At 43.5% G+C, this 121896-nt stretch overlaps 1 protein-coding gene across 1 annotated transcript; it reads right to left on the bottom strand.

Annotated features, from left to right (window-relative positions):
* Positions 1-1199: 1199 nt before the first annotated feature.
* Positions 1200-92078, bottom strand: KLF13 (KLF transcription factor 13). Its single transcript, XM_075857885.1, has 2 exons — positions 91206-92078; positions 1200-4203 (listed from the first exon to the last, which is right to left on the bottom strand). The coding sequence occupies exons 1-2, from the start codon at positions 91663-91665 to the stop codon at positions 3911-3913; spliced, it is 753 nt and encodes a 250-aa protein (XP_075714000.1). The 5' UTR covers positions 91666-92078; the 3' UTR covers positions 1200-3910.
* Between the last annotated feature and the right edge of the window lie 29818 nt (positions 92079-121896).

Below are 121896 nucleotides of genomic sequence, written 5' to 3'. Positions count from 1 at the left end.
TTCCTTATCACGTAAGTGAAAAGGAAGAATTCTAAGGCAAATGTAGGTTAAGTAAAGTTTGGTGCTCCAAACTCTAGTATTTATTGTCTCAAGTAATCCAGATACTAAACCTCCATAACTGTATATAAAAAATATTCTTTCAAGTAGAAGACAGAAACTTGTGTAAAATATGTCTCAATAAGTAGTCTTATCTGAAAATCCTGAAATATTTGTTTTCTTGTTTTTGTTGGTTATCCACTTTTAAGAATATCCTTCATATTTGCTAGTGTGAATGTCATTTCAGATTTGTGCGACTATATGTATAGTCTTAGTGATGATTTAGTAGCGTTGTACAAGTATCTGGAAACTTCCATTTTGCATACACTACAACGCTGTGTTTGATAACGTGTTCCCTGCACCAAATACACAATTCACAAACAAATTTCCAACAAGAAGACATTTAAGGCTCTAAGAATTTCACATAATCTATAGATTATTTTTTTTTTAAACTTTTCTACCATATTATAAAAGAAACATAAAGAAAGGTAATGATTTGTTACACTACAGAGTGGTAAAATGCAATGGGTAAGTGAAAACCAGAGAATTAAAAGTGTGGCTTCATAGATCCTGCTACAAAACCGTATTGCAGTTTACTGTTGAATAGATATGAATAGATTTAGATAGATTTAGATATATTTATATAGAAATACACAAACACACTCAAAAGCCCAAAGTGCAATACCTATTAGTAGTGAAGCTGACAGTTAAATGCATAAAAAAACATTTGATACAGATGTAATGAGACACATGCTTATCTTCATTAAGGCCCGAGCTATGATGCAACTCCTGCACTGGGCTTGTTCTAGACAGGAGTAGTTGCCGGAGGTTGGGAGGTATTCATTTACATTGAACCACACAAATGCTGCGAGTAAGATGCAATTCACTACTACTTACATGTGATATTTCAGTCAACACAAATCTACAAGTATATTGCCCCACTGTGCAGCAGCATTACGAGATGCCACCTGATGCCATGACAACATGTGGCCCGGGCCTAACCCAAGTTACGTAAAAATACTGATGCAGGCCTTTTCTGAGAAAGCGCTGCCTGCATCAATACACAGACGCACCATATAAACATAAGTACCACTGATGATTTAAATGTTGAGTAAGCAGCACTACTTAGTGGAAGGAATTTAAGTATTCTCATACCAGTCAGGTATTGTGTACATTTTTTATTAAGTGGCCTGTACACAAATTCATAGTAACCAGAACAACCAATCAGACAATAGCTGGCAGTATCATATACCATTGTTCAATGCTTGAATATGATTGGTTTCTAAGAAACAAAAAAAATGCCCCAATTTAATTAAACTTATACAGTAGTTAATGAGGATCTGTCACTAGTTTAGTAATGCCCTATCACCTAACTAATCTAATAAGTACAATCACATTGATAATGCTGGTGACAATTGTGTCCCAAAAAATGTATTATTTTAAAAGTTATGCGCTTTTTTCTAAATATGAAGAGGCTATACTAGACCAGCAATTCTCCCGAGCTGCTTCACACAGTGTGAGAGACTGAGGCTGGAGGAAAGGGAGATCACTTCAAATAGACATATCTCCCGCTGGGGACCACCTAGATCAGTGGTTCTGGTGGCATACGAAAGATGAGATTCTAATCTTTCATATTGCACCATGATCACAGTTCTAGCTGTGAAACAACCGTTTGAAAACACAGTCGGCAATGGAAGCTGTAAATTATATGACCACGCTGTGTTGCTGGGCTGGGAAGAGGAGAACTGTATGACTCCGATTGGACAGCGTCATACAGAAAAGATTACACCGCCCAGAGTGAACAGAAAGAGTAACCTCCCATTTGGCAAGTATAGCCTAATTTGCATATTTAGAAAAATGCACATAACTTTGCAAATAATAAACGTTTTTGAAAAAAATTACACTGTAGTTATCAGCATCATAGCGCCTGGTAGATTAGTTAGGAGATAGGGAATTAATAAACTAGTGACAGATCCTCTTTAACTAGTAGAACTGGGCATTCTTGTGGTTTTCATAAAGTTATTTTATGGAATATTTTGTTTGAATAATGAAAAGTTATAAAACTTTCTAATATCCTTTGCTTTTCTGTTTCTCGCCATTTTCAAAATTTGTGCTTGCAGTCAGTGAATGCAAATATTGTTTACATGCAGAGGCTGAAACCCTGCCCTAGTTGTGATGTTAGCAAAGGATTTTCTATTTCAGTCTAGACAATCTTATAGGTTTTAAACACAGCGACTGCACAAATCTATCTCCAGTTCTGGATTCCAGGAAAATAGCTTTTACCTACACTGATACCCTGTAACAAAATGTATGGGTTTTTATCCTCCGAATGTAAGCAATAATGTTTATATTCATAGACAGCAAGTCGAGATTGTGAAAATTGGGATAATTTGAAACATAAGTATTTTAGACATTTTAATAAGTTTTCATTATATAGTGATCATGCTTTGTTCACAAAATATTGTGCAGCATCTTTGTATATATAAAGGTGTGGGGAAAAAAGCAGTTAAGGACTGAAAATAAAATACTCTAGGAAGGATCATACACAAATCCACAGATATGGGATACACTATCTATTTTCACTAGTATCACTACGGAAATAAAAACGTCTGACATCATTTTTTTCTAAGTGCTATAAGTAAATCAGTTGACAGCTGGCAACCACTGTCGCTTGCCCACTGGCAGGTGTCGCTGCCCGCTGGCAGTGCTGCTTTCTCAGGCACTTATCACAAGTGACTTGGTAAGAGGTGCTATTTCTTCATGACCTGATGAGAAGAAAGAAAGTGCAATAAATCCATGCTAAACCATAAAATATAATGCTTAGAGTTTACAGTACAGCCCTTGAGCATTAAAATTAAATTTTTGTCGAAAATATTAAAATCAGACTGATAATTATAAACTGAACAAAATGATCCACACGGGAGACATATATGTGTGTACATGTGGACGTGGCTAGGAATAATATATACATTTAAATCCTATAACAGCGATATATGACAAAACCAGAATTACCACAACACTTAATGGGCACTGTATCCTAAGACTGGCACTTCCCATTTGTGCACAAACAAAACAAAAATCTGAGTGCAAAAAAAAAAAAAGTAGGACCTCACACGGTATAAGGCTGCAGATAAGGTGTGACTTCATTAAAACCAATGGACAATCCCTGAGAGAGGGCAATATTGAAGGAGGGGTGTGAGTCAACATTGTTGAACTGCAAATTGTGGACCAACGCTCTTGTGCAAGTTTTTTGAGTCCTGAGGTGAAGAAAATAGTTTCATATACCATTCTTTGTCCTTTTGGAAGAATATATTCAGCTTTTGATGAATTTGAGACAAACATGAGATATAGCAGATAAGAAGGTGGGTCGTAAGAAATGGGCTTTGGAGATTTTCCACATCGAAAAAAAAAAATATGGAGTTCAGATCTCATAGGTGTGGGCACACATAAGGTATTGGATTATAGATTCATAGAGGTATGTATATAGTATAATATTTGTATATATAAAACAGAAAATGTATGGAAATCTGGAGGTAGACAACTGAGGAAGTACTGAATTCTGAAGATCCAGGACAGAATAACCTGTATAATTCTGGAGATCCAAAACAGATTTGTTAAGAGAATTTTGGAAATCCATTAGAAAGGCAGCCAAGAATGTTTGGAAAGGTAAGATAAAGGAAATATGGAAGTTTATCCTTATATTGGTAACTGGTATTTGTTCTAGTCATCTCAAATAAGCAATCTTCAAACCACTTATAAACAAACAAACAAAAAATAATACAAAAACAGAGTTAAATGTAGGTAAGAAAAAGTTCACTTCCCAAAGTGTTCCACATTAGCAGAATCAAAGTGCTAATGTCGAGTGCAGGTAGATTTAAGGGGAGCTTGCTGGGCTTATAGCTGGACTAGATGCATCAGAACGGCTATAGTCGCTGACAGAGCCATTTCTAGAGCTGATACCACCGCGCCCTTTAAGCATGCTGGGCTGGAAGTTGGCATGGCGACGGGCATGCTTAGTCAGGTGATCACTACGCATAAAACGCTTTTCACAGATAGGACAGCAGAACTTCTTCTCTCCAGTATGAGTGCGGTAGTGTCTGGCGAGCTCATCTGACCTGGCAAATTTCTTGTTGCACTCTTCCCAGCTGCACTCAAAAGGCCTTTCACCTGAGAAGACAAGTAGTAAGAATGTTGTTAGTATTAAGAAACACTATCAGGTTCATTCTACTTGTGGTAACAGGAAGGATCTTAAAGAATTACAAAAATGACAAAAAATATATATTTAACTAAGATATATATGTATATATTTTACGGTTTATTTTAGATTATGGCATCTGTATTGTGCCATATTATAAAGAATATGCAATATGTTTATCACTTAAGATCCAGATGCTGAAACTGCACCTTGGGTGCCCACAGATTTGTTGCAGGAAAAATGTAGTATTAAACATAGTGCCCATTTAATTAAATGGTTGACCATATACAGTACATCGTTTTGCCCTCCTCCAGAGCAGGAGCTCTTCACTCTCTATAATATAGGGGGATCCCGAGCAGGGGACCCCTCCTCTATGATGTCCATACGCCCACCCTCTCAGCCAAAATAGTCAGTGCAATTGTACCATTAAATATTTCCGTCAATGATAGCCCCTTCAACTCTGCTGGGAAGTGTCACATGACTACTCCTTTTGCCGAATGTCTGACAGATCTGATCTGAATAAAGGGGTTGCCTTCTCAAAGAGGTTGTTTTCTGAAGACATTTTAATTTATACAAGGATTGTGCAGCAGCAAGTAATCTACTGTGAACATATTATAGCATTTTACTACATGTCAACATTTATTATAGCAATAGTCCAAATAAAGTTTGAGTGTTGTATTTTTATCTTTGGTGCTTATGTCATACCACAAGTATATATGAATACACCTTAAGCAAACAATCTCATCTGCTGACTGTACATGTTCGCCTTTTTTTTTTAATGACCATGAATAAATCTCTTGATATAACACCTAAGCAAACACATTATGCAGTCTTGGGTAACTCCTATCCGGTTCTTTTCAGTTACATTTAGAAACATAGGTGAGATGCCAGGAAAGCAAAGAATATGGCATTTAACACGTATGCTAGATACCCTGCTTTGAAAGTACCCATGACTTCCTACAGTGTTACAGAGAGCATTCACTAAAAAAGGATGTGGTTTCAGCTATCAAAGTTTTCTTTTAGTTTCCCCATATTACTAACTGTAATTGATAACACTAAAAAAGGATGCAAAATGCAGAAATACAATAGTTATTTAAAAGCAATAAGCCCCAAGAACTACTAGGCCTTGCTTATTACATTTTGTAGAAGTGGATCCAAAAATGAGGAGAAATAAAAGTCCTTTATTTATTTTTGTCCTCTTGGTTGTGGTTTAAAAAATAAATGAATAAATAAAAATGAAAAACAAAATGCCAACAACAAAAATAATCATCAAAAACGGAACCAAACTGTCCAATTTAGAACAACTTTACTTGATCTAGAAGACGGTCCAGGATGTGCGATCACACAGGGTGAATCAGATGTCCTTGCTAAAAAGGGCACCACAGATGGCCTGGCATCTGAAGCTTGCGACCACCACCAATCTAAAAATTAGTTGTATAGCAATTTTATTTACAGATTGTTTAGCACTGTTATAAAATTATTCTATGTATGGATCTATTATTTAGTCACTGCATCTTGGTATTAGTTGAGCACTGAATAGTGGTATTTGCTTACAGTGCAGGTACAGAATATTATTTGTGCATTGTATGATGTTGGCAGCACTGTATGGAAGCGTTATTTTAGCACCATAATTGGGCACTGTATGGTATGGGTTGTACACTGTATGACAATACCCCATATGAGGAGGACACCAAAAGAAGGTATTGCACTAGTTACCATTGAACGTAAGGCCACAGTCAGTCTAACCTGTAATGATCATTACATTTATTATAGAAACAAAGTTATCTAACACCTACTAGCACTGAGTGAAAAAGTAATTACCCTAAACATAATGCCTGGTTGTGCCACTCCTAGCAGCACCCACTGCAACCAAATCCTTCCAATAACTGGAGGGCAGTCTTTCTTTTTGGTCCACTCTTATATGCAGAATTGCTTTAATTTAGTCACATTGGAGGGCACTCAAGTGAATGGCTCAAAAGAAACCAAATTATTTTTTTGGGGAGGCATTGTTATTTTAACCCCATTGAGATGATGTTGCATACCCTACTTGTCAGGAAGGTCCCTTGACAATAAGCTGATCACAAGGTGTTCACTTACTGGGACCCCCAGTGATCAGCTGTAATATGTGGGGAAGCCTGGCAGTTAGGCCTGGTTCACACTGAAGTTTTTTTGGCGCAGATTTTGACGCGAAAACCGTGTCTGAATCAGCGCCAACAAAAACGTCAGAAATTGCCACTCAATGATTTCAATGGGAGGCAGGGGCTGTTTATGTCCGCTCGCAAAGAAAAAAAGCGGCATGACGGTTTCCACCTCTGACCTCCCATTGAAATCACTGGGAGGCATAAAAAAACCTGGGGAACTCTTTTAAAGCGTTTTTCGCCCACGGTCTGGGCATTAGCTTCAATGGCCGTGGGCGGAAAACGCAGTGAAAAAAAACAAAGGCAGTTCAAAATCTGCCTCAAAATTCCTGAAGGAATTCTGAGGCAGATTTTTTCCTGACTGCAAAAAAACCTCTGTCTGAACAGGGCCTTAGAGCTCAACTTCCCTGCACAGCCACCACAAAAGTATTACACAGTGCCCATTCATATCAATGGGTTGTCTGTGTAATGCAGGACAGGACAGGTCCTCTAGAGTGAGAGTTTACTCTGGCCAAGAGATGAGGATCCTAAATAAGGGACCCTCCTCTAATAACTTGGAATTCTCTAATCGGGTATATATGAGAAGCCTAAGGCGGGATTCACACGACCGGGTCCCGCCCGAGCCCGAGTGCCGGCCGGTAAAAACGTCCATTTTGCCCGGCCGGTTTGCATAAAGTTATGCTTCCGTTCCGGGCCGGGCAGATCTGGACAGTGACATCAGCGGCAACTCCTGAAGGGGAATCCCCATGTGTTCGGGGATTCCGCTTCAGGAGTTTCCCCTGATGTCACTGCCCAGATATGGACAGAGACATCAAGCGCTCCTTCAAGGAGCTAAAGTGCGGCTAGCACATAGCAGAGCGGGGAGATACCTCCCTGCTCGGCTATAGTGGCGTCGCTACAGTAGTAGCAGCCGCAGCAGCAGCAGCAGCTGCTAGCGGCGCTATCGAAGGTGTCGCCGGGCCAGGGCGCTTTTAACAAGCAGGGGAAGGGAGCCAGCGCAGCGCTCCCTTCCTCCTGCTGTACACCCCGGCCCTGCCACACAGTGTACAGCGCAGCCATTCGTCCGAATGGCATCAACTCCTCCTCCTCACATGCACTGTGCGCCGTGAGGAGGAGGAGACAGAGCGCAAGCCACGGAAAACCCGGCCATCACTCGGGACACATTCCGGTGATGGCCGGGTATTACCCGGCCCCATAGACTTCTATGGGAGCCGGGCAGCCGGGTACCCGGGCGAAAATAGAGCATGTCCTATTTTTTGACGGCCGGTTTTCCCGGCCGTCAAAAAATCGGTCGTGTGAATAACCCTATTAGGGGTCTATTATTCCTAATGCAGCCGGGTGCCGGCCGATTTATGAACGGCCGGCACCCGGCCGGGAAAACCTGTCGTGTGAATGAGGCCTAAGGAGAATAAGACCTGAAAAAAAATGGTGTATCTTCAGAATGCTGCAATAAAAAGCCACTGACGCCAAAAACAGAACAAACAAAACACTGTGTGTAGTCATTCTCATATTTTGCTGTAAACACCAAACAGACATCTAGCCGCATCGTTTTAACCCCCGAAACAGGGAATGCAAATCAACACAAAGTCACAGCTAAATGCTGTGTGTGTGTGTGTGTATAAGAACCCTAAGGCCTCATGCACACAACCTTCACCGTTTTCACAGCCGTAAACCACGGATTTGTGTGTCCGTTTTGGCACCCGTATGGTTGCAAAGAGTGGATCAAAATTCCTCCACAGCAAGACATCTCCAGTTATCGAAAGTGTTTGGTTGTATTTCTCGCAGCTAAAGGTGGTACAATGAGCTATTAAGTTTAGGGCCGTGTGGGGATTCTTTTTTCACACAAGGACAGTTGGAGTTTGCTAAATGTTTCATCAATAAATAAAATGATTTAAAGGGGTTGTCCACTTTGCAAAATACCGAGAAAAGTCTCTTGACTGTTAGCTGATATCAAAGTGTCCTACTGCTGGGACACCCCGCAAAATCTGCAGAATGTTTATTATTTCCACAGATTAGCTCCATTCATTGATTTACAATGGGGCTAGCCCATGTGCGGATCCACTGACGAAATCGCAGCAGAAATCGAAGTGCCAGCTTTGGATTTCTGCCGTGGATTTTCTGAAAATTCAATGACGAATTTGCCCATGGAAAATCTGTGACTTGGTAATTGATGAATGAGGAAATGACAATTAAATTGGGGCCTGTGAAGTAATCTCTGAAATAGCAAGAGGTCCAGAAGAGGCTGGACGCAGCCTGCAGGGCTTAGGAGGAAAGCCTCCATGACAGCACTAGGAGGGAAAGGGTTAAGGGTTGAGGGAAAGTTGAAGGGAGGGGGAGGAGGGACAAGGAGGAGTTGGTGACGTTGCTGAGCTTCCCGCTGTTTTCGGCATTGAGCCGGAAGCAGCGGGAGGAGTAGCACGCACAGAGACAAGCTCCCCTGTTTCCCTGCTCTGTGCTATGTCTGAGGCTGCATTACTTGAGCGGCTGCGCGCCGCTGCTGTGCACCACGGTCCCGGTTGGCTTGAGGAGACCGTGGCTGCAATTACAAGGATCCCGGAGGCCGTATCGCCACGTCAGGCCCGGCTTACGAGGTCTGTTGCTGCGGGGGACAGGCTCCCCTCCCCCGGCCTCCTTCCTAGCATTACTATGGCGGCGGGGGGGGGGGGGGGGGAGTCGGCAACAACCGCTCCTGCTGGGAGCAGGCAGAGAGCGTTGCCGGGGGTGACGGCGACTCAGGCCGGGTCTACCCGTCCCTCCCGGCGGTCCCGACCTCCAGAGCGCCTCAGCCCTGAGGCGGTCTCGCGGACACGGCGTCGCAGGGGGAGCCCGAACACGGACGCTGCAGGCCAGGCAGCTGGGAGGGCCGCCTCTTCCCAGGCCCTGCGTCCTGGCAGGAATCCCCAGCCGCGACGGGGTCCGGCGGTAAGCAGGGAGTCGCAGGCCGGGCTCCCTGTCACCCCTCCCCCATCGGATGGAAGATTTGGAGGACATGGTACGGCCGCCCCGCCTAGTGATGTTCCGGCCAGGGGGCAGGCTTCTTCAGGATCATCAAGACGGACGCCTAGATCTGCAGCGACGTCGAGGCAACAGGTCCGGTCGGAAGTCTGGGTCCCAGCGGTCGGGCGGCAGGTTGCCGGCCCATCGGTCAGCGCGTCCTCATCCCCGTTCCGAAGATGTCGGTGGGATGGCCAGTCGTCGGCGAGAGAAGAGCTGGAGGAAGGTGAACTGGACGTGTATCGTCGAGGTCAGGATGGTCCGGCTGACGGGAACACAGCGCCTGTGCAGCCCGGTGAGTGTATAACTCCATCATTGTCGTATCCAGCGATTTTTATGTCGGGTGTCGGCGGGGGGGCTGCTAGCGTCGCATCGGTGGCCGGTAGTGGCGCGGGCGGGCGCGACGGCGCGGGTCTGGCGGACTTAGTGGGTTGCTTGCGGGAGCTGGTCGGGCGCCTTGATAGGGCGGCGGCGCCGGTAGTCACGGAAGTGTCCCCGGCGGTAGTTTGGGAAGGCCCCAGAGACGTGGGATCGTTACAGGCGCGGCCCGTGATGGCGGTTAGAGAGGCGGGGTCGGTACAGACCGAGGCGCAAAAAGATGGCGATCGGGTGCGTATTGATGATCGGGCTCGTGGGGAGGTGTATGTTTGTTTCGAAGGTCCGTTGGGGGCGCATTTAAAGCAGGAGGTGCGTGAGTGGATCTGGAAGGACGAATATGTTGAGATTTTTTCTCTCTTGCCGCTTGCTAAATTCAATTTGGATAAGAGCAAGCGGGACGAGAGTAAGAAGGACAAGGAGGAACGTCGGCGGTATAGGCTTATCCCGCAGACGTTCGTTAATTGGTCGCAGGCGTTCGCCATATTAGCCAGTGTGATAGGAGAAAAGGCGCCGGAAAATTGTTCGGCGTTGTTTTGTTATTTTGATGCCATTGGGGAGGCTCACAGGGCGTATGGGGGACAGGCGTGGCTGCGATACGATGAGCAATTCCGTCAGCGAAAAGCGGTTCGGCCGGCGATTCGGTGGGACCAGAAGGATATTGCTCTCTGGTTACGGGTTACGGCTCCGGTTAGGCAGTCCTTTCCCGGGAGCGCCGGCCAAGGAGGCCAGTCCAGTCAGGCGGGACAAGGCGGCGGGGGAAAGGCGGGATTTTGCTGGCAATTTAACGAAGGCCAGTGTAAGTTCGGGGCCACGTGCAAGTTCAAGCACGTGTGTTCCGAGTGTAATGGTGCATCACACGGGGCGGCAAAATGTATTCGGAAAAAGAGGTCAGGGAACCAGTCCTCCTCGGCTGGTCAAGGGGGTGTCACCGGTGAGGGTGGAAAAGATGGCCCCTTATCTAAATGAGTATCCGGATAGGGCGGCGGCTAAGTTGCTTTACGAGGGGTTTTGTGTTGGTTTTGTTATTCCTCCGCCTCCTTATGAGGTCCCGGTTACGCGGAGGAATTTAAAATCGGCTTACTTGCATGCCGAGGTCGTGTCGAAAAAATTGTTTAAAGAAGTTTTGTTGGGTCGCATGGCGGGGCCTTTTGTTGATTCGCCAATGAAAGATTTAGTTGTGTCCCCGTTGGGTATTGTTCCTAAGCGCGAGCCCGGGAAATTTCGTTTGATTCAACACTTATCGTATCCCAAGGGTTTGTCGGTGAATGACGGGATTGATCACAAGTTGTGCTCCGTAGTGTATACCTCATTCGATAAGGCGGTGGGGTTAGTGCGGGCTGCGGGTCCAGGCGCGCTGCTAGCAAAAACCGACATCGAGGCGGCGTTCAGGTTGTTGCCAGTTCATCCAGAAAGCCAACGGCTGTTGGGTTGTTTTTGGAATGGGGCTTTTTACGTGGATCGGTGCCTTCCGATGGGGTGTTCCCTTTCTTGTGCATACTTCGAGGCGTTTAGTAGCTTCGTGGAGTGGGTAACGAAGGGAGTAGCAGGGGTCGACTCGTTGATCCATTACTTAGATGATTTCTTGTGCGTTGGCCCGGGGGGTTCGCCGGTTTGCGGGAATTTGCTTTATGCGCTACAGAAGGTGGCGAGGGATTTTGGGATCCCTTTGGCGCCAGAAAAAACGGAGGGCCCGGTAGCGACGATTTGTTTTTTGGGAATTGAAATAGATTCGGTGGCAATGGAGTGTCGTCTTTCTGCGGATAAGCTGGGTGCTTTGAGGCTGGAGGTACGGCGGGCTTGTAGATTGAAGAAAATGACACTGCGGGAGCTTCAGTCGCTGCTGGGGAAGTTGAATTTCGCCTGCCGGATTATGCCAATGGGGAGGGTGTTTGGTAGACGGTTGGCGGCGGCAACGGCGGGAGTGCGTGCGCCACATCATTTTGTGCGGCTCAAGGAGGAGCATCGAGCGGATCTGCAGGTATGGGATGACTTCTTGGGCCAGTACAATGGTCGCTCGCTATGGATGGCCCCAGCGCAGGATACGAGTGATTTGAATATTTTTACGGATGCGGCTGGGGCGGGCGGTTATGGAGTTTACGGGGGAGGTCCGTGGTGCGCAGGTCAATGGCCGGCTAGTTGGGTGTCCAGTGGACTCACGCGGAATCTGGCCCTGCTCGAGCTGTTCCCCATCGTGGTGGCGGCGACCATTTGGGGGGACAGGCTCAGGGATAAGAAGGTTCATTTTTACTGCGACAACATGGGGGTGGTGCTGGCTATCAATAACATCACGGCGTCCTCTCCTCCGGTAGTTCAGTTGTTGCGGCATTTAGTGTTGGTGTGTTTATCGTTGAACGCGTGGGTGGTGGCGGTGCATGTGCCGGGAGTACGGAATTGTATCGCTGATGCTCTTTCTCGCTCGCAGTGGGACCGGTTTCGGGAATTGGCACCGGGAGCGGAACGGCTCGGTTTGGCTTGTCCGGAACATCTTTGGGATCTGGTCTCGGTCCCGTAGAAGAATTGGTATAAAGGTCTTTGGCGCGCACGACGTGGAGTGCTTATTCTGCTTGTTGGAGGCAGTGGGAAGAGTGGGTAAGAGAGTTGGGTGACGTCAACACGGATAGAGACAGGTTGGTGGCACTTTTGTACTGGTTAGGGGACGCCTGGGAGGCGGGGTTTTCATTGGCGAAGGTGAACCGGTTCATGTCTGCGGTGGCGTTTGGTTTTAAGTTGCGGGGCTTTCAGGATGTATCCAAGGAATTTCTGGTGTTACAGGCTTTGAAGGGGTTGCGCCGAGGTAGAGTGGAGGCGGATGGTAGAAGGCCTGTGTCGTTTGCTTTGCTTAGCTCTTTGGGTGGTTCACTGGCATCGGTCTGTCGTTCTTCGGCCGAAATGGAGTTGTTTCGTTTAGCTTTTTCTTTAGCGTTCTTTGGGGCATTTAGAATAGGTGAGTTGGTGTCGCCGAGTACCAAGCAGGCAGGTGGGCTGAGAATTGGGGAGGTGAGTCTATTCGCGGATCGGCTTGAGGTATGGTTGCGTCGGTCAAAAACTGACCAATTAGGGAAGGGGAAGCGGATAGTTTTGTTCGCCCTCCCGGGGTCGGTTATGTGCCCGGTAGCGTGCATGCAGGGTTTTAAGCCACAAGCGGGGTCTCCAGAGTTGCCACTGTTATGTCATGTGGACGGGTCATTTTTGTCCAGGTTTCAGTTTGGAGCTGTATTTAAAAAATGTCTGACGGCAGTTGGTGTCGCGGCGGGCTCATATTCATCTCATTCCTTCAGGATTGGCGCAGCAACGGAAGCGGGGCGCTGGGGGTTGGATGATGAAGGGGTGCGGCGCATCGGTCGTTGGGAGTCCAACAGATTTAGGTCCTATGTCCGCCCCCATTTGTTATGAGGCTTGTTGTTAACGCTTAAGAAAATGTTTTGTATGGTGGTGTCTAATTGTCTTTTCCGTTTCAGATTCGCCTCTGTGTTTGGTGTGGTTGCTGGGTCACTCGTACGTGCACTGGGGGGCTTTGAGGGCGGACGTCCGCCCGGACGGTCGTCAGTTGCGCATTCCGCGACAGGATGCGGTTGTGCATTGGCTGGGATTTAGAGGTATGTCGTGGAGCAGGGTGTTGGCGGAATTGCAGACATATGCCCGGCTTGATAGGGTCCCGGAGGTCTTAGTGTTGCACGTGGGTGGGAATGACTTAGGAGTCCGCCCTTTTCGTGAGTTGGTGCGTGATATAAAACACGATATGTTGTGTTTGTGGGTTTCTTATCCCAGGTTGGTGATAGTGTGGTCGGACATAGTCCCAAGGAAACATTGGCGGTTGGCTAGGTCAGTGGAGAGAGTCAATAAGGCGCGTATAAAAGTTAATCGGGTGGTGTCCCGTTTTGTAGCCAAAAACGGGGGCATTTGCGTGCGGCACAGGGATTTGGAGTCAGGAGTGGGGAACTTCTGGAGGAGTGATGGGGTTCATCTGACCGAGGTTGGCATTGATCTTTGGAGCTTGGCGATAGCAGAAGGAATAGAAAGGGCGGTGGTGGTGTGGCGGAACTCACAGGCTTAAGGTGGTCAAGGCCTGTTTCGCTGTGGCGGGGGGAGTCCTTGAGGCCAGTCAGTAAAAAATGGTGGGGGGGTCGCATCGGGGGTATGCGTCCCCCAAAAAAGGTACATGGTTGAAGACTTCATCGGGTGTTATCCCTTTGAAGTGGTCTTCTGGTGGAAGGTATATCACTTGGAGGCTTCATCGGGTGTTATCCCTTTGAAGTGGACTTCTAGTGGTAGGTATATCACTTGAGGGCTTCATCGGGTGTTATCCCTTTGAAGTGGACTTCTAGTGGTTGGAGCCATCTGCAGAGGTGAGCGGTGCTTCCGAGCTGGTTTACGGCTGGAGGTAATTGGTTGGTGGTGGTTGCAGATGGCTAACTCGGGGTGTGTTTAAAAGGAATATCAAAAAATGGCTTCAAGGACTTCCTCTGCTCGGATTAATGTTAACGTTTAAATTGTTATTTATGATTCTGACCCATGTTGGGTCATGTGAATTATTAGGAGGAATTCTCTGGTGGATTCCTACTTAGTTATCCGAACGTTTCGGATTTAATTTGTTTTACAAACTGTGAAGTTAATAAACGGCTGCTGTGGCCATTTCACATCCAACCTCGGTGTCACGTGTCTTTTCTAAAGGTGGGGGTGGAGGGATAGGAAGGGTTAATGGAAGGTTCACTAACACACGACTCTACTTAGGCAGGTCATGAATATGAATTCTGACCAAAGCCATAGTTCCTGCAGAATCTTGGGAAGAGTGAATGCATACAATAGTAGGGGAAGAGGCAGGCAACATGCAGGACTTGTTCCACCACACAGCTGGTGCACCCTTCAACTAAGACTTTCTTTTTTTCCACAGAATTGGTGTGACTAGTAGACCATGTCGATAAGCGAGATTGCAGCTGTTTCTATCATCAATTCCAGTAGCCGTTTAGAGGCCATGAAGTATACATTAAACCGCATGCATGCATATTCCATTATCCATGTGATATAATGATGCCATAACTGTGTCATGAAGATTTATTTCCTGAACAAGCAAACTGTGGTAACACTATAGTAATATCATTCCTATTGGAAACTCCATGGCAGCAGTGAAAAGTTGGCAACTTACTTAGTTCTCCTGAGGTGATTTAAGAAACAATGGCTGCTTATTTGGAAGATTTGTTGCTGCGATTATGTCTCGACATGATCACTTGTTATGTCTATGGTGCTATAGCATATTCTTTAAATGCACAGATGCTAAAGCAATAACGTCACATTTTGATGAAAATCTTAAATTGATATTATTGTACAACCCGCATGCTAGGTACTTGCAACAACAGGTTTGAGCTTGTATTGAGGCAAACTATACATGACAAAATTGACAAATGTCTATAAAACATGTCGACCCACATTTATTAAGCAGGGTACACCAGGTTTAGGTGTACACTGCACTGCTAAAATGTTGCAAGTGATGACGTGCAACATTTTGGCGGCAAAATTTTAGACTTTTCTCCTTGGGCGTGGCCTCCAAAGGAAACATAGCTAGGATACATTCACGCGCGTGACAGATTTACGCTTGTAAATCTGGTCTTGTGCGATGCATTTTGCATCAGTGTGCATTGCGAGTGGCATGTGTTTTTCAGTGTAATTGATGTGTAAAACATGGACAGCACACAGATGTGCGTCCGTGTGCTCTCTGGGGTTTTCACGCACCCATTGAGATCAATGGGCGACTAGGTGCGTGAAATACACCAATATAGAACATGCAGTGAGTTTCATGCAACGGACACTCGCTGCGTAGTTACTCACGCATGTGTGAATAGCCCCATTACAATCAATGGGGCCGTGTGCTGTGCGTTGTTTCAACGCACAGCACACGGACGAGATTCACGCTCGTCTGAATGAGCCCTTAGTAAGAGGAAACTGTTTACAGAAAGCATAGAATTAATTTCCTAACTGACAGATTGTTAAAAATGCGTCAAATTTATTAAGAGGCGTAGTACACCTTTTACTAAACTTGGCACAAATCACTCCAAAAGCCTCCTTTACTTAGACTGTCGCAAAAAACAAATGCCAAACGAAGTAAATGTGGGACATTAGCTGTGTTGTTATGCTACTAAAAATCAGCCATATCTGCACGAAAATATTCAACTTAGTTGCGTTGCTCCATTTCAGACGGTGGGAGGGGAGAGGGCCTGTTTTTTTGCGGGAATAATTGTATTTTTTTAATGGTATATTTTTGGGAAACAAATAACTCGTTGATTAAAGGGGTTTTCCCATCTTGGACATTTATGGTACATCCACAGGATATGTCATAAATGTCTAATAACTGCGGGTTGTACCTCTGGGACCCGCACAAATCTCTAGAATGAGCCCCCTGCCCCCCAACCCGTAGCCCGCTGTCACTGGGCTACGGCCACTGATTTACGAGGTGGCCAGGTTTTCTGTAAACAGTAGAGCGAATTTTGCTACTTCCAACCCTCCCCCAGATGTGAATGGAAGTTAGGGAAACAGCGTAGCACAACAAGCTATGCTGTTTCCGGAACTTGGGAGCTACGTAAGGCTGCGCAGACATATATGGAATGAAAAAAAGAGTAACAAGATTCAGTATGAGAGCCCCGTAACTTTACAATCTATAGGAATTACAGGATGGAGACTAGGTGGGAATGAGTATATAAGAGCTACATTTTAAAGGAATAATGGACAAAACTGATACAATGTGTTATGCCTAATTCCAGCCCTGAGGGGGCAGTGCATGACAAAAAGATTCAAAGAACATCAAAGATAGAATCCATGTGTCATGCACACCCCCTCCAGGCCCTGCACTACGCATAACACACTGTATGAGTGTTCCTTTAAATTAGAGCATCCAATTCCAAATAAATGTTGTAATGAGTTAATATTATTATCATAAAAATTGCGCTTACAAATGACGTTTTTTTATCAGACTCTAATGACTGCTATTTTAGTATAATAGTAAGACCACTACTTCCACAGAAAATAACATATCAATAGATCACTAACGTCAACTCCTTTGTATTACATGAAACTGTAGGAAAAGTAAATGTTGTCCCTATTTGACACCAAGTCAGCGAGTTTTTTTAAAATAATTCAGTCCATGTGTAACTTCAAAGACTGTGCAGAAAATGTTTGTGAACTTCTCACCATTTCAAGTGGCTAAATAGGACAAACCCTGTATCGTGTATCAGGCACTGAGTGAATCTTGGCATATGTTCAGGAGTGAGATAATATTAAAGTATTATCCTATTCCAAACTGATCATAATGGAATTCTTCTTTTTATAGAACTGTAGTCGTAGAAATGACAGATTTTATCTAATGTCTATGACCAAGGGTATAGATGATTTGGGTGCTTTTTATGTCCATACATCCTAAGGCCTCATTTACACGAGCGTAATATACGCGCGTGCGACGCGCGTGCTTTTCACGCGGGTCGTACGCACCTATATTACTCTATGGGGGCATGCAGACAGACCGTGAGTTTTGCTCAGCGTGAGTGTGCTGAAAAAAACTCACGACATGTTCTATAAATCTGCGTTTTTCGCGCATCACGCACCCATTGAAGTCAATGGGTGCGTGAAAACCACGAAGGTCGCACGGAAGCACTTCCGTGCGAACTGCGTGATTCGCGCAAGAGCTGTCAAACTGAATGTAAACAGAAAAGCACCACGTGCTTTTCTGTTTACAAACATCCGAACGGAGTGTCTTACAGATGACCGAACCGAAGTTTACCGGGTTCGGCCGAACTTGTTTTGACCGAACCCGGCAGGAGACAGTCACTGTGCAGGGTGCTGAAAGAGTTAAACTGGTTCAGCACCCTGGACAGTGACTTCCGATTCCAATATACGTGAACGTGTAAAAAAAAAAAAAGTTCTGACTTACCGATAACTCCCGGCTTCTTCCTCCAGTCTGACCTCCCGGGATGACAATTCAGTCCAAGTGACAGCTGCAGCCAATCACAAGCCAAGCACAAGCTGCAGCGGTCACATGGACTGCCGCGTCATCAGGGGAGGTGGGGCCAGATGTCAAGAGAGGCGCGTCACCAAGGACGCGTCACCAAGGACGCGTCACCAAGGCAACGGCCGGGAAGTTCTCGGTAAGTACGAACCTCTTTTTTTTTAAACGGGTTACTCGATATGGTGATCGGAATGCACTGTCGAGGGTGCTGAAAGAGTTACTGCCGATCAGTTAACTCTTTCAGCACCATGGACAGTGACTGACGTCGGCTAGCCTCATCTCTATGATGGCGGCTGCGCGAAAATCACGCAGCCGCGCATCATACACGAATGACACACGGAGCTGTCAAGTGCCTTTTGCGCACACAAAACGCTGCATTTTTTACGCGCGCAAAACGCACACGCTCGTGTAAATCAGGCCTAAAACCTACATAGATGCATACATCTGCCGTTATTGAGGTCAGAGTTCAGCTTTTTTCTGGTTTGGAGCTCTGAATTCCCCTTTTTGCCCATCAAACAGCCACTTGTATAGAAGTCGTAACACCAGCAACCCACCACTAGGTGGAGCTTAGTGAATACGTATTTATAAGTCTCCTATTGATATAGAAGTATATTTTAGTAGATGGTCTACTGAAACTCCTGGGCAAAGTACCTAAAAAACCCTTAAACGCTCCATTATAAAACTGTAGGAAAATATTGCAAATATAAAAATGATACATAAAATGTAAAACATATTGTGGTGACGACTGATCTGCTAAACTGGATCGCCTATTTTGACCACTAGTGAATTACAAAATACATCACAGTAAGGCTGGGTTCACACTGAGTTTTTTGCAGAAGGAAAATCTGCCTCAAAATTCCGTTTGGAATTTTGAGGCAGATTTTCCTCTGCCTGCATGTTTTTCACCCGCGGCCATTGATGGCAATGGGAGGTCAGAGGCGTAAATGCCCGAAGACAGGGCATGTCACTTCTTTTTCCTGCGAGCCGGTTTTGTCAAAGCTACATGGAGAATTGTTTATTAATAGAATGTCTTGATATTGTCTCCTGAATCTCAGGCTGAATTATTTCTAAAAACAAAAAGAAAAAAACCCAGTACTAATCAAAAAAATAAAAGAAATTGAAATTAAGCCATTAATAAAATCTGTTCTCCCGGCTCAACCTCTGAATCCAGTGGCCCTCAAAATTTCCAGATAATGCTGAAAACTGTAGCCCGACAAGAGAAGCAAAGACATGGATGGGCCTGGCGAGTTTTAAGTTGTTACGTGCCATGCTGTTCACATGAAGCATGTGGTATTTTTACTGCACTTTTTATGCTCATGGGGCAGTGATTGATGTTCTTCACACATTTGCTTCATTTATGGAATGCTTTATTGTCGAACTAAGCATACATCATGTGCTTAGCACAATGCAAATAATCTCAGGCTTACTGTGAACTCTATTAATAAGTATATAAAACAAAAAAAAAGTAATTGTCACAAAGACTCAAGTCTCTTGGCTAAAAGAAAAGTTTTCTTTCTTAGTAAGCAGTCTGCACACTCAAGGACTTGTTCAGACAAGAGCCTGACCCACAGAGAACACATAAGACAACCCAGGGGTCTTTAGTTACCAAGAAAGCTCTATATATTATACATTTTGACAACGTCAATACACATTTTTACACATGCCCTTTTTCCAGACTTTAGTAACGCCACATGTAAATGAAACATACACCTAGATCAGGGGTCTCAAACTCGGCCGGGTAAGTGGGCCGCATATAGAAAAAATGTGAAGTTGGCGGGCCGCATTACTTTCAAATTTGATACAATACAAAATTATTGTTAATCAATTAGTTATTTGAACTACTATAACACTATATTACTAGAATGATAATACTACATTACTATAATAATACCGCTAGGTTTAAAATTTGAGATATTTCTCCACGTGCTTATTTCAACAATCCAGCTTTCCAGTTTAAGTGTCGCTAAATGCAGTCTGGCGGCTCAGTTAGCACGCATGTCAAGATTGGGCAGCCCCTTTTTAGATAGTGCCACAGTGCCCTCGGTGGATGCTGCCGCAGAGCCCTGTGTAGATGCTGCCACAGCAGTGCCCTGTGTAGATGCTGCCACAGCAGTGCCCTGTGTAGATGCTGCCACAGCAGTGCCCTGTGTAGATGCTGCCACAGCAGTGCCCTGTGTAGATGCTGCCACAGCAGAGCCCTCTGTAGATGCTGCCACAGCAGTGCCCTCTGTAGATGCTGCTACAGCAGTACCCTCTGTAGATGATGCCACAGCAGTGCCCTCTGTAGATGATGCCACAGCAGTGCCCCCTATAGATGCTGCCACAGCAGTGCCCCCTGTAGATGCTGCCACAGCAGTGCCCCCTGTAGATGCTGCCACAGCAGTGCTCCCTGTAGATGTTGCCAAAGCAGTGCCCCCTGTAGATGCTGCCACAGCAGTGCCCCCTGTAGATGCTGCCACAGCAGTGCCCCCTGTAGATGCTGCCACAGCAGTGCCCTCCGCAGATGCTACCACAGTGATGTCACGGGCTTGCCCAGAGCTGGAGTCCCGGAGCAGAGCCGCTTCTGGCACTCTGCCTGGGATTCCAGCTCTGCTCCTGGGATCACTGTCCATATATGGACAGAGATGTCGTCCCGGGCAGAGCGCTAGTAGGCTCTTCCTGGGACTCCAGCTGTGCTCCTGACATCACTGGGACTCCTGCTCTGGGGAAGCGCCTGACATCATTGTGGATGTATGGAGAGCGATGTCAGAGGCTTCCCCAGAGTCCCGGAGAAGAGTCGATAATAGCGCTCTGCCCGGGACTCCGCTCTGGGGAAGATCCTGACACACTGTCCACATATGGGCAGCGATGTCAGGGAATTCCACAGCGTCCCGGAGCAGAGCCGATAGTAGAGCTCTGCCCGGGACTCCGCTCTGGGGAAGACCCTGACACACTGTCCATATATGGGCAGCGATGTCAGGGAATTCCACAGAGTCCCGGAGCAGAGCCTGTACAAGCGCTCTGCCCGGGACTCCGCTCTGGGGAAGACCCTGACACACTGTCCATATATGGGCAGCGATGTCAGGGAATTCCGCAGCCTCCCGGAGCAGAGCCGATACAAACGCTCTGCCCGGGACTCCGCTCTAGAGAAGACCCTGACACACTGTCCATATATGGGCAGCGATGTCAGGGAATTCCGCAGCGTCCCGGAGCAGAGCCGATACTAGCGCTCTGCCCGGGACTCCGCTCTGAGGAAGACCCTGACACACTGTCCATATATGGGCAGCAATGTCAGGGAATTCCACAGAGTCCCGAAGCAGAGCCGATACTAGCGCTCTGCCCGGGGCTCCGCTCTGGGGAAGACCCTGACACACTGTCCATATATGGGCAGCTATGTCAGGGAATTTCGCAGCGTCCTGGAGCAGAGCCGATACTAGCGCTCTGCCCGGGACTCCGCTCTGGGGAAGACCCTGACACGCTGTCCATATGTCCGGGGAGCAGAGCCTGTACTAGCGCTTTGTCCGGGACTCCGGCTCTGGGGAAGCCCCAGACATCGCTGTTCATATGTGGACAGCGATGTCAGGGAATTCCAGAGTCTTGGAGCAGAGTCGATACTAGCGGCTCTGTGTACCGCGGGCCTCAGATGACAGCCCCAGGGGCCGCATGCGGCCCGCGTGCTTGAGACCCCTGACCTAGATCATACTTGGCTACGTTTTAAGAATCATTTTCAAGGAGAATTGAGATGCGCAATGCTTTGTGCGCAACAGATTTTTTTTTCTTATGTGACCAGCCCATAAGTATAGTCAACACCCCGTAATAAGTCAAAGAGCTTCCATTAACAGCGCCACTAGAGTGACCCTCATAATTGTGATACAGAGCTCCAAATCCCCAGCTTCCCTTCACAGTTAAATATTAAAATTCTGGCTGCCTGCAGCCACGCCAAGTTCACATGGCATGTATTTGCCATAGTCAAATCTGCCCTGGATTTTTTGGTAAATCTGCAGCAGAAATCCATGGTCGAAACTCAAATTTTAAAATCAGCAGTGCATTCATTATTCTACGCAGAGATTTTCCATAAGCTTCCCCTAGTGGTGGTTGCAATCAGTCTTTTCAGGAGACTTACTTGCTCTGCTGGGAATCTAGAACGTCCCTATGTCGGGAACGCGAAAAGTAAAAACTCTGCTAGTTCCTTTTGGGAATCTGTATACGGTTTATCTGAAATTCGTAGACATTTATGTGATTTAAAGCGTCACAATTCTAAATAAAAATGGATGGCCTTGTTTATTCTAATTTATTTAATACTGCATTGATATTGTTTTTTTTTATGAATTACTAGGTGGAGAACCCATGTTTAGAATTCTCATCTCTTGGCTAGAGATTGGAGCGGATACAAAGAGAGTCTCTTGCTCTGGAGGACCTGTTCCATTACACAGACAACCCATTGAAATGAATGGGTGCGGTGTAATGCTTAATTTACCCCTGTGGTGGTGTTGCAGGGAAATTAAACATTTACTGCCAGGTTTCTCCGCAGATTACAGCTGATTGCTGGGATTACCAGCAATGGGAGACTTTTGTGATCGGTTTATTGTTAAGAGACCCCTCTAACAAGTAGGAATTGTCCAAAGGGGTTTTCTGCAAATGGTATTTATCACATATCCACAGGACAGGTGATAAATGTATAATCACTACAGGCCCGACTGTTTAGACTCCTGCTGATCACTGAAACTGGGGCCCTGAGCTCCCTGTTCCTCCTCACTGCACAACCGCGGTGGGAATGAGTTTGGATGGAGCAGCAGTGAAGCATACGCGCTGCCGCTCCGTTCGCAGTCTATTTTGCTGACAGAAACCGTCGAGCGCTGTACAGCTGTAGAATTCTCATTCTATTGGACAATTAGGGTAAAGTTACAGGTAATGTTTGCGTTTTGGCCACTACAGTAATTTATAGCTGTGACCAGATCTTGCATTGTAGTCATCTGGATTTCTAAAAATCCTACTCATATAATGCAGTGACTAATCAGGGAATGCGGTGTGTTTTTTTAAATCATTGCAAGTCCTATCAGTCACTTTTTGCGTTGGGTTTGCTACAGTGTTTACCGATTTACTTCACTAGAGAAAACCGTGAACTGGCTTTGTGTAGCCCCTGCCTAGTAGTCAATATTGCCCGAGTGATCACCAGAAGGAGTCTACTTCTACAATGTTGCACTGCAAACAATCCAAGGGCAGGAAGGAGTTCATTTGTATCCTAGCTGATTTTATCCCTATCCCTCCTCCTCCTCAAAAAAAAAAAAGAAGCTATGTGCATGGAACATGAAAAAATAAAAGAAACAACATAACCTGCTGAACCAGCAGTACTACAGAGTAATGGACGTATAAGGTGTGCACGTGCTAAACCCTTAGTAACAACTTTAAACATTAAAAACACATCATTCTTAAATTGGCAAGTAAATTGTGGCATGCGCCACGATTTATTAAAAACACATTAACCATAGGCAATACAGCGCAAGAGGAGCCTGACTTCAATCGCGACACGGCACTCCCTGAGCTGGGGCCCGCCTGCCCCCAGCTCGCATCCTGTAAACAAGGACAGCCGTGCCCCCTGCCACGGCTGTCCCCCCAGGCAGCCGTCGGACCGTCGTCCGGCTTTCGTGACTGCCCAGGCCCAAAACATCCTGGGGACCTGCCGTATAACTAGTGTCCCCCCACGTGCGAGTTCACCCCGCCGTATAACTAGTGGTAACTCGCCGTGGTCCACCACCGAAACCGCTCTTAGGAGGAGTGCAGTGCCACGATCCGCCCTGGCTTTACATCACATCGCATTACATAGCATAACATAACATAGCATAACATACCCTAGCCTACCGTAACGTAGCATAACCTACCATAACATAACATTATTTCTAACAAGGGAGGGTTGGGTGGGTCTTTTCTTCTCCTGGTAAGTAATGTCTTACCTCTCTGCTTTCTGTACTTATAAACCCTTATCCTGCTCCCCCTCCCCTATCCTCATTACTTATGCGCTCCTATAGTTCTTTCCACTATCACTCCCCTTTCTCCACTTATCTCACAGTGAACAATGAGTTCACCCTCCCCCTCCAGCCATGCTGGTGCCATTGGCCATGTGGCCAGCACCATTTTATATCCCTTGCTTCCTATAACCACCCTCATCAGGGACGCCCTGGCCCACCTTATGCTTCCTCGGGCCTAGTCGTCCCTCGTCCTAAATTATATCAACAATGTGTTTAACGCTATGTCTGGCATAGATCTAGCTCCCATTCTATACAAGCCAGTTTTTTTCTGTGGGGGAAAGGCTAGAAGGACAGATGGGACAGAGAGAATAACTGCAGAAGGTGGGGGAGGGTTAAACAGACAAGGGTGGGGCACCTCTCCTCTAAAAGCGAAACGCTTCAACCAAGAATAAAAGAGAAAAAGAACAAGCTGCTGTCTGAGCCCCGGGACTGTGGTTTGCATAAGTGAGTCAATGGCCTGTCAACAAGGCCCTTATTGTGCAAAGCCTGTATATACTTCAAGGAACATGACTAACAATATGAATGTTTAAATTGTAATTTGCATACATGAAAGAAGTTTACAGCAGCTGGTTCTTTACATTGACACATTTGTTAGATTTGTCTCTTTTTTTTTTTATTGGCTAATTCATTAATCTAATAAAAAAAGGTATCGGGGAATTTTTGATACTGCACGAGGGCTTATGCAGATGGGTGTACGGCCTCTGTGCGCTGCTGTAGAGGGTCAGTGCAGTGGGCTCTGCCATGTGCATGAGCACTAAGAGTGGGTTCACACAATGTGTACTTGTCGCAGAATTTTGGTTGTAGGAATCTGCACAGAAACTTTGCAACAAAGTACAATACAATGTTAGCAAATGGGGTTTTAACAAACCCATTCACTCACAGTGTAAAATATCTGCTGCGGGTTGTAAGCATGCTACGGATAATCAATCCCACAGCCTTGCCCTATCTGTTGTAATGAATGCAAATCCGCGGCTTACTTCTGCCCCAAAATCAACAACAAAATACATGCGTTTTATATAGTGGATTTTGGAAAGGATTTTTAGACTGGTTCCACATCATAATTTTTTTTTACGTGTGTGAACCTTGTCTAAGAACTACTTATCTGCTAGTTTTGTATAGCACTGAGTGATATTCCTGATTACAATTGGCTAGTGCATGAACAGCTATTCTGTAATATACATAAAATATTAACTATAAAAGAAAAATCTCTACTATTTTTTTAATCCAATTCTAGTTTTGCCTTAAGTTTTAATTTATTTTTTTTGCAAAACCGCTGTGTAATGGATTAGCATTGAATTATTTTGAGATTTTCCTTGATAAATCCTCAGGCCACGTTCACACGTGGCAGAATTTTTCCGCTGCAAATGTTGGTGCAGATTCGGGGCAATTACGCAACGAATCTGCAGCAACATTTACATATTTGACAGGTAATTCAGACGTTGCAGATATCACAGCGGACTTGCCACAGATTTCAGTTTTTACATTACAAAGGCTGAAATCCGCAGTGAAAATCCGCTGCTTCTCCGCAACATAATGAGCATACTGCGGAGGGAAAATTCTGCACCGCAGCCTACTTTCCGCAACGTCTGAACTAAGTTTCCTAGAAATGTATAGAAACAAATGTAAAAAACGCTGCTGCAGAATTCCACTGCGGACTTACTGAAAAGTACAATTCGTGTGTATGGGGTTTCACAAAACCCCATACACAAGACTGCAGAAATAAATCCATGCAGATTTGACTTTTCACATTGTGCCCTATTTACAGTGCGCCAGTCAGAGTGCTCATCCACAAAGTGCCCCAGCGAAAAATGTACCAAAAAGCCACACTTCTTGCTTGGTCAATAAGTAGGCACTAACAACTCTATAAGGCCAGGATCACAGACACAGTTTTGATGCAGTTTTTGGTGCAGTATTTTGCTCAGTTTTGTTTAGCCAAAGCCGGAAGTGGATCCAAAGGGGATATAAGGTATAGAGAAAAGACTAATGCATCTCCTTTCCTATGTCCACTTCTGTGTTTGACTAAAAGAAACTGCAACAAAAACTGCATCAAAACCGTGTGTGTGTGTGTGTGTGTGTGTGTGTGTGTGTGACACTGGTCTAAGGGTGGATTCACACATGGCGTATTTTTTTCCACAAATTTGACCGTAACAAATCCGTTGCAAATTCTGCATGTTCTACCTGCGTCATTGCTGCAGATTTCACCCTTTGCAATGCAGAATTGCCCGCCCTTCCGAGAGTATCGGATATCTCTCCTTATTGGGAGGTAGAAATGTACAGTGTATTTTAAATGTCCTGATCTTCACTTTTATTTTTCTAATCTAGATATAACTGATGTTGAGAGCAGCAAAACCCCTTCACAAAATACTTATAATTTAACATTCTGTTAAAAAAAAACTTGGGTTCCCGTGCCAAAAAGCAAAATAATGTTTCAGAGGATGCCGTGGCTACTCATTTGTCCACATAAACCAAAATCTTTCTGGAGCCTCATTAAATTCAGACGTGGTTAACCGGGCCGAAATTGAAGTATTTCTTCAGTTCTTCAATGTATAGAGTTATTTTTTCTGTAAGGACCATTGACGTCTTCCAAACATAGAACGGTTATCAGTCCTTCATGTTTACATTGCTGCATATTGCCTACAACCACAGCAGCATATGGTGAATAATACTAACTATAAGATTAGTTTCCTTCAGTAAAAAGTTAAATGTTAGGCCCCGTGCACACGGCCATGCCCGTAATCACAGCCCGCGATTGCGGGACTGTCAGCCGCTCGCATTTTCGGGCCGTGCTCCCATACAAAGTATGGGAGCATGGCCCGTAAGATGCAAAAGAACGGATATGTTCCATAATTTTCGGAACATTTCTACGGCACGTACACCCATCCATAGCGATACGGAAAGGTGTCCGCAGCCAATCGAAATGAAAGGGTCCGTAATTATGGACAATATTTACTGTCGTGTGCATGGGCCCTTAAACTGTATTAACCCGCCCCCTATTAGACACACACCCGAAAATGATTTATCTGGAGCTCAGAGCTCTACATTTACATAAAAAAATTGTGTAGGCGCAGGGACAGCGTATTTGTTTTCATCCCAGTGAAATAAATTCTTGCTAATTCTCATAATCAGGTTTTCCTTCCAATCTGTTTCCATGATACTATTGTAGTAATACAAGTGACTGCATTAGGATTTAGTTTTAGTTTGTATATAAAGTAATTATTGCAGCAATTCAACAATGGAGTGGCAAGGAACATGCTCAACCGCCGCTCCAGGCAAGCTCCTCCTCACTGCAGGGGCCCCCGAGCAAGGATACCTGTCCTGAGGATAGTTTATGATTATCGATCGTAGGACTTCTTTAAGTTTTGATTCTTAGTTAAGAAACTTTCAGAGGAGAGGACAACTACACTAGTTTTAATTAATTTTGCCTCATGGCCTCTTATCTAGACAGATTTATAGGAATAGATGCACGTTTAAATTGATAAAGCATTGACTTACAGAATATTTGACTTCAGGACTGCCCACTGTAAATTAACGTCCACATTTGCTGGCCATTTTGCAGACAGACATATATTTACGTCCATTCCTCATCTGGTGATTGGGTACCCCACTCGGCATGTTACTAACAGCCTCTTGCTTTGGTTCAGATCCCAATCACGTGATCGCCATGGCAATCAATCAGGGCACTCACAGGAAAAGTTTATTATAGCATAACATTTTCCAGGGTTTGTGCTGTATAAAATCCTGTCTCTGCTCCGGTCTCCTGTCAGAGTGAGATCAGAGGAGGGGAGTATAGACATACATTCGGCTGAAAGTAATTAGCTATTAACCCCTTCCTTCCTGCCTGCCCCATTTAAAATAATGGGCTAATGGCGCAGTTGCTGCCATTTTACATGCTCTATTTGATGCCACTGTTTGCTCCTGCACACAGAGATATTAACTAGTACAGGCTGTGATTTTGGGTACCTACAGTGCAGATTTTGCATGTATTTTTTAAACCAGGAATGGAACCTAAACCGTACAAATATATAATGAAAGGCCTTAAAGGGAATGTGTCGCTAGAAATGTTTTTTTTTTTTTTTTAGTTAAACAGTTAGTATATAAATGATTACACATTGTTATAATTTTTAAAAAAAAATTCACAAGTCAGGAAATATTATAAATTTGATTCTAATTTATAACAATTCCATGTGCTGGTCACTAGAGGGAACAATTCCCAAAATTGCAGCATTGGCATGTGGTAAAGCAACCTCTTTGCTTTATGCTGCAAAATTGGAGAAGACACACTCGCTCTAGTGTGCTCAAACAATCCCCCCTCCTTTATCCTGGCTAGTGCCAGGAGAAAGGAGGGGGTCGAATGTTCAAACCTCCTACACTGTGTGCCGCCATTTTTTGAGCGAATGCACAGTGTAGGAGGATTAGATACAGTGGTTATAACACGAACATACACAAACATGACTTACCTGCTCCTGCCGCTGCCTCCGCTCCTAGTCCTTGCTTCGGAACATATGGACGGAAGCCACAACCGGAAGTAGTCATCTTACTGTCCGGCCGCGGCTTCCGGTCCACATGAAAATGGCGCCGGATGTCGCACTGCCTAAGACCTTCCATTTGGACTGTGTGGGAGCGGCACATGCGCCGTTCACACACAGACGGCGTACACTATAGTGAATGGAACAGCTCTCATTCGCATTCACTATGGGGATGTATGTGCCGTATTCCATCTCTGTATGTGTCGTTAATCGACACATACAGAGATGGAAAAAAAATGGCAGCCCTCATACAGAAGTAAAAGTCAGAAAAAACAAAAAAGTAAAACACAAAAACACAAATAAATAAAATGTATTTTAATAACATACTAAAATCAAAAACATATATAAAAAAAATACATTTCTTGACACCTTCCCTTTTAGGGAATGCTCTCCTGGATCCAATTCTGGTTTTGGCTTGCAAAATCTTCAGCAAATCTGCACTGTAAGAACTCTGCCTAAGGATGCAGTCACATGCGGCAGAACTAAAAATCCGTTCCATACATCTGACTAATCCATGCAACTGCTGCGGAAACAACCCTATTCAGATTCATGGAACTGATTTTCAGTCGCAGAAATGCCTGCAACAAAATGTGCCACGTGACTGCACCCTAAGGCCTTATTTACACGAACGTGTTTCACGAACCTATGTAAGACAATGTGTGTCCGCTGCATGAAACGCACGGCATGTCCTATACTTGAGCGTTTTTTGCACATCACGCACCCATTGAAGTCAAATCACGCGAAGTGAAAATCACGCGCAGCACACGGACGCACTTCCGAGTGCTGCGCGTGATTCGCGCATCAGTAGATCAAGAAATGAAGGGAAAAATAAAACCACCTCCTTCATTTCTTTTTCTAAAGCTCAAAACCGTGTGTCATAAGGATGGCATATGTGTGAAAATCACGCAGCCACGCACCAAACACTTATGACACACGGAACTGCAACGCACAACAAATGCAGCGTTTTTTTGCGCGCGCAACACGCGCACGTTCGTGTGAATTTCGCCTAAAGCTGTACTGTAAGCCGTCTTTATGCTTGTATCGCTATAGCAGCAGAATTAGAAGAATTAGGGGATATTTTGGGGTAAATAATATTGATTGAACCAACTACCGTAAAACAGAATAGGAAATGAAATAGCAAGACTAAGAAAAAAAAAATCCAAATTCAAATGGGAAATTTTGATCCGTCGTCAAGGAATTAGATATATTTTTCTCATGGCCCACATTTGTGACAAATTAGATGACACCCCCAAATGTATGGTGCATGCAAAAGTATTGTAACCAAAAAACATTAGGCCAGCCATGCTGGGACAGACCAGATATATACCGAGGAAGGAGAAAAATGTCATTGGCAACTTTTGAGAATTTGATGCATATGGGGTAACTTTTACACCATTTTAGCCAATAGAAACCAGTTGGTAAAATTATTATTTTTTTATAGAGATGTGCCAAGGTCCCTCCTGCAGTCTATGGGGCCAAAGTATTCCTCCATATGCATCTGATTAATTCAGGATTAGAAACACATGGCGTTTCGTTTAAAAAAAAAACAGCTCCACACCTGTGCGAAGTATTGCAGCTCAGTCCCATTCACTTCAATGTAGCTGAGTGCAATTCCAAACACAACCCACGGACAGGTGTGGAGCTGTTTTTTTTTTAATAGTGGCCATGTTTTTCTAATCCTGTGCAACCCCTTTATTATGGATGCATATGGCGTGGGTTTCTGTAAGATTAATTCGGAATCTGTCAGAAAAATATTTGAGCGTTAAGCACTTCTAATGAATATCGTTGCAATATGGTGCCTTATGGAGGCATCATACATTGGCACAGAGTGCCCACATCTCCGTGGCAGGGACTCCATGTGCCTCCGTATAAGCTATGTACAAGTAGACACCAGCTGTTGGAATAGATTTTGACTATACCATAGATGTAAAGCAATTGCACTTTCCAACAATGGGCTTTTGTTAAACCAGTGTTAGGCCCCATGTACACAACTGCAAAAATTCTCCGTAATTGCGGACCGGAATACGGTCCGGAATTACGGACCCATTCGCTTCTGTTGGCCGCGGACACCTCTCCGTATCGCTACGGATAGGTGTCTGTCCCATAGAAGTGTACCGCAAAAGATAGGACGTCTTATCTTTTGCTTTTTACAGACCGTGCTCCCATGCTTTGTATGAGAGAACGGACTGAAAATGCGAGCTGCGGCCGTCCGTGCCTGCAATCGTGGGCAGTGATTACCGGCATGGCCGTGTGCATGAGGCCTAAACAAGCAAAATGGGATTTAAGTGGAAATCTACAATTTTGTCGTAAATATTTGTTATATTTAGTGGTCCATTCGGCTTGCTTTTTATAAATCTATGCATGTGTTAGATTGTCACGGACTGTGTAGTGAACTGAATGTTTAATCTGTAGTCATTACCTATTACATAATGTCCGTTCAAGTTCATGAGCATAAAACAAATAATAGACCCTGTTTCCCTAGAACAGCTGTTGGGTTACATTTGACTACTGTGGCATGGTAAATAGAGCACATTTGTAGGAATAATCATTCCCAGATGGGGTAGTTAAATAGCCACGGAGAACGGTAGACTAAGGAAAAATGCTGTCGAATTAAAGGGGTGGGGGGATTATTATACCGTATTTTGCCTGTGTGACATTTCAGGAACAAGCTTGTTAACAATTAGTTTCTCTGCTTGTAGAAATTACATTTCACTGGCTTATACAAGTCTATACATAAAGCAAGCGGAGGGTTTGTTTTCACGTTCCTAATGAATGCCACATGCACAGGTATCAGATGGCTACTAAGGAAGGCCGGTGTTCATACCCATAACAATGATTTGGGTTTTATTTTATATTGTTCTACTAGAACTAGTGCTCAACTCTCATTCACCGGAAAACAAATCATTGGATCACTGGTTCATTCAGTTTTACCTAATCTATACATGTATGTATAAACGGCCCAAAAATTATTTTACTTCGCTACCTCATTGATTTTATGGACCTTATTTCAAACCTATTACCATCAAAAATAAAAATAAGGGATACAATCAATTATAATAGTGGCCACCAGCTAAATTGTATGAGTGACGAAGTAAGATAGGTGCACTATTATGAGCGCATCTCCGTGGCATGAAACATCTCAATAGGCAGTGTAAGCGCAGAATCCAACAGATTGATGGGGGAGTTTCCATTTATCTTTATGTATAAACCTAACCATTTCTATCTACAGATCATATGGAATGCAGCTATGTCTACCTTAGGGTTACATTTCCTGACTCCATATGCATTCCCATTAATTTTAATAGTCTATATTCCCTTAAAGAGGCTCTGTCACCAGATTTTGCAACCCCTATCTGCTATTGCAGCAGATCAGCGCTGCAATGTAGATAAGAGTAACGTTTTTATTTTTAAAAAACGAGCATTTTTGGCCAAGTTATGACCATTTTTGTATTTATGCAAATGAGGCTTGCAAAAGTCCAAGTGGGCGTGTTTAAAGTAAAAGTACAACTGGGCGTGTATTATGTGCGTACATCGGGGCGTGTTTACTACTTTTACTAGCTGGGCGTTCTGACGAGAAGTATCATCCACTTCTCTTCAGAACGCCCAGCTTCTGGCAGTGCAGACACAGCCGTGTTCTCGAGAGATCACGCTGTGACGTCACTCACAGGTCCTGCATCGTGTCGGCCACATCGGCACCAGAGGCTACAGTTGATTCTGCAGCAGCATCAGCGTTTGCAGGTAAGTCCATGTAGCTACTTACCTGCAAACGCTGATGCTGCTGCAGAATCAACTGTAGCCTCTGGTGCCGGTGTCCTCGCTCGTCTGACACGATGCAAGACCTGGGGCAGGAAGTGAGTGACGTCACAGCGTGATCTCTCGAGAACACGCTGTGTCTGCACTGCCAGAAGCTGGGCGTTCTGAAGAGAAGTGGATGATACTTCTCGTCAGAACGCCCAGCTAGTAAAAGTAGTAAAAACGCCCCGATGTACGCACATAATACACACCCAGTTGGACTTTTACTTTAAACACGACCACTTGGACTTTTGCAAGCCTCATTTGCATAAATACAAAAATGGTCATAACTTGGCCAAAAATGCTTGTTTTTTAAAAATAAAAACGTTACTGTAATCTACATTGCAGCGCCTATCTGCTGCAATAGCAGATAGGGGTTGCAAAATCTGGTGACAGAGCCTCTTTAAGTAAGATGGCCACATCTGGCATGCTTTGTGCTACACGCATGCGCGGACATGCGCAATGAGGTAACAGGCTCCTGACAGTACATTGTTTCCTGACATGTGCAGTAGCACAACAGGAACGTCGTTATGGGCGTATATACTTTACTATGATGTGAAGCAGCTGGTCTCGACGTATGGTGAACATTACATACACTTTGAAGTCATCATTTCACTCATAGATTGTTGATTAGCAAATATGTTTTATTAGACTATTTTCTATTGATACATGAGTTGTTTGTATCTTGATGTAACAAATACAATATGAATGACACTTTATTTGTGAATTATATATATCTTATGTCGTATTATATGACGTTTACTGATGTAATTTTTATTGATTACCACTTTGTATAATCCACTACTTCTTAAGCATGGTGTTTCTATAAATATGTAACTTGTACACTATATATTAGCTTGAGAAAGGCTCCATGGGAAAACGGAAACATTTTATTAGACTTATGGATAAGCAATACACTTTTTTTCACCCATATCCTTGGGACATTGGTCTGCTCCACAGGGCTTGCACCCACACGCTGCCAGTGCTGCCGGATTTTGGATTTGCTATAATATATATATATATATATATATGTTACAATTTAGTAAAGAAAGCAGCACTGTTATCAAAACGATCAAGTTCAGTGAAAATACACCTCGATAGGACACAAGACCAGTGTCCCACAATTCCAATAGATACCCCAAAAATTCAATGCAGCACTTCCTTAAATAGTGAAAAAAAAAAAAAACTTTTTTTGTTGTAGCTGACAGGAGCTTCTTAAAGAGTAACTGCACTTTCATCAAACTTTTTATATGTCATAGAGACATATCAAAAGTTTGGATCGGTGAGGGTCCGGGTGCTGGAACCCCCACCGTTGCTGAAACGAACGTGCAAAAGCCCTCAGCTGAGCGCCCTGCACCTTCGGCAGCTACAAAGTGCTTATCTCAGCGCTTTTGCACCTTTGTTTCAGCAACGTTGGGGGTCTCCGCACCTGGATCCAAACTTCTGATATGCCTATGACATATCAAAAGTTTAATGAAAGTGTAGTTACTATTTAAGTGTCCTGTAGAGTACACACAATGCAAAGTAAAAATGAAATGGAGCCACGCTCACCTGGTGTCCAAAGGAGCAGCTTATTCTGTCACAGGCAGAGAGCAGTACAGTACATGTAGCAATGCACTAGACCTCAGAGAGGCGCCACTAGACAGTCAAACAGTGCATGCTATTCAGTAATGCAGCGCCCACAGATTGGCTTTACTTACCCCCAAAGTCAAGCAGTGATTCCAAAGCATTTTACCTATGAAATACTCACACTGACAGTGGGACCAGTGTACTGACATTAAGGGCTTATTCAGACGAACGGGATATACGTCCGCGCAACGAGTGTGATTTTCACGCGCGTCGCACGGACCTCTATTAGTCAGCGTTGGTCTGCTGCGAAAAAGTCACGACATGTCCGTTCTTTGAGCGTTTTCCGAGCATCACGCACCCATTGAAGTCAATGGGTGCGTGAAAACCACGCATGTCACACGGAAGCACTTCCGTGCGAACAGCGTGATTCGCGCAACAGCTGTCAAAAGGATGAATGAAAACAGAAAAGAACCACGTGCTTTTCTGTTTACAAACATCCAAATGGAGTTTCTTAATGATGGCGGCTGCGCGAAAACCACGCAGCAGCGCATCATATGATGCTGCCACACGGAGCTGTCAAGTGCCTTTTGCGCAGGCAAAACGCCGCATTTTTTGCGTGCGCAAAAGGCACACGCTCGTGTGAATCCAGCCTAAGGCTGGGTTCACACGTGGCGGAATTTCACTTAAATTCCGCTGCGGACACTCCGCAGCGTTAATCCGCAGCGGAGCCGTTTGTCCATTGACTTACACTTTAATTTAGCAGTGTTCGTTTAGACGAGGCGTAAAATTCCGCTGCGGAGCATAGGCTGCGGAGCGGAATTTGGTGTACGCAGCATGCTCTGTCTGTTGCGGAGCAGTGGCGGACTCATGGCGGAATTTCTCCATTGACTTCAATGGAGATTCTAATTTCCGCAATGAAGTCCGCAACTGTCATGCACATGTTATGTGTGCTGCGGATCCGTCTTGCTTTTTTAACTTGACATTTCTTCATTCTGGCTGGACCTATGTATTTCTAGGTCTACAGCCAGACTGAGGAAGTCAATGGGGCTCCCGTAATGACGGGAGCGTTGCTAGGAGACGTCAGTAAATAGTCACTGTCCAGGGTGCTGAAAGAGTTAAGCGATCGGCAGTAACTGTTTCTGCACCCTGGACAGTGACTACCGATCACAATATACAGCAACCTGTAAAAAAATATAAGTTCATACTTACCGAGAACTCCCTGCTTCTGTCTCCAGTCCGGCTTCCCAGGATGACGTTTCAGTCTAAGTGACGGCTGCAGCCAATCACAGGCCAATAACAGGCTGCAGCGGTCACATGGACTGCCGCGTCATCCAGGGAGGTCGGGCTGGATGCCGAAGGAGGGACGCGTCACCAAGACAACGGCCGGTAAGTATGAAATTCGTTTACTTTCACTAGGGAAAGTGCTGTCCCTTCTCTCTATCCTGCACTGATAGGGAGAAGGGAAGCACTTTTCCCGCAGTCCGCAGCAGCTAGTCCGCATCAATTTACTGCACATTTTGTGCAGATCCGCAGCAGAATCTGCAACGCAGATTCTGTGCGGCATTGATGCGGACAGTTGCGGAGGAAATCCGCCACGTGTGGTCATGCCCTAAAGGTGTTCTCCTACTATTAACATTTATCACCTATCCACAAGATACTCGGCTGCTTCTGTATTTGCGACAGACTTGAAGGAGCAGATCGTAAGCATGCTTGGCGATTACTCTATACAATTCTTCCCTACCACAGTCATCCACAGGAGAATGAATAGGCTGCGGGGTCCCTCGCTCCAGTAGTGGCAGAAGTCAAACCCTCATCTAAAGCTAAAAGGATGTTGTTTGTGGTGTTTATAAAACAAATAAAGCACTGGAAAATAGGACTGTTACTTTTCCTAATGTATAGAACGTAAAATGCTATGCATAACATCACAGGTTTCGTATGTGTTAGGCTATGTTCACATCTGCGTCAGGGCTCCGTTCCGTCTGAGCTTTCCGTCGGAACGGATCCCTGACTGACACAAATTGAAACCAAAGGTTTCCGTTTCCATCACCATTGATTTCAATGGTGACGGATCCAGTGGCAATAGCTTCAGTTTCTCCGTTGTGCAAGGGTTCCGTCGTTTTGACAGGATGAATACTGTAGTCGACTGTGAACGAAGGCTTAGATATATTATTTTTTAAGTAGAGTGCTGCGCTACCTGTATTTTATAAAGACATCACAATTCCGACTAGATCAAGTTGATTTCTTAAGTTTCCTTAACCCCTTAGTGACCAGCCCATTTTAGGCCTTAATGACCAAGCTATTTTATTCGTTTTTCTATAGTCGCATTCAAAGAGCTCTAACTTTTTTATTTTTTTTCGTCTACATAGCTGTATGAGGACTTTTTGCGGGCTTAGTTGTACTTTTTAATAGCACCATTTTAGGGTACATATAATTTTTTTATTAACTTTTTTTTGGGGGGATTATAAAAAAAAAACTGAAATTCCGCCATTGTTCTATGCGTTTTTAAATTGACTCCGTTCTGTGTGCGGCGTAAATAACATGTTACCTTTATTCTATGGGTCGGAACGATTACGGCGATACCACATATGTAGAGGTTTTTTATGTTTTACGACTTTTGCACAATAAAAACACTTTTGAACTAAAATGATTTGTTTTTGCATTGTCGCTTTCCAAGAGCCGTAATTTTTTTATTTTTCCATCAATGTAGTGATTTTTTGGGCTTGTTTTCTGCGGAACGAGACGTAGTTTTGATTGGTACTGTTTTGGGGTGCATGGGACTTATTGATTCATTTTTATCATGACTTTTTTGGGGGGCAATGTTAAAAAATTGCAATTTCGCCATTGTTTTTTGCGTTTTTTTTAGGTATTCACCTTGCGGTTTAAATTACATATTAACTTTATTAATGGAGTCATTACGGTCGCGGTGATACCATATATGTGTACTTTTATTTATTTTTTACACTTTTACTAAATAAAACCACTTTTTATGGAAAAAAATGGTTTGTTTTTTTTTTTTTTACTGTAATTTTTATTATTAATCTTTATTTCACATTGATTATTTATTTCATTAGTCCCACTACTGTGCGATTTTCAGATCGCTGCTATAATGCTTTGGTATACTTCGTATACCAGAGCATTATTGCCTGTCAGTGTAAATCTGACAGGCAATCTGTTAGGACGTGCCTCCGGCGCGTCCTAACAGGCATATGTCCAGGGCAGACCTGGGGGCTTTTATCAAGCCCCCGGCTGCCATGACACCCCATCGGAGACCCACGATTGCATTTGCGGGCCGCCGATGGGTGACAGAGGGAGCTCACTCCCTCTGTAAACAAGTTAAATGCCGCGGTCGCTATTGACGGCGGCATTTAACGGCTTAAACGGCCGCGATCGAAGTAAACTTCGATCGCGGGCGTTGGAGCAGGAGCTCAGCTGTCATCGGACAGCTGAGCCCCGGCTCCAGCCTGCACGGGAGGCCCGTGCAGGACTTAGACTAGGCGAACGTGAAAAGGCGTCAGCCTAGCCTAAGGCCCCTTACTGACGAACGTGAAAAGGCGCATTGTTGGTCACTAAGGGGTTAAGACAAGTCAAGAGCCAGAACCATAACAATTTAAGTGAAACCAATGTTATAATGATCCAAGACAATGCATTACAATTGCAGCCTCGAGTTGCAGATTTTTCCAGTGTACTGTGAATTAGCCCAACAATAAAACGCTTTTGGCATGTCTCACTACCTTACTCTTAGCAAAACATGACATTTGCAATTTGTGAAGAGAGCAGGACGTGTCCAGACTGCACGCTCTTCTCCGTCCTCCGCTTTTGTTTTGTCTTTGTGTTAAGTAGGTAGGCATGTTTTCTTTGGGTTTCGGTTATGCAATAACTGAGTATTTTATGAAATATTACACAACTAATCCTTTTGTTCTAAAATAAATCATTGACGTTTTAGCATTTTAATGCTCTGTACTCACATTAAAGGGAATGTGTTGCCAGAAAAACATGTTTTTTTTAAAAAAATTAAACATTTAGTGTGTGGGTGATTAAACATTGTTCAAATTTTTTTTATTTTTTTCGCGAGTCAGGAAATATTATAAATTTTTTCTAATTTATAATACTACCCATTTTTGGTCACTAGATGGAGCTAGTTCCCAAAATTGCAGCATTGCAACATTGGGTTAAAAGCCCTCGCTCTAGTGAGCTCTCAGCATCCCCCCCTCCTTTATCCTGGCTAGTGCCGGGATAAACGAGGGGTTTGAAAGGTTTAACCTCCTACACTGTGTGTCGCCATTTTTTGAGGTAACCCACAGTGTAGTAGGTTTACATACAGTAGTAAACACACACAAACACTAACATACATTGAAATCTCTTACCTGCTCCTGCCGCCGCGGCTCCCTCCGGCCCGTCCGCTCCGTTTGCTGCCGCTGTTCCATGTGCACAAGTCCGGAAGCCGCGACCGGAAGTAGTAATATTACTGTCCGGCCGCGACTTCCGGTCCACAGGAAAATGGCGCCGGACGGCGCCAATTTCGAATATGACTGTGTGGGAGCGGCGCATGCGCAGTTCCCACACAGACGCCGTACACGGCAGTCAATGGGACGGGAGCCGTTCACAGTCCCTATGGGACTGTGAACGCCGTATTCCATGTCTGTGTGTGTCGTTAATCGACACACACAGAAATGGAACAAAAAATGGCAGCCCCCATAGGGAAGAAAAAGTGTAAAAATAAGAAACAGTAAAACACAAACACACAAATGAATATAAACGTTTTTATTAAAGCACTAACATCTTTAACATATAAAAAATTTATTTGTGATGACACTGTTCCTTTAACATCATGCTGTGTAATACAGAATTAACATTCTAACTGTGCTTTCCCTTTTTTCTATAAAAAAAAACAACTTTCACCTATGATATGAAATACAGTCATTACAAAACTAATAAAAGGATTTGTGACTGACATGGCTAAAAGTTGAACTGCCAAGGATCATATACTGGACTATCGATTTTACTTCCCAATTGAATGTACAGTCACACTTGTATAGAATATATACTAGGATGTTTTGACCCATCTCCCCTGAGGAACTGCTTGGTCAGCAAGGAAACGCGTTGGGAGAAATATTTATCATCTATCATCTCAGGAGAAGCCATATTACTATCCTCGGACACATTGACCAAAAGGACTAGCAACTGAAAATAAGGGGTAGGAGGGCAATCGCCCCAGGTCTTTTACTTTACCTGTATATGTGGTCTTTGCAAGAGGAAAAGATATTGGATAAACCTCCTGATGAAAGTAATTATAACACATCATAATATTAGGAAACCTTATCAAGGCGGACTGATTTTTTTGCTGTCTTCAGGAATTTTTTGATATAAATCATTGAATAAGAATTGGCATGCAGTATTGGCATATGATATCCTCACTTATTGATACATGTTTGTTATCCATTTTAAACAAGCTCAGTAAAAGTTATATTTTATTACTCCGGATCTATTTTCATTACTTTCAATATTACGGAGAACGAATTTATCTTTATCAAGGTGGGGGATATACAACACCACGAATATATCATTTACTTTTGGTAAAGAAAGAAAAGTCGCATATGATATTGCACCGAAACCTGACATATATTGCATAATAAATGTTGTCTAATATCTGTGGTCATAAAATGTTGGAAACAAGTAAGAGCTCCAAAAGTCTGACCCAAGGCAAAGTTTTTGCCTGGAGTTAAGGTCCTTTGATTGGGCAAACGCTCGTTCGTTGTCTGATCTGCGTGTTTATGCACCCAATAAAATGGTCGCTAGTCGGCAGCACATCTCCCTGTGTAATCATGATAGAAATCTATGGGGACAAACAATCGTTGTAATGATCGTTCGTCTCCAAAACCGATCATTGCTCCTTGTGAAAGAAGCAAACGTGCGCCGATGGCCGAGCTGTCTCGTCAATTGGCGCTTGTTTTCAGATCCCGAAAAGAACCCTTAGACTTGACTTCAGGCACGTAGACAATAAGTTAGACTTCTACATTCATTGACAGAGTCCTTAAAGGGGTATTCTGAGTTAAAACTTGTATGTGTTAATGCTTTTAACTTGGGGAATGTGAATAAATTTGTAATGTACTTACAGTTTCAAAATTGGCCCCGTTTCCTGATGCTGCCGTGGGGCACATGACTGGTGACGTCACTCTCTGCCCGCTGTGCTTATCATCCGTATACCTGTTACATGGTCTAATTATTCAAATTGTCTTCGAGGTAAATGACACGTCACTAGTGACGTACCGCATATGGGCTGTTCTGTTATACAGTCAGTAACGCGCATGCAAGGTCCCTGCTGTTCTCGAGAGAACACCAGGGACCGCTCATGCGTGTTATACAGCCAGTAACGTGCATGCGTGGTCCCTCCTGTTCTCTCGAGTATTACCATACTCGGAAGACATTGCTTTACAAATGTCGGGGAGCTTTTTCTTCTTTATTCCTTGTAAAATTAAAAACGCTGGTCTAAAACTACAACTTATTTGAAAAAAAAAAAAACATTTTCACAACTTAATTCTAATTTATTAAGCAAAAAAACGTTTGGGGTCAAAATTCTCACTATACCCCTAGATGATTCCTCAAGAGGTGTAGTTTCCCAAATGGTCACTTTTGGGGTGTTTCCACTGTACTAGTACTACAGGGGCTCAGCAAATGTGACATGGTGCCCAGAAACCATTCCAAAATCTAAATGGCGCTGCGGTCCTTCTGAGCCCTACTGTGTGTCCAAACAGCAGTTTATGACCGATTATGGGGTATTTCCGTACTCTGGAGGAATTGCCGTACAAATGTTGGGGTGCTTTTTCTCCTTAGTTCTTGTGGAAATTTGAAAAAAAAATTGGTTAAACCTACATTTTAATTGGAAAAAATGTAGATGTTCATTTTCACAGCCTACTTCCAATAATTTCTGCAAAAAAACTGTGCGTCAAAATTCTCACTATACCCCTAGATAATTTCCTTGTGGTGTGTAGTTTCCCTAATGGGGTCAATTGTGGGGGGTCTCCAGTGTTTTGGCCCCTCAAGGGCTTTGCAAAAGCGATATGGCCTCTGCAAACCATTCCAGCTAAATTTGAGCTCCAAAAGTCAAATTGCGCTCCTTCCCTTTTGAGCCCTGCCGTGTATCCAAACAGCCATTTATGACCACATATGGGGTATTGCTGTACTCGGGAGAATTTGTTTTACAAATGTTGGGGTGCTTTTTCTCCTTTAGTCCTTGTGGAAATGAAAGAATTCTACGTTTTATTGGAAAATATTTCATTTTTCATTTTCACAGCCCAATTCTAATAAAATCTATGAAACACCTGTGGAGTAAAAATGCTCACTACACACCAAGATAAATTCCTTGTCGGGTGTAGTTTTCAAAATAGTGTATTTTTTGTGGTGTTTTCTTTTATTTTTTACCACAAGACCTCTTCAAACCTGACATGGTGCCTAAAATATAATCTAATAAAAAGAATACCCTAAATTCCACAAAGTGCTCGTTTGCTTCTAAGGCCGGTGCTTCAGTACAATAGCACACTAGGGCCACAAGTGGGATATTTATAAACACTTCAGAATCTGGATATTACATTTTTAGGTTTATTTCTCTGGTAAAATCTTCTGTGTTACAGGAAAAATATGGATTAAAAATGAATTTCTGCAACAAACACCTAAAGGGGTAAGAAACTTTCTAAATGCTGTTTTAAATACTTTGATGGGTGCAGTTTTTAAAATGGGGTGATTTATTTGGGTTTGCAAAGTAGGGTCCTCTCAAAGCCACTTCAGAACTGAACTGGTCTCTAAAAAAAAAAAATAGACTTTTGATATTTTATTGAAAATGTGAGAAATTTTTGCTAAAGTTCTAAGCCTTGTAACGTCCTAGAAAAATTAAAGGGTGTTCAAAAAAACGATGCCAATCTAAAGTAGACATATGGGAAAATGTTAATTAGAAACTATTTTGTGTGGTATTAATATCTGTCTGATAAGCAGATGCATTTAAATTGATAAAACTGCAAATTTTTGCGTGTTTTTTTTTTGGCTACATTTTGGTGTTTTTCAAAATAAAATACAGAATGTATCAACCAAATTTTACCACTAACATAAGTCCAATGTGTCACGAGAAAACATTCTCAGAATCGCTTGAATAGGTAAAAGCATTCCAAAGATATTATCACATAAAGTGACACATCAGATTAAAAAAATGAGGCTTTGTCAAGAAGGTAAAAACTGGCCGTAGCGGGAAGGGTTACATATTCAATGCTAATTGTGCTGATATAAATACTATGGTATAACCACTTTAGGCAAATAGATTCAATTGTGAAATCTAGAGTAAGGTGGAAATTAAATATTAGAGTAGCACAAGCCATAAAAATTATACATACCCATTCAGTGGCGGATTATCGTTTGGGCGGCCGCCCGGGGCCCGAGGCAGCCCATAGCCACCCGAACCCCCTCATGCCTAGTGGCGTCGCTAGCACCGGAGGGAGCCCCGGTGCCAGGACCGCACCTGTCATGAGACATGGGGAGCTTCGCTCCTACTTAGCAGCTGTGGTCTCTGCTGCTTTCGAAGCTTCCCCTCCAGCCCCCCTTCCCTGCTCTAAACATCTCTCCTCCTGCTGCTAGCTGTCGGGACATGGGGGAGGGGAGACTGTCGGCGGGCTCTGTGTCGGGCTGTGAGCAGGAGAAAAGCTGCAGTGAAGACTCACAAATATCCTACACAAAAGGGAAGTGCATGTGTGTTTACAATGTATACTTTATATGTGTATAATGTGCATACTCATGTGTGTACTTTATATGTGTATAATGTGCATACTCGTGTGTGTACTTTATATGTGCATACTCGTGTGTGTGTTTGTGATGTGTATAATGTGCATACTCGTGTGTGTACTTTATATGTGTATAATGTGCATACTCGTGTGAGTGTACTTTATATGTGTATGATGTGCATACTCATGTGTGTGTGTGTGTGTAGTTTATATGTGTATAATGTGCATACTCGTGTATGTACTTTATATGTGTATAATGTGCATACTCGTGTGTGTGTGTGTGTGTGTCTGTGATGTGTATAATGTGCATACTCGTGTGTACTTTATATGTTTATAATGTGCATACTCGTGTGTGTCTGTGATGTGTATAAGGTGCATACTCGTGTGTGTCTGTGATGTGTATAATGTGCATACTCGGGTGTGTACTTTATATGTGTATAATGTGCATACTCGTGTGTCTGTGATGTGTATAATGTGCATACTCGTGTGTGCGTGTGTATGTGTATATATATATATATATATATTTCTGCAGATATTCCGCAGAAACTAGCAGAAATTTTGCTGCAGAAAAAAAGCACCATTTCCTGCATTATTGCTGCAGAAAATGTTGCGTATTTTGCTGCGTTTTTCTCAATGTTGGGAGATGGTGACGTCTCCTCTGAAAAAACGCATCAATTCTGTCCACTTTCCGCAGCAGGGATGACATGCTGCTGTACGAGAAATACGCACCGCAGGACAAAATGTCTGGTCAGAAATTTTACACAGCGTCAGGATGAGATTTGGTAAATCTCACTCACTTTGCTGCTACCGTATTCTGCGTATTTTCCGGGCGTAAAATACACAGCAATTCCGTTAAGTGTGGACAATCCCTAATACAGTAGCAGCAGAGTAGATTAGATGTGAACAATTCTCATCCGCATGCTGCGTAAATGATAAGTGGGGAAAAAAAAAGCTCAGAAATTGACCTGCGGTGTGGTTTTTTAATATGCAGCATGTCAATTGTATTTGCGTAAACGCTGCTCATTTGTTTTGGGTTTTCCCCATTTAATTCAATGGGGAGGTAAAACCTGCAACAGATAGAAGATGTTATGTAAAAACGCAATTTAGAAAAAATAAAAATCTTATACTTGCCCAGAATTCTGTTTCTTCGTCCGGGCCGGCCTCCTGGGATGACGTTTCACCCCATGTGACCGCTGCAGCCAAACACAGGCCAATCACAGGCTGCAGCAGTTATATGGGATAAAATGTAATCTCAGGGCTGCAGTGTAGCGACGCTGTGTAGCACTATATACAAGGAAGGGAGTGCTGTGTGGCACTATATATAAGGGGGAGTGCTGTGTGATGCTATCTATAGTGGGCTGTGTGATGCGATCTGCAGGGGGGGTGTGTGTGGCTCTATCTACAGGGTGGTGTGTGTGTGTGGCTCTATCTACAGGGGTGTGTGTGTGTGGCTCTATCTACAGGGGTGTGTGTGTGTGGCTCTATCTACAGGGGGGTGTGTGTGGCTGGCTCTATCTACAGGAGGGTGTGTGTGTGGCGCTGTCTACAGGGGGGTGTGTGTGTGGCGCTGTCTACATGGGGGGTTGGCGCTGTGTCCCTGCACAGTGTGATACTGTCAGTATGTAGGGACACAGCCCTGTGAAAGGGGAATCGTAACAGCCATTTGTTAATGCTTGTGCAAAAACGAACGTGATTTACTTCCATGCAACCCGCGTGATTTTCACGCGGGTCGCACGGACCTATGCAAGTCTATGGGGCAGTGCAGACTGTCCGTGATTTTTGCGCAGCGTGAGTCCGCTGCGTAAAACGCACGACAGGTTCTATATTTCGGCGTTTTTCGCGCATCACGCACCCATTGAAGTCAATAGGTGCGTGAAAATCACGCGCGCCCCACGGAAGCACTTCCGTGGGATGCGCGTTATTCGCGCAACAGCAGTAAAAGAATGAATGTAAACAGAAAAGCACCACGTGCTTTTCTGTTTACAAACATCCAAACGGAGTGTCATAATGATGGCGGCTGCGTGAAAAATACGCAGCCGCGCACCATATGAACATGACACACGGAGCTGTCAAGTGCCTTTTGAGCACGCAAAACGCCGCGTTTTTTGCGTGCGCCAAACGCACACGCTTGTGTAAATCCGCCCTTACGGCACGGCGGCGGTGGAGAAGGGGGGCCCAAGTTTGGGTAACAGCCCAGGGCCCATGGTCTTCTTAATCCGCCACTGTACCCATTCCCTTAAATACAGCCACATATTAATACAAAACATACAGTGCTGTGAAGAAGTATTTGCCCCACCCAATTTTTTATGTTTTTGCTAATTTGGCACATTTAAAGGTTTCCAATCATCCAACTAATTTTAATATAAGTTAAAAACAACACGAGTAAATACAAAATGCAGCTTTTAAATAATAATTCAATTTTTTGAGGATAAAGATTTATGCAAAACCTATAATAACCCATATGAAAAAGTAATCACTCCCCCCTAAACCTAATAACTGGTTGTGCCACCCTTGTCAGTAACAACTGCATAAAAACGTTTACGATAACTTGCGATGAGTCTTTGATATCGCTGTAGAGGAATTTTGTCCCACTCTTCTTTGCAGTATTGTTTTAATTCGGCTACATTGGAGGGTTTCCGAGAATGAACTGGCCATTTAACTGGTTGCCGACTGCTGGCTGTGTTTTTACGGCCAGCGGTCAGGGTCCTTAAAGCCCGAGCCATAGACTTTTTACGGCTCGGGTTTTAACTTGCTGCCCGCTCGATCGGGCAGCTGAATGTCGGGTCTCCGGCTGTCAGTGACTGCCGGGAACCCTAAGGAGAGGATAGAAGCAGCTTTCGCTGCTTCTATCTTCTTTGATGATTTGTACACAGCGCTCAATGAACGCTGTGTATAGGAATAGAGACAGCAGCAGCAGCGCACATGATCGCCGGGTGCCGTTACTGACAGACTGCTGCTGGGTCTTGCTAGACCCAGCACAGCCCAGTTAGTGACAATCGTCACTATGAGAGGGCTGATTTGCCCTGTAACTGAGGCTGCTGTGCAGCTCCAGTTACAGTGGAAAAACATGGTGTAAAAGAAAGAAAAAAAATATATAAAGTTCCCCAAAGGTCTTTTTTGACCTTTGAGGGCCAGACAATAGTAATAAAAAAATAGTAAAGTGCAAAAAAAAATAAATTTATAAATACACATAAAATACCCACCCCAAAAAAAAACGTTCCCCCCGCCAATCATTGTTGTAACGCTAGCGCTGACACAATTACTCTAATATAGACATGTAGTATATTAAAATTTACGGTAGACAATGACTATCACAAATAAAAGGTCTATTTTAGGGTAAAACTATGTTATTACCCCAAAAAAATAGCTTAAACGTAAAAAGGCTTATTTTTTTACTATTATTTTCAAACTTTATGAATAAAAATTCTAAAATAGCAAAAAAGGTGTGTATAAAAACGATAAAAAATGAAACCTGCATTGTCTACGGAAAAAATGTCGCAAAAATCACGTCGTTAGCCCAACAAATAAAAAAGTTATAGCCATTTAACTAACATGTGCTAAAAATGGCTAAACGGTGTCTGGTCCTGAAGGCGCAAAATAGCCCGGTCCTGAACTGGTTAAGGTCTTGCCACATCATCTCAATGGGTTTCAATTCCGGACTTGGCCACTTAAAAGCCTTAATTTTGTTTATTTTGAGCCATTCAGAGGTGGGCTTGCTTGTGTGCTTCAGATCATTGTCCTGTTGAATAACCCAACTGCGCTTGAGCTTTAGGTCATGAATTGATGGGCGGAAGTTCACTTTCAGGATTTTCTGATAGAGAGCAGAATTCATGGTTACATCAATTATGACAAGTCGTCCGAGTCCTACAGAATCAAAGCAGACCCAGACCATCACACTACCACCACCATGTTTAACTGTTGGTATGATGTTCTTATGGTAAATGCCATGTTAGCTTTGCGCCTGATGTAATGAGACCCATGTCTTTTAAAAAGTTCCACCTTTGACTCATCAGTCTTTAGAATATTATCCAAAAAGTCTTGGGGATCTTTATAGCTGTTTTTGACGAATGTGAGACGATCCTTTGTGGTTTTCTTTGGCCAACAGTGGTTTACGATTGCAACTCTCCCATGGATGCCATTTTTGCCCAGTGTCTTTCTTATTTTCGAATTGTGTGAATTGACTTTAACTGGAGCAAGTGAGGCCTGCAGTTCTTTAGGCGTTTGGGTTATTTTGTAACTTCCTGGATGAGTAGTCGAAGCGCTCTTGATGAAATTTTGGTAGGCCGGTCAATTGTGGGAAGGTTCACCACTGTTCCAAGTTTTCATTTGTTGATAATGGCTCTCAACCATGGTACGCTGAAGTCCCAGAGTCTTAGCAATGGCTTTGTAACACTTTCCAGACTCCTAGATTTCAATCGCTTTGTTTGGCATCTGTATTTGAATCTCTTTAGAACGTGACATCGTGTGCTGCTTTTTGAGACCTTATAGCCGTATTCATATTGCCAGACAGCTTCTATTTAAGTGACGTTTAGATTCAACAGGTCTGGCAGTAATCACGCCTGGGTGTGGCTCGTGAAGTTAAACCCAAATGTCAATTGAATTTGGTTAAACTGGTTGATTTAATATCTAAGGGGGCAATTACTTTTTCACATGAGGCCAGGAAGGGCTGAGCAGCCTTTTTCCTTTAAAAAAATGAAATCATTGTTTAAAAAAAAGATTTTGTGTTTAGTTGAGTTATCTTTATCTTTATATTAAAAGTAGTTTGATTATCTGAAATATTAAAGTGTGACAAATATGCAAAAATATAAAAAAAATGGCACTGTATATACGAAAAGGTTGAGCTCTACATATGTAAAAATGTTAATAAAATGTAATATCTGACTATTAATGTGAAGTTACATACATTTTATTTACTGTACAAAGAATTACTGCTTTTCCTTACGCAGAGTTCAGATCAGGCTCTTGAAAAGTCAGTAATTCTACAGCACTAGGGAAGAATCTGGAAAGCACAAGTCACTCCTGTACTATGTGTATATTCATGAAAGGTATCCAATAAGATAATCCACGTAGCTGCATTTATGGGAAACAAATAAAACTAATTCATAACGTATGTCCTTATGTGCCTGCTACAATGCAGCTCATTATCTTTTCTCCTTATGCTCCTCCGTATATCTCAGATGTTAAATATATATATGTTATGATTTGTTCTTTTTGGCCATATGACACCAACATCTGTGGTGAAATTGTGGTTTTCCTTCCCAAAATCTACCCTTTGAGCTTAGCAGGTGTAAAGTGCCAACTTCCAGACAGCCCAGCTGTTTAAATAAAATTTTATAATATTGGATCAGGGTGGATAAACAGGTTCACATAAGGTAAAACTGTAGTCGTTTCTTTGATTTCCACAGCTTATTTCCTTTGGCAACTAAGAAGAAATATTGGGGTCTTTACATTAAGGCAAATGTTGTTACAGAGAATGTTGCCAAATGTTACTCGAGCCTTTCTCAATGAAGTCTGTGTGTGCAGAAGTATGTATTTCTAGGTAAAATAAAAAGCAAAACAACTGCTAAAGAAATCAAACCAATATTTAGGTATAGTCTTTAAAATCACTGAACGGGCCGATACTTACTGATGAAGGCTGGGCCTTGTAGTGCTGGGGGAGAAACAGTGTGTCAGTTTACTGTGTGGTGCATTTTGATGGGCAGCCTGCCTGGTATATATATATATATATATATATATATATATATATATATATATATATATTACCGTTCAAAAGTTTGGGGTCACCCAGACAATTTTGTGTTTTCCATGAAAACTCACACTTATATTTATCAAATGAGTTGCAAAATGACTAGAAAATATAGTCAAGACATTGACAAGGTTAGAAAGAATGATTTTTATTTGAAATAATAATTTTCTCCTTCAAACTTTGCTTTCGTCAAACAATGCTCCATTTGCAGCAATTACAGCATTGCAGACCTTTGGCATTCTAGCTGTTAATTTGCTGAGGTAATCGGGATAAATTTCCCCCCATGCTTCCAGAAGGCTCTCCCACAAGTTGGATTGGCTTGATGGGCACTTCTTGCGTACCATACGGTCAAGCTGCTCCCACAACAGCTCTATGGGGTTGAGATCTGGTGACTGCGCTGGCCACTCCATTACAGATAGAATACCAGCTGCCTGCTTCTTCCCTAAATAGTTCTTGCATAATTTGGAGGTGTGCTTTGGGTCATTGTCCTGTTGTAGGATGAAATTGGCTCCAATCAAGCGCTGTCCACAGGGTATGGCATGGCGTTGCAAAATGGAGTGATAGCCTTCCTTATTCAAAATCCCTTTTACCTTGTACAAATCTCCCACTTTACCAGCACCAAAGCAACCCCAGACCATCACATTACCTCCACCATGCTTGACAGATGGCGTCAGGCACTCTTCCAGCATCTTTTCAGTTGTTCTGCGTCTCACAAATGTTCTTCTGTGTGATCCAAACACCTCAAACTTCGATTCGTCTGTCCATAACACTTTTTTGCAATCTTCCTCTGTCCAATGTCTGTGTGCTTTTGCCCATATTAATCTTTTCCTTTTATTAGCCAGTCTCAGATATGGCTTTTTCTTTGCCACTCTGCCCTGAAGGCCAGCATCCCGGAGTCGCCTTTTCACTGCAGACGTTGACACTGGCGTTTTTCAGGTACTCTTTAATGAAGCTGCCAGTTGAGAACCTGTGAGGCGTCTATTTCTCAAACTAGAAACTCTAATGTACTTGTCTTGTTGCTCAGTTGTGCAGCGGGGCCTCCCACTTCTCTTTCTACTCTGGTTAGAGCCTGTGTGTGCTGTCCTCTGAAGGGAGTAGTACACACCGTTGTAGGAAATCTTCAGTTTCTTGGCAATTTCTCGCATGGAATAGCCTTCATGTCTAAGAACAAGAATAGACTGTCGAGTTTCACATGAAAGCTCTCTTTTTCTAGCCATTTTGAGAGTTTAATCGAACCCACAAATGTAATGCTCCAGATTCTCAACTAGCTCAAAGGAAGGTCAGTTTTATAGCTCCTCTAAACAGCAAAACTGTTTACAGCGGTGCTAACATAATTGCACAAGGGTTTTCAAGTGTTTTCTAATCATCCATTAACCTTCTAACACAGTTAGCAAACACAATGTACCATTAGAACACTGGAGTGATGGTTGCTGGAAATGGGCCTCTATACACCTATGTAGATATTGCATTAAAAACCAGACGTTTGCAGTTAGAATAGTCATTTAGCACATTAACAATGTATAGAGTGTATTTCTGATTAATTTAGTTATCTTCATTGAAAAAAACTGTGCTTTTCTTGCAAAAATAAGGAAATTTCTAAGTGACCCTAAACTTTTGAACGGTAGTGTATATATATAATGTGTATATATATAAATGGTTCTTTTTCAGTGACTTGTTTTTGATAATAGTGTAGGGACTCGCAACAAAATATTGAGGACACTTGTCGTGGGTTGCGAGCTTACGTATTTTGGCCAAAATATCCACCAATACCTCAAAAAAACATTTAGTTGACATTTATTGTCTATCATGGATATTTTTTTGGGACGCAGCTGGGCCTTGTAGTGCTGGGGGAGAAACAGTGTGTCAGTTTACTACTGTGTGGTGCATTTTGATGGTACTGGGCAGCCCGCCTGATCTAATAGTATGGATGTAATCAATAGGCTGTATTCCAGTATGGTGCAATATTTAGGTATGTCTAAATTTTTTGTGTAAACTAATAAAACACATACATATGAACACACTCCATCCATCTGTAAAATAAAATCTGATAATCTGCCACCCAGTGCACTGACAGATTAGGCAACATGTATAACAGACAAAAAAATTTATGTATATCTAGGTTTGTGAATTTATTTAACAAATTTTTACTGGTTTTCCTCATGTCCAAAATTTCTTTTTGGTTTCTATATGCACCATATTTATTAAAAGGGGTTGTCCACTGCGGGTGATCCCAATTTGTTAGAAGAGTTGCTTGACAATAAACTGATCATAAAGAATCCCCCTGCTGGGACCCCTAGTGATCAGCTGTAATCTTTGGAAAAAGCTGGTAGTAAGTGTTCCATTTCCCTGCAGCGCCATCACGGGGGAAATTAAGCATTACACAATGTGCATTTAAATCTATGGTTTGTCTGTGTAATTCAGCACAAGACAGGGCTTCCAGAGCGAGACATGCTCTTTGTAGTCATTCTCCACCCTGACTAGGATATGAGGATCCTGAACATGGGACCCCCCTCTTATTTGATTTATTTTACATTTGTATGACATTCTAGGCTTCAGTGAGTATTGACAAAAAATAGTTCTTACATTAAATTTACATACTCCCATGCAACATTTGAGAATTTGGCAAACATTCAGTAAAATGCTAAAAAACAAAAACAAAAAAAAACTGGGAAACATACATTTTATACATGTGTCATTGTCTGTCTATATTATCCAATTGTTATAAAGTAATATCTGCCCTAAAATAGCGTTTCATGCTTCCACTTAGGTTGAAGTCAACTGTCATATTAAGTGCTACTAATATTTTTTTCTTGTTCCAATCCTTAACTCCTTTAAAGACAATGACAAAGTTGCTTTCTTTAAAGAAGAATGTGTGAGGTGTAAACATTTTTGGGAGAGGATTCTAATGTTTTACTATCCAGAACAAATATTGGGTATTTTGGAGCATTATTTATTCTGCAAGGCCACATATATTTCGAATTCTCAGACACTGGGATGCACGTGCTCTTTTGGGGCATAGAGGTTTCTTTGTTGAGGAGCTATGTAAACTGACATTGTGCGTTAACATCTATGTGACAGGCTGTTAACAAAGGTAGCTGCCTTCACTGATTGTGTAAATGCTTGGGTCTAATGGGCAGATTTATTGAAAAGCACTAGCAAAGGAAAAAATCTTTGATTTCTCAATCAGGGCTCCCAATTCTTTCCTTACAATAAGATCCAAAGCTCCACTGAACACTCCTTTGACTACCAAAATAATTTGGAGGCATCACTATATCACTCAAGAATGCAAAACACGCTGCAAATGGTATTTCAATTCTGGCAGCCCTATGGGTATTAGATTGTTTTTAGAATTTTCTTATCTGTTATGTTAGTTTCACATCAGCCTAGTACGGGTGCAATTCTCGACCGCAAGTCTGATGACCCGAACAGCAGACTGGCCAGGATTTGACGTTATACTATGGGCCCAGAAATGCACCCGTATTACATTTGTGTGAAACAGGCTTTAGGCAACTTAAATCTGGCAATAGTAGATGACCATTAGCAGGCATTAATTAATCCAAAAAGTTAGCTATCCAAAGAGGTTTTTCAAGTCATTCTTATTTATTAGGACAAAGTAATTCAGGCAGCACTCTCATGTCTTTAACAATGTTTTCAAGGTGCCAAGACCTGGTGGTGAACCACTCTACCACCGAGAAATTCCAGAAAACAAACAAAAATTTCGGCATTCCGGTTTTAATTTTTTTCTCAAACCATGCCGGATGTAAAACCACTGTGAAAATTGTAGGATTTGTATACATTTTTCAGACATGCGCCCTTCATCAGGCTTATAGAGCTCACCACTGTGCTGCATAAACTGCGTGAGCTTTGTAAGCCTGATGAAGTGCATGTGCCTGAAACGTTGATACAAGTCCTACAATTTTCACAGGGATATTACATCCGACATGGATTAATAACAATTTCTATTGATTATATGTAAGAAGAGAATATTCTTGGTCCTTTCTCCACTGGGAAATACTCTCCCGAAACAGAAGTCTAGCCTAAAATCTTCAAAGATGTGCTGATAGATTTCCCATGTTGTCTAGTTTTCCAATCTTTGATGCATAAAAAAAAGCATGTCATCTGTGCTTTAAAGCAGAGCTCAAGTATCTGACTGCAAACTGAGTGCTCCTTGCCATCCCTTGTAATTCTTGCTAGAAATAAGCCTTATGTTGATTATGCTTTTATTGTATCCAGGCAGACTAGGTGCGCCAAGACCTTTTTGTCTCAGTATGTTTTTATTTTTCCTTTAATAGAAGAACATGATCAATTTCCACATTACTACAGAATGCGTGGCCCCGTGTTGCTGATTCAAATAATACAAGTAGTCAAAGAAAAAATATTTGCTTGGGTGTGTGTTATCGCTTGACCGCATTAAGGCCCCATACCCACTTCTGTTTTTTCATTCAGGGTTCTAGCCATTTTTTTGATGGCTATCACCCTGACCCATTCATTTCAATGCGGCCATGCACACTTCAGTTTTTTTGACGGTCCCGTTGTTCCGTTCTGACAAAAGTAGAGCATGTCCTACTTTGGTCCGAGATTCCGTGACCGTGGGGCCCATGCAAGTCAATGGGTCCGTCAAAAAAACTGAAGGCACACGGAAGGCATCCGTGTGTCATCCGTGTGTGACGGAGTCGTTGCTTAGCAACGGTCGGGAAGGCAGAAGTACACGTAGAGCTAGATATTGCACTGCACTAATCGGCAGCCCCTTCTTTCTATCCAGCACTGATAGAGAAAAGAGGCTGCTGATCAGTGCAGGATAGATAGCGATAGAAAGAAAAAGCAGTTCATACGTACCCCGGCCGTTGTCTTGGTGACGCTTCCCTCTTTTGACATCCAGTCTGACCTTCCTGGATGACGCAGCAGTCCATGTGATTGCTGCAGCCTGTGATTGGCTGCAGCGGTCACATGGGATGAAACGTCATCCCAGGAGGCCAGACTGGAGGAAGAAGTAGGGAGTTCTGGGTAAGTATAAACTTACTTTTTTCAGAGTTAGGGATTGTGAAAGAAAACATTAGAAATCTATATTGTGAGCGCCGCACATGGTACTCACTGTCCAGCGGTAGTCACTGTCCAGGGTGCTGAAAGAGTTACTGCCGATCAGTGCTGCATCTTCTCTCTATTCGGCACTGATCGTAACTCTTTCAGCACCCTGGACAGTGACTACCGCTGGACAGTGAGTATCATGCGCGGCGCTCGAATACGGAAACACGGAAGTGTACACAGAGTACACACGGGAACCACACTGATCCAATCAGTGACACGGATCCGTGAAGAACGGCAGTGAAAATGGTGATGGAAGTGTGAATAAGGCCTAAAGGGGGTTTTACACTGGGTGATTATCAGGCAGACAAGCGTACATAGAACGCTCGTTGACGATAATTGCCTTGTGTAGACAGGGCAGCGATCAGCAGATGTACGATTTAGAAAAATGCTCATAACTTTGCAAATAATAAACGTTTTTTAAAACAAATCACACTGTATGGAGGAAGCTCAGCCCGTGAGGTCTGCTCAACTAGAAACAAGTGTAAGGCTGGGGACACTTTATATGTATTATATTCATACAAAAGCATTTGTGTATACGTGTGTAGATATATGATATTAGACATGAATATTTGTTATCAGAAGACCACATGAAGAAACCTGTACGGAACGTCAGCAGCCATTTCCACTAAGAAACTAAGGGCTCTTTACACCAGCCCATTATCGGGCAAACAAAACACTTGTTCCCGATATGTGCACAATGTAAACAGGGCAACGATCAGCTGATGAACGAGCAAACGCTCGTTCATTGTATAGTTTATGCAGCCTAAAATATTATCGTTGTAGGCAGCACATCTCCCTGTGTAAAGAGGGAGATGCGCTGCCGATATGATAGAAATGTATGGGGACGAGCGATCGTAGTAATGATTGCTTGTCCCCAACATTACTGATAATAGATCCTTGTGAAAGGAGCAAACGAGCGCCAATCGACGAGCTGTCTCCTCAGGCCGTGTAATAGGACCTTTTAACTTTCATCAGGGCAATTACCAAGTTAAGACCTTTAAACAAGGTCAGATTTCAACTCACAATTGATTGAGCACGATTATCGCTGAATGTAAATAGGTGTAGCGAACGAATAGCAATAAAACGTTTGCTGATTGTACAATTAATCGTTTATGCGAACATAAAAATAATTGTTGGTTGTTCTAACATTATGGTATGTATAGATGAATCTATGATAGGAGATATGTTACATTGTTAAATAGGTGACTGATGATAATTTTTTAACGATTATCAAGACAATAAATTTGCGTGTAAATATTTGTCTGTAATCATTATTCGATAGGTTACAATAATCGTATCGAAGATCGCTGATACGAATATCTACTTGTGTAAATGGACTTTTATATACTAAGAAGATGGAACGCGAGATCAGATTATTATCCTAATTGAAAACTACTATACAAAGTGCACACGCATTAAGTTTTAGATAGGATTAAAATGATTCCTTTATACCAGGGGTGGGGGAGGTCCGGCCCGACCTCACTGAGACTGCGGTGCCGCCACGTAATTCGCTGCTTGGCTCTGTCCGCCCTACTCGAACGCATTTAGGAGCAGGAGTAGGGTGGATGGAGCCAAGTATGGCGGCGGTCTGAGTGAGGTCGGTGCCTGCCTGCCTGCCCAAGTGTGGACCAGTCCGGTCACCTGACCTGAGAGTGACGTGAGGTCAGGTGACTAGACTGGTCCACTCCCGTTACAGCACGCCCCGAAATCATTCTGAACGCCGCTGCCGCCGTGTTATTCCCTCCTTGGCCCTACTCACTCTAAGTCAGGTAGATGTGGGTCCCACCTCTGGGTCCCAGATCTATCTCTAGAAAGGGGATCCCTAAACCCTGTTCTACCTCTCTGTGCTTCTGCTGACTCGTGTGATTTCCAACCATGAATAAGAAAGCAGCGTAGCATGCTGAGCTACGCTGTTTCTGTAAGTCCCATAGAACTGAATAGTAGGTACGGAAACAGCGTAACTCGCAAGCTACGCTGCTTCCGTAACTATATTTCACTATGGGAGTTGCGGAAACAGCGCATCTCAGCGAGCTATGCTGTTTTCTTCTTCTTCATGGTCGGAAATCAGCCGGAACACAGATAGGTAGAACGAGGTTTAGGGGGCCCTGTTCTGGAGATCGGTGCGGGTCCCAGAGGTGGCACCCGCATCTATCTGACATTTATGACATATCCAGTGGATAAGTCATACATTTCCCTGATGGGAAAACCCCTTTAAGCAAGTCGGAACAACTTTATGCTGCGAGCAGTTCTTTTCAAAATTTACCAAAGAGTCGATCGCTCCAGGCTGACCGGCTAACATCACACGCCTCACCAAAGAGAAGCAGTTCCAGCCACCACATTAGGGGTGAGTTAATTAAATGTTTGACCAAATATAGCAGGCTAATTTTTAAGTTGAAAATTTTGTATGGCCCGCGAATCGTGTTATAAATATCCAAATGGCCCTTGGCAGAAAAAAGGTTTCCCACCCCTGCTTTATACCATTGATGGTATAAGGGTAAAAACTTGTTGACAAAGGACAACCACCAAAATAGGACGACACAATAGGACAAGTAGTTGTAGAATGTCAGATTAATTTCAGGCATTGTAATAGGGGATTGGCTGTTGGCCGAATTATAGGTGGGCCAAGTCATCTTATATGTATGACCATTTAGCTATGCCACTATTAAAAGACAAATAGGAAAATGCTGAAAAACATAATAATAACATAATAGCTTAAAAGCATATGTCTATATGATGCAGGATACAAAGAATGAACCTGACTTATTGTATTAGGTTTGTACTGTATGTAGATTACAGAAGTTATCTAGGGCCGCAGGCAAGAAAGATCGCTGGTATAAGCGGACCCTGTGGTAAAGTCAGCAAAATCAAATATTTTATCCTAATCCCCTAATGTACGGCTGTACAGATGAAAGAAGCCATAACTATGCAACACAATTTGTAAGTGGAAGATTAACTACAAATGAAAATGGATGCAGAAAAACGCTTGTCTCAGCAGAAGTCTCTTTTTAGAAGATATTGTTTGGCCACTTGAGTTGCAACTGAAATGGTGGGTTTTTGTTTCAGCACAGGCCAACATATTTCTGCCTCATTCACATCTATTGACTGGCTTACTGCAGATCTATAACATAACGCATACTTATTTCTTCAGGTTCCAAAAACCCTTTAAGCTGTTTTGTATATGTCAGACATGAGCAGTTATACACTGCTCATGTCCACCACGCTCATTTCCACAAGAGGAAAGGGTGGATTTATCCTTCACAGTGGAATATACAAGCTAGGCGTAGTTTTATACTTTCTTTGCCCACACTGATATATTCCGAACATGGGCATGCTGCCATTGGGATCAAATTATGCTGCCAATGATGTCACGCACATATGATCTGACATGGGGTGATGCCTCAAAATACATATGACTTTGTCAGGACGCACAGGCCCACATTTATTAAAAATAGCGTATTTTGCAACAATAAAGTTGGAGCATAGTTGGCGAGAATTGCTCCTAATTTATTATAATCTGGAATAAGGCCACAACTTCAGCTAAAAAGCAATTTTGGAGAAATTGATTCAGGGAAAAAGATACATGATTGGCTGAGGCATTCCTTTTAGACGGCTCGTCAATCCGCACTCGTTTGCTCATTTTACAAGGGACGAGCGATCGTTCTTTCGTTCATCCTCATACATTTTCATTATGTCAGCAGCAAATTTCCCTGTTTACACAGAGAGATGTGCTGCCGACTAGTGACCATTTTATTTGCCACATCAACAAGCAAATCAGCAGATGAACGGCTGATCGTTGCCAATGTTTACACATGGTAATGATCGGGAACAAGCGTTCATATGAACGAGTTTGCCAGTTCCTTGGCCCATGTTTAAGGGTCTTTAGTATGTACAGTGAGGACATTTAGTACATTTGAGGCCCAGACATACCTTCCTGAAAGGTGAAATAGCTCCAGGTAACAGTTCCTGGCCAGGTGCTGTTATCACATTGCCATCTATGTGGGCTTTTCACTGATCAGTTGCATGCTTAAGCTGTGACACATCACCCACAACATCATGTAAGAGATGATCATACAGTGCAGGAATTCACAATGCTGACTAGACGCCTGACTGACTCCTTAATATGAAAGGAGTCAAAGGTCAATTACAGGGGATAAGTAATAAACTAGTCTGAAGAGGCACCTTGAATTGTCTGTCAAGTTTAACTCCCTCTGGACTTAAAGAGGCTCTGTCACCACATTATAAGTGCCCTATCCCCTACATAAGGAGATCGGCGCTATAATGTAGGTGACAGCAGTGTGCGTCAACATCACCGATTCTCCTAAGGTAGAGCTACCTCACAGCCTCTGATTCTGTCCTATCAGCATGAAGCTGCTTCACACAGTGTGCGAGACTGAGGCTGGAGGGAAGGGGGATCAATTCAAATAGCCATATCTCCGGCTGTGGACCACCTAGAACAGTGGTTCTGGTGGCATATAAAAGATGAGATTCTAATATTTCATATGATACACAGTTCTAGCTGTGAAACAACCTGAGATGTCCCGAGTTGAAAACACAGTCAGGAATCACGCTGTGATGCTGGGCTGGGAAGAGGAGAACTGTATGATGCTGATTGGACAGCGTCATACAGAAAACATTACACCACCCAGAGTGAAATGAAAGCGTAACCTACCATTTGGCAAATATAGCCAAATTAGCATATTTGGGAAAATGCACATAACTTTGCAAATAATAAATAAGCCGAAAATAGGCCGTGTGAACTTACCCTAACACCTTTATTCACTCTTGGATCCACTCTTGGCTTTGGCTAAAACTCCTGTGTAAACGATCTTGCCCATAGTGCCTAGAATGACTTGCAGTTAAAGAGGCTCTGTCACCAGATTATAAGTGCCCTATCTCCTACATAATCTGATCGGCGCTGTAATGTAGATATTAGTGGTTTTTATTTTGAAAAACAATCATTTTTGAGCAAGTTATGAGCAATTTTAGATTTATGCTAATTAGTTTCTTAATGGACAACTGGGCGTTTTTACTTTTTACCAACTGGGCGTTGTAAAGAGAAGTGTATGACTCTGACCAATCAGTGACCGATCAGCGTCATACACTTCTCATTGTTCCAGCCCAGCTTCATTCACTGCACAATCACACTGTAACAATGGGCTGGAATAATGAGAAGTGTATGACGCTGATTAGTCACTGATTGGTCAGCGTCATACACTCCTCTGCACAACGCCGAGTTGGTAAAAAGTAAAAACACGCCCTGTTGTCCATTAAGAAACTAATTACCATAAATCTAAAATTGCTCATAACTTGCTCAAAAATGATCGTTTTTCAAAATAAAAACCACTGCTGTTATCTACATTACAGCGCCGATCACATTATGTAGAAGATAGGGCACTTATAATCTGGTGACAGAGCCTCTTTAAAGGTGTTGTCTCCTTTGGGCCCACTCTATGACCCAGAGTGCTGAGCCGTTACGAAAGAGCGACTCCCACTTTGGTAGCCCCAGCTTGTCCATGTATTACATGGTTAACCATTAATAAATTACATGGCCAAATGACACCTCCCCCGTGATAAAAGCTAGTTGTTGGTTCTAGGAGCCAGACCTGCGATGATCAGCTGACTGTCAGGCGGCTCTCTCTAGAAGAGCGATTGTCTTCGTGAGATAACTCATTAAACTGCACCACATTTGTCATATTGTGTTGTGCCATAATACAATAGAAGTCAAAGTAATTCCTGTGCAACATTTGTGCGCTACTGACATTGACTTCCATTCGAAGGCTACTCAAAAAGAGGCATTGTAAGTGTAAGGAATTGTGAAAAGTGCATTGTGCATCTAAAGCTAAGTAACCATGTTGTGCCAAGTATTATACTTCAGAATGCTGGGTTTTGTTTCTTTGTGTACCTCCATATTATAACTATCACAGCTTTCATAAATGAACAAGCAGCTCTTGTACGGTCCTGTTACAATTCACAACGTGATGCCGAAATAAAGTTACTTCAGAAACAAAGATAATGGAATGTTTGCAAAGAACCAGAGCGCCGTGCGTGTGTGAAGGTTTCATTGTTTCCAAATGAGCACTCTAGGGAAATTTAAAAGAAGTGTTTAGCAAGGGTTCATAAAAGGTGTCCTCAAATAACCTGACAGTACTCAAGAAGGACTAGACTGGAGAAGCTTTCTAGAACTAAGGGAGATTTCAATATACTAGTCCTTCTCAATGAATTAGAATATCATCAAAAAGTTAATTTATTTCAGTAATTCAATTCAAAATGTGAAACTCATATTATATTATTATATACAGTAGATTCATTACACACAGAGTGATCTATTTCCAGCGTTTTTCTTTTAATGTTGATGAGTATGACTAACAGTTAATGAAAACCCAAAATGTAGTGTCTCAGAAAAGATTCTCTATAGGGTTTAGGTCAGGCGAGTTTGCTGGCCAATCAAGCGCAGTGATACTGTGGTTATTAAACCAGGTATTGGTACTTTTGGCAGTGTGGGCAGGTGCCAAGTCCTGCTGGAAAATGAAATCCGCATCTCTATAAAGCTTGTCAACAGACGGAAGCATGAAGTGTTCTAAAATTTCCTGCTAGATGGCTGCGTTGACTCTGGACTTGATATAACACAGTGGACCAACACCAGCAGATGACATGGCTTCCCAAACCATCACTGACACTGGAAACTTCACACTGGACCGCAAGCAACTTGGATTGATGCCTCTCCACTCTTCCTCCAGACTCTGGGATCTTGATTTCCAAATTAAACGCAAAATTGACTTTCATCTGAAAACAGGACTTTGGACCACTGAGCAACAGACCAGTCCTTTTTCTCCTTAGCTCAGGTAAGATACGTGTGACGCTGTCTCAAGGAATGCTACAGTTGTAGCCCATGTCCTGGCTACGTCTGTGTGTGGTGGCTCTTGAAGCACGGACTCTAGCTGCAGTCCACTCCTTGTGAAACTCCCCCAGATTGAATGGCCTTTTCTTGACAATCTTTTCAAGGCTGCGGTTATCCCTGTTGCTTGTGCACCTTTTTCTACCACACTTTTTCCTTCCCCTCAACTTTCCATTAATATGCTTGGATACAGCACTCTGTGAACAGCCAGATTCTTCAGCAATGTCCTTTTGTAGCTTATCCTCCTTGTGGAGGGTGTCAATGATTGCCTCTTGGCAACTGTCAAGTCAGAAGTCTTCCCCATGATTGTTTAGCCCACTGAACCAGACTGTTGGACCATTTAAAGGCTTAGGAAACTTTTGCAGGTGTTTTGTGTTGATTCGCTGATTAGAGCGTGACACCATGAGTCTACAATCTGCAACTTTTACCCAATATTCAAATTTTCTGAGAGACTAAATTTTGGGTTTTCATTAACTGACATAATCTTCAACATTAAAAGGAAAAAAAGGCTGGAAATAGATCACTCTGTGTGTAATGAATCTATATCATATAGGAGTTTCACTTTTCGAACTGAATTACTGAAATAAATTAACTTTTTGATGATATTCTAGAGTTCATTGAGGACTAGTATACTGGACATTTTCTTTATAAAAAATGTAAAAGTGTATAGCTGGCAAAAGATGGAAACTAGTCGTATGATAAACGACCTATAGATCACCAGATTGTGACCAACTACCAGCCAAAAAAATATGACACGGCAGATTATTTGACAAATTGTGGGGTTTTTTTTATCACAGTGCCAGACTATTGTTACACCCATGTAAAAAAATATATATTTTTTTTTAAATTCTATTCTAGTTCATAGTAATTACCTTAAAAACAGTAAAACCAACTGTGGGGATTTTTTTCATATTGTATAATACAGTTCAAGGAAATGTTCCTAGAGCTGTTTCTATAGCGAACCACAAAAAATAACTGTAGGTGTGGTTTATATTTGCGGTTTATTATTTTGTTGTGTTTTTCCCCATCAGAAAATAAGTAAATAACACAGATTTAACCCTTTAATAACCAGCCTATTTTGGCCCTTAAATAAACGTCTGATTGCTGTGGTTCACCGCTGGGACCCTCACTGATCTCGAGAACAGGGATCCCAAACTCCCAGATCCTTCTTACGGCATCCCCCACAGTGAGGAGGAGCTTGAATGGCGCTGCGGTCGAGCATGCACCCGCTGCTCCATTCAATGTCTATGGGAATGACAGAGACAGCTGAGAACTGTAATTGGCTGTTTCCGTGATTCCCATAGACTTTGAATAGCGTAACAGCCCGCACGCTTGACTGCTGCTCCATCACTATCCTTCTCACTGCGGTAGAGCAGTAAGGTGGAACAGGGGGTTCTGGACCCTTGTTACTGCAATAAGTGGGGATCAGACAGTCTTTTTCATTCTTTAATTGTCGCGTTCAACATAGATGTATGAGCGCTTGTTTTTTGCAACATGAATTGTATTGTTCTATGGTACCGTTTTGGGCTAAACCTAACTTATTGTTAACTTCTTTGGGGGAGAATGTATAAAAAAAACAGCAATTCCCCCATTGTTTGTGGTTTAAATTTACGCCATTCACTTTGCAGCGTAAATAACATGTCACCTTTATTCTATGGGTCGATAGGATTAGGGCAACACCAAGAGCCATAACCTTTTTATTTTTCAGTCTATGTAGCCATTAGGTATTGCAGGACGAAATTTCGTTTCCGATGATACTATTTTGGGCTACATGGGACTTATTGATTAACCTTTATTTTTTCGGGTGTAGAAAAAAAAGCAATTCCCTTGTGGTTTTTTCATTTACCATGTGGTTTAAATAGTGTGTTAAGTTCGGGCCGTTACGATCGCGGCGATACCATATATGTGTACTTTTATATTATTTTTTTACGCTATTACAAAATAAAATATTATGGAAAAAATATTTTTTATTTTTTACTGTGCGCTCTCTTTTTTTTTTTTATAAACTTTATTTCACATTTACTCATTATTTTTTTTAGTCCCACATGTGGAATAAGCTGCTAAACATACAAACTCTAGGGGAGTTACTAGTGTAATACATTCCAACTTCCAAGAAGAGATATGTTATGCTTGCCATATATCATGTTAAACTATTTCTAAAAGGGTCAACAATAATTTTATGTGCCAAAAATTACTCTCAGGCACATTTGCGGTCTGTGGTTTACGGAGTACATTGATTTTCCTATAATGCTGATGAACATGTAGAGGAATTGATAGGGAACAGTCATGGCTGCACAATTTAGCTTGCAGTACAGTTAATAATATAATCAGGTGTATTTGTTAAATCTTGAAGTGAAATATAAAAAAACAAAGTTTATGTTCCCCTTTCTGCAGAGAAAAGTAATGAGCCTGCAGGAAGATGGAACCACCGCCACATGGTGGATCAGATTCACATATCACATTGGCAAATCAGTTTGATCAGCCTGGGAACTACTGTCAGTCCTAATACCAGGAAACCTCGTAGAAGACCCAGGCGACACACAATGGCCTGAGCGACGAGTGATACCATGGGTAAGATTCTGTTTTTTTTGTTGTGTGTGTATCTATAATATATAATATTAGATATATGATGAATTTACTTGAACTTGATAAACAACCATACCAACTATACCGGCATATATTTTGCATAGGTGTGTATAAAGATGTCTAAGGGCATGTCCCATTGAGCTTAGGAACTGAACTGTAACATGCACTATATGGACAAATGTATTGGGACACCTACACATTACATCTACAGGAGCTTTAGGCATTAATTAGGAGTGTCGACCCTTTGCAGATAAAACAGCTTCCACTCTTCTGGGAAGGTTTTCCGCAAGATTTTGGAGTGTGTCTGTGGGAATTTTCACGCATTTACCTAGAAGAGCATTTGTAAGGTCAGATACTGATACTGATATTGAACGAGAGTGCCTGGCTCATAATCTCCGTTCTAGTTAATCTCAAGGGTGTTCAATGGGGTTGAGGTCTGTGCTCTGTGCACCCAACTATGTCTTTATGGACCTTGCTTTGTGCATTGGGACAGTCACGCTGGAACAGAAAAGGGCCTTCCACAAAATGTTCCGACAAAGATGGACGCATACAATTGTCCAAAATGTCTTGGTATGCTGAAGTATTGAGATTTCCCTTCACTGGAACTAAGAGGCCTAGGCCAACCCCTGAAAAACAATCCCATAGCATTATCCCTCCTCCGCTAAACTTTACAGTTGGCACAATGCAGTCAGGCAGGTAACGTTCTCCTGGTATTCACCAGTACTCAACAATCAGACTGCTAGATAGAGAAGGGTGATTCCTCACTCCACAGAAAACGTTTCCACTGCTCCAGAGTCCAATGGCAGCGTGCTTTACACCACTCCATCCGACACTTGGCATTGTGCTTGGTGATGTAAGACTTGCATGCAGCTGCTCGGCCATGGAAACCCATGCCATGAAGCTCCTGGCAGATTTTAATGCCGGGGGAGGTTTGGAACTCTGATGTTATTAAGTCAGCAGAGTGTTGGTGACTTTTATGCACTATGCGCCTCAGCACTCGGTAACTTTATGTGGTCTGACACTTTGTGGCTGAGTTGCTGTGGTTCCTAAACAAATCCACTTTGCAATAATACCACTCACAGTTGATGGTGAAAAATCTAGATGGAATGAGTTTTCACAAACTAACTTGTTCCAATACTCCATGGAGTCCTCGATATTCATGAGCTGTGGCTAGCCAGGCCCACCCGCTGCTGATTAGCAGCTTTCTGCCTATGCACAGTATGGGGAAAAAGTGATTTTTACAAAAACTACTGAACGCTGACAAGTGAGTGATACAGCGCTGGAATCCGGGTCTCCGGCAACACTTTATGCTGCCCATAAACCTGGTGACCGATACCTTTTAATGATAATTTTAAACACTGTAATGTATGCTTATGTTGCATATTGCACACATTTCTTCTACAGTTGTTTCGAAAAAGTTCATCAGTTCAGTTACACAAACGTTTTGTGAATTTAATAAAGACCAAGTACCATTTACCCCATGAACCACACCCAGTGATGTAAAGAATATGATGGGAAACAGCTGTTTTCAGTTAAATGTGGTAAGGCCGAGAAGCACTGTACACACAACCATTCATACTGTGCCTTAAATGTTATTATTTTTTTGTTTATTATTTAATTCTACTGTATATTGAAAATCAAGTAACTTTTGTACAGACTGACACTGAATAACCTCCAAAGAGGTCTGCTGAATGCAAATATCAATTTTTATTAAATAAATACATGCATTTAACAATATGCATGAGGTTGGATTCACACGCAGTAGATTTGGTTGCAGAAATTTCTACGACTGAAAATCAGTTCCATTCATCTGAATTGGGTTGTTTCTGCAGCAAGCACATGGATTTCTGCAGGCCCTATTCTGATTGATTCTCAGTCTCAGAAATTTCTGCAAAAAAATCAACCGCACCCTAAGGGAGAATTTATAAACCTTTCTACGCTAGGAGGCCTGGCTATCCAAAAATGTGCTGTGCATCAACAAATTTATTATAATTTCCACCAGAAAACTAGCATTAACTATAGTGGAAATCTATGCCAGCTCCTAGTATGCTCCTCTTCTACCATCCGGCAGACGCTGTACGTGACAAAGCACTCATAACGTTGAGTGCTGCATTGCATATAAAGCCCTGACACGGCTCGGCATCAGGACCTTGTATGAACCGCAGCATGTTCAGGGAACTACAAGGGACCCGTCAGGGAGAAGAAGCGCAGTGGGGTGAGCATACTTGTTTTTTTATTCTTTGTCCTAGGGGTAGGGGGAAATAGATGGCACAGGGCCACGGTCATTGTGCCACAATTGTGGCGCATGGCCAGCAGAAAGATCAAACACATTTATTAACAGGTGTTCGTCACTTAACTTACTCCAACAAATGTTTTTTTAAGACTGGCGTATGAAACGCCGTTCTTAATAAATCTCCCCCGAAGCGTCTTGCTATTTGATAGCAGAACACAGCAGTGGCAATTTTGTTGCTGGAACCCCATGTCAACAATTTTGTGACAAGTTTCCTTTCTTCTGTTAAGAAACAAATATATTATGCTGTATATTAATTTCTGGGACATGAAAAACGGACATTTATCCTGGTAATGTTTGCGTTTATACAATAGCTGGAAAAAACCTGGCCACCAAATCAACATGATGACTAGAAAATCTGCCTTGGCGACCGGGTTTTGCTCCCTGCTCTTCATGCCTTCTGCATTTGGGTGCCTGGTGCGGGATGCATGCAGCTAGATGTAGTCACTGACAGTATCAAGCTCCATCTCTACCTGACTGTCACAGACTGCTCCTGTTAGGCAGAGAAAGCACACAGCGGCTCTCATACCTGTTAGCAGAAGCCGATGCGGGAAGCTATATACAGCAGCTGGCTGGGTAGACATGTAATTCGGGGGCCCCGCGTGGTACATGGCCATGGAGGGGTATTGTGGAAAAGATAGAAAGGATACTAGGAGGTTTTACATCAACCAAACTTTACTTGACCGATGTCAACCAAGGCAAGAGAATAAACACTTCTCTTGATTTGGAGCGGCACAGTCTCTTATGACATGGCTCAGGCAGGCAGATGATGGGTGGCTTTGCACTCTTCCGTATAGAGCCATGGGCGCTCCTCCCTGATGCAGGGGCTGGTTAGTAATTCAGGCCTAGTAGGCCACAGCTGGCTGGCTGCACTACTGGATTAATTACTTGCCACACTCTGCGGACACACGTGGGAAGGTTCCTTCCTGTACCTACTGCAGCCCACATGATACTTGCACACTCATGGGGAGGCTTCTGCCATCATTTGCAACACGTTCCAGGACCAAGACTTAGGCCTAACGTCAGTGCCTGTTGTTTTCACAGCTTCAGCAGCTCTCCTCACAGCAGCTTTCACGCTAGACAGATTCCTCCTCTTCATTGATGGTACACCGCCTTCATATGAAGTAAGCGATGTGCCCCCCAGCGTCAAGACGCGGTACAGCCATGATGCAACATACTGACGCTGTTATGGTGGCGCAGTACACTAGCTAAGAAAACTGGGGTCCAGGCCATTCATCACAACGGCAAAACAATTTAGATTACCCATTAAGCCAACCAATAATAATGTTACAGTGCAATACCAAAATAGCAGCACAACATAAGTATAATGGGTCGGGCAGGCCAATCCTTCTGTGAGAAGCCATGTTGGGGAGAAAAAAACAACAAAAACGGCACACATTAAAGGTACAGTGCATAAACAAACCATAATCTGGCATAGATACAACTATATAATATACAGTAGGTGCTAAAGTCCACTTGATGATTTTCCCCCAATACTTACAAGCAAAACCTCAAGTGACATGTAAGGCCAGACACATCCCACGTTGCATGCAGACCCAGTTCTACAGTGTGTTGTTGCTGGCTCCTAGACGTGCTACTCAAACAGTTAGGCGCCCCCAGCTATTGGTGGGGCGCAGCTGGGGAGGCAGATCTGATAGAAGTGATTATATGCTGTAATGGCCTTTCCTCGACTGCACCTCTTTCTGGCATAGCAACATAACCAACACCTTATGTGATTATTTTAATGTTCTACTGGGTTCAGGAGTCCAATTTTCACGATAACTTGAGGTAATTATTAAAAATGTTGGTATGGACCATGACCAATGGTGGGGCTCAGTCATGTCCATGTTCTGGCTGGTGAGGCCCCCAAAAAATTAATGAGAAGCAGTGGGTTGATACATACAGGAATGTCATATTAAACAGGATTGATCAAATACAGAGTTTTTGTTTTTATGAATCTGTGTTAGATTGCTTTATTTTTTCGTTGCTATGTACTGCTAGGTGCTTGGTGTTCTTTTGTAATTTGAACAATTTAAGGACCGAGCCTATTTTAACATTATTTTTGTCTTTGTGATGCCACATTCTCATGCTGTATGAGGGCTTGTTTTTTTGGAGAAACGTGTTGTACTTTTGAATAGCACCATTTTGGAGTATACATAGCTTATTGGGTAACTCCTTACTAGGGGAGGTGTAAAAAAACCCAGATATGATATGATTTTGTTTTTTTATTTTTGCCATTCACCATGTGGCTTAAAGAAGACCTCCAATAGTTACACAACTTTCCATGTCTGCATTCCCCACCTGACTGTATACCACACTCTACACTTCTTTTATGTATTCTGTACTTACTTATTGAACTGCTGCCTTGTCTGTGCTTTAAAAAAGCCTCTATCTTGATTCTTAGATTTCCTCAGCTTTCTCTTCCTCTCTGCTTTGCTATCAATCCCATGATGTTTCAGCACAGCATCACATGACCAGAAAAAGACCATACCATTTCTGCATGCTGGGGGACACTGTGATTATTATTCTCTCTATATTCTCCTAAATAAGCTGAGAAACCATAAGTATACAACCGGGGAGGCTGCACTATATTCTTCTACATTATACCTGTGTGACAGGAACCTGTCTAAGTATCAGTGGTAGCTAATGATATAACTTTCTGTCGTCGTCCCCCATGCAAAACTAGTGTGGTACAGGAACTGCTGAAGCCTGTGATGGATGACACCTAGATCTCCATAGACTCAAGTAGAGAAAGCATGTCACCGAGCCTGATTCACACTGCTGCTAAAAAACCATCCCAGTCTGATATATAGAGATAGAAGCAGCAAGAAATATAACATGTGGGAGACTGACACATGGAACACCACAATGGTACACATGCGAAAGTTTCGTTTTGGCTGGAGTCTCTCTTTAAATAACGTGTTAACTTTGTTTTTTAGGTCAGTACGATTACGGCAATTCCAAATATGTATGGTTTTTGGGGTTATTTCGGTATAACTACTTTTGCGCAATAAAATCACATTTCATGAAAAAAAATGTCATAACTGTTTTATTTTTCCAGCGGTGCAGCCGTTTGAGGGCTTGTTTTGTAATGGCACCATTGTGCAATACTAAACATGCATATATATTTATTTTGTTTTTAACACTTTTGCTAACAAAAACACTTTTTAGAGAAAAAAAATGTTGTTTTTTTTACTCACAGCTGGCACCCACTTTTGATGGCCTGGGCACAGCACTGGACGTACTATTACGTCCTATTGTGGTCAGGACACCGCAATTAAGAAGTAGTAGTTCATCCAAATGTGTGAAGGGTTAAAGGGGTTGTGCGCTTTGAACAACCCTTGCCCAATGCCCTTTTAGGGTTTTCTTGTGCTACACTGAAAAAGCAGCTCATGCCTTTGCAGACCAGGAATGTCCATGTATTAGACAGAAGGGCCAAGGGTTTCAATAAGTATTGTGTACTAGGAACTCAGAACAGCACCAAATATTAGGTGGCGGCAACAAATTTATTGGTGTATCGGCTACCTGGATTTTGGCTTCACCATACTGGTCAATAGGCTTTTATTTATAACCTTATGTTGCAGCTTTAGTTGTGCTGTCTCCATTGTGCTTCCCCGACCATCTGTCTGTATGTACTAAATAGATATATTCACACACTCGGAGCTGAAAAGAAGCTTCACAATTCGGAATGAATAGTGTGAAATGGTAAATACTCTTCATGCCATCAATTATTCACTGTGACATTTATGATAAATCAGTGCTAATGAATTTTAATGAAATATTTGAACGTTTTTGCCATCTAAATAAGGGACTGCACTACAAACCATCCCGTTGACAAGACTGAATCTCTCCTGAAATGGTCTAGTAGCGAAGAGTTTCTATCACTGTTAGCGTCATTTCACACTGAGTTTTTTTTGGCGCTGATTTTGACGTGGAAACCACGTTGAAATCAGTGACAAAACTGCCCCCCATTGATTTCAATGGAAGGCAGAGGCATGTTTTTCCGAGGCGGCTTTTGGCCGCTCACGAAAAAAAGTCAAACGAGCAATGCTCTTTCTTTGGGCGGTTCCTGCCACTGACCTCCCATTTGAAAATAATGGGAGGAAAAAAAAAACCTGCGGAGCTCATTTGGAGCGTTTTTTTAGCGGAGGTTCTTGCCGCAGGTTCTTGAGTCAAGGCCCGCGAGAAAAAAAAGCTGCAAGAAAACGCGAAAAAAAGTGTCAACATAGGCAAGTCAAAAATCAACCTCAAAATTCCTGAAGGAGTTTTGGGGCAGAATTTTTCTGCCTGCAAAAAAACTCTGTGTGTACTAGGCCTTAGTGGTTCAGCAGTGTTAAACAGTAAAGACAAAGAGACAAAAACACTTTAAATGATGAGTTGTACAGTAGCTGCATAGGTCAGAAAAAATAACATGGTCAGCAGAAATCAACAATTCTTGTGAAACCTGCACTGCGTAGGTTCTGATGGAAAAGCCAAAAATGAACAAACACAAGAAAGAGGAACTAGCACGCATGAGAAAAATGGTGCCAGGAAATATAATAGGAAGTCTACTGGATTTCAAAGTATTGTCCCTTTATGTATAGGGTAGTAGACAATGCAAATGAAACCACCTATGATTTACATAGGGTTGAGCTCGGCTTGTCTGAGGCACATGATACTGTTTTTTACTGAAAAGAAAATTAAAAAGATATATATATATACCTTTTTATAGATAAAGATGTGTAAATTGGCAATAGACATCAGATAAGTGTCTCGGCAGGACATCTATGTAAATGGTTTAAATAAGGTTCCAGTGGTAGTGTTTGGTGAACCTTAAAGACAAGAGGGCATGATCTAAAGCTGGGCATACATTTGAGATAGCAGTTGGCAAAATGCTCAATTGGCCGACAACTATTCCTCCCTACTCCACCATAGACATGCCCGAGCAATCATTTTTTTTTCAACAAGGAGAGTGAAAAAGCCATTGTCAGACAAATCTGGCAGGGGCTTATGTCCCATGGGACAGGTTGAAATCCAACATGCCCGATGCTTCATTCTCACCGCATCTGCCATCGGGGAAGAGGTCAGAGACCTCCATACACATTAGATAGTTGGCCGTTCCTGCTGAATTCAGCAGATTTAGCCGACATTACTTGATGTGAATGGCTAGCTTTAAACTAAAAGATTAATAACATTAGACAGTATTTTATTACTGAAAGGGTAGTAGTACCTTGGAAAAAAATTCTTAATGATGTAAAAAAAAGAAAAACAAGAAAAAGCACATATAAAAAGTCAGGCTGGATAGACGTCTTCTGCCATCATGATTCTATGTTTCCTCCCAATTTACCATAAACGGGCCCAATTAGGTCAGCTGGATCTTGGGGAAAATCATTGGATCGAACGTGCTGAAATACAAATTGTCCAATCCGAATTTCTCATAATCTTTTCCTATATATTTAAAGCACCAACATTGGCCTAAGAAGACTAGCTAAAGCAGTACGATATGATAATAGAAATAACCATTCATATTTTCAAAACCTTTATGTACAGTCCGCAATAAGCCTTGTTAGACTAGATCTGATTGTTGCTACTAGCTCTTCAGTCTTACTATAGTGGGGCCTTATACTAGGCAAGCAAATACTACGTCAAACCAGGAATGATGCTAAGATCAATGGCCCATTTACATATGTAATAGTGGTCAAACAGGAGAAGTTCCAACCGTCTTGTCTACCGGGTCAAGAGACAATATCAATTGTGACCTGTTAGTGAGGAAGGAAGATGAAAAAATACGCGAGCCATTTGTTACTTTATTTAGTAAGCGAGTAGAACACAGAGCCATAAAGCAGTCGTACAGTTGAATTAAAACTGTAGCATACAATTTGGCACTACTCTGCTTATATATATTATGTATTATGTGTCCGTGATTCCCAAAGTGAGCAGTACGAGCTCTGTAGACCCTTCAAAACAGCTGATCGGCGGGGGTGCCAGTAGCCTGACCCCGACCAATCAGATACTGATTGGCCATCCATTTTTTAGGACTGGACGACCCCTTTAACTAGAAATATGTGTAATTATTGGGACAGTCTGCATGTCTCGCAAAGAAGATGATGAGATCTTTACAACTGATCTTAAGCAATGTAAACACAGACTTTGGGTGAATTTTGGGAAGAATACCCTGGTATATTCTAGAATGGTGACACCGGTGTATCACAACTGAGTATCACTATGTCACTATGCCTGAGTTCACTATGATGAGAGCAGCAAATGGCACAACTATTGTGTTCAAGCTAGAAGGACTGCATTCATCTAACGCCATTAGATCTCAGCCATCTTGCCTGTAACTACCATTCATGTCAATAGGATTTACAGCCACATTAACACGTAGCTGAGGTTGATGAATCTCTCCCCCTGGAATAGCATGCCATTTCCAGAGTTGGCTATGGTTTTCCTTTGCAATAGGAGAGCATCTATTATGGTTAGATTTACGAGCCATCCGATATACTGGCACTAAAAGGATTACGTTTTTGTAACTCTTCATAAAAAAATTAAAAAAAGGGCGGGTTGGGGGACACTCTTGAGAATTTCACCTGCAGAACACATTGTGATGTGAGGGATATAAAAGCGAGGCAAAGTCAGAATGACTCCATCTCTAGTATAATATATCTGGCAGACTGTTTGACACTGTGCCAGAGTGGAGTAAACGCTAATCCTCCATTTCATCTAAGATGAGGTCTGCTTTCAGTAAGAATCAACAGATAATAGAGAAGTAGGAAGCAAACTTGGCAGCTCACATACTTGGCAGAGAAACAGTGTCTTCAGTTGACCCATATTACGAAAAAAGGGCTGGCGAAACATTCGTGTTAAGAAGAAAGCAGCCTGTTGTAGCCTTTACCTTTTAATATTATACTACATATGGACTAAATATACCCTCTGTGGTAAAGATTAGCATTGTTTGAAAAACACAAACTTTTATTGTAATAGTTTTTAGTGCAGTTGTTATTTTTAACAGCTTGAAATAGCAAAGTTTTGCCACATGACATTCACAATCCTGAGAGTTGTAGCCCAGAATGTGCCCACACACAGAAATACAGAATTTTATATGTAATGCGGCAAATTTCAGCAAGGAGGAATTAGACTTTAAGACAAGTGTGCCAAGTCAGAATCCGCCCATGCAAAGTTCCTATTATAATTAAAAGGGGATTTAATGTCTATAGCCAGCTTAGGAATTGTCTCCAGGTAACGAAGACTGTCTATAGTTAAAGTATTTCCTAAAAACAGATATGTAGAAAGTTATCTTCATACTGTCATGGAGTAACATAGAGTCAAATTCCAATTCCTTAGCTGCCTCCACCATCTGTACAAATACAGATGCATTTTGTCACTTTCCAGCACCTGTGCACAATGTATGCAGTGTGTAAGCGAACGCAACAATGTCCAGGCTGGCATACAACTTGCCATTCCTCCCATGTATACACAAGATGGGAAACAGTCCAAGCCTTTGACAGAGTAGTCCAAATGTCGTCCAGACTGCGCCTGAGTTCCTTGTACATGCATGGAGGTGCCATAAGGAAAGTATACTAATCTTTTATTATGATCTTCTATGCTGAATACATTGTTAAACCATCAGTTCTTTGACTCAAGACTCTGTAATTGAGATTGTCACTAGGCCTTCATCTTCTGTATGACAGGCAAGGTCGGATTTATTGGTAACAAGTATCGAATAAAATTATATTCTTATCTGCAGCAGTAATGCCATACTGGAAATTATTTTCAAATGTTCTACCTATGGTGGTATGTTTAAAGGCTATGTACAGCTCGACATCGTTGTTTTATTTTTTAAATAAAATTGTGCATCAGTTTGATTGGTGCAACTTCCTAAATACACTTTATTAAAAATGATTTTAACTTTTTGCGAAAACAGCTGCTTTGTATCCTGTATACAGAGCTGAATCCTGTATCCATCAGGTCAGCGGGACTGATGGGTTCAGTGTCAGCGGGTCCTGCGTGGCTCTGACACGCAGGATCGAGCTGTTAACGATCACATCTAAGTTCATAACTTCGATGTGATCATTTACAGGTCAATCCTGACCCGCTGTCACTGAACCAGTCAGTCCCACGGACCTGACGGATTCAGGTCTTAGTGAACGATACAGCTGCTCCGTATACAGAATACTAAGCAGCTGTATCTCAAAAAGTAACAATTATTTTTAATAAAATGTATTTAGGAAGTTGTACCAATCACACTGAAGCACTTTTATTTAAAAAACAAAACAAAAAAAACACGATGTCATAGGTGTACATAGCTTTTAATATGTAAGGCCTCATTCCCACGACAGGGTTTCCCGGCCGGGTGCCGGCCGTTCATAAATCGGCCGGCACCCGGCTGCATTAGGAATAATAGACCCCTAATGGGGCTATTCACACGACCGATTTTTTGACGGCCTGGAAAACCGGCCGTCAAAAAATAGGACATGCTCTATCTTCGGCCGGGTGCCCGGCCGCCCGGCTCCCATAGAAGTCTATGGGGCCGGGTAATACACGGGCATCACCGGGATGTGTCCCGAGTGATGGCCGGGTTTTCCGGCGCTTGCGCTCTATCTCCTCTTCCTCACAGCGCAGAGTGCATGTGAGGAGGAGTTGATGCCATTCTGACGAATGGCTGTGCGCTGTACACTGTGTGGCAGGGCTGGGGTGTACAGCAGGTGGAAGGGAGCGCTGCGCTGGCTCCCTTCCCCTGCTTGTTTTAAAAGCGCCCTGACCCGGCGACACCTTCGATGGCGCCGCTAGCAGCTGCTGCTGCGGCTGCTACTACTGCAGCGACGCCACTATAGCAGAGCAGGGAGGTATCTCCCCGCTCTGCTATGTGCTAGCCGCACTTTAGCTCCTTGAAGGAGCGGAATCCACGTGTTTTCGGGGATTCCGCTCCTGGACAGAGCGCTTGATGTCTCTGTCCATATCTGGGCAGTGACATCAGGGGAAACTCCTGAAGCGGAATCCCCGAACACATGGGGATTCCCCTTCAGGAGTTGCCGCTGATGTCACTGTCCAGATCTGCCCGGCACGGATGCAAAACTTTATGCAAACCGGCCGGGCAAAATGGCCGATTTTACCGGCCGGCACTCGGGCTCGGGCGGGACCCGGTCGTGTGAATCCCGCCTAAGACATCTAAAGTAAATATTATATTATAACATTTACAATATTCTGAATGCTAAATAGGCAGCACAGTGGTCCAGTGGTTGGCACTGTTGTCTTGCAGGGCTGGGATCGTGGGTTTTAATCCGACCAAGGACAACATCTGCATGGAGTATGTTCTCCCTGTGTTTTCCGTGGGATTCCTCCAGGTACGTCGGTATCCTCCCATACTACAAAAAAATCATACTGATAGGCTAATTGGCTTGCTAGAAAAAGGACGTGTGTCTCTAAAGGTCCTTTTACACCGGGCGATAAGCGGCCGGTGCAGCGAGTGCCGATCAACGAGACATCGTTTATCGGCGCTCGCTTGCTCTTGTCACACGGAGTTATGGATGGGGACGAGCAATCGTTACTCTGATCACTTGTCCCCATACATTATTATCATGTCGGCAGCGCGTCCCCCTGTTTACACAAGGAGATGTGCTGGCGACAATGATAAAATGGCACTTTTTAAAAACGATACGACCAGCAGATGATCGAGCGTTTGCTCATTCATCTGCTGATCGTTCCCGTTTACACTGGGCAATGATTGGCAACAAGCGTTCTGTGAACGCTCGTCTGCCTGATAATCATCCAGTGTAAAACCCCCTTAGGTTTCGATTGTGAGCCCCATTGGGACATGATGTGAATGGTAACAATCTGTACAGCACTGTGTAATATGGCTGTCCCATGTGAGGAACATAAGTAAATAAATAAATGCTATGTCTAAAAAATGTGGACTGGATTTTTATTGTTCAAGTTATGGTTCATTTCTTCCCTTAAAGTCTGGCTATCCTGTACATAGATCTCAGGGGTTCATGTGACCTGCTTCTTCATCACAATTTAAAAGACCTGCACAGAGTGGAGGTATGGACTACTCCACCCACCATTTAAATACTCCCTCTACTAGGGTTCCAAAATATTTATTCGTTCAGAGGATACAGCAGAGCTGCTTACATACACATGGCAGGATTATGACAATGATGGCAGTACACACAAACCTCTATTCCGTAAAAAATGCCACAAAAAAAGCTTTAATAAATAGCATAGCATGCTGAACTACTTTTTCCCCATAAAATGACAGACACCATGATGGAAAGTCAACGGATCTCATTTAGGTCATTGGGGTCCGTTGGACACTGTTGATGTCATGTGACGGATCTATCGCAGCATTGAATTTTGTTCTGCTCCCTTGACGGAACAAAAAACTGAATTCATAGCGCAGATGTGAACATAGCCTTAATTGTAATTGTTACCTATATTAAATAGTCACATAAATATTTAATAATAGTGAAACTGTGTTTTGTAATTGTGTGTGCAGTATGGCACTATGCAAGAGTAATCTTTCTTTCATTTCCTTTATTTTGACAAATACAATATATAAAATGCCGTACACACTATATAATAGTGCTTGAATATGGACTAAAGTAAATGTCAGGTTATTAAACCACTTACAATAGAAGAGTCCCAAGTGTCTCTTTTATTGTACAGGGTGGGCCATTTATATGGATACACCTAAATAAAATAGGAATAGTTGGTGATATTAACTTCCTGTTTGTGGCACATTAGTATATGGGAGGGGGGAAACTTTTCAAGCTGGGTGTTGACCATGGCGGCCATTTTGTATACAACTTTAGTTTTTTCAATGGGAAGAGGGTCATGTGACACATCAAACTTATCGAGAATTTCACAAGAAAAACAATGGTGTGCTTGGTTTTAACGTTACTTTATTCTTTCATGAGTTATTTACAAGTTTCTGACCACTTATAAAATGTGTTCAAAGTGCTGCCCATTGTGTTGGATTGTCAATGCAACCCTCTTCTCCCACTCTTCACACACTGATAGCAACACCGCAGAAGAAATGCTAGCACAGGCTTCCAGTATCCATAGTTTCAGTTGCTGCACATCTCGTATCTTCACAGCATAGACAATTGCCTTCAGATGACCCCAAAGATAAAAGTCTAAGGGGGTCAGATCGGGAGGCATTTATTCTGCGGTGTTGCTATCAGTGTGTGAAGAGTGGAAGAAGAGGGTTGCATTGACAATCCAACACAATGGGCAGCACTTTGAACACATTTTATAAGTGGTCAGAAACTTGTAAATAACTCATGAAAGAATAAAGTAACGTTAAAACCAAGCACACCATTGTTTTTCTTGTGAAATTCTCGATAAGTTTGATGTGTCACATGACCCTCTTTCCATTGAAAAAACTAAAGTTGGATACAAAATGGCCGACTTCAAAATGGCCACCATGGTCAACACCCAGCTTGAAAAGTTTACCCCCTCCCATATACTAATGTGCCACAAACAGGAAGTTAATATCACCAACCATTCCCATTTTATTTAGGTGTATCCATATAAATGGCCCACCCTGTACTTTTCTTTCAGGTAGAAAGGAATGTACAGTATTGTGCATATGTATGCTTGAACTCCAAAGCCCCACCACTCCGCTGGATCAGGAGAAAATGGCCCTACTCATCAGATTTTGGCAGGATCGGCTGATGGTCAAATGTGTATAAAGACAGCATGACAGTTTCCCCTGCGTCTGACGTCGCAAGAAAGGAGGATCGGGTATGCTGGAATTCAACATTGTCTAATTTCTTGTTCATCCAGTCCTGCTAGAGGTCTCCTTCCCTTCTCCCTATTAAAATATACATACACTCTTGACTGATCCAAACTTGCATGTTTATGTGACAGCTGGGAGAGAAATAGAGATCTCTTGTGTATGGATGGCTTAGCTCCTGTGTTATCTGCAAGATTTTTACAAGACTGTTTTAAAACATGTAGAAAATCCTAAACATGTAAAATCATTAAAGGGGTTTTCCAGCCAATAACATTGATGGCTTTTCCTCAAGATAGGCCATCAATAGCTGATGGGTCGGGGTCCGACTCCCTGGACCCCTACCGATCAGCTGTTTTGAAGGGGCCGCTGCGCTCGTATGAGCGCTGCCTGCCCTTCATTTTATTTTGCTCACTGTGAATCGTCGATACGCATTTAGCGGTGATTCACAGGTATTGCAGCCTTTTCTCCCATTGAAGTGAATGAGAGAGGAAGGCTGCAATACCTGTGAATCGCCGTTAAATGCATGTCGAAGATTCACAGCGAGCAAGAAGAAATTAAGTGGAAGCAGCGCTCGTACGAGCGATGATGCCCCTTCAAAACAGCTGATGGGCGGGGGTCCCGGGAGTCGGACCCCGACCCATCAGCTAATGAAGGTCTATCCTAAGGATAGGACATCAATTTTTATTGGCTTGAAAACCCCTTTAATTTCTAGGCTTACTGTATATCTTTAAAAGTATTAGCAAAGAAGATACCTTTGTGTCCTTACTCTCAAAAAATGAAGAGTACATTGCCAATAAAGAGTTACATGTGCCATCTTGTAATCGCTTGTTTGGCCATAGAAAGTCCTGTCTCTAATGGTTTTCAGTTATTTTACCCATTGACTGCAATAAAAAAAACAACCTGCATATAAAATTGAAAAAAATAGCAATTTTTTACAAATCGTATCTTTTTGAGTTTTTCTCGAACTACTACTTTTTATTAAACCACCTAATGCTCTATCCCTTACATTTTGTAACATTCCTCTATTGAAGCAGTTTTAGTAACATGTTCTACAATGTGACACTGATCAAAGGAAAGCCGTGTGGACTAACGCACATTTTTGCTCCTTTTTTTATTAGAGGCCATAGTGGTGCAGCCCTGTGCCCCACAACTGTGAAAGTATGAACCCAGCAATATAGCTATTTGTTTTATAGTATAGTATTATAGTGTATGTTAACATATATATATATATATATATATATATATATATATATATATATATACATACATACATATACTTTTAAACGTCTTTTGTATTTGCACATTTATGTAGTCAGTTACCGACTCCGACCTCTGCTTTTTTATTACAGCTTGTTGTCCTACCTTGGCCAACCATTCCTCTATCTCTAACCTATTGATCGCTTGTAAAATCGCTGGTTAATGACGCAGAGGGTTGTAGAAATTCAATCTTTTTCTTTCACTAAACATAACCAAGTAGAAATATCAGTTGGCCAGGACCCAAGAGGATCATGTGGTAAGATAATATTGCACTATTATTATTATTTTTAATAACGTAGAAGCTTATATTTAAGACAGGGCACCACCAGCAGTTATGTTATAGAGATGACCACTGTGGATCTACACAAGTGCGTGCAGATCCAGCGTGGTCACCTCTGCATGTTCCTAGGCCAGACAACCTCATTTGGGCGCTGCCTAGAAAGCTCAGAAAGGAGACTCTTTAAAGAATATTAACACGTGGCAAACTCCATTTGCAGTGGAGTTTCACTTTAAGGTAATAGGAACCTACTCTTTTATATATTCGGAAGTTGCATACACAGCAATTGCCTAATATATTTATTTTACTGGAATCTTACCTTTTACAAGAAGCTTAGGCAATAATATAATATGGCAGAGAAGCCGCATGGAGCTCACATTTCTCATGGTTTCTCCCTCAGTCAATTGGGATACACAGGCTGTTTAATGACAACATGCTTCGTCAGCAGAATACAGGCTGCCGTAAACAGCACCCTACATTCTGCTGGCAGATTCACAGGGATGCTATGCTGCTCCATTATTATTATTATTATTATTATTATTATTATTATTACTCCAATAGCTGACCTATATTAAGGAATTACTGAAGTTTCAATAAAATGTAGGTACACAAAGGGGGAAGCTACACTATACATAAGATATTTACACTGCTTGTTGTGTTTTATGCGTTACCGACTGATTAGATTTTTACACTAATTCAGCGCCAAAGTATTTGCGATTTGCATGGATGGAAGTAACAATTACTCTGCCTTCCAAACAACTGTTAAAGGGAATGTGTCGCTAGAAATTTTTTTTATTTTTTTTTAGTTAAACAGTTAGTGTATGAATGCTTAAACACTGTCCAAATTTTTTTAATTTTTTCACGAGTCAGGAAATATTATAAATTAGATTCTAATTTATAACATTTCCCAGTGCTGGTCACTAGATGGAGCAATTCCCAAAATTGCAGCATTGCATGTGGTAAAGCAACAACATTGCTTTATGCTGCAAAATTTGGGAATACTCACTCGCTCTAGTGAGCTCACAGAATCCCCCCTCCTTTATCCTGGCTAGTGCCAGGAGAAAGGAGGGGATTGAATGGTCAAACCTCCTACACTGTGTGTCGCCATTTTTTGAGCTAACACACAGTGTAGTAGGTTTACATACAGTAGTAATCACACACTAAAACACGTACATACACAGACCTAACTTACCTGCTCCTGCCACCGCCGCTCCCTCCGGTCCGTCCGCTCCGGTCTGCTCCCTCCGCTCCTCGTGCTTGCTTCAGAACACAAGTCCGGTAGCCGCGACCGGAAGTCGTCATCTCACAGTCCGGCCGCGGCTTCCGGTTGACATGAACATGGCGCCGGATTTCGCTCTAACGAAGACCTGACTTTTGGTCTGTGTGGGCATGCGCCGCTCCCAAACAGACCCCGTACGATATAGTGGATGGAACGGCTCCCGTTCGCATTCTCTATGGGGATGTGTGTGCCGTATTCCATCACTGTATGTGTCGTTAATCGACACATACAGAGATGGCAAAAAAAATGGCAGCCCCCATAGGGAAGAAAAAGTTAAAAAATATAAAAAAGTAAAACACAAACACACACATAAATAAAAGATTTTATAATAAAACACTAAATGCAAATTCATATAAAAAAATTTTTTTTCGTGACACTCGTCCTTTAACGATTTTTTACCAAGATTTGCAGCAATAAACAGATAAGGTCACGGGTATGGGAAAGACATTGAACTTTCTATGCATTTATTCCTAATGGAAGTTCAGAGGGACTTGCTGAGTGTGCAGAGCAGGATGTGAATGTCTGCACTCGGATGACCTTCATTGTATGCTAACAATGCACGGCTCTTATCTGGCGTGTCATGTGATTTTAGCCAACTGCGAAAGAAAAGTGCAATAACACAAAGCCAAAAAAATAGTAAAGAAAACCTCCCGCACTGCTCTCTATTTAACAAATGTATCTAAATTTAGAGAGCGAAATAAAGTTTTTGGCACGCAAGATTTTTCCACTTTCCCAAAACAGCTGATATACAATTGGTAAAAAGAAAACATGTGGCTTCATTCTAAAAACAGAACCAAAACCACATGGCACAACTATTGGACATCCAAGTTTATTTTTGACTTCTTGGAGATCCCAGATTTTTTCTGTAGCCAAGTAATAATACACTGTAATCCTCATATTTTATAATGAATACCGCGTGGCTAAAAAAAAAAGACTCTCTAGGCCAAAAATAAAAGAAAAACAGAATAAAATGACTATTCATGAAGGAAACCATATTACTTTATACTTATATATATGTATAGTGAGCCACTTTGTAAAATGATTTTACTTCTTACGAGTGCCTTGGAAGTACAGACCCCTTTTGTGCTGTACTTGTGTTTGTTTTCTTATAATCAGGCAATTGGGAATTCACAAACAGAATAGAAAGTGCGCCCATACGTGTAACAATGTACAGTCCTGTTCTGCCTAGCTTTGACTAAATTAGATTTAGGTAATATGAGAATGGCTGAGGTGGTGAGCGGACCACTATAGGGCCAGCAACCTCAACAGGAGTCGCATGCCAAGACACATTTAGAACAAGCAAAGGGATCTTTTTTTTCCTATTAAAGTATATTTTCATATCACGTGGGGAGTCTGGATTTGGTTGGACACCAGATGAAACCAAACTAATATTCTTGTTAACTGAGGTTACACATCGGCATGAGCAGGCACTGTGTGAGGTCTCTGCATTTTGAGGAAACTGAGATGATATTGTGCTAAGAACAGTCTTATGCGATGACCTAATATGTGTGCATGTATCTCTATGTGCCACCTAAATGCCCTTTTCGTGGTGGCAATTTGTCAAGGAGCCAGAGGACAATTCACTTCTCTGTGGGGGAAGGGAAATGACAGACATAATGATAAATATTATATGATCGGGGAACATCTGATGCATCTGCATAAATAAACACCTTTCACTCAGGAGCCACTAGATTTTCTGAAGAAACATAATAAAATGTCTATATCTGCTTTTCTTCTTTTTGACTAAAGAGGAAAGTTTAATTTTTAGTAAGGGCTTGTCCACGGAATTGCGGAAGGAAAATACGCAGCAGAATACATTAGCAGCAAAGTGGGTGAGATTTAAATCTCATCCACACGTTGCGTAAAAATTCTTACCTGAAATTGCCCTACGGTGCGTATTTTTCGTATTGCAGCATGTCAATTCCTGCTGCGGAAAGTGGACTGAATTGCTGCGTTTATCAGCTGAGATGTCACAATCTCCCAGCATTGAGAAAAATGCAACAAAATCCGCACCATTTTCTGAGGTAAAAAACGCAGGAAATGGTGCGTTGTTTCCGCAGCGGAATGCCTGCTACTTTCAACTGAATTGCTGCAGAAATTTTCTGCAGGAATTCAGTTACGTGTGGACAAGTCCTAACTCAGCAAAACCAACATTCACAGACCTCAATAGAAATCAACCGAAAAAGCTAGACACCAGCAGTGAATTTCTAGGCGCATTAGCGACCTAGCTCCTGGGATTTCTCCAGCCATGACAAAACAAAATAAAGTACAACTTATTTCCTAGATTCTCTTAAAGGGTTAGTCCACTTCAGAGCAATCCCATTTGATCGAAGTATTCAATGAGCTGATCACAGGGTGTCTGAGTGCTGGGACCACCTGTAATCAGCTGTAATCGGTGTGGGGACGTGGTAGTAAGTGTTCAATTCCCCTGCAGCACCTCCAAAGGTAGAATTAAGCATTACATTGTTCCTATTTAATTCAATGAGCTCAGAAAAAATCTGCTACATATAAAAGATAAAAATTGTACAACTACAATGCAGTGAATGGTTACAGGTAGTAGCACACATACTACATCCATCAAAACTAACAGCATACAGCGCCCCAGCAACAGTACCCAACAATGTCCAAACAATAATGCCATACAGTGCCCAAATAATTGAGTTTTTTAGGAGTGCTAATGCAGCATGGCCTTGTAGTTAACCTACTGTGAACCATCCTGAGAGGGTGTTGGAGGTTCCCAGATGATAAAGGCCACCAGGCAAAAATAGAGGGGACTGCATAGCAAAAGTTAGATGCAATTTGGGATTAGCACCCTTGAAAGATAAATATCTCATAATAAGAAGCGTATTAAAAGTCACAATAAAATACTGTAAGAAAGTTACAGTAAAAACTCCTGACACATCTGCACCGCTAAGGTCACATATAAAGATTTTAACATCAACCCTTCTGTGATAATAATTTTTTTCATATTAAATATCTTTCATGAAAAGAAAACCAATCTTCATATTACATATTATTAGGGCATGACCACACGTGGCGGATTTCCTCCGCAACTGTCCGCATCAATGCCGCACAGAATCTGCGTTGCAGATTCTGCTGCGGATCTGCCCAAAATGTGCAGTAAATTGATGCGGACTGGCTGCTGCGGACTGCGGTAAAAGTACTTCCCTTCTCCCTATCAGTGCAGGATAGAGAGAAGGGACAGCACTTTCCCTTGTGAAAGTCAAAGAAATTCATACTTACCGGCCGTTGTCTTGGTGACGCGTCCCTCCTTCGGCATCCAGCCCGACCTCCCTGGATGACGCGGCAGTCAATGTGACCGCTGCAGCCTGTTATTGGCCTGTGATTGGCTGCAGCCGTCACTTAGACTGAAACGTCATCCTGGGAGGCCGGACTGGAGACAGAAGCAGGGAGTTCTCGGTAAGTATGAACTTCAATTTTTTTTACAGCTTGCTGTATATTGAGATCGTAGTCACTGTCCAGGGTGCAGAAACAGTTACTGCCGATCGCTTAACTCTTTCAGCACCCTGGACAGTGACTATTTACTGACGTCTCCTAGCAACGCTCCCGTAATTACGGGAGCCCCATTGACTTCCTCAGTCTGGCTGTAGACCTAGAAATACATGGGTCCAGCCAGAATGAAGAAATGTCATGGCAAAAAAGCAAGACGCATCCGCAGCCCACATAACATGTGCATGACAGCTGCGGACTTCATTGCGGAATTTAGAATCTCCATTGAAGTCAATGGAGAAATTCCGCCATGAGTCCGCCACTGCTCCGCAACAGACAGAGCATGCTGCGGACACCAAATTCCGCTCCGCAGCCTATGCTCCGCAGCAGAATTTTACGCCTCGTCTAAACGAACACTTCTAAATAGAAGTGGAAGGCAATGGAGAAACGGCTCCGCTGCGGATTAACGCTGCGGAGTGTCCGCAGCGGAATTTAAGTGAAATTCCGCCACGTGTGAACCCAGCCTTAGGGTATGTTCACAAGGATGAATTTTGCAGGCGGAACCCGCCGCAAAAATCCGCCTCCTATTAATTTCAATGGGAGTCAGATGCTGATTGGCTATAAAAATAGTCTTTCCTCTTGGAGGGCCCTCCATATACATGCATTACATGGATAGCCTATTGGTTTCAATAAGGAACTATGTCATGCTTCTCCTTTGGTGGTACTGCAGATCCCCTCACAGATTACAGATGATCGCTGGGGTTCCCAGCAGCAGGACGGTTTGTGATTAGCTTATTGTCAAGAGACCCTTCTAATACAAAGGGATAGTCCAAAGTCGACAACCCCTCAAAAACTGAAAATTCTTTCTGGCTTAAAATCTTACTTGGCTTCCAAGGTGCATAGATCTATGGGGTCATCCTGGGCTGCTCTTCTGGAGAATAATACCTTCAGTGCCCCTATGGAATGGTATTATTACCCATACAGTACTCTACCTAAGTATTGCTCACTTTGCTGGATATTGTAATAACCATCAGGGAGAACTTATTTGTACAGAGAACAAGACAATTCTAGCTGCTAAGGGCAGATCCACACCTAGCAGACTTTTTCCGCAGTGTATTTTGTCGTAAATCTGCCGCAAAATCTGTATGTTTTAAATGCAGATTTGGCAGCGGATTGTGCTGTGGATTTGCATTGCAAAGGGTGAAAAACTTAGTGGAGATTTGAAGCATTTCTGCACAATAATGAGCAAATGAGCATGCTGCAGATTTGAGTATTTGCAGCATGCTCTGATTTCTGCACTGATTTTTTTTCTGCTAAGTGTGGGTGAGGTTATAAAAACCTTGACAACATAAATTGTTCTAAAAATTGCTACAGATTTGCGGTGCGGAATCCGCACGGAAAATCCGCGGCAATTCCACCACATATGAACGTGGCCTAAAGCCTTCATGCCCAAATAGGCAGGTAGTACCCCAGAGCTGACTATCAATGGAACCAAGTAAGGTCTCATTCAGACAGTTGCAATGCAGCCGCATTATGCCTTTATATTGATGCCGCAAGGCCCGGCCCAACCACAGGTCTAATAACCAGAACTAACAGCATCATTGAACCCTATGATGCTGTTGGTTCGGTTCATTAGACCCACCTGAATTAGGGCTAACTAAGATTGTGTGGGGGTGAGAATGTGGGTCATTTAGATGGGAAAACAGCTTTTTTTTCTGCCGTTTTTGGAGCTGTTTTTCAATGGAGTCAATGAAAAACGCCTCCAAAAATGTCCCAAGAAGTGTCCTGTACTTCTTTTGACGAGCCGTCATTTTACGCGTAGATACTTGCAATGAAAAACTCAAGCATTCCTTCGGTTTAAATATGCAAAATAGGTTTATTTTAAATAAGGCAATATAAGAGAAAAGGTGTAACGTTTCGGCCACGATCCGGCCTTTATCAAACTCTATTGCCGCTGGTCAATAGAAAAAACCTTATAGGAAATGACGCTGTGAAGATGGGTAGCTTGTACCATGGGTAGCTGTTACCTCTCCTGACATGTCTGTTTTAAAGAGGCTCTGTCACCAGATTTTGCAACCCCTATCTGCTATTGCAGCAGATAGGCGCTGCAATGTAGATTACAGTAACGTTTTTATTTTTAAAAAACGAGCATTTTTGGCCAAGTTATGACCATTTTTGTAGTTATGCAAATGAGGCTTGCAAAAGTCCAAGTGGGTGTGTTTAAAAGTAAAAGTCCAAGTGGGCGTGTATTATGTGCGTACATCGGGGCGTTTTTAATACTTTCACTAGCTGGGCGCTGTGAAGAGAAGTATCATCCTCTTCTCTTCAGAACGCCCAGCTTCTGACAGTGCAGATCTGTGAAGTCACTCACAGGTCCTGCATCGTGACGGCCACATCGGCACCAGAGGCTACAGTTGATTCTGCAGCAGCATCAGCGTTTGCAGGTAAGATTGACTTACCTGCAAACGCTGATGCTGCTGCAGAATCAACTGTAGCCTCTGGTGCCGATGTGGCCGTCACGATGCAGGACCTGTGAGTGACGTCACAGATCTGCACTGTCAGAAGCTGGGCGTTCTGAAGAGAAGAGGATGATACTTCTCTTCACAGCGCCCAGCTAGTGAAAGTATTAAAAACGCCCCGATGTACGCACATAATACACACCCACTTGGACTTTTACTTTTAAACACACCCACTTGGACTTTTGCAAGCCTCATTTGCATAACTACAAAAATGGTCATAACTTGGCCAAAAATGCTCGTTTTTTAAAAATAAAAACGTTACTGTAATCTACATTGCAGCGCCTATCTGCTGCAATAGCAGATAGGGGTTGCAAAATCTGGTGACAGAGCCTCTTTAAGTTAATATTTGTATTCCGCATGAAGTAACAAGTCTGGAACATCTTTTCTTAAAATTTTGCGCCCCGTTCTCTGCTATTCCTCCTAGAAATGTATGAATAAATTGACAACTGGGTGTCACCATTCCCCTTGTCAAGGGGGTGTGTCCCAACACTGTCTCACTCTGTCAGCACTGATTGGACAGTGTCTGTCTGTGCAGGGACACACCCCAACTGTTTACACCCAGCTGTCAATTTATTCATACATTTCTAGTAGGAATAAAGAGGAAGGGCATAATGTAGAGTTCTAAGAAAAGATGCTCCAGAATTGTTATTTCATGGGTAATACAAGTATTTACTAAAACAGACATGTCAGGAGAAGGGACAGGTCCTCTTTAAAGGAACAGTGTCATCACAAATTATTTTTTTATATGTTAAAGATGTTAGTGCTTTATTAAAAACGTTTATATTTATTTGTGTGTTTGTGTTTTTCTTCCCTATGGGGGCTGCCATTTTTTGTTCCATTTCTGTGTGTGTCGATTAACGACACATACAGACATGGAATACGGCAGCCACAGTCCCATAGGGACCTCGAACGGCTCCCGTCCCATTCACTTGTGTGTACGGCGTCTGTGTGGGAACTGCGCATGCGCCGCTCCCACACAGTCCAATATGAAATTGGCGCCGTCCGGCGCCATTTTCCTGTGGACCGGAAGTCGCGGCCGGACAGTAATATTACTACTTCCGGTCGCGGCTTCCGGACTTGTGCACTTGGACCAGCGGCAGCAGACGGAGCGGACGGGCCGGAGGGAGCCGCGGCGGCAGGAGCAGGTAAGAGATTTCAATGTATGTTCGTGTTTGTGTGTGTTTACTACTGTATGTAAACCTACTACACTGTGTGTTAGCTCAAAAAATGGCGACACACAGTGTAGGAGGTTACACCGTTCAAACCCCTCGTTTATCCCGGCACTAGCCAGGATAAAGGAGGGGGGGATGCTGAGAGCTCACTAGAGCGAGGGCTTTTTACCCAATTTTGCAATGCTGCAATTTTGGGAATAGCTCCATCTAGTGACCAGAAATGGGAAATTTTATAAATTAGAATTAATTTATAATATTTCCTGACTCGTGAAAAAAATAAAAAAAATTTGAACTATGTTTAATCACCCACACACTAAATGTTTAATTTTAAAAAAAAAAACATGTTTTTCTGGCAACACATTGCCTTTAAGGTGCCAATACACTTTAGATAGATGCCGACAGCTATTCCGCCCGACTCCGCCATTAAAATGCACGCTCGGCTTGGCCGTGTGCATGTTTTTTAAATGGGGAGAGGTGAATAAGCCGTCCAGACCTCTCTAGCAACAGTTTATCTCCCACGAGAACCAATGATCAGGTATGGTAAAATCCACCATGCCCGATCCATTTGTGTGCCGTTTCTGGCTCGTAGATGGGAGTCACACTGGGAATCATTGTGGTCAGATGTTACCGGTCTGAGAACATGCTGAGTATTTTCTTTATTGCAGTATGCCCAATGTCTACAGTTTTTACATGCAGCACATATACCTCTACAATGCTTACAAGTGTTTCTTAAAGAAGATCTCCACTTGATGTGGTGATGAGACAGAGATACAAAATCACCATAGGAAAAAATAAAGCTGCATGAAATATAATGCAAATGTTGCATGAGACATGAGTCTAGACTGTGTTGACCGTATTTTCAAAAGCGTATGCATAAAAAAAATATAAAAATTGATATTTTCACTCGCAACTTTCGCACACAAGGTCATGTGACAGTCGTAGCCTGAGATATGTCAATATGTGGCCCCAGCCTTAGGCTCCATTTACACAATCGTATTTTGTCTTCATGTGAGAGCAGCACTCCAGCTGTAGAAAAACCTTTTTGCAAAACAATTAGGGTACAATTTCCCTGCGATCCTCCGACGGGATCCAATTTCAATATTGGTATAGAACATATACAGTAATACATCTGTGTGACTAGTCTTAAAGAAATAAACACCCCTTGTCCCTTCTGCCATTTCAGTGTCAGTTCTGCCTTGAGCTGGAGACCCGCGTAATCTGAGACAGACTGGTTGCTAGGCATGAGCCACCAGACTACTTCACTGGAAAGACTGATTGCTATGTATGAGCTGCCAGACTACTTCACTGGAAAGACTGGTTGCTAGATATGAGCTGCCGGACTACTTCACTGGAAAGACTGGTTGCTAGGTATGAGCTGCCGGACTACTTCACTGGAAAGACTGGTTGCTAGGTATGAGCTGCCGGACTACTTCACTGGAAAGACTGGTTGCTAGGTATGAGCTGCCAGACTACTTCACTGGAAAGACTGGTTGCTAGGTATAAGCTGCCAGACTACTTCACTGGAAAGACTGGTTGTTAGGTATAAGCTGCCAGACTACTTCACTGGAAAGACTGGTTGCTAGGTATGAGCTGCCAGACTACTTCACTGGAAAGACTGGTTGCTAGGCATGAGCCGCCAGACTACTTCACTGGAAAGACTGATTGCTAGGTATGAGCCGCCAGACTACTTCACTGGAAAGACTGGTTGCTAGGCATGAGCCGCCAGACTACTTCACTGGAAAGACTGGTTGCTAGGTATGAGCCGCCAGACTACTTCACTGGAAAGACTGGTTGCTAGGTATGAGCTGCCGGACTACTTCACTGGAAAGACTGGTTGCTAGGTATGAGCTGCCAGACTACTTCACTGGAAAGACTGGTTGCTAGATATGAGCTGCCGGACTACTTCACTGGAAAGACTGGTTGCTAGGTATGAGCTGCCGGACTACTTCACTGGAAAGACTGGTTGCTAGGTATGAGCTGCCAGACTACTTCACTGGAAAGACTGGTTGCTAGGTATGAGCTGCCAGACTACTTCACTGGAAAGACTGGTTGCTAGGTATGAGCTGCCAGACTACTTCACTGGAAAGAATGGTTGCTAGGTATGAGCTGCCAGACTACTTCACTGGAAAGACTGGTTGCTAGGTATAAGCTGCCAGACTACTTCACTGGAAAGACTGGTTGCTAGGTATAAGCTGCCAGACTACTTCACTGGAAAGACTGGTTGCTAGGTATGAGCTGCCAGACTACTTCACTGGAAAGACTGGTTGCTAGGTATGAGCTGCCAGACTAATTCACTGGAAAGACTGGTTGTTAGGTATGAGCTGCCGGACTACTTCACTGGAAAGACTGGTTGCTAGGTATGAGCTGCCGGACTACTTCACTGGAAAGACTGGTTGCTAGGTATGAGCTGCCGGACTACTTCACTGGAAAGACTGGTTGTTAGGTATGAGCTGCCAGACTACTTCACTGGAAAGACTGGTTGCTAGGTATGAGCTGCCGGACTACTTCACTGGAAAGACTGGTTGCTAGGTATGAGCTGCCAGACTACTTCACTGGAAAGACTGGTTGCTAGGTATGAGCTGCCAGACTACTTCACTGGAAAGACTGGTTGCTAGGTATAAGCTGCCAGACTACTTCACTGGAAAGACTGGTTGCTAGGTATAAGCTGCCAGACTACTTCACTGGAAAGACTGGTTGCTAGGTATGAGCTGCCAGACTACTTCACTGGAAAGACTGGTTGCTAGGTATGAGCTGCCAGACTAATTCACTGGAAAGACTGGTTGTTAGGTATGAGCTGCCGGACTACTTCACTGGAAAGACTGGTTGCTAGGTATGAGCTGCCGGACTACTTCACTGGAAAGACTGGTTGCTAGGTATGAGCTGCCGGACTACTTCACTGGAAAGACTGGTTGTTAGGTATGAGCTGCCGGACTACTTCACTGGAAAGACTGGTTGCTAGGCAGTATGTATGCCTAGTAACCAAATTGTCTGAAAAGATTCTGCTGAAAGCCGTATTGATGGATACCAGGGGTAGAGGAAATACCCTGTTCACAAGGAGTTTTTTTAAACGTTTTTTTTGTCAGAAAACGTGCCAAAAAAAGTCCGAAAATGCCTCTCATTGATTTCAATGGGAGACGGAGGCGTTTTTTCCCGCGGGCGGAAAAAATACGCTTGCGGGAAAAAGAAGCGACATGCCCTATCTTCGGGCGTTTACATCTCTGACCTCCCATTGACATCAATGGGAGGCAGAGAAAGTGTATTTCGCTGCATTTTTGCCCGTGGAGCTCAATGAGCGCGAGCAAAAAATGCAGCAAACGGCGTGCAGGCAGATCAAAATCTGCCTCAAAATTCCAAATGGAATTTTGAGGCAGAATTTTCTGCCTGCAAAAAAACTCTGTGTGAACAGGGCAGGCCAAATTTGACCTCATCTCATGCTGTAAATATTTATCAGAATTGCTGAAAAAGAAATGTATATGGAGAATTCTTTGAAAAGCGGCATTTATTGCAGCAAAAAAAATAATTTTATGTACAAACATGTATTTATTTGGTGCAGTTTGATACCACGCAGTTCAGGAAAAGAACCTAATTTCTGTCAGTACATGAAATGCCCCCATGCAGTGAGATTATTGTACAGGGCATACGCCATATTCCCTCCCTGCTACCTGTCTCCCAGCGGCAGGCTACCCACACACAGCATTGCTGCAAGCCTGCCCCTCAGACACAGCCTAGTCTGCGATCCGTTAGTGATGTCTGTTGCTGGCCAAAAGAGTAGGCTGCCCTGCACAGGGCGAGGTCGTGTGACTGGAGAGGGGGAGGGGGATATTGTCTGAAGGGTGGAATGGGCGTGCCCGAAAGGCGAGGTGTGTCACGTGTGGGTGTGTCGGTTGCAGGGGGCGTGTACCGTATAACAAAGAACCTAACAAACTTCTTTTATAATGTCACATCGTTTCAATACACCGGTGCACGTACCACCTGGTGAAGCGGCAGCATCCAGCGCAGTACACACAGGGCGGCAGCCACACACACACTGCCAAAGGCTGCCCAGAGGTCATCTGAGGTACTGGGCTCCTGTGACACGCTCCTCCCAGCTCTCTGCCGGTTTTATACATGTAATTATAAAGTGATTATCGGCAGCGCTGCCCCAGGCACGTCCTCCCGCCTATGTACACAGCCCGAGCATCACATCACATACATGTACGGCACCAGCCAGAAGAAAGCTGCAGGCTCACACCCACCCTGGAAAGACTGACACAGAAGAGCTGCACCCACCCTTGTCATTGCACCCTGCGCTCCAGGAGGAGCCTTCCGTGCCCTGCTGTCACCCCAACAGTCCTGCCTGTACACATGCTCCATAGTGCCACCTCCACTGTTACTAGCATCACTCCCTACAGCACATGTGCCCGATCACACCTGCCTGGCAGAGAGAGGGAGGAGTGGCTGTGATCTGTGGGCTTTGTCTGCCCATCATCACCTGAGTACGCCTGCTATTTCATTTCCCATCTAGTGACACCTGGTAGTCGTCCTGAGTGCAGGCTGGCAGTGGGCACTGACCTGTGTGTGTCCTCAGATGAGCCTTTAGATGGGAAGACTTGCCATAGACTTTCTCACAGCCCGGGTAGGGACACTTGTGCTTCTTGAGGGGTGACCCGGGGTCACCTCTGCTTTTCCCACGTCTGGCTCTTTGTCTCATGCTTGGTCCTGGCAGGAGGGGAGGTGTGGCCGCTCTGTCTCCACGTTTCCCGGCCACACTGTCCCCCTCGCCCCCGGTCGTCACCACCACACTTTCCTTTACCTCCTCGGCATAATCGGGGACTTGTTGGTTGAAATCTGCCAGGATCCGGGCCACCACGAACAGGGACGCGTTCTCTCTGCCAGCCTTGTCTTCTATAGAGGCAGTGGCAGCGGGCGCCGGGACGTCACTCTTGTGCCCGGTGCTGTGTACAATAGCCCGGTTGGACATGGACACCAGGCACTCTGCCGCGAAGTGATCCACATAGGCCAGTGTGGACATCTTCCTCTCCAGGATTCCTTCACGTCTCAGTGGCACAGGGTTCCCTCTATCATCCAGGCTGGTGATCTATAGATCAAGTTTGTTAGCTGACACCAGATTGCACTTGGTCCATACAGATCACGCCCAAATTGCATAGAAAAATAGATCCATGTGAGTGTGGGAGGAGGGGAGGGCTCCTGACATTGACAGCTGCCCATAGATCCTCATAAATCCCTAGGATTTCTTTCTTATACCGGGATCTACATGTTGTGGAGGTGCCCGCTCTCCCCGCTATTATCACTGCACTATGAGCCGCTCAATGTGTCTCAGTCCCACGTGGGGGTGTGGCCTGGAGAAACATCTGTGAGTGACGTCACCAAGAAGCCACATCCTGGGCTGATCGCTCTTCTTGAGGAGTCCTCATCCTTGACTCCTTCAGCAGCAGATATCCGCACCACCCATTGGGTCCTTGGCATGATCATGGGCCAATCATAGACTTGTTTTTACTCATCCCATTGGCCCTTGAATTGTTGCAACTTGGGAAATGCAGGCAACATGAGAGGGGATAGCACCAGCCTGGAGTCCCATCATCATCATCATCATTTATTCATCATTGTACAGCACTGAGCACAAATCCCTGCCAGGAAGATTTTACACTTCATTCTGTGTGACAATAGGTACTAGGGGAGGGGGGGGGGGTGTCCACATTCTAGGACAGAATTCCACTAGCAGGTTTACCAGTTCTACATAATGTGATTATATCTCATGCCTGCTGCAGAGGATCACTGGGGATAATGGAGAAGGAGAGCAGATGCTCTTGGCAGTGCATTGTCCCTCCTTATTATCTCTCCCAAATAGAGGGAAGATTCATGAGTCTACACCAAATAATGGCGTTGTATGCCAATCCTGGCTTTTTTGTATCAAAATAAAACCCCGCACATCTGTTGTTTCTAAACATAGGCAAGTACTGTAAACTTCCAGCAGAATGTATGTCTTATTTCTCAGATATGAATTACTCCAGTTCCTGAAAAGCTATACTAATAAAGGAAATATTATGGGTGGAAAGTGAATTTGATTTGTCCACGAAGCCTCATGATGAACAGATGACATCACTATTCTTCATGTTCCGTTGTTTCGTCAGCGTGAATCTGCTTTATAAAGTTTTCACATTAAGGCTGGGTTCACACGACCTATTTTCAGACGTAAACGAGGCGTATTATGCCTCGTTTTACGTCTGAAAATAGGGCTACAATACGTCGGCAAACATCTGCCCATTCATTTGAATGGGTTTGCCGACGTACTGTGCAGACAACCTGTCATTTACGCGTCGTCGTTTGACAGCTGTCAAACGACGACGCGTAAAAATACAGCCTCGTCAAAAGAAGTGCAGGACACTTCTTTGGACGTTTTTGGAGCCGTTTTCTCATAGACTCCAATGAAAACAGCTCAAAAAACGGACGTGAAAAACGCGAGTTGCTCAAAAAACGTCTGAAAATCAGGGGATGTTTTCCCTCGAAAACAGCTCCATATTTTCAGACGTTTTTGGTCACTACGTGTGCACATACCCTAAGGGTATGTTCACACGCTTAGCCAAAAACGTCTGAAAATACGGAGCTGTTTTCAAGGGAAAACAGCACCTGATTTTCAGATGTTTTTTGAGCAAGGCTGGGTTCACACGACCTATTTTCAGACGTAAACGAGGCGTATTATGCCTTGTCTTACGTCTGAAAATACGGCTCCAATACGTCAACAAACATCTGCTCATTCATTTGAATGGGTTTGCCGACGTACTGTGCAGACAACCTGTAATTTAGGGTATGTTCACACGGCCTATTTACGGACGTAATTCGGGCGTTTTTGCCCCGAATTACGTCCGAAAACCGCCTCAATAGCGCTGACAAACATCTGCCCATTGAAAGCAATGGGCAGACGTTTGTCTGTTCACACGAGGCGTAATTTACGCGCCGCTGTCAAATGACGGCGCGTAATTAGACCTGTCACTTCTTTGGCCGTAATTGGAGCCGTTATTCATTGACTCCAATGAATAGCAGCGCCAATTACGTCCGTAATTGACGCGGCGTTCTAGCGCCTGCACATGCCGTTACGGCTGAAATTACGGGGATGTTTTCAGGCTGAAACATCCCCGTAATTTCAGCCGTTACGGACGCACTCGTGTGAACAGACCCTTACGCGTCGTCGTTTGACAGCTGTCAAAAGACGACGCGTAAAATTACAGCCTCGTCAAAAGAAGTGCAGGACACTTCTTGGGACGTTTTTGGAGCCGTTTTCTCATAGACTCTATTGAAAACAGCTCCAAAAACGCAGCGAAAACGCCGCGAAAAACGTGAGTTGCTCAAAAAACTTCTGAAAATCAGGTGCTGTTTTCCCTTGAAAACAGCTCCGTATTTTCAGACGTTTTTGGCTCAGCGTGTGAACATACCCCAACTCAGGGTATGTTCACACGCTAGCTGTCATTTACGTGTGAAAAGGCAGACTGTTTTCAGAAGAAAACAGCTGCCTCGTTTCACACGTAAATACTCCTCCTCGCATTTTGCGAGCCGTCTGAGATGCTCGTAAATCTTGAGCTGTGCTTCATTGAGTTCAATGAAGAACAGCTCAAATTACGTGGCAAAGAAGTGCCCTGCACTTCTTTGCCGAGGCAGTTCATTTACGCGTCGTCGTTTGATTACAGGTTGTCTGCACAATACGTCGGCAAACCCATTCAAACCCATTTGCCGACGTATTGCAGCCCTATTTTCAGGCGTAAAACGAGGCATAATACGCCTCGTTTACGTCTGAAAATAGGTCGTGTGAACCCAGCCTCACGTTTTTCGCGGCGTTTTCGTGCCGTTTTTTCGGCCGTTTTTGGAGCTGTTTTAAATAGAGTCTATGAGAAAACGGCTCCAAAAACGTCCCAAGAAGTGTCCTGCACTTCTTTTGACGAGGCTGTAATTTTACACGTTGTCTTTTGACAGCTGTCAAACGACGATGCGTAAATTACAGGTCGTCTGCACAATACGTCGGCAAACCCATTCAAATGAATGGGCAGATGTTTGCCGACGTATTGGAGCCGTATTTTCAGACGTAAAACAAGGCATAATACGCCTCGTTTACGTCTGAAAATAGGTCGTGTGAACCCAGCCTTAGGGTATGTTCACACGAGGGCGTCCGTAACGGCTGAAATTACGGGGATGTTTAAGCCTGAAAACATCCCCGTAATTTCAGCCGTAACGGCATGTGCAGGCGCTTGAACGCTGCGTCCATTACGGACGTAATTGGCGCTGCTATTCATTGGAGTCAATGAGTAACGGCTCCAATTACGGCCAAAGAAGTGACAGGTCACTTCTTTGACGCGGGCGTCTATTTACGCGCCGTCATTTGACAGCGGCGCGTAAATTACGCCTCGTTTGAACAGACAAACGTCTGCCCATTGCTTTCAATGGGCAGATGTTTGTCAGCGCTATTGAGGCGCTATTTTCGGACGTAATTCAGGGCAAAAACACCAGAATTACGTCCGTAATTAGTGCGTGTGAACATACCCTTAAAATGCAGCTTTTTAAAATAAGTATATATTAATATATTATGCCCGTTGTTACTTGACTGCCATTAAAGTGTAAGCCTGGGCTAATACTGAAAATGAGGTTAGGGTTAACCTCTCCGTATAATTTTAATAATCTAGGGGTTCAATAATATTGAGTTAGAAAAGAGGGTTCTTCGTGGTTCCTCTGGAGTTTGGATTCCCTTACTATCGACAGCAAAAATAGCGCAGCATGCAACGCTGATCTTGCTGTCAACATTATAGGAATCCATTAATGTCAAAGGGGATTCTTCATGATGGTTTGGATCCGTGATACAACTGATCTGTTACAGCGCCATGGCTTCCGTTATAAATGAAGCCAAGACACTGTCGTGAATATAGCCATATAGAATGTAGCTGAAAAAGTATTTGTAAATATGAAGGAAGAGCAATGACTCCAAACAAGGACAACATCTGCATGGAGTTTGTATGTTCTCCCCACGTTTGTATGGGTTTCCTCCGGGTACTCCTGTGTCCTCCCAAAATCCAAAAACATACTGATAGGCTAATGACGACAGATGTGAATGGTGGCAATCTCTGTACAGCGCTGCAGCACGGTGGCTCTGTGGTCAGCAATGTTGGCCTGCCGTTCTGGGCTTCTGGGTACAAATCTAACCAAGGACTACATCTGCATGGAGTTTGTATGTTCTCCCTGTGTTTGTGTGGATTTACTCCGGGTTCTCTGTTTTTTTTCCCACACTCCAAAACACACAGATAGAGAATTTAGATTGTGAGCCTCATTGGGGACAGTGAGTTATGAGAACTTCTGTACAGCGCTCTGGAATATATTGGCTTTATATAAGTTACAGAAAAAAATATTTTGGTGCTATATAAACAAGAGAAATAAATTAAATAACTGACACCACTCTATTCAGGCAATAAGGCTGTCGTGATAAAATGGCGCAGAGCAAGAGACGTTGCAGAGAGTTATATTTCTGAGCAAAAGCTGTTTGTTTTTTTACCCCCTGAATTTCACATTAAAGAAAACGGTCCCTGTAACCTAATATTTTTTTTTATTGAAGGGCATCGTAATCCAGAGAGATAAAGAGACGTTCTTTGTAGTTACCCTTCACTGGCAAATTAACTCAGAATACCCTGATACGGTATTTAAAAAAGCATTTTCTAAACAAGTCAAACCCATTAAGTAACCCATTCTAACCAGTCCTACTCAGTAGTGATGCAATTTCTGGATTTCTTGCATTGACTGGACCATCATTCCAACCGTTTTAAAAACTCAGAAACGTTGGATTTCTGGCTGTGTTCAATGGCCACAATTAAGTTTTTAAAGGGCTGGTCCCAAATGGACAGCCTCTTCTCCAAATGAATGCCCAATTTGTCTTACCAAGAAATATATTACATGGCACCCATTCAAATGACTGTTAACCATGTAATTAGATCTGGCTAATATAGGGGGTTCACAGTCAGGGGAGCTGCCCTCTATGATATACAGTAGTGTTCAAAAAAATAGCAGTGAGTTTAAAAAACCAAATAAAGCGCAAGATTATTATTATAACTTTTATTTGCCTAAATGCAAATGCACTGGAAATTCTACACATTCAATTCCAAATCAAAACAATAACAATATTTATCCAGTTTGTGTTAATCCTTTACAGAAAGTAAAGAAAAAGGAATATTAGGCTGTTCAAATAAATAGCAGTGCCAGCGTTTTTCTTTCAAAAACTGAAAAATGTAATGTATAAACTGATTATTTTTTTTCAGATTTCACTTCACAGAACTAATATTTAGTGGCAAAACCATTGTTTCTGAGAACCGCTTGACATCTGTGTTGCATGGAGTCGACCAACTTCGGCCAAATTTGAACCGGGTATCCAGTCCAGGAAGATTGAACACTTCCCTTTACAGTGCATGTCACTTCTTGGGACGTAATTGGAGCCGTTTTTTATTGACTCCATTGAAAAACAGCTCCAATTACGTCCTTAATGGACGCCGCAAAAAACGCGAGTACCTGCAAAAACGTCTGAAATTCAGGAGCTGTTTTCGCCTGAAAAACGCTCCGTAATTTCAGACGTATTTTGCGTTGCCTTGTGAACATACCCAGTCAAGTAAATTATTTGCTATGTAGAAATATCACTTCTTCCAAAAACATTGCTTTATCGGGTTAATTTTTTTGAACACTACTATAATTATGCCCTAATAGGGCAACCCCTTTATACCGAAGTCACAAGTGAACCAATGCTAGTAAATGAAAAGAAATGTGTTCATAATTGTTGTAACCACAGTGGTAGCAGAAAAAGGAAAAACAAAACACCAGGACAGCAAAGAAAAAGTGTATCTGGTGCACATCATTGGACCTTGGCAAAGAGCCCAAAAACCGATAAGGAAGGAAACGGCGGAATTCCAGTTTTTCATGTGATAAAGTGGATCTTTTATTCACCCATAATGTGGGACATTTTAGCTCACTCAATAAAGCCCTTCTCAAGTGAATATATAGTCTATTAAGCTAAATTTGGATCAACTTTCGCATTTCTTTACAGTTTTCCTCAATTCCTCTATCTAGACATAAATATATGTAGGATGCATTTTTTAAATCTGGAGGTGGTAAGTGGATGTAAAAGTAGTAGTGATCAGGACAAAAAAAGTGGCAAAGGTGTATTGTAAATGCCCAGTTGCAAAATTTGTACAAGTGTTGGTTAAAGGGGTTCTCCATGCATTTTATTTTGATTGTCTAACCTTAGGATATCTCATCAATATCACAGCGGTGGGGTCCAATCAATGTTTACTAGGCACAGCGCATTTGTAGCGGCTGTGCCTGGGATTGCAGCTCAGTCCCATCCACTTGAATGGGACCAGAACTGCAATCTCAGGAACAGCCGCTACGGATATGTGCACTGCTGTATGTGCACTGCTGTACCTGATAAGCTATGAAGTGGCCACAACGTTCGTCTCAGTGGCCCCCTTCAGTCATCTGATTGGCAGGGGTGCCGGGCGTCTGACCTACACTGATCTGATATTGACAACCTATCCTAAGGATAGGCCATCAATATAAAAGATCTGGCAAACCCCTTTAACCATCTAGTGCTGTTTATAATACTGCTGTGTACTTATTCGACAGTCGCTAGCATCGGGCCTCTGGTGTCCCGGATCCAAGGGTGACTGCCGCTACAGGGGTCGCAATTGTGACCGGGCCACGGCCCCCTGAACCACGTCTATAAAAATGTACTATAGTAACTGGGGCCTATGTCATAAAATACACGGGCCCCTGTTAGTATAGTAATACCACTACACTTACGCTCCTTCCCGAGCGCAGCAGAAGTCCTGATGTCACCTCTCGTTATGACGTCACTACGTTGTGCGCCGCACATGACATCACGACGCTGGATGGTGTCAGGACATTCGCTGCACCCGGAGGTGAAGAGGAAGGTAAGTGTAACATTACTGCCTGCTGGGGTCCTGTATCTAAGCCTGCCTTATGGTAGGCTTAGATACATGGTATAACAGACAGTATCACACATGGACCCTATATCTCAGCCTGCCTACATGACCATGAATGATCCTGTCTGATAGGCCCTGTATCTAAGCCTACCACATTGTAGGCTTAGATACAGGGCCCCAGCAGACAGTAATCTTATACTGTATAAGATTACTGTCTGCTGGGGCCCTGTATTTAAGCCTAACATGTGGTAGGCTTAGATACAGGGTCCAACAGACAGTATCACACATGGGTCCTCTATATAAGCCTACCACATAATAGGTTTAGATACATGGCCATGTTTGATACTGTCTGATGGGCCCTGTGTCTAAGCCTACTACATTGTAGGCTTAGATACAGGGCCCCAGCAGACAGTGATCTTATACTGTATAGGATTACTGTCTGCTGGGGCCCTGTATCCAAGCCTAACATGTGGTAGGCTTACATACAGGGCCTATCAGACAGGATCACACATGGTGTGATCCTGTCTGCTGGGCCCTGTATCTAAGCCTACCACATGGTAGGCTTAGATACATGGCCCATGTGTGATCCTGTCTGATGGGACCTGTATCTAAGCCTACCACATAGTAGGCTTAGATACAGGAACCCAGCAGACAGTAATCTTGTACATATATAACCTAAAAGAAATAGATGCTCACAAAACACAATTAATGAAAATAGAAAAATACTTTATTGAAATACATGAGGAGCAATAAACAATAAATTAAAATGAGTAATCCATAAACCACAGTTAAAAACGGCACAAAAGACTGTGAAACTGCTGAATGAAGTTTGCAGAGTACAAATTTGTACCTTTAGCAGACCTTCAAGAAAGTGCAAGTGCAAATGCAGCCCAAAAGAGGGCATAAAGGTAATATAATGACCTTATATAAGTGCAGCAAAGTGCTGTGTAAACCCAATAGGTGTATATGATAGTGTTAATAAGCCATGCAAAACATTGACATGGGTTTGAGCAAATATATGGTCAAATAAAAACTGAAGAAAAGTAGCAATTATCTGCAGAGTTTAACGCAACATATCAAGCAGAACATGTCATACCCATGATAGATACGGCAGGGAACACAGTCAGAGTCCGCCCCAACGTGCGTTTCGGTGCAAATGTCTTCGTCTGGGGCTAATCTTGTACAGTATAAGTCCTGTATCTAATCCTGCCTTGTGGTAGGCTTAGATATATGGTATAACAGACAGTATCACATATGGGCCCTGTATCTAAGCCTGCCACCTGGGTTACTAATGTTTTTTTTTGTGTTTGTGTTTTTTTACAGGTTCGGTTGTTGGACTACTTCGGATTTGAGGACTACTTCGTTGACAGCTTTTTTTATTTTCAATAAAATAGTGAATGGGGGTTGTGTGTTTTCTTTAATTTCAATAAATTATTTTCTTTTAAACTTCAATACTAGCTGATTGACAGCGTCCATTACTAAGGCCGGGCATAGTGTTAGCCGTTGCAGAAGCTAACACTAACCTTCCAATATTACCCCGGGGACCCCACGTCATTATTATTATTTTTTCAATGAAAAATATTGTGCGACTCCCCCCCCCCCCCATTTTTTATAACTAGCCAGATACAACATAGCAGCAGCAGGCTAGCATTACCAGGGTGGGAAGGCCCACTGTTTTTGGCCTTTCCCAGCCTAATAATACCAGCCTGAGGCTACCCCAGTATCTGACCATCACTACAGATGGTCGGGTACTGGATCGTAATCAGCTCTTCCCGGCACCCCTGGTGGCGGTGAGTACCGGGGTAATAATGGGGGGTTAGTGCTAGCCTTTTCACCGGCTAACATTAAAGAGAACCTTTCACCTGCCCATACATGTGCAACTGAGTTCAGCATGTAATGGGCAAGGCTGCACAAACCCTGGGGCACTTTACATTTTTTTATACCCTCCTCCGTTATTTAGATATCGGTGCCGTTATATTTGGTGCCCGATATTTAAATAACCCCCTAAACTGACAAGGGAGCGTGTAATGGCAAGGGGGCGAATAACATGGCTGTGACACTGTCCAATCAGCTACGGACAGTGTCACAGCAAGAGCTGAAGAGAGGATAGTGTGTGAGCCCTCACGCGCTTACTCTTCAGCTCTCGGCAGACAAGTACGAGATTAATCTCTTGCGTGCGATCACACAGTCTTGTACTTGTCTGCCAAACTGGCAAGGGGGCGTGTAATGGCATGGGGGCATGTCACTGCTACGGACAGTGCAAGAGCTGGAGAGAGGAGAGCGCGCACACTCTCACTCACTCTTCAGATCTCGGCAGACATGTTCAAGACTGATCTCTCGCAAGAGATCACAGTCTAGTCCTTGTCTGCCAAGAGCTGTCAATTAGCCAGCGGCCATTACTTAGGTGGTAGTAATAACGCTTAAAAAAATACAAGGAGATAGAAAAAATATTTTATTGAAAAAAAAACCTGTAATGCCAAATTTGCCCCTGAGGTGTAGTACAAGGATACTAAGGCTGGGTTCACACGACCTATTTTCAGGCGTAATGGAGGCATTTTACGCCTCGAATTACGCCTGAAAACACGGCTCCAATACGTCGGCAAACATCTGCCCATTCATTTCAATGGGTTTTACGATGTACTGTGCCGACGACCTGTAATTTTACGCGTCGCTGTCAAAAGACAGCGCGTAAAATAACAGCCTCGTCAAAGAAGTGCAGGACACTTCTTGGGACGTAATTGGAGCCGTTTTTCATTGAATCCAATGAAGAACAGCTCCAAATTACGCCCATAATGGATGCCCCGCAAAACGCGAGTACGAGCAATTACGTCTGAAATTCAGGAGCTGTTTTCTCCTGAAAACAGCTCCGTAATTTCAGACGTAAATGCAGTTATCGTGTGCACATACCCTTACTGCTGGGGCCCTGTAATTAAGGGTATGTGCACACGATACGAGGCTGTTATTTTACGCGCCGTCTTTTGACAGCGACGCGTAAAATTACAGGTCGTCGACACAGTACATCGGCAAACCCATTGAAATGAATGGGAAGATGTTTGCCGACGTATTGGAGCCGTGTTTTCAGGCGTAATTCGAGGCGTAAAACGCCTCCATTACGCCTGAAAATAGGTCGTGTGAACCCAGCCTTAGGCTACATTCACATGAGTGTGACAGATTTACGTGCGTAAAAAATGTGCTTAAATCTGTCCGTGTACGTTGCGTTTTTGCATCAGTGGGCTTTGCATGTGTTTTTCACGCACTTGCAAGCACTTTTTTTTTCAGTCTAATTGATGCGTGAAACACGGATATGTGCTGTCCGTGGTTTTCACGCACCTTTTGACTTCAATAGTTGACTAGATGCGTGAAAACGCAGCAATATAGGACATGCAGTGAAATTCACACAATGGACACTCGCTGTGTGAAAGCTCACGCATGTGTAAATAGACCAATTGATATCAATGGGTCCGTGTGCTGTGCGTTATTCCAACGCACAGCACATAGATGAGAATCACACTCATCTGAATGAGCCCTAAGTCTATCATGTGTGATACTGTCTGCTGGGTCCATGTATCTATGCCTATCATGTGTGATACTGTCTGCTGGGTCCATGTATCTATGCCTATCATGTGTGATACTGTCTGCTGAGACAATGCATTCAATTCTATCCAGCGGTGTAGCAATAGGAGCCTTAGGGCTTATTCAGACGAACGTAAAATACGTCCGTGCAATGCGCGTGATTTCCACGCGCCTCGCACGGACCTATGTTAGTCTATGGGGCCGTGCAGATAGTCCGTGATTTTTAGGCAGCGTGAGTCCGCTGCGTAAAACTCACGACATGTCCGTTCTTTGTGCGTATTTCGCGCATCCCACACCCATTGAAGTCAATGGGGGTGTGAAAACCACGCATGGCACACGGAAGCACTGACGCGCGTGATTCGCGCAACAGTAGAGAAAAGTATGAATGAAAACAGAAAAGCACCACATGCTTTTCTGTTTGCAAACATACACACAGAGTGTCATAATGATGGCGGCTGCGCGAAAAGCACGCAGCCGCGCACCATATGATCACGACACACGGAGCTGTTAAGTGCCTTTTGCGCACGCAAAACGCAGCGTTTTTTGCGTGCACAAAACTTACACGCTCATGTGAATCCGGCCTTAGTCGTGTAGATATGCTATCTCCGATATGTATGTAAAAATGTATTTATTTTTCAGTGGGAGGGGGGGGGGGGGAAATATATGTCTCGGGGCTTGTGCCCCATATCTTTTAAGACTCTAGCAATGCCCCTGGACAGAGGGCTGCTGAATCACCAGTTGCAGCTGCAACCTCTACACATCCTATAGTTATGACTCTACTGTCTTGTTAACCCTTTATCTGATGAGGTCAAATGGATGAATTTCTCTGTCTCAATGATAATTCTACATCATGTCACCCAGACCATCTATCAGGATTTACAGCCAAGCGATTGTTCACAGATATACGATGGTAAGCTTAGCTCCCTCTATCTTTTTATATAAAAGTCAGAGGGAACTGATGGCACAACTGATACCATAGTCAACTTCCCATAAGTTGTGCCCTTCTTTACTACAAAAGAGTTCAGCATTAATGCATGCTGGACGTTGCATACTACGTTTCTGCCATGTGGGCTATATGACCATTGCTTTTAATGCCCAGGCTGATAAAACAATTGGCAGCACTTATGAATCCGTTGTATCAATCCAACAGGTGTCCTTTTTTTTTAAAGGCGAAGAATACTGATCCCCCAACCTGATGTATATGAACATACCCTAAAGCCCTGTTCACACAGAGTTTTTTTGGCGCTGATTTTGAAAACCGGGAGGCAGAGAAATTTTTTCCCCCCAGGCGGCTTTTAGAAAAAGTTGCATGTCCTTTCCTGCCACGGTTTCTGCCTCGGACTTCCCATTGAAATCAATGGAGGCAGAAAAACATCTGCGGCGCTAATTTCCGAGCGTTTTTTGTTGTGTTTTTTTGTCCACGGTTCTTGCATTAGTTTCATGGCCACAGGTGAAAAACGCTGCGAAAACCGCAGCAAAAAAGGCGAAGGATGGGCAAAATCTGCCTCAAAATTCCTGGAGGAATTTGGGGGCAGATTTTTTTTCTGCCTGAGAAAAACTCTGTGTGAGCAGGGCCTAATAGTGATATTACATATTGACACTATGGCTGGATTCACACGACCATGTTACGTCCGTAATGGACGGAACGTATTTCGGCCGCTAATCCCAGACTGAACACAGTGCAGGGAGCCGGGCTCCTAGCGTCATAGTTACGTACGATGCTAGGAGTCCCTGCCTCGCTGCCGGACAACTGTCCTGTACTGCAATCATGTTTTCAGTACGGGACAGTTGTCCTGCAGCGAGGCAGGGACTCCTAGCATCGTACATAACCATGATACTAGGAGCCCGGCTCCCTGCACTGTGTTCGGTCCGGGATTAGCGGCCGAAATACGTTCCGTCCATTACGGACGTAACATGGTCGTGTGAATCCAGCCTAACACTATCCATATACATTGTGCTTTGTAAAGTAACATGAAAAATCACACGTCTAGACATGTCTAGTACATTCTGACCTAGCATTTTCCAAATACTCAGAAACATCAGGCTACTTATTCACAAGGGTGTAGGAGACCAAATGTATGGAGGGCAGTCTATCAGCAAATATAGAATTTTGCTGAGTTGTGTTCTGCTGTCTTGGAGATTATTAAATTATAATTGTCAAATGATGCATTAAGAAAGTTTTATCAAACTGATTTACATGACTAGCAATTACCATTTAATGTAATCTTCGCTTGGGATCGTCATTTGAAACTATAGAAAAGTTCCAGATTAAGAGGGGATGAAAATTCTACATATAAATAGAAATTTGACAGTTCGATGAAGTGTTTATTTCAACGCCAATTTGCAAACAAATTTGACATTTCTCAGACAAATAGCTGATTTTTTATTACATCAATATTTTTTTATGTATGCCTTACACATTAACATCTCTGACACACGACCGAGTTCGGGCCATGAAAAGTGGCCCGTGTGTCAGACGCATTTCCCGGCCCGACCGCGGTGCTAGTGAACGAGATTCCTGCCATCATCTACATTTTTGATGCTAGGAGTCTCTGCCTCCTCACGGAACTGCTGTTTCGTACTGAACAAAATTATACAGTAGGGAACCGCAGTTCCGTGGGGAGGCAGAGACTCCTAGCATCATAAATGTTTGTGATGGCAGGAGTCCCGTTCACCTGTACCGCGGTCGGGCTGGGAAATCCGGCCAACACATGGACCGTTTTTCATGGCCCGAACTCGATCGTGTGTCAGAGGTGTTAGGCTAGGATCAGACACACCGTTTTGATGCAGTTTTTGACACAGTTTTTTGAGCCAAACACAGGAGTGGACACAAAAGAAACAAGATGAATCAGTCTTTCCTTAAGGCCGGATTCACACGAGCGTTGCGCATCTCGGATACACTTCTGGCTATAGCTAAAAAACTTAAACCAAAAACTCCATCAAAACTGCGTGTGTGATCCTGGCCTAAGGCCTCCTTCACGCAAAGATGCTTTCTGGCAATTTAAACTGCATTAAGAAACTCTTCTAAAAATGTTAGCTTTATAAAAACCTTACATGCATTTCATATGTCGTTTTTAGTGGCATTTTTTAGTTTGGGTCATTTTGGCATTTTTGAAGTCCTTTAGATATGCCTATGGCAAAAATACTTGAAAAAATGCTATACCCATGACATGCAGCATTTGAAAAGAAATGCGACTGACCACAAAATTGCCTCAAAAACACTACAAACCAAAATGCAGGTGTATCTAGTGCATTTTATATTTTACTATAAAATCAGGCTGCGCTAAGAAAAGCATAAAAAAAGCAGTTAAAAATGCAGCGAAAAGCGCACAAAAACACAGCAAAACACTGTGTGTGAATCCAGCTCTAAGGCTGGGTTCACACGACCTATTTTCAGGCGTAAACGAGGCGTATTATGCCTCGATTTACGCCTGAAAATACGGCTCCAATACGTCGGCAAACATCTGCCCATTCATTTGGGTTTGCCGACGTACTGTGCCGATGACCTGTAATTTACGTGTCGTCGTTTGACAGCTGTCAAACGACGACGCGTAAAATGACTGACTCGTCAACACTTCTTTGGACGTTTTTGGAGCCGTTTTCTGCAGTTATCGTGTGCACATACCCTAAAGGGTTTGTCTAATGGAGTGGATTGCAACTTAACGATCAGCTGATCACTATGGGTCCAGCTTATCAGCTGTTATCTGCTGCAGTAGAGATGCAGTGTAGGGGCTTATTCACACGAACGTGTATTAGGTCCGTGATACGCGCGTGAAAATCAAATTTGTCGCATGTACCTATGTTAGTGAATGGGGCCGTTCAGACAGTCCATGATTTTCACGCAGCGTATGTCCGCTGCGTAAAACTCACGACCTTTCCTATACTTGGCCGTTTTCACGCACCCATTGAAGTCAATGGGTACGTGAAAATCGTGCACGGCACACGGAAGCACTTCCGTGTGATGCGCGTGATTCGCGCAACAGTAGATAAAGACATTAAGGAAAAAATAAAAGCACTTCCTTCATTTCTTATTCTAAACTTCAAAACCGCGTGTCATAAGCATAGCATATGCGTGAAAATCACACAGCCACGCAGCACATACTGATGACACGCAACTGCAACGCGCAAAAAAAGCAGCGTTTTTTGCGTGCGCAAAACGCACACGTTCGTGTGAATAAGGCCTTAGGGTATGTTCACACGCAGTGTTTTTGGGGCGTATTTCGTGGCGTTTACGCCTCAAAAAATGGAAGCTGAACGCCTACAAACATCTCCCCATTGAAATAAATGGGAAAAACAGCATTTAGTTCATATGGGGCGTCTTTTTACGCCTCTGTTTTAAAAAACGGAGCGTAAAAAGACGCTCCATAAACAGAAGTAGCATGTCACTTCTTAAGGCGTTTTTTGGAGCTGATTTTCCATTGAACACTATGAAAAACGCCTCAATAAACGCATGAAAAGAAGCCTCAAAAGAAGCTCCAAATTAAAAGAAGGTTAAAGAGGCTCTGTCACCACATTATAAGTGCCCTATCTCCTACATAAGGAGATGGGCGTTGTAATGTAGGTGACAGCAGTGCTTTTTATTTAAAAAAACGATCTGTTTTCACAACTTTATTAGCGATTTTAAATTTATGCTAATGAGTTGCTCAATGCCCAAGTGGGCGTGTTTTACTTTAGACCAAGTGAGCGTTGTACAGAGGAGTGTATGACGCTGACCAATCAGCGTCATGCACTCCTCTCCATTCATTTACTCAGCGCATAGGGATCCTTTTAGATAAGTATGTGCTGTCTTATACTAACACATTAACGATACTGAAGTGTTTAGACAGTGAATAGACATTCCACGGGATGTCTATTCACAATCTGTAATGATAGGGAAATGGACAAGTGAGCCCCAATCTACCCGCCACTCCGTCCCTGCCTACTTGCAACGACCCGCCCTAGGCGACGGGGTACAACTGGGCGGCGGTCCCTACGCTCAGTAAGTGCACGAGACAAACATACAAGGGAATATAAAGCAAAGGGAAAGGGGCAGTTGCCCACGGCAACACCGTGAGCAACAGAGCGGTGAACGAGCCAAGTCAAACCAGGAGAGCACGAGGTACCAAATGCAGAGCAGAAGAGTAGTCAGAAAGCCTGGGTCAGTATGGAGCAGGATCAAATAGTTAGGAGCTGTAGCTGGGCCAGGAAACCACACGGAAAGAATCACAAGCAAGGAGGAACAGGAAAGGCAGGTATAAATAGACAGAGGGCGGGAGCTAGCTGAGTCTGGCCAGGCTGCGATAGGCTCTCCCACTCCTAAGCCTGCCAGCCTGAGTGGTGGAAGCTGGAGTCAGTCTCAGAGAGATAGACTCAGGTGAAGACTGATTACCTATGGAAGTTACCCCGAAGCTGTGCCTGGCAGATCCTTTACACAATCTCTGCACTTCGTTACTCTGTCTGTGGTAGTTACAGCAGAGGAAGCGTAATCTCACGAGACTACGCGGTAAATGACAGGTTACAGCGAGATTACGCTTTGCTCTGCTGTAACTACCACAAAAACAGTAACGAAGTGCAGAGATTGTGAATAGACATCCCGTGGAATGTCTATTCACTGTCTAAACACTTCAGTATCATTAAAGGGTTATTCCCAAGTTGAGTCAAATTAATTTTTTTAGACATTCTAAGCAGGAAATGAATTGTAAAACATTTGGTGTTAAAAAAATGTAAAAATTCATTTCATAAGTGCCTTTTTTTTACACTTGATAACTCAGCAAGTGCTGGTTATCTTTTCTAAAAAGGGGCGTGAGCAGCTCGGTGTCAATCAAGCCGCTCTGCTCTGCGGTGTGCACGCTCCCGATGTTGCTAGATACTGTAGTTCTAGCAACATCGGGAGAATGTTCGTCTCAAGCGGGCATGGTAAGGCCGATTGAGACAAACTTACCGTGAATGTCATCAACACTACACTACACTACACTACACTACATTCTCCCTGTTTCGGCAAGCCACTTTTCCCTCCCCCACCCTGTCACTACATGTAATGTTTGTATCCGCCACATCGGTGCTGCATCAGCACCAAGCGAACAACTAAAAATATATAAAAATAAATAAACTCACCTAAGACGTTCCTACGAAGCTCTGAACGGTCCCGTCACTTGCCATCTTCCTTCTACTTGGCGCCGCTCGCATTCATAGTAACAATGCGTTGTGGCGCAGATGACGTAATCATATCAGGCCCACGTAAGAAGAAACGTGACGGGACCGTTCAGCTCTTCGCGGGAACGTCTTAGGTGAGTTTATTTTTGTATGTATGTTGTCATGTATGTATGTATGTATGTATGTGTATATGTGCATGTAAGTATGTTGTGATGTATGTATGTTGTCATGTATGTATGTGTATATGTGCATGTATGTTTGCTTGTATGTATGTTTGCTTGTATGTATGTTTGCTTGTATGTATGTTTTCATGTATGTATGTTTGCATGTATGTTGTCATGTATGTATATATGTGCATGTTTGTATGTATGGTTGCATGCAAGTATGTATGTTTGCATGTATGTATGTTTGCATGTATGTAGGTTTGCATGTATATATGTGCTTGCTTGTATATATGTATGTATGTTTGCATGTATGTATGTTTGTTTGTATAAATGTCTGTATGGCCATGTATGATACTGTCTGCTGGCGCCCTGTATCTAAGCCAACTTTGCGGCAGGTTTCTATACATGGTATAACAGTCAGTATCACACATGAAACTGAAACTAAGCCTACGACATGTTTTATTAATTTTTTTTTTATATATTTTTTTTTACAGGTTTGGTGTTTGGACTACGTCGGTTTCGAGGACTACTTAGATGACGCTTTTTTCATCAATAAAATGGTTAATGAGGGTTGTGTTGGGGGTGGTTTATTTCAATAAAATATTTAATCTATATCTTTGTCTTTTCTTTTCAAGTTTTATTACTACAACTTTAGTAATGGCCGCTGTCTGAGTGACAAGGTCCATTACTAAGGGGAGGCTTAGTGTTAGCCGGTACAGAGGCTAACACTAAACACCATTATTACCCCAGTACCCACCACCACCAGGGGTGTCGGGAAGAGCTGGGTACGATCCAGTACCCGACCATCTGTTGTGATGGTCGGGCTCTGGGGCGGCCGCAGGCTGGTATTATGAGGCTGGGAAGGGCCAAAAACAGTGGACCTTCCCACCCTTGTAATGCTAGGCTGCTGCTGCTGTGTTGTATCTGGCTGGTTATAAAAATGGGGGGGACCCCACGTCATTTTTTTAAATTATTTATATATTATTTTTATTAAAAAGACATGGGGTTCCACCCAATTTATCATAACCAGCCACAAACAACACAGTGTTATTAAATACCCATAACTGTATGTGAGGACATATCACACCTCCACAAAGGGAAGAATAACACCAAGTACAAATTGTATCTTGCAAAAATGTATGAATCCTTTATTACAATAAATCATAAAAACATATTGGCCATCAGGACCTAAAATGAGACAAACAATTAAAATACACTGATATAGAGAACAGGAAGGCTACTCAAAAAATAACATATACTCGACAGTGCTGGTCACTAAGTCAAACAAGCTGTATGTGTATAATATGAGGAAATCTGCAGACCACAAATAAGGTTCAGACACCCATGTCTCCACACAACAACATGTAATTGACCCAACAACATATGGAAAGGGATGGCAGCAAACATTTAGTTCAATGTGTATGAAGCTAAATAGAAACCAGGAAATCACCATGAATCAAATAAGGTCCCAGAGACTATACCAACCCATGTGTAGCATGAATAGCCTGTAATGAACTCCACAACAGGAGCCCCGACGCGCGTTTCGCGGTAGCTTTTTCAAGGGGTAACACAGTGTTATTAGCCTGGGAATGTACTAAACCAGTGGCCCTTCCCACCCGTGTAATGCCAGGCTGCTGCGGCCTTGTATATGGCTGGTTATTAAAAATGTGGGGGACCCAACGTCTACTGTTAAATTTAAAAAAAAAACTACGTGGGGGTCCCCCCCATTTTTATCACCAGCCCGATACAACACAGCAGCAGCCGCCTAGCATTACAAGGGTGGGAAGGTCCACTGTTTTTGGCCCTTCCCAGCCTCATAATACCAGCCTGCGGCCGCCCCAGTGCCCGACCATTACAACAGATGGTCGGGTACTGGATCGTACCAAGCTCTTGCCGGCACCCCTGGTGGTGGTGGGTACCGGGGTAATAATGGGTGGTTAGTGCTAGCCTCTGCACTGGCTAACACTAAGTACCGCCTTAATAATGGACGCTGTCAATCAGCCAACTGCCATTATCTAGGCACTAATAAAGTTTGAAAAAAAAAACACAAATACAATTTTTTTTTATTGAAATAAGAAATCCCCAACAAAACCCTCGTTAACCATTTTATTAAAATTTCCAAAAATGTAGATCTACGCAGTAGTCCAACGAATCGAAGATGTAGTCCAATCGGTACATCAAAATCTGCAACAACATAAAAAAAAAGTTATCAATGTGAACAATACCAATACTTATACTCACCTACACACACACAAACAACCACACACAAACATATACACAAACACATATAAACACACACCCATATATTACACAAACACACACCCATATATTACACAAACACACACATAAACACATACATACACAAACATACACAAACACACACATATACAAAAACACACACAAACATATACACACAAACATATACACATGCACAAACACACCCATATATACACAAATACACCCATATATACACAAACACATACACAAACACACATATATACAAAAACACACACACACAAACCTATACACACAAACATATACACAAACACACCCATATATACACAAACACACCCATATATACACAAACACATATACACAAACACACACATATACATATACAAAAACACACACAAACATATACACACAAACATATACACATATGCACAAACACACCCATATATGCACAAACATAAACACACAAACATATATACACAAACACACATATACACACAAACATATACACAAACACATGTACACAAACACACCCATATATACACAAACACATACACAAACACACATATACAAAAACACACACACACAAACATATACACACAAACATATACACAAATACACCCATGTATACACAAACACACCCATATATACACAAACACACACACACATATACACAAACACACACATATACAAAAACACACACAAACATATACACACAAACATATACACATATGCACAAACACACCCATATATACACAAACACACACACACACACACACACACACACACATAAACACACAAACACACACACATATACACAAACACACACAAACATATACACAAACACATGTACACAAACACACCCATATATACACAAACACATACACAAACACACACATATACAAAAACACACACACAAACATATACACACAAACATATACACAAACACACCCATATATACACACACATAAACACACAAACACATATACACAAACACAGATATACATAAACACACACACACACACACACACAAATATACACACAAACATATACACATACACACAAATACACCCATATATACACACACACATAAACACACACACACATATACACAAACACACACACAAACAAACACATATACACAAACACACCCATATATACACAAACACACACACATAAACACACACACATATACACAAACACACACACACATATACTTACCTTTAGCGGAGCGCAGACTTCTCCTCGCGAGGGGTGCCTTCCACTGCATCCCCTGCGCATGCGCCGAGATGCGCGTTCATGAGTAAATGACATCCTCTGCTCAGGACGCAAAGGATGTCATTACGCATGCGCGGCCACCGCTAAAGGTAAATAGCGGTGGCCGGGAACCTAGACAACGCGCAAGATACAAAGAGGGACCGACCTGGACTCCAATCAAGAATAGCAGGAAAACGACATCGCTGGGTGACGGATAGGTAATTAGAAAACTTCTTATTTTTACATGGGGGAGCTTCCTAGCTACATTTATCAACTTGGGAATAACCCTTTAATGTGTTAGTATAAGACAGCACATAAGGACCTAGCAGGATCCCTATGTGCTGTCTAAATGAATGGAGAGGAGTGCATGACGCTGATTGGTCACTGATTGGTCAGCGTCATACACTCCTCTGTACAACGCCCACTTTGTCTAAAGTAAAAACACGCCCACTTGGGCATTAAGCAACTCATTAGCATAAATCTAAAATCGCTAATAAAGTGGTGAAAACAGATAGTTTTTTTAAATAAAAAGCATTACTGTCACCAACATTATAGCGCCCATTTCCTTATGTAGGAGATAGGGCACTTATAATGTGGTCACAGAGCCTCTTTAAGGCCCTGTTCACACTGAGTTTTTTTACACGTTTTGTGACGCCGAAACCACGTCGGAAACCGCGCCAAAAATGTCAGAAAATGCCTCCCATTGATTTCAATGGGAGTCGGAGGCGTTTTTTTTACAGCGAGCGTAAAAACCGTCTCGTTGTAAAAAGAAGCGTCATGCCCTATCTTCGGGCGTTTACACCTCTGACCGCCCATTGACATAAATGGGAGGCAGAGAAAGCTCATTTCACTGTGTTTTCTGCCCGTAGCACTCAATGGGCGTGAGCGAAAAACGCTGCAAAAAACGCTGCGAAAATCGTGGCAAACGGCGTGCAGGCAGGTCAAAATCTGCCTCAAAATCCCAAACGGAATTTTGAGGCAGAATTTTCCTCCTGCAAAAAAACTCAGTGTGAACAGGGCCTAATTTTCAGCTTCAAAAACGCCTGAAAATCAGAGGCTGTTTTCTCTGAAAACAGCTCCGTATTTTCAGCCGTTTTTGACTCAGCGTGTGAACATACCCTAAAACGTACTTTTACACGACCAGACGTGGGCCGTGTAAATGCATGCCGATCAACGAGACAGCTTGTTGATCGGCATTCGTTTGCTCCTTTCACAAGGAGCTAGTATGGGGACGAGCGCTTGTTACTCCTATTGCTCGTCCCCATACATTTTTATCATGTCGGCAGCACATCTCTCTGTTTACACAGGGAGATGTGCTGCCGACAATGATATTAGTTTCGGCATTTACAATGATGCAATCAGCGAATAAATTAGCGTTTGCTCGTTCATCGGCTGATCGTTGCCCTTTTTACACACGGCAATTATCGAGAACGAGTGTTCTGTAAACGCTCGTTTGCCTGATAATTGGTCAGTGTAGAACTGCAGTGCTCTATTAGATTATGTTCACATGCGGCAGATTTGTTGTAGGAATTTCTGTAACTGTCCCATTTATCTAAATGGAACTTGCAAAAATCCATACACATGCTGCAAAAACACCACTACTTAGGGCCTGTTCACATCACGTTTTTCACTTCCGTTGAAGATATACGTTGGAAAAAATTCCGACTTATACCTCCAACGGATGGCACCGACATATCTCACTGTATAGGCATACTGTGGGATATGTCGCACGAAAGCCCCGGGCACAGCGCTACTCTAAGCGCTGAGCCCGGAGAAGCCCCTGACGTCACTGTCCATATATTTCCTGTAACGTTAGGGGCTTTGAGATGCCAGAAAGCCCAGCCAGAGCATTGAACTTCGCTCCTGGAGCAGGCCCTGACGTCACTGTCCATATATATACTGTAAAGTTAGGGGCTTTGAGATGCCAGAAACCCCGGCCAGAGCATCGAACTCCGCTCCTGGAGCAGCCCCTGACGTCACCGTCCATATATGGACAGTGATGTCAGGGGCCTCTCCAGTCCCGGCGCTACCGATGCTCTGGCCGGCGACTCTGTAGTTGAAAGCCCCTGACATCACTGTCCGTACATGGACAGTGATGTGAGGGGATTCCCTAGTGCCGGAATCCCCGGGCCATGCGCTACCTGATGCTCTTCCTAGGGACTGTTTCCCTGGGAAAGCTCCCCAAGGTATACGTTTAACGTATACCTGTGATGGATGCCATACAGTGGTGGTGAGTATAGGTTTTACTGTATTTAGGAGAGCACTATCTACAGGCGGCTCTGTGTGTAGCACTTTCTACAGGGTGTGCTGTGTATGGAACTATCTGCAGGGGGCACTTTGTGTGGCACTTCCTACATGGGGAACTGGGTGTGGCACTATCTACGGGGGGGCATTCTTTGTGGCACTATATACAGGGGGTACTGTATTTTCCACTATCTACAGGGGCACTGTGTGTGATACTCTCTACTAGGGGCACTGTGTGTGACTGACCCTACAGGTGTTTTTGATTAGGGCCCCAGACATAACTTTGCTTGGGGCGCCAGAAATGGCAAATCTGTCCATGAGTATATGGACTGGCATTATCTTCTTGATAACAAAACCAAATAGGTCAGTTAAGCACCCTAAGGTGCTCATAGATGCAGCAAAAATGCATCTGACTAACTATCACGAAGGGTCTGTGGACCCACTGGGCCGTACCGCCTTGGCGGTAAGGCAGCTGGCCAACAGGGCGCAGGTGAATGTCTATAGTTTGTATAGGTACCTGTGGCAGCTCAGACAGCAGCAGGGCAGGCTCGGCTTGGACTAGGCAGCAGGTAGACTTCAGGCGAGGTGAAGCAGGTCAGACGTGGAATACAGCACAACACGACTTTGGCACAGCACAGTGATCGACCAGGATGGTATGGAATGCAAGGAACAGGAACAGGTACAGGTACAGGTAACAGGAAACAGGAACACACTAGGAGGCCATCACATAGACAAACTTGGAAACATCAACAACGCTCAGGCATAGAAGCAGGGGGCTGGACCCATCTTATAGTCCAGGGTACTCACGGGTCAAAGTTCATCAAAAGTCCAGAACGCGCGCTGCCCCTTTAAGAGCGGGCAGTAGCGTGCGCGCGCACCCTACGGGATCCGGCTGAGGTGAGTGGAAGTGGGCGCTGGCGTCTCCTGAGGAGGAGGCTGGGGTCAGCGTTTGCCTACTCGTGGTTTCGGCTGTCAGGAGAGGATTGAAGCTGACAGCCCGCAGTCACGGACATTACGTTATCCCCCCTCTTACGCCCCCTCTTCTTGGGACCAGAGCGAGAGAGAAACTTCTTCAGAAGCGTAGGACCATTGAGGTTCTCCTCTGGCTCCCAAGACCTTTCTTCAGGACCAAACCCCCTCCAATCCAGCAAATAAAAGGTTTTTGCTGTCACTTTTTTGGTGTCCAGGATCTCCTGAACCTCAAAGGTGTCTGATGGGCCGCTGGAGGCAACCACAGGGCTAGGAGTCTTGGTATAGCGCTTCAGAACCACCGGCTTCAGGAGGGAGACATGGAAGGAGTTGGGGATCTTGAGGGTAGGAGGCAGCCGAAGCTTATAGGCGATAGGGTTGATCTGCTGTAGGATCTCGAAGGGTCCGAGTAACCTGGGAGCAAATTTGCACGATGGCACCCATAGTCGGATATTCCTGGAAGACAGCCAGACCCTCGTGCCAGGAAGAAACTGAGGAGGTTCTCATCTCCTTGTGTCAGCCTTCCGCTTCATGCAGTCGAGTGCCATTAAGATGGAGGTTCGAGTCTGCTGCCAGATTGGTAGGAAGTCTCTAAAAGCGGAGTCAGCCACTGGAACCTCGGAAGTATCGGGCACCGGGAGAGGAAATTGTGGGTCTGGACGTAAACAATGAAGAATGGTGTATTCCTTGTGGAGCCACTGGTGTGATTATTGTATTATTGTACGAGAATTCAGCCCATGGGAGCAACTGCACCCAGTCATCATGCTGCTTGGAAATGAAGTGGCGTAGGTAGTTTTCCAAGATCTGATTGAGCTTCTCGACCTGACCATTGGACTGAGAATGGTAGGCTGATGAAGTCCAACTTCACACCGAGGAGTCCGCAGAGGGCTCTCCAGTACTTCGAGGTAAACTGAACCCCCCGATCAGACACAATATGCTGCGGCAAGCAGTGCAGGCGAAAGATGTGTTGGATGAACAGCTTGGCCAGCTGAGGAGCAAAAGGAAGACCAGTCAGAGGAACGAAGTGGGCCATCTTCGAAAATCTATCCACCATCACCCAGACAGCACTGCATACAGCAGAGAGAGGCAGGTCCGTAATAAAGTCTATAGCTATATGCTGCCAGGGAGCATTGGGCGCAGGCAATGGCTGAAGCAGACCAGGAGGTCTGGAGTGAGCGGCCTTGTTGGCTGCACATATAGAACAGAAAGAAACTAAGTACATAATGTCCTTGGGCAGTGTGGGCCACCAGAAATGACGAGCAATCAGAGCCCGGGTCTTACGGACCCCCGCGTGACCTGCCAGTCCAGAGGAGTGTCCCCAGCGGAGGATTCTTCCCCGATCAGCCAGGCGCACAAAAGTCCTCCCTGGAGGAGTGTCCCCAACTTGCAGGGGATTGACAGAGATAATGCAAGACGGATCAATAATATTCTGTGGACTCTCCAAGGTGTCTTCCGTCTCGAAAGACCTGGACAAGGCATTGGCCCTCACATTCTTGTCGTCCGGGCGATAATGGAGATCAAACTGGAACCTTGTAAAGAACAGTGACCACCTGGCCTGATGAGGGTTCAGCCGTTGGGCTGTCTGGAGGTAGGTCAGATTCTTGTGGTGTGTAAAAATTAGGATCGGATGAGCTGCGCTATCTAGTAGATGTCTCCACTCCTCCAGGGCCAATTTGATGGCCAGTAACTCCCGATCCCCAATCGAGTAGTTGAGTTTTGCGGAAGAGAAGAGCTTAGAGAAATATCCACGTATCCTTGACTTGCCCTTGGGACCTCTCTGGAACAGGAGTGCACCAGCACTGACAGAGGATGCGTCCATCTCCAGCGAGAACTGCAGAGAGACATTCGGATGACTGAGAATAGAGGCTGACGTGAAGGCACTCTTCAGGCTATTGAATGCGGACTCTGCCTCGGGAGTCCATACCTTGGCGTTCATACCATTCTTAGTGAGGTTAGAGATGGGAGAAGTCAGTAAGGAGAAGTTTGGAATAAACTGCCTGTTAAAATTAGCGAATCCCAAAAAGTGTTGTATGGGCCTCAAGCCTTGAGGACATGGCCATTCCAGAACAGACTTTACCTTCTCAGGATCCATCTCGATACCTCGATTCGAGACGATGTAGCCCAGGAAGGGTAGAGCATCTCTGTCAAACACGCACTTCTCCAACTTGGCGTACAGACGATTATCCCTTAACCGTAGGAGAACTTGACAGACATGTCATTCACAAACTCCTGGAAGACCGCAGGAGCATTACACAGGCCGAAGGGCATTACTAGATACTCATAGTGTCCATCACGGGTGTTAAATGCAGTCTTCCATTAATCACCCTGGCGAATCAGGACTAGGTTGTAAGCCCCACGCAGGTCTAGTTTAGAAAAAATCTTGGCACCACGTATATGATCAAACAGTTCAGAGATCAGTGGCAACGGATATTTATTCTTGATCGTGATCTGGTTGAGACCTCGGTAGTCGATACTAGGATGAAGAGAGCCATCTTTCTTTTTGACAAAGAAGAACCCGGATACTGTCGGGGAGGAAGACTTTCGTATGAAGCCCCTCTCCAAGTTCTCTTTCACATAGGCGGACATGGACATAGTCTCTGGCAAGGAGAGAGGATGTACCCTACCACGGGGAAGGGATACACCAGGAATCAGCTCGATAGGGCAGTCATACGCCCGATGTGGAGGCAAAGTCTCTGTCTCCCTCTTGCTGAAGACGTCCAAAAATACAGCATAATGACTCGGCAATCCTGCCAATGACCGAGGCAGCGAAGGCTGAGCCGAACGAATCTGCACCAGGCAACGACCTTGACACTCAGGGCCCCACTGGAGAACCTCTCCAGAATTTCAGTTCAGGACTGGGGCATGCAGTCGGAGCCAAGGCAGACCCAGCAACACAGGGTTAACAGCTTTGGATAGCACATATAAAGGCAGAAGTTCGGAGTGAAGGGCTCCTACTTGGAGCCTCAGTGGCTTGGTCACAGCTATAACTGGGTGTGGCAGAGGTAGTCCATATACTGAAGCAACTGTCAACGGGTTCTCCAGAGGGGTGGTGGGTAATTGCAGAAGGTCCACCAGTTCTCTACGGATGAAATTAGCAGCAGATCCAGAGTCCAGATACGCAGAGACCTGATGCGTTCTTTCACCGGACACTATGGTCACAGGTATGGACAATCTAGACGAAAGTACATTCTTACCCAAGGTTGTCACTCCTAGCAATCCTAGGTTTTTGGATCTTTGGGGACACTGGCGCACGAGATGGCCACCGAGGCCGCAATAAAGACAGAGTCCAGACGTGCGTCTGCGTTGTCTCTACTGGGTGGATAACTTACACTGGTCCATTATCACCGACTCCTTAGGAGGATCAACATCTGAGGACAGCAGGGGTTGCTGCAAAGTAGGAGCCAGACTGGGAAGGGCTCCCTCCCGTTGAACCTCTTGGAGGCGTTTTCGGATCTGTATATCAATCCGGGCAGACAGAAGGATAAGGTCATCCAGGGTAGACGGCAAGTTCACCCTTAATTTTAGGAGCCAGTCCATGCCAGAATGCAGCCACCAGGGCCTCATTGTTCCATAACAGCTCTCCCGCCAGGGTGTGGAAGTGGATGGCGTACTCACTCACGGAAGTGTCTCCTTGGCGTAGGTTAATCAAAGAGGCCGCTGCAGATGAGACCCATCCAGGCACCTCAAACACCTTGCGAAAAGTCCGGAGGAAGGCTGGGAAGTCACGGGTCTCTGGTCCTTGTCTCTCCCAGATAGGGTTCGCCCATGCAAGGGCCTTGACAGTAAGAAAAGAGATGATGAAAGCGACAGGTACTTACGTCTCCATCATAGTGGTCAGGAAGTGGCAAAGAAAAGAGAGGATCAACACTGCCAGGAGGTGTAGTCTGAGGAACAGTACTGCCAGGATGTGTAGTAGGAGGAACGGCAGCTCGTGCCTCCTGCCGACATGCGAGAATGTTCAAGGCCTGGAGAAGTTGATACTGTCGAGACCGGAGGTCTAGCATATCCGCCCGCATCACTTATGACGTCGTCATGGTCTTGGATCATGGTTCGCCCATGCAAGAGCCTTGCCAGTGAGGAGAGAGATGATAAAAGAGACCCTTACGCCATCAGACGAAAATGTCCTAGCATACAGGCTGAAGTGGAGCTGGCACTGATTCAGAAATCCACGAGAGGTACTTGCTTCTCCATCATAGCGGTCAGGAAGTGACAAAGAAACATGCGGGTCAACACTGCCAAGAGGTGTAGTCTGAGGATCAACATTGCCAGGAGGTGTAGTAGGAGGAACAGCAGCTTGTGCCTCCTGCCGACGTGCAACAATGTTCAATGCCTGGAGGAGTTGGTCCTGTCCAGACCAGAGGTCTAGCATATCCGCCCACATCTCTTGAGACGTCGTCATAGTCTAAAATCAAACTAGGAAACATCAACAACGCTCAGGCATAGAAGCAGGGAGCTGGACCCCTTTTATAGTCCAGGGTACTCACGGGTCAAAGTTCATCAAAAGACCGGAACGCGCGCTGCCCCTTTAAGAGCGGGCATGAGCGTGCATGCACACCCTACGGGATCCGGCTGAGGTGAGTGGAAGCGGGCGCTGGCGTCTCCTGAGAAGGAGGCTGGGGCCAGCGCTTGCCGACTCATGGCTGCGGCTGTCAGGAAGGGATTGGAGCTGACAGCCCGCAGCCACTGACATTACACTAACAACTATGCTTTCTCATTAGTGGTCTGGAATACACACCTTACCAAAATGACCTTCCAAATTATATAGACCTGCCTTGATTAAAAGTTTTAGTAATAGATGTTTTCCAACTAATAGCACTAGGATATGCCTTAACTTACTGATTGGTGGGGTACAATTGCTGGCATCACATCAACCTTTAGAATGAAAAGGCACATGGGAGTGTATAAGGACTGATGAGCCTCATGATATAATTGTATTGGGGATATTGTCTTAGATGTAGACACTGATAATGGTATCTCCCTTTCCCACTTATGTTACATGTTAATGTTACTTACCTGAGTCACCTGGGGGTTAGCGGTGGATTCCACATGCAGGTTCTAGAAGTTTCTGCAAAGTTAAATTCCAATTAATCTGGAGTATTCTGGAGTATTTATACAAGTGGCAAAAGGTCAGGCTGTGCCTGTTGAAGAACTGGAGAATTGCTTTAACATCTGCTTAGAAGAGCGGAGAGATCTGGCGGCGAAGAGTAGCTAAGAAGATGCCTGGACGAGTAGACAGGGACATCAGAATAAGCTTCAATGTCGAAAGCAGGAAGGGTAGTGTCGGCGAATGGAAGTCGTCATGAGCCGGAACTGTGAAAGAGCGGCGCGAAGAAGAAGAAGACCATTCTGCCAAGTGGCTGAGAAAGACCAGAAGAGCCTATTTCCCTCCGCCTCACGAAAGAAAAAGGAACTCCAGCAGTGGTGATGCGATGTCTGGACAGGCTAATCCGTTAGGCAGACGTGTGAGGAGGTCATGGAATGAAGCTAGTTTGTGCGGACCAGGAGAAAAGTGAGAACACAAGCAGATCTTCTGAGCAAACTGCCGCTGTTGATGATACTTTTCAGTTTAATCCTGATGTGTTTCGTGAAGGCTTTTTCTGAAGCATTTGTTAAGCATTTGTCACAGTATGAAATGTATGGGTTAATCCTTAGAATATAGTAGAGGTCCCTGAGTCTGTGGTGTCAGCTAATGAAAGACCAATAGTAGAGAAAGGATCAAGGGTTAGTGAAACCTGTATGAAAGAAGTTATAACATGTGAGATGTCCCCATTAGGCTTTCATTTGACTGCTGTGGTGAAAGAAAAATCAGGTGCAATGAGTTTATAGGTTCACTGTCTGCTAAGGAATTAGTTAAACTAGATAAAAAAAAGAAGAAAAGAGTGAGGATGACTAGAAGCGTATCGCTCCGAGGACATTCAACAATTGGCTTCAAGCAATCTCTAATTAAAGAGGCTCTGTCACCAGATTTTGCAGCCCCTATCTGCTATTGCAGCAGATCGGCGCTGCAATGTAGATTACAGTAACGTTTTTATTTTTAAAAAACGAGCATTTTTGGCCAAGTTATGACCATTTTCGTATTTATGCAAATGAGGCTTGCAAAAGTACAACTGGGCGTGTTGAAAAGTAAAAGTACAACTGGGCGTGTATTATGTGCGTACATCGGGTCGTGTTTACTACTTTTACTAGCTGGGCGTTGTGTATAGAAGTGTCATCCACTTCTCTTCACAACGCCCAGCTTCTGGCAGTGCAGATGTGTGACGTCACTCACAGGTCCTGCATCGTGTCGGCACCAGAGGCAACAGTTGATTCTGCAGCAGCATCAGCATTTGCAGGTAAGTAGCTAGATCGACTTACCTGCAAACGCCGATGCTGCTGCAGAATCATCTGTAGCCTCTGGTGCCGACACGATGCAGGACCTGTGAGTGACGTCACAGTGCTGCACTGCCAGAAGCTGGGCGTTGTGAAGAGAAGTGGATGACACTTCTATACACAACGCCCAGCTAGTAAAAGTAGTAAACACGCCCCGATGTACGCACATAATACACGCCCAGTTGTACTTTTACTGTAAACACGCCCAGTTGTACTTTAGCAAGCCTCATTTGCATAAATACGAAAATGGTCATAACTTGGCCAAAAATGCTCGTTTTTTAAAAATAAAAACGTTACTGTAATCTACATTGCAGCGCCTATCTGCTGCAATAGCAGATAGGG

The sequence above is a fragment of the Rhinoderma darwinii genome, chromosome 3, assembly GCF_050947455.1.
Source record: "Rhinoderma darwinii isolate aRhiDar2 chromosome 3, aRhiDar2.hap1, whole genome shotgun sequence".
NCBI lineage: Eukaryota > Metazoa > Chordata > Amphibia > Anura > Rhinodermatidae > Rhinoderma > Rhinoderma darwinii.
The sequence above is the reverse complement of the archived record's forward strand: the minus strand, read 5'-3'. Positions and strand labels throughout refer to the sequence as shown.

What these genes read in the sequence shown, in the direction of transcription:
- KLF13 (XM_075857885.1), bottom strand. Translation starts at nt 91,665, where the DNA reads ATGTCCACACTGGCCTATGTGGATCACTTCGCGGCAGAGTGCCTGGTG. An exon ending in TCATCTGAGGACACACACAG is followed by an intron (nt 4,204 to 91,205) that starts GTCAGTGCCCAC and finishes TTGTCTTCTCAG; the next exon opens with GTGAAAGGCCTTTTGAGTGC.